Source organism: Melozone crissalis, unplaced genomic scaffold (genome assembly GCF_028551555.1).
Source record: "Melozone crissalis strain CALT ecotype California unplaced genomic scaffold, PUWL_Pcris_2 ptg000018l_1, whole genome shotgun sequence".
Classification (NCBI taxonomy): domain Eukaryota; kingdom Metazoa; phylum Chordata; class Aves; order Passeriformes; family Passerellidae; genus Melozone; species Melozone crissalis.
The window spans coordinates 39,847,539-39,986,282 of record NW_026535796.1 but is presented as its reverse complement, the minus strand read 5'-3'; the positions used below and the strand labels follow the sequence as shown (position 1 = coordinate 39,986,282).

General features: G+C 40.1%; 2 protein-coding genes across 2 annotated transcripts; both read right to left on the bottom strand.

Annotated features, from left to right (window-relative positions):
• Positions 1 to 41,468: 41,468 nt before the first annotated feature.
• On the bottom strand, positions 41,469 to 90,357 carry KCNK13 (potassium two pore domain channel subfamily K member 13). Its single transcript, XM_054275832.1, has 2 exons — positions 90,018 to 90,357; positions 41,469 to 44,026 (listed from the first exon to the last, which is right to left on the bottom strand). Exons 1-2 carry the CDS (start codon positions 90,355 to 90,357, stop codon positions 43,134 to 43,136), a joined length of 1,233 nt encoding a protein of 410 aa, XP_054131807.1. The 3' UTR covers positions 41,469 to 43,133.
• A 3,770-nt stretch (positions 90,358 to 94,127) lies between these two features.
• Positions 94,128 to 129,324, bottom strand: TDP1 (tyrosyl-DNA phosphodiesterase 1). The gene is made up of 15 exons (XM_054275744.1): positions 128,778 to 129,324; positions 127,654 to 127,697; positions 126,967 to 127,022; positions 124,959 to 125,055; positions 123,836 to 123,870; positions 122,652 to 122,744; positions 120,990 to 121,154; positions 119,353 to 119,431; positions 116,365 to 116,544; positions 115,577 to 115,625; positions 113,981 to 114,047; positions 108,995 to 109,102; positions 107,313 to 107,415; positions 98,645 to 98,759; positions 94,128 to 94,576 (listed from the first exon to the last, which is right to left on the bottom strand). The coding sequence occupies exons 1-15, from the start codon at positions 129,322 to 129,324 to the stop codon at positions 94,503 to 94,505; spliced, it is 1,812 nt and encodes a 603-aa protein (XP_054131719.1). The 3' UTR covers positions 94,128 to 94,502.
• Between the last annotated feature and the right edge of the window lie 9,420 nt (positions 129,325 to 138,744).

Here is a 138,744-nt window from a genome sequence, read left to right as displayed (position 1 = left end):
TTTGATCATTTACTTTGGTTTGGTTCCATTCCTTCCCAAGGGTTACTGCTGTGCACTGTGAATTTAATTTGACTTATCTATTGTTTTTATTGTTTTATGAATTAGCTGCCTTTTTGTTACAGTATCAGCTGTTCTGTAACTTTTAAAGGCATTGAAACAAAATTAAATATAACAGGCCTTCTTTGCTTTAATAGCATTCTCTTTTTGGAGTTTTCAGTCTTACAGGATTGCACCTGTATTTCTTTTAACCTTACAGTGTAAAGATGCTAGAACATTCTTTCCCTCACAAAATTCTTCCTCCCTTTAACCTCCCTTTAGACTAAGATATACCCATATTTATTCTAAATTATACCTGTAATTGATAGTTCAGGTTATGATTGAGAATTCTTATAGCTTTTTTCTTTGGAAAGCCTGATTTTAGTGCCATGTTGCTTTGCAGACATTTTAACTGTGAGGATTATGGCATAAACTGATCTAAATGGTAGGGGTGTAGGATGAGTGTAAAAGCTGAACTTTCCATTTATAAGCAGACAAGACATATCTGTGACAGCATATCTGTTTCTTCAGTATTAATAAATATTAGGAAATTATATATGGGAGCAAGTGTAAAAGGATGTTGGCAAGATTGTGTCCCACCTCATTCACTTAAAGACAAACTATGGAACAGCTGTGACACAAAACATGAACTGCAGGAGAAGAACACTGTGTTTGGGGTGATCTGGTTAATGGCTTCAGTTCTTGGGGTGAACAGTGCTGGCAAACTGGAAGTGAAATAGAAATGTGGTTCTGTAACCTGGCTGCTTGCCTTAACTTTACACATCCTGAATTTTAGTCTGGCTGCAGAGTACAGATAATGTCAAATTAGGAACTTTAAACAATAAATATTGTATAAAAAATAAAACTGATCCAAGGGCCTCTGATTTCTAGAGTTATGCTTACTAGAAAAAACAAAACAAAACAAAACAAAACAAAACAAAAAACAAACAAACAAAAAAACCCAAAAGACTGAGCCAGGGTAACAGGAAGGAACACACAGTCCTTGTTTGTTAAAGATGAACACAGCCTCAGGGGCACCAAAAAGCTCTTCATATCAAAAAATACTGAGACTTTTTCAGAAAGGGTGGGGGGTTTTGTGCTTTGTTTTTAGTTAGTGTTTTCTACCCCTGTTCTTTTTTCTGCAGCAAGCTTACTGCTGATCTTTTAGGCATGCTCTAAAGCCCTCAGCTCTGTTCCCAGGCCTTTGAGGAGGGAGAGGGCAGCTGAGGGCTGGGGAACTATTGGGCTTAGGATTAGTAAATAGAAAAGAGGTTTATTTTCCCTTTGCACATACAGGAAATTACTAGGATAGCTTATGTTGTTGATGTTAATTTGTCTTTCTTAGTATATGTCTAGCTGCCTAGAGCTTTTTATGTTTGCATAAAATGAAATCCACAGATTGGAAAAATACTGATCTTGCCATTGCAGCTACATATAGTGGGTTGAGTTTTCAAAAGCTGCAATTTGGACATAAATGGGCTTTAAACTTACATCAACTTCAATAAATGAATCAAGTTGTAAGGGCTTAAGGACCATTTGGATTATTTTTTTTAGAAAAGAAAAAAAATTCATGTGTCAAAGTAGCAAATTAACCATTAAGCTTCTCTGCTGCTTACAAGTTATTCAAACAGTTCAGAGGTGGAAGGTATTCCTACCACCTACTAATTGGCAAGTAACAATGTGAAGGATAATTATGAGCAGAATAGTAATCCTTATGGGCTCCTCACAGAAAAAATTCAGCAGAGGTTCTCTTCCAAACTCAAAATAAGGCTTCTCACCTTCTGGAAGTCTTTTACTTTATATTGTCCATCCATTGGACTATGGACATGACTTTTAATATTAAGGTGCTCAAATAAGTGCCTGATATCAGGCAACGATTGCTTCCTCCTTCTCCCATAACCAAATATGGTTTTTAAAATGGTTTTAAAAATAGGGATATCACCATCACCTTCACCTCCACTGTTTTTCCTGGAGTCTGTACTGTACATTTGAGCCAGTTCATTTTCAAGGAGTGGAAGCCAACAAGCTTCAGCCCTAGCTCCATCAATGGCTCTCAGCTGAAACCCCTTTGATGTGAGTTACTGGGTGTTCACAAAGATGACATTCCCTCAGAAAAGCTTCACCTGATGTTTCCTGACTCGAACCATCAGCCACAAGTTCTCTGCTCTTCCTTGGCACGGTGTGTGTTTCTCAGCTGGGAAGGGCTGTGGTCCTTTGCCCTCCTGGTGTTCTGTGCCTGGCTCCCAGTGTGGGTGAGAGCAGCTCCAGCACCTCTGCAGTGACTCTGCTGCATCCCCAGGCACAAAGAGCCCTCACCCTGCCTCTGTGTCCCTGTGCTGGCCAGGCTGCCAAGGGAAGGGAAGCATCGGAAATGAAGGCACCTTGCTAATTCCTTGTTTCTCTGGAGAGCCCAGACAGATGCCCATCTCTAGTGCAGCTTCATGGCTGTGCATTAGCACCAAGCAGCTGCAGCAGAGTAGAAGGGCTGCAGCCATGAGCTTATCCCTCTGAAACAGCAATGTGTGTTCCCACCAGTGGTGGTACCAAAACTCCAGTGAGACTCTTCAGCTACTCCAATTGAAGCAGTTTGCAAAGTGCACAGATTCTACTGCGCATTGTAAGGGAGATGCTGAAGCAGAGGAGGAGTCCTTACATTCTTACTTCCTAAACAATTTGAAAACTACATTTTCTGCATGGCTAGAAATAATCTGGATGAACTTCATGTTCTTGGATATGCTGTCCTCCATTTACACAATCTGAGTTGGCATTTACTATATTCCTAAACATATTTATGCATAGTTTACTGTTGTAAACTTTTATTTCTTGGCAGCAACCACATTAAAGCAACATTTAGGTACACTAAAAATGAATTGTCTTGACAACATTAGCTACAGACTTGCTTTGAAGATTTGATTACTTTTATTGGTTAGAACAAGGTCATATATGAAAGGTTGCTGAGACCATTCTTTAAAATAACTGACGCACTTAATTTTAACAATAACTAGTTTAAGAGATTTATTAATTAAACTTGGAGTATACTGTAACATTTTCTGTGAGAACTTGATTCTAAGTTTTTTTTTTCATCCACTTGAAAAGGCAATATATGTTTTTAGTTTAAAAAGCAAGTAGAATGAGTTGACAATGTTGAAGTTTTTTGTCAAGCTTTCTTTGAATAAAGAAATGAATTGTAACCAACCCTTGCCATAGTCTTATTTTTGGAAAAAAAAAAAAAAAACAACCCCCAAACACTTTGCAAAGAAAAATGTCAAAATGTCCAACCAGATATCCCTAATTAGCTTTGTGAGGAAGTGACATGTTTGTCCATTTTCCAGATTAACAACTACCTTAAATAAAGTTGAGCAAATCTGGTTTTGGTTCTGTAGCCAAAAGGACCAAATTTAATATAGCAAAGATTTATTTGAAGGGCAAATGATGCCAAATTGAATAGAGTAGAAAAAACAATTTCTATCTGCAAAGGGCAGAGTTCATTTTGGCATACTGTTACAGTTGAAGGAAGATATTGCAGTAAAATGTGTGTGTTTGAGAGAGGGAGATCAGGAAATGAAGAAAAACTACCAACTGCTGAATAGCAAGAATCATAAGGAAATGGAAATATGTGTTTGTCTCTTAGCTAAATAATTACTAACAGCTGAGCAGTACAGCAAGTGTTCACTCTCAGAGCTGTATTAATCCCACTGTGCTCTACTACAGCATAAACAGGATGACATAATTTTTAGTTCCCTTTTCTGTTCTAGGGGCTGAGGTGTGCTGGCACATCATGAAGTCTCTGTCCCATCCTGTTTGCCTGCTGGCTGTGGTGGGTGTTGATTAGTGCCACAACTAATATGTTTAGGTTTTTTGCAGTATTTATCAATTTGGATTGCTCACCTGAGCTTCTGGCTACTGACTCATCTGCATATCAACTCCCACTGATAATGTGTGGTTGTTGTGGTCTGATTACCAATGAAAAGCAGAGTTCTTGGAGCAGGAATTATTTAGAACTAGACAAGCAGAATTCAAAACTCATGCATCTGAAGTGCATGAATGTTTTCAAAAATTTTGGTGATAAAACTCTTGGGAATCTTTCCACGCTGTAGCAGACTTTGACACCTTGAATATTTTTTTTCAGAATACCACAGAAGTAGTAATTTTATTAAAAATTCTGTTTGTAATATCCTATGTCTTTATCTGATATCATTTGGAAGTCTCAGAGCAACATCCAATTCCCCTAAGATAAGCCTCATGGTCTTGCAGGCAGGCTGGTAGCTGAAGGAGACTGTCTCAGTCTTACCATCCAACAGCTGAAGTGAAACTATTTCTCCCTTAGTGTGAGAAGTATCAGAGACACCTCACCCACCTGGTGGCAAATACATTCCCATAAATGATGGCAAAGTTTGGCCCAAAGGATTCCAAGGAGTGAGAGCAGAGCCAGAGCAAAGTGGAATCCTAAACCCAATGGAAAGCAAGTATATGAAGAATATACCTTTCTCTCTTTCTCACTGTGCAGAGGTTAGCAAAATACCAGGTAGTGTGGCTTCTTGGTAAGAGAAGATCCTGAGGTACTTCAGCAGTGAGCACAGAATGATGTTGCTATGTTGCTTCCTTGTTGCGTGGCAGGAAAATGTAATGAGAAACTGATTTTTTGTAAAGTCTAACATATTAGCTGGTTAAAATTCTGAAGAGTTTTCAGTAGCTTTACGAAAGCTGGAACAAAAGACTATGGGATAAGAAACTTACTATATTTGGGGCAAAGAGGAAAAGATAAGTGATCAAATATGGAGTTATCGTCTAAATGGAATACAGAGTTCTTCACCTGGCTAATTAATGATTGCTGATGTTGAAAAGATCCCATCATGCAGTGGTCCTCAGAGTCAACCCATTGATACACTAATAGCTGAGGAGGGTTTTAACAAACTGAACATTTCTTCAGTAATTACATCAATATTCACATAAATTAGTTGGATTCACTTTGCAGGACTCAATCAAATTAGGAAAAGATAGTGAAATAATTTTTATGTAAAGAGAAGAAACAGACTTTTCCTTTTATTTCTGAGAAAGCAGTATTTCTAATGACACAAATGCTTTCTAAATATTATACTGGCTACTACTTAGGCTGTGAGTCTGAAATTCCTAGACAGTAATAAATGTTTGCCAAATCTGTGCTCCACTGTTTTATTAACTGCTAATGATCTGTATGTTATCCGTCACGAAAGGGCAGGGTTGTTAAAATTACTCATCTAATGGGGCAAGTGTTCCTGCTTTGCAAAGCCCAGGAAAGTCATTATGCCTGCTGCAGGTCTTCTCCTCACAGTGCAGTGCAGAGAGGCCAGAGGGCAGACCTATCTGCACAAATACACCAGCAAAGCCTTCATTAAAAACAGGAGTTTGGAGGAGAGGCTTTGTCAGAAAGTGTTTAGGGGCAGTCCCAAAGCCCACTGAGGTGGATAGAAAGCCAGGCTGGCTCTAACAATGAAAAGCATAAGTGGCTGAATGCACTGGAGTATTAAAGGCAGTGGAAATTGGAAAGAAGGGAGAGAGCTATCATCAGTGTAGGAGAATGGGAAGTAATTGTGTGAGACATCAGAATAACAAGGTCCCTGGTAACCTAGGAGCCACAAGCTTCACCACCTTGCCACTGGAACTGAAGACATGTTGGCTTTAATTGCCCCTCCCTGAAGTACTGGTTCTGCATTAATCTGTTGACTATAATGTAATGGCTCCTCTGTCATTTCCTGCAGCACTGTAATCTAATACTGCACAAGTGTCTCACCATGTTCACATTCTCTGTTGAGTAACTGTGGCTTTGATTTCATGATGCACAGTCTGTTCAATCGGCCTGTAATTGCAGCACTATCTGGAAGTATTGTTGATACATCTATGTAATTATGTTTATTGTTAATAATGCAAATTTAATCTATTGAGTTAGTCAAGTCAGTCATCTTCAAGAAGCAGTTTCTACAGATGATTCCTTTAGCTGCTGAGGAAGGTTTTTTTGTTCTCCTTTGCTCTTTCACAGAAAATATACTCTTATTGAAAGTAAGAGCCACAGCCCCTTCATGGACATGTCAGCATGTACTGTAGAGGCTATGCTTGTCTATCCAAAACATCTGGAGAAAGCCCTGAATTCAGTCTAATGTGTGTGGTACTGGCGGGTGGAGTGACAAATGAGAAATCCGGGGATCCCTGTTTGCTTTGGATCTTGCTTCATATGGGCTTTTTTAATAATTGGCAGGGTGATGAATTCCAGAGTATTTGGAGATACTAATCTTGTCTGGAAAAGCATAGGAGCTGTGCAGGTACTGTGGCTCTGAAGCTGGATTTTATCTTCTACAACATGTCTATTAAAAAAAACTCTGTCCCTCCCTGATACAGATTTCTTTCTTCAGTCTCCCATAAAGTCAGCCCTGGCAAAGGCTTTCAGATATATGTTTATAGTTGATTACATTGTCTCTATTCCCTGCTGTAAATACAGCTCTCTATATTGGTTTCCTTAATATCATTCAAATGTTACACTTACCAGGATAATATACTTAATACTCTGTCCAAGGCCAAGTTGGATGAGGCCCTGAACAACCTGATGTAGTGAATGGCATCCCTGTGCACAGCAGGGGGGGTGAAACTAGATGATTTTTAAGATCACTTCTAACCCAAAACATTTTATGATTCAATGATTATAGTGTGAAGCGTTTGGACTGTCTGCTTCCTAGTAGTATGTGGCACATCATTTCCTTCTCTTAAAACCTGCTTTCTTGGGATTTTTTTTGTTGTTGTTGTTGTTAAAAAGAATTACTCATTTTTATCTCAGGATGCTCCTTTTGCAAACAAAGAATTTGTCATACAGTATGAATAACACTTGAAAATGGGTCTATTGAGTGCTTTTAATTGAGACTGAATGTAGCACTGTTGCAATAAAATAAATTCAGTTCTGCATCCAACAGCAGGGAACACTGCATTTTGCATCACACAGTCACAGAGTTCTCCCCTTTTTCTGCATTTAGGCAGCTGTTGGAAACCATTTGTTGGTCCTGCATTGTTATTTTGGGCAGCTGTGTTACCTGTGGCTCTGTAAACTCCCTGAAAACACCCCTGAGTTCAGCTATTCACATAAGGACTGTGGAGTTTTCTTAGCAAGTGCCCTCTGAACTTGCAGATCTTTCCTCGTTGCTGGCTCATGTGGTCCCTTAGCTCTGGCTGACCCAAAACACCACTTCAGGTTCTTATGTGGTGCCAAAAGTGCACAAGACTGTCAAAGATGGAGTGACAAGGAAGGGATAGTGTTATTTTATTTACACAGTAAATTAACACAGTAAATGAGGGTGCTGGTAGGCACCCTCAAGGCACTCTCCCTCCATCCTCCTGTCTCAGCACTGGCCAGCTGGCTGGAGTTGGCCCTGGCCTTGCAGCAGCTCTGCAGAGCCTTGCTGGCAGCTGTGGGTTACAGAAAGCAATCAAGGGGAACATATCACATTTGCTATTGGTTCCTTAGCAACACTGTCAACATTTTTATACTTCATTTTCTGTCTTCTGCTTAAGCTTTGAAGTTTCAGAGTATCCACAGGGACTTCAGGGTGTTTTACCAACAAGTCCAGGCTATTCAGACTGGAGCACAGTTACTACATGATAAAGTGGAAGCATTCCAAGTTGGTGTTAATGCAATTCAATGGGAACTCTCACTGTTTCCCTGGAAGGTAACCAAGAGCCCTCTCCTATTATTTTGATTTCCACTCTTAGTCCACCTCCTCTCTGTTCTGGGGGGAGGACTTTGCAAAGACATGAAATAGTTTCCTTCTCTACAATATGAGTGACAGATATCATTCTTTTTGCTCTCTTTTTTACATTTTCTTGATAATGAGACACTATTTCTTTTTTGCTTAACATAAGCACTATTCCTGCGGAGAAACAGCAGAGGCTTTGAAAGTGAGTATCCCCACAAGGGTGAAATCCCCATGCCACAGCTTGGGCAAATGCAAACCATATTATCTACAAAGTGATTTTACAAGAAAAGTAGGGCACTCCCCTGAAACCTAGATGGCAGTGGTGTGTTCCCAGAAAACTGATAAGTTTCAGGAATCAGCTGTGATTAAGAAAAGTGAAAATTCCATTTCTTTTGGTTTATTCTTTAAAGATGCCATACTTCTTCTATAGCAGATATTACACAACATGTCTTAAACACAGCCCAACACTGTGAATCTTGTTTTGGAGGTTCTGACTTTTTCTAGGCATTTCCCACAGCCAAGTGAAGGTCATGATTTCCAAGAGGGGACAAGCAGGAATTCACAACTATGTGATTCCAGAGGATTTTGGTGGATTTCTGGTGTCCAATTTGACATTTGCTCATTTGAGAATCTAAATTTATGGCCCTTATCTCTATAGTAACTACAAACTCTCCTGCACTAATATGAACCACAGCGAGACAGATGAGAAGCAGGCATGGTACTGTAATTATGATAGTTTAGTAGAAGTCTCAGTTTTAAATATCTGTTCTTCAGACAGAAAAATCTGTAGCATGTACAATCATGGTATTTTCACTTATGCTACATGCCAAGCTATGAATATGCTCTCTTTAAGACATAAGGAAATCAAAATGCTATCTATAGGATATAAGGAAATTAAAAAAGAATCTGACTCATTGCCTCGTAAGAAGTCTGTCTCTCTTCTTATTAACTAACTTCAGTCTGTGTCTCCCTAAGATATTTGGAGCAGCTGATCTGTCTTTCACCTCATGACAGGGTTATTGGCTGTATTCCAGCAGGATAAACGGAATCAAAACTCTCAAATGATGCATTTGTACAGTGAAGGGGAACAATAGCAATCATGGCTTGCGTGGACTTCAGTGGAAGTTTTCAAACTGTTCAATATTATGAGCAAGGCAAGCTAGAAGCAGGAATCTCTAGAGTGGGTGGATTTGCTAGCCCAACCAGATGCATTTTTCTGAGGTCCTACTGCCCGTTAAAAAGTGATTGGCTGTGTAATTACGGATATGATTACGAATATTAGATCAACAGGCTGACAATGATCACGGCAGCCAAATTTTAGTCTCTGGCAGAAATGAGATTAACAATTGAGAGGTTCTTTCATGGAGACTAACCAGATTTCCTGTGCAACATAAGCATTTTTTATTAAGGTTTTCCAATGAAAAGGCCACAAGACATCCTGAAATAGCAGTGTGTTTCACTGTCTTCCTCTGAATAGGTCAATGTCTGATGTTCCCATCAGTTTGTTCTATAGATCACTAACTGTGTGTGGGATGGACACCTGGTTTGATGATCAATCCAAACATGGCAGGGAAGGCAGCAGAGCTGGATCACTGCTAGGGGAGGTGTCTCATCTGAATCTGAAGCAGTGCAGGTTCTGGACAAGCTGTGCATGGGCTATTTGCAGACTGCTCAGGGCAGAAGCCAGGTTTGAATTGCAGGTCAGAAGTCACCAATTTCCACACCAAGCAGGCAAAAGTTTTGTCTGAAGGCAGTGCAGACCCCAGGCAGGCAGCCAGCACCATTCCCTTGAGTCTGCATGTTCACAGCACTGGGTACCTTCTGCTCCTGCCAGTTTGCAGAGTCCACTCTACCCCTCCAGGAGGCTGAATCCATTGTAAAAAGCTTTTGTCAAACCTTTCTGCTGCCTCCTCCTGGTACACAATTTTTCTGTGGGAGCTGCAGACAATCCAACCCCATGCTAGCAATTGCTCACTGCAGGGCTTGTGGATAACATTCACAGCACTTCCAACCCCAAATCCCAAAGCCATGCTGTAAACACTGAAATGAGAACTGCAATATTTTCCATTATTTTTAATGGTTCCTCTGCCCACAGCTTTATGACTTTACAGAGTGCACCAGGGCCTTGTGTTCCAGCTTTTCTGTGTGACCATGACAGAGTACTTTCTTTCATAAAAGCTGAGATTCTCCCAGATGACAGTGACACAGGGGCTGGGAATTCCACAGAAAGTGTTCAATATGCTCAATGCATCAATAAAATCATGGTGTTGACAAATGCCATGAATACTGATGATCACTCCAGGAGCACAGACCTTGCAAGGCAGTGATGAAACAGTAGGAACTTGTTGGTTAGATAAAGGGCAACAACAGGTGAAGCAATGAAAGGAGAGGCAGGGGAGCAGAGTTCTATAGGGCTGTGCTGCCTGGCTGCTTGCTGAAGCACAAAGGAATTTCAGCTGACTGCTGACACCTATATCCAGAGAAGGTATTTCTGTAAGAGTAAAGTAAGAGTCTGGAGGAGCTGTACAACAGTGAACAGAAAAAAATGGGAATATCATTTCATTTTCAGCACTAGCTCATGGTAGGAGCACTGGAAAGTCACTGTTTACATGTGCCCCAAATAAAAAGGAGCGTTGGGCAGGCAGAGGTCTGACATGTATCCAATTAGCATAAAATCAGCAGGAATGTAATACCTCTGTCCTCTCAAACTCCTTGGAGGAGGCAAAAATTGCTGTGAGAACCCTTAATCATTTACTTGCTTTAATGTCCTGAGTTTGTAAACACATTGATGCCTCCCATGGTAAAAGAGATGTGGTTTTGGTTCTGAGCTGAGGTATCCTGACAAGGCTTCATGTCCCATAGAGCCAGCCTAGCCAGGCTTTCCAGTGACTCAGGGCTACTGGAGAGCTCCTGCTGGCAGCTGAAAGGCAGCATCACACAGAAAGGACCAGGAGGTCTTTTTTCCTTCTTCTTTCCAATCTCCATGCATCATATGAGGCTCAACATACTCACTGACAATCCTGTAACTGAAGATTTCTATGCATGCAAAAGACAGCCTGGATTTCATCCCTGCTTGTGTGACCTGAGGATATAATTCCAAACAGATAGAAGTTCAGTTTTCATGACCCTATCTCTCTCAATCCTATACCCTCAGCTTGGGTGGTGGCCAAGCATCCCAGCTGCAAAATATCATGAGGTAGGAGCATCGGCCTCAGATGAACTGGGATAAACATCTCACTTCCCAAAACAGTGACAGAGGAACAGCCATGTGCTGAAATTATTCAGACTCAGCAGCTGCCTGGAAACTTGCAGTGACCAGCCCAGAGGGAAAATCACAGAACGTCACCCTGGTGCTCCCAGCCCTCCAGAACACACAAGTAATAAGGAGGAATGGAAACACACACAGCAGCACCTACAGTGTGCCAGGAAGCTCCCTGAATATGCTGTTCAATGACAGACATAGGTGCAGTTGGAGCACTGCACATCTTGATTTAATTTTGAATGGGGGCACTGCTGAGAAAAAGAAGAGATGAGAATTTCTTCTCATGTGGCTGGTAGCAACTGATTATTACAGCAACTCAGTGTGAGAATGTGAAAAACACAATACCTCTTGAGAACATGTGAGCTGTTTGGTGCCTTTTTGGGCACCTCCATGTTAGCTCTGGTCTAGCAAAGAAGTTCTCAAGTCCTTTGTCCACACAGCTAATTGAAAACTAACCTGCACCTCTCCCAGCATGAATGCAACACTCAGGACCAGAACTGGGTTTGGTCATTAGGCTAATTCAGCTCTGCAAAAGTAAGTTTGCATCAGGGCTGACCGTAAGAGTCTGCCTGCAGAATAGGCAGTGGCCAGAGCTAAGAGCTGGCAGTGGCCAGCTAAGCTGAAGGAAGTCCAGAAGCAGCCATAATACAAATACCAGAAGTTTTCTCATAAAATTGGAGCTCTATTAGAGGCCTGTAAATTCTTTCAGCTAAGCTTAAGTGCATGGGACCAGAAGCATTTCATGCTGCTTGAGGATTATGTTATTGAGCAGCTATTGTTACAATTAGCCTTAATAGAAAAATCCTTCTGAAAAAACATTTTAGTTCATTGTCTGATCTCTGCCTTTAGCTGAGCTATTAATTTCCTATCTAGTTACCAAGTCATATTTCCTCTTCACTACAAATCCCTTGCTATTTTATGCCTCATAAAGAGCTGGTCTAAATTTTTACGTGTTTACTGCTATATATCTAAAAAGTAAATCGCTTCAGAAATTCCCCTGGGGCAGTTTGTTAAGCAAAGCTCATTAATTTACTTGCCTGGATTGCCTACACACTTCTCTGCAGCTGGGAGTGCAGGTGCATGCAAACACTGGTGACCTCCCTTTACAACTGAATCCTTTCCCTGGCTGGCACTGCTGAGTGAAATGTGCTGCTCAAAGCCCTGCTCCTGCCTCCTGGGCTGGCAGCTCCAGCACCCATCTGTCCTGAGTCAGGCATGGCCAGGGTTCAGCTGCCTCTGTCCTCAAGATTTTTAGTTCTAGGTAGTAAAGCAAAACTTCATCTTGTGCATCAGAATGAAAGAGCTAACAAGCACATAACATATTTCAACAACTTCAAAACGCTGGGAGAGGGTGTTTGGGTCATGAAACCCAGTCCCTATGAACCCAGGCAGCCACACAATAGAATGCTCCAAAGAATTCCCTCTGTGCTATAGCTCTGCCCTGGAAATATTTCTCCATTCCTGTGATAAATATAACCTCTTTTGTACCCATTACCAAAAGTCCACAAGACTGTAACATGCCACAGCAAAAGGAGATCTGGAGAGATTCATTGCAGTCCTGGCAGCAATGGGTCTTTAATGGGTGAACATGCCAATCTGACCTAAAAAACTGATGGCAGCTCATCTCTCCTTCAGTCCTCTACAGATTCTTCCTTTTGTCACTTGGCAACAGGGAATTTCAATGAATTTTCTCTGCCTGTAAATTGGATGGTTTTATTACTGTGCCACCATCTTTGTGCCTAAGTTTCCAAGCTGTCAAACAGCTTTGTAACCAAGTGTTTCTGATTGCAAATTCCAGATTGTTTACTTACACTTGATTTAGTTTCTCACACAAAGTCAGAAACCATGTTGGCAAATGAAAGAACAGGGCTGTGTTACTAATTAGTGTCCTGCCAATTTATAATATTTTACCAAGGCTAAGCTCCCAGCATGTGGTCACATGCTACACTCTGCTCTAAAATTGCTCAAAATATTAATGGAAACTACAGTGGTTCTTTTTCAAAAAATGCAAATTAAAATTAAAATGAATGTCAAACATGCTCTGAAGCCCTTTGTTTCACTTAACAACACAGAATTCCTTTTGATTCATCTGAAGTTCATGAAGCGTGTCTAGGCCACAGCATGGAGAGAATCTGTCAAGCGGGAACTGGTCTGTAGAAAGACCAAATTATGTCCAAGAGAGTACCAGCCCCCATGTTCCCCAACACTGCAAGCAAACCTCTGGGGCACCTGCTGCCCAGCAATGGAGGCTGGTTTTTCAGCAGGGCCTGTGCTAGAAGGATGTGCTCTGTGTGAGACACTACCATGAACAGGAGTGTCTGTAGAAACACTCACCCAGAGGAGACTGGAAGGTAATGATGAGGTACAACAAGGGCAGTGCTGACATTCCCAACCTTTCAGCTGCCTTCCTGCTTTATACATTAGTCCTGCAGAGATCAGCCTGAGCTTCCCAGGGAATACACTTTTTTTGCCATAGCTAGGGTCAGGGCAGTCACCAATCTCCCTGCAGCAGCTGGTTGTCTTCTTCTCATTAGGATGGAAAGAACCACTGTGGTAATACAAGGGCTTTTATGTTTTGTTGACCCCTAAATTTGCAGCAGCTGCTGCTGCTGTCCTCGAGGCACTTGGAGCTAGAGAGGCAAGCAGAAGGAATAACTCGTTCCCATAGCAGCTACCTCCAAGCCTTCAGTGTGGAGTGAGGCATGAAGGAAGGAGCCTGCCACAGGAGAGCAGCTCCCAGGATTTTGGAGTGTGAGATGTCAGTTCATCTGCCTGCCCATGGGAGGTGTGAGGGGTTTAGCGTCAAGTGCAGTGAACAACCTTACATCTTTTTCATACCTCTAGAAACCAATCTGAGAAGCTAGCACAGGTAAATCCTCTCACAGATACGTGCCACCACTGCTCAGGGTGCCAGCTGGGGAAAGCATTTGGATTTGAAACATCTAACAGGGACTTCACTGCCTCACAAAACTGTGACAGCCATGCTGTGAACATCCTGCACTCCACGTCCCCAGCTGCTCTGCAACATCTGTTAATTCTCACAACGTTAATTTGGTGTTGATTTTAATTGTTTTGTTTTTACAGGAAAAACCGACTTGAAGAATAGGTGACTAATCCCAGCAAGACTGTTCTGATGTGTATAATTTTACCCAGTTTATAGATAACCTTCTTAAATACTGAAGGAAATTTCACATACTGGTGCAGAGCTGAGGAGGTGTGGACAACACCAAAACTGGTATCAGCAGGGTACAACCATTCCCCAGAGTGCAGCAACAATGCCATTGGTACCTGATGGTGTCATCCATTGGCACAGTGTGGAGAATGGAGGCTTTTAGAAAGAGGATTTCTCTGCTCCAAGGCAAAAGCACTCAGATAGCTCAAAAGAGCATTCATGTCAATCTGATGCCATTATGTTTAACAGAGCTAAATGTGTGACTTCTGCAAAAATAAAATACTCCTACAGCAGAAGGAGGAGAGACACATTTTACATTGTAGCAGCCCCATGGGAATGAGAATAAAGGCTTTAGTGCTATGAGCCTAATCACACAGCTGTGGTTGTTTTGTGCAGTGCAAAACATGGGATTGATATTTACATAAATTCCCTGGGAAAGCTGTGAGGGCAGAGCCAGGAAGTGCTGGCTTCCTGGCTAGCATGGCCTAACAGGCACAAGTGTCTCTGGCTCCCAGTTCTCTGCTTTGTGATTTCTCTTTGCTTCCAGTGTCATGCCACTACAGAACTTTTATCATCATGACAAAGGCTTGGCAAAATTAAATTTCCCAGCAGAGCTTACAGTGTCTCTCCTAAAATTTCAGAATTTTTTAAATGGATCAGTTAATAAATTGTTGCTTGTACTCTCTGGCCACATGACATCTAACAGTGGAGTAATGGTTAACCCACTAAAGGGTGTCTAGCCAACACTGACTCTCTGGTCCCAATTTTTCTGTCAGCCCTTCTTCATGGGGCCAGACTTGCTAGCATGAGCAACAGTTAGAACCACAAAGAATTTGTGTGCTCAAATTGCCACAAAAGACCACAGCAGAAAGTCTGAGATGCTAAACACAGTTGGTGCCCAGCCCTGCAGGGGCCAGGGGGAAGCTTCATCATTATGTCCTCAGAGAGAGTCTGCATAAGGAGCTGCATTTTGGCAGAGCACTTGGCTTACACTGGGGGTGTTTAGCCGCTGCTCCAGCTGCTTTCCCTGCAGGTGTTCCTGGAGCATACCTGACTGGGCTGGGGATGGAGTGGGCTTGGGAGGAGGAGGACCTCTCAGCTACCCATCCTCCATATGTGGCAGAATGTAGCACTTTGAACACATGCTATTAACACTGGTTTGCCATGGATGTCAGACATTTCTTTTTCTGCCTAGCCCCAAAAGCAGAACCCCTCACTCAGCCTTAACAAGATGGTGTATCAGTGTAGCATTCTACCAATCAATTTGTATTTGATGACTCCAGTTCTTCAGATCATGGGTAAATGCTCTATTAAGAAAGAAAATAGTACTTTTCCCTCCTTGCTTATTTATTAATGGTATGAGTTACCATGGGTATAAAAGCAGAACACTAATTGGCATGAGGACCTATTTAAACATTTAATCTGTATAATGACCTAGGTCAGTCAGTGATTTTATCCCTTGGGATCTCAGCTTGACCTTTCTTGTGATATTCTGTCACCTCCAAGGATCACAGTGTGCTTTGTCTAGGAGCTTGTTTCTCCCATGGGGTCCACTTGTGATCTTTAAGATCACAGTAAAATGCAGAAAATATACAATTAACATACTTTATCCTGGGCCATATCCTGTAAGGACACCATATGCTTTCACAGCTTGCTGAGATTCTTTTTTAAAACTTCCAACAAAATCATAGATGCAAATTTAGGGGGCAAAAAAAGTCTTGTCATTTGAACTCTACTGTGGGCCTTTTGCAGGTCTTGACTTCATTGGTCTGACTTAACTCCCCTGGTTGGATGAATCAAAGCATCCACATCAAAAAGAGAGGAGCCCTGGCAGGGTGCCGCTGCCAACACAGTCAGATGTGTTTGAGATTAACTGGTTGAGAGCAAAGTGCTCTGACTTCTGTTTGGTTACAGTCAACATGTCAGTGAGGTGACGGTCCTGCAGATCAAAATAGCCCCTTCTGGAGAGCTTTTGGTTTTGTCCTGGGGCTTACTAAACTGTCAACATTAAAGTAACAGCTGCTATGAGAGGAGTTTGTGCATCCCATGCTTAAACAACTAAGCACATTGATTCCTTCGAGTGAAATGGACTCTGCTGTTGAGTCATGCAGTCTTTATTACAGGCTGACTTCCAGAAGAGACTGTATTTCCTACTCTCTTCATTATTAGTCTATTTATTAGTCTTAAGAATCTCAAAGTCTTCAAATTGTCAGGCAAAAGCACAAGAACACACTGGAATGGATTAGAAGTTAATATACTCTCTCAACAGTTACACTAATTTGGGAAGAAAATTTGTAATTGCTTTCAGGTCCATAAATATAGATCAAAACCCCTTAATGCACAACTGCAGTGCATAAATGCTGTCTACCACAGGTGCTTTCCTTTTGTACATCTCAATGCATCCTACAAAAGTGAGCTACTGCAAACTATTACAGAGATGGGGAAAGTGAATTACAGAAAGTGAATTACAGAAAAGTTACCTTTCCAAATTCCTGCTCAGAACCAGCATTATCCAAGCAAAGTCCAGGATTCATAAATCCATATTCATAATGCATGAAGTACTAATCACACATAGAAAAGCAGTAGAGCTGTGCTCCAAGCCACATATTTCCCAGCTCAGTTTGGAGCTCACTCTACTGGTTTCCCAAGCCTTGGGTACATTGGTGTGTATGTGTGGGCAGGTGTGCTGGAGGTGGGGGTTTGCACCTTCCCACTGCTCCTTCCTTCACATGGCTCTGGCTCCCACAGGGTCTTCTGGTGAGGTCCTGCTGAGATTTCTGCTGCTCTAAGTAAATAGATTTTTTCCCCCAGTGCTTGGAGTGTGGATAAGAGTCCTCCCTTCTTCCAGCAGCAAGCTGTTCTTCAGTCTGAGTGATTTTGTCAGACTGTCTCAGTCACAAATATGCCCAAACAGAGACCCTAAGAAGAGGATTCTAAAGATTATAGAATGAAACCTGGTGAATGATTGTGTATTCTTTAGAAAAAATTTTTGAACATTTCTGCTTAAAGAACAACCAGTATTATTGGTATTGCAGGAAATAATTGCCCAGACAAGCCCAGTGGTTTGGGTCAATGCAACAGCCATTACATCCCTGGAGACACTCTGTAATTATCCTGTATTTTAACAGTGGAGAGAGTCTCAAGCCCCTATCATCCTGATCAAAGCTACCTTCATATGATGAGGTCTCTCAAAGTTTTCCTTCCCCCATCATACATGCTACCAGCAAGCCTTGTCATCCCATTTCTCACAAGACCAAGCACACTTGGCTCTCTTGGCATCAAGTAACAGGGCACAGCTGCCTCTTGAGGGAACCCACATGAGGAGCTGGTACTCCCACATTCTTCACCAGTGCTGCACCATCCAGCCTGTGCAACCAGCTCCTGCTGCCTCCCTCACTGCACTTCACTCTACCAAACCTGCCCCACATCACAGGCCAGCTCCATTCCCTATTCCAACTGCAACACAGCAGTTCCTGGACTTTTTTGGACCATCAAACTAATTTTTGTTCCCATGGCATGTTTTAGGAGAGTTCTTCCTCAGCTAAGAGTCAAAAGGGACTGTGGCACTTGCTCATGATGCAGAGCCTTTGGCACACCAAGGGATCTCTGAGGAGCTGGCAGTGCTGGTAAGGGTGATGGATTTCTCCCCAGCTGCACGGAGCCTTTTGGTGCAGGTCACCCACCCTACTTGTGTCTCCACACAAAGGTCACAGCAGAAGAGGCCATAATGCTGCTGCTGCTATCACCCTTTCACATCTCAGAGCAGAAGAGAGTAAGAGACAAAGCAAATACAGCTTTTGCTGTGCCTTACCAAGGAAGCTGTCACCAGTGTAGGGCATTTTGGTGTATTTGTCTGAGGACAAAACTTCCCCTTTTTCAAATTGCCATAGAACAAATTGCCTGTACTAAACAAGGGATCACAGTGGCTTTTCTCTGAAGGGGAAGACTTGCTTCTTCCCAAGCTTTTACCTGCATCACCTAATTAGCTTGCTGCAGTCCAGTCTGCATTGCTTCAGAACCTGATGTATCCCATATCCGACAAAGTCATTCCTGTTTCTATGTCATGCTTCAATTGCACCAGTTTGCAGGAAGTATTTGGATGTGAAATTTGATTTAAGTCATTATGTTTCATTTTTATTGAGACTCTTTGACTCACCATTTATTTAGCTCCTTCGGTTGCTTGCATGGCAGGTTGCCCATTGCCAAGGCATCTGAGAACCTCATCACCAGTTTAAAAATCAGCAGACTGACAAGCCCCAAATCCTGAGAGAGTGTGCCAGATTTTACAGGGAATGATTCATCTTTCAGTTGGTAACTCCCAGCTGCTGACATTGGGAGGTTTAGTCCTCGGCACTGATAGCACAAGTGTCTCAGCCAGTCTCAGTCATTTTAGACTATACAAAGAGACAATGTCTAAACTAGCTGATCTCTGAAGTGAAAGGGCCTGCCCCTGTTCATTGGCAATGTCAGGAAGGCTGTGTGCTCCCTCTGGTTCCACTGATAGCCCTTGACATCACTGAGAACAGAGTAGCAGCTGTGTGCCATTTTCTTCATCCATGGTATCAAGATTAGGAATCAAGACTAAGTGTGAGAGCCCTTGTGATAAAGCAGTATGACTGGGAGCTGCCCAGAGGAGCATGTAACCTCAGAGGTCCTAAATTAGCAAGTAGGTTCTGGGAGATCCTGGGGTTGCTTTCTAATTATCCTGATGGCAGCCTTCTAAACAGCCCTGCTGAGAGGCAAAAACATTTCACTAGGCTGTAAAAGGCATGAACAGCAGACAAGACTTATGACATACTATGTATGAGCAATGAAGTTGTTTTAGCAGTTACAAACATTGTCACATAAAATAAATAACTGAGATTTTCCAAAATTAGGGCATTTTGACAAGTTGCCCTTAGAAAGCCTCAGAACCATTACAAGGAACTGCAAAGCCAAATTAGGGACTTCAGAGAAGCTTCACAAAGCTTTAATGATAGCAGTTAGCTATTAATGTTAGGTTCACACAGCAATTAATGCCAATTTTAGACAACTACATAAAAACTTTAGATTCTCAGAATGAATGTCCTGTCAGTACCCAGGGCTTGGGGACATATTAAACAGGTATAGTAAACACACAGCCCTTGGGCATGTGGACAACAACCAAGGGCCGCATGGCATGCAGCATCTTCAGCACTGTCTGACCCACACTGCTGGTAGAACCTTCATCCAACAAGCTCAGAGCAATGCAGTGTCACAGGCCTGGAAAGGGATCCTTTTTGGGCAATGATATGGCAGTCTCCGTGAGGTTCTTCTACATCCTATGAGACTGTATTAACACTAGCTATAAATCACACAGAAACATCAGCACTGAAACTGTCAGACACTCTTCAGGCATTGCCAGGTGCTGCAGCCCTACATGGGGCCATGGTGCCAGCTTGGGGCAGCTCCTGCATAGTTCCTGACCTCACCAAATCCCAGAATCAATCAGGTAGGAAAAGACCTCTGATATAACCAAGTACAACCCATGACTGAACACCACCACATCAACTAGACATGATACTGAGTGCCACATCCAGTCTTTCCTTAAAAACTTCCAGGGACAGTGACTTCACCACCTCCCTTGACAGCCCATTCCAATATCCTCCTAATGTGCAACATAAACCTTTCCTGGCATAGCTTAAGGCTGTGTCCTCTTGCCCTGTCACTGGTTGCCTGGCAAAAGAGACTGAACCCCACCCAGCTACACCCTCCTTTCAGGGAGATGTCATAAGACATGCACTCCAGAGCCTTCAACAGCTCTGTTACCCTTCTCTGGACTGAATCCAGCACCTTAATTTCCTTCTTGAATGGATGGGTCCAGAACCGGAAGCAGTACTCAGCATGAGAGCTCACCAGTGCCAAGTACCAGGAATCAATCACTGTCCTGGTCCTGGTGACCATTGCTGACACAGGCCAGGATGCCTTTGGCCAGCTGGACACTGCTGGCTCATGAACAACTGTTTTCAACCAGCACAACCAGGTCCTTTTCCACCAGGCAGCTTCCCAGCCACTCTGCCCCAGCCTGCAGTGCTGTGTGGGGTTGTTGTGACCTGGGGCAGAGCCTGACACTTGGCCTTGCTGAACCCCATACAATTGGTTTTGGCCCATCAATCCAGCCTGTCCAGATCCCTTGGCAGACCCTTCCTACTCTCCAGAACAGACTGCCACCCAAATCAAACTTTTAAGACAAGGCTGACAAATGTGTTAGGGCTGTGTGAGAGAAATTTGCAAACTGGTATTTGCATCTGTGTCTCCCCAAGACAAGAGGTTGTCCTCTCTTCACAGGGCAACACACACAATTTCATCCCCACGAGTCAATGTCATAGAGGAAAAAAATAAATAGGGTACCTGAAGTTCAGGATATGGGTGCTATGAGTCACACAAATTTCACAGCCCAAATGACTGCTGATGTACAAATCTGCTGAACTGTATGAATACCTGCATCAATGTGTTACATTATTTGGCCCTCAATTGCCTGCTTAGTGCCAAAACTCTTGTCTGTCACAAACTCTGGCTTCTTTCTTGTACCCTTTTTCCATAATTGTATTTAAAACACATAGGAAGAAGATGCTTTAAAACTGTTTGCATTACTAACTGAAACATCATTAATATTAAATTTGTGCAGAATAATGAAATAGAGCAGAAACTAATCCTAATTTTAAATAAACTAGTTTCTTGACATCTTCAGCTGTGGAGGGAAAAAACCAATTCTTTCTGTTCTACAACTTTTGATAGTGTTTTATACAAAATCCAATTCAATCACAGTTACATCCAGGCATGCAGTTTCTGGCCCCCTCCCAGGAAGAACTGATATAATTGGGCTGCAGGGGAAGGGTGTGCTCTCAGGTAAGAACCTGTGGCTCTTTCTCCAGCTATCTCTAGGGTAGCAGTATAATTTTTTTTCCTATGTCTTAGCTGAAAGATATTAAAGTTACCACAGGGAAAAATAATTGCATTGGATAAACAACAAATAAGTAAAGTGATTTTCTGCTTCTGGACCTGCCTACTTGCTTCTCTTAAATTAACAACTTCTCAACTGAAATCCCAATACTTTCTAGTGTAAAAACCATCCATCCTTTTTATTTACATCTAGCAGGGTGAATAGTTCACTTAGTAGGCTCAAAAGGAAATCACTGTAAGCACCACCTGCAGCTGGAGAAAGGTTACCCCAGGGCTCTCTGAAAGTCTTTCCTCTCTCTGTCCTTAGCCACACAACCTGCCCAAGGCAGCTGGAAGGTGTCTGCAGTGGCAGAGCAGACAGGGCAGTGTTCCCTGAGCCAGGAGGGTCAGGCTGCAATTCACTCCTTGCATGGCCCTGGTCAAAGTACCTCTTGCCCTACCTTGTCCATGGCTTGCCTGCTGGTGGGACACAGTGTTTGTGAGCAAGGGCTGGATGCAGCAGAATGAGCAAGGATGCTTCCTGAAACCAGGTCTGCCTTACCTGCCAGAGCTGGAGGTGCCTCTCCATATCTTGGAGGTGTTCACTAACCAAACACTGCTTCATGAAGTGAGACTGGGGAGAGCTTTTAATGTGGTCTAGTCATTAAAGAGCATTGGCTCTAAAATTGAGTTAAAGGGGAATCCAGTTACATAAAATATTAGCTGTTGTCTTGGTTTGAAAAGACAGGTGTCTGCTAAGGAAGGCAGGAGCCTCTCTTGAAATGGAAAATGTAAGCCTCCTCCCTCTGAATTATTATAACTTTGATATTAAGGGGGCTCTCAGGCAAAGATATGGGAATAGGAATAACAGTTTTTTATCAGGGAAAATAAAAATGCAGTAATACAAAACAACACTGACAAAGTCAGAATACAACCTGACACACAGTTGGTCAGGGTGTTGGTAGCAGTCTGATTGGATGGTGGCTGCAGTCCTCCTGCAGTGACACATCTTGCATTTGCAACCTAAGACAGCTGTTTTTGAAGCCACAGGGAGAAAAGTTACATTAATTTTTTCCCCCATTTTATCAGGAAGCTGCTCGTGAGGCTTTGACCTGATCTCATCATTCATGTAATTGCTGTAATCACTCCTGACATCTGATACACACTTTCTTGCATTGAAAGAAAAGTATAAAACAGTGGTCTTAAAATTATTTCTGAAATGCAGGTTGGTTCTGTTCAAGCAACTGCTATCTTTACTCTCTGCAAGGCAGAAAGCCTCATGGTGTTTTTTCTAGAGAACCTGGGATTAGAAAGAGACAGCCTGGCCCCTCTCAATGCTTCTGCCTTCAGGTCATGGCTGCTTCTGCCATACACTCCTCAGAAATATTCTGCGACATCTGTAGCTCCTCCCAGAGCTTGCCCTACACTGCAGAGCTCCTGATTGTGGCTGGCACACAGCAGAGACAGCTTGGGAACCCATGGTGTAAAATTAAGGAGTAGAAGTCCAGAGTAACAACCTGCAACACTGATGATGCTCATTAACACTCCTCACTTATGATTTTTGTCTACAGTAAATTATGACATACTGCAAACATGGGACTAAGTTTTAATGAACAAGTGCCAAAACCACCCCCTTCCCACATGTTAAAATTGGAGAGCTGAAGTGATAAGCAATGACTATACAGTTGCTGGGGCTCAGGGGAAACATATCACTGTGCGTCTTTCCCAAGGACTGTCACAGGAGCTTAAAGCCTTCTCATTCAACTTAACATTAGTCATCTGCCAGTTTCATTACCCATGAACAAAACCTGGAACAGCATGTCTTGTTGGAGTAGTAATATAAGGTGTCTTTATAGCACAGAACAAATAATGCTGAACTGCAAATATTTTTACAAAGACCTTCTTAGACCAAGAGCCAAAGCTGAGAAAACTTGCTTGAAACCAAGTGCTGCTGGCAGACTGACCCAGCACACCAGTGTTACAAGTGCTGGTGCCTGACACAACTTCCAAAGCTGTGGTACCTTGGAGTGTCTCAGCCTTTCAGCCCTAAATCACCCCCACAGTGTGTATGTGTACACACATTTCTGTACTTCTTGGCAGTGATCCAAAGCTACCTATTCTGGTTTTTTATTACTTCAAGGTAACACCAAAGAGGACAGAAGAGGTTCTGTAGCAGATGACATACAGTTTATTGCTCCAAGAGCAATAAACACCTTCAAATCCCTCTAAATGGGTCACCTGCACCCTTTTTCTGTATGTGGAACAATGTTCTACTGTTACTTAATGCACAGCTGTGCCATACAGCTTGTAATGACAAATTTTTAAAAACTTTGAGGCTGAAGATTTTGCAGGGTCAAGTCCTGTTATCCTCAGACTGCAAGTGACCCTGGGCTGCTCATCAGTGCACTGTAGGCACTGCTCCCAGCCATAAGGAGGATCCTTTTTTCTCTTCTTGAATACTGTGGTGGCATTTGTCACCAGGAAACCTGACCAGTGGGAAGTGCATAAACATCAAAATCAAGTTCCAGCTTTCCTTCACCACTTGCAAGGTTACCTTAATCAGTATATTGCTGATTGATGTACATCAGTATATTGCTGATTGATGTACACATGAATCTGATGGTTTCATGCCCACCATGCTATTAATTTTAGGCTTAAGCTGGGACAGAATGGGAACATGCAGAAAAGACAGTTTCAAAGCAATAAATCTGTCCTTTGGATGAAGGGTGTGCATCTATTATACCATGAGAAGTCAGAAAGCAAATAACTGAAATACACAGTATTGTCAGACATCTTAAAATGAAATTATTAATAATTTAGTCAGAGTTCATAAAATTTAGGTAGTTTTTTTATATGAAGGCTGCCTTAGAAGAAGACAATGAAATATCTTTGTTCTTTTCACTACTGCTGCAATCAATTATTAAGTAGTAACTATACGTCATTTTGTCTTACTTTGTTACCAACTTGGGAAAGTGTTCAGCTAAAAGGGATATAGGTGTTTACATAGGTGTAATAGAAAAATATTAGTTAGAAATGTTTGAAACATCCTGGTTTTAGGAGCACAGGCCTTATTCTGCACTGTTTTTCTCCTCAAAAAAAAAGTGTTGCTCCACTCAACCCATGAAACTCTAATACAAGGTTTACAGAACAAAGTAAAGCAGTAAATCCATCTGAACATGACAATTTGATATTAGATGGGGCAATATTCTAAGCAATATACACGGTGCTGTTCCTGGAAATAAGCTACTTTCTAAGTGAAAGGCATTAAAGAGACAGCTCCCAGATAAGCAAACTATTTCATAATTACTGATTAATAGAATTCAGTCACTCTTCTCTAAGGCACCTTGCACTGGTTACTGCCAGACACAGGTTTGATACACCATTCATCTGCATTCCAGAATGGTATTCTTCTCTCCCCACAAAGATAAAATAAAATCCTAGTTTTTTATTCTGGATTTTTTTTAGGGGAGTGACTATATTAAATGAGACAAGGCATTGGAGAATTTATGGATTTTAAGTTTTTGTTTCAAGATGCTCCCTACCACCTCTTTACTTCAAATGCATTAAAATTATAATAGAAATTATTTAACTACACTTCAGGGAATAATAAAAGAAAATATCACCACATTTAAGAATTTCCACCATTAAAGGCATTGGAAACTGGATTTTATGTAGAGCAGAAGAAAATCGTGATACAATTTTCCTAAGCAAGTCTTGACATTCTCTAAAATACAGAAAGGCATTATTTTAAGAAAGAGACTGACGTGACAACAGATTTTGAACCCAGACATGCGTCTGTTGGAGTTGGATGGGATTATCATGCCCAGGATGCCTTTGTACAGCTTAATTGAGTAACAACAGAAGCAAAGCTATGACGGGCACCAGCACTAACTGCACAAGCCTGCCAGAAAACTTTAATATTAACTCTTGCATCTAGGGCATGCCACAATGTTTGCACTGAAATTGTCATTCAGTCACTTGGCTGAGTGGGAAGGGGGTTGCTACAGTGACCATGCTGACAGAACTGAGAGCAGACCTCAGACTCAGTGAGCTGCAGCCCTTTAAGCATGACTCCATTGTGTCCAGCAGTGAATGAAGAAAAAGGCAAAACACAGACAAAATGTAAATCAGCTTTTTTCACCTTTCAATAACTAGCTGAAGAACAATTCACAAAGAAGTGGTGGTTCTAGAAGATCAGAGGCCTGAGATGTCCCATCTGTTGGAGCATCACCTGATTTCCAGAAGGCAGGCTACTCTAGGGTTAACATTTTTCTCCCCTTCTTTTATTGCAGCTGTATTAAATCTTAATACTTGTATAAAATACTTGAACAATCACAGTACAACAGCTTGGGCTCTTATGCAACCTAGCATGTGAAACACCAGGTTTTCAAATCCCATTCATGGGGGAAAAAGTGTCTGTATATGAAAAATGAGTTATCAGCAATATACTCCTTGGGAAAAGGAAGAAATCAATTGGAACACTTGGGGTATAGGTGCAATGTGAAGTTAGACCTCTTTCAAGAACCATGTATTGCAACCATAGGAACTGTAACCCACAATCAATGCTAGCAGTAAAAAATTTGGTGGGTTTTATTACTTACTTGTGACCATTTGATCAGCATCTTATTCTTATAACTAAGACAATTAAAATGTTGGGCTTTTTTTCCCTTGTCAATGTACTGTTCTGTTAGGCTTGCATTATCTGAGAAGATAATTAAGGGAAAAAGTAAGTATCAAGCCCTAGATCACTGTGACACCAGGAGTTGGCTCTGAGCAGAGGCAGCATCAAGAAGAGCATTCCCTCCCAGAAGGAGCTGTGTGGGCACAAACACAGCAGCAGAACTGCTCAAGTGGGCAATGAAGTTGTTGGGGATGAAGACTGAATGACAAATGTCACCAGCACAACAATTAGAGGTGGGAACATGACATTTAAGTCTGGCTTAGCAACCTCCTATTTCATACAGGGAAGGGATGTAGAAAGGTTTGGGAACACATTGAGAATACAGCTGGACTAAAGAGCTGCTGCAGGTATGGTCTGTAGCTGGCAAGGCCAGGGAAGGTTTGAGATGTTGGCACAAGTATGGAACAGTTGAAGGAGAGGAGGTGGCACACCTATGGATTGGAATAAACTGGAACTGAAGCAGTCAGCTGCTACTGTTTCACCACAGTTAGCAGAAAAATGTGTTTACAACTGACATGACAGAAGAAATACTATTGATCAATGAATGAGACCTTCAAACTGGTAGTTCCAAATTGCCTGGGTTAACCACAGACAGTCCAGCACTCACCTGCATAGCTCAGCTGCCTCTATATGAACACATATTTGAAGACCCAGTTACTTAATGGGACATCCATGAGGGACAAGCAGCAGTTTCCTTCTGAAGTGTTCATTTGAGAGCAAAGCCCACAAAAGAGTGATTTAGTAAGAGCTGAAATTATCACCCTCCTCTTATGAGTTCCATTTTGTATTTATCAGAGCCAAGCTGCTCTCTGAAGACTTGTGTAGTTTTCTTTAGACTCAGATAATTTCCCCCATGAAAATGTTCAGTTGAGCCACTTGAGATTGATGAGAATTCTGAGTCTTTTCAGGAAGAGATGTAGCTGCTATAATTGGTGAACAGAAATTGCAGGGTCTTACTCTGATAAGCAAAGACAGTCCAGGCGGCTGGGGAGAAAAATAATTTCTATAGCTCATTGGCTTCAATATAGCTTTGAATTTTCCTTGTTTCATGCTCCGAAGAGGTGGCCTGACAAGACCTGGGGATGTTAACCAGTCCCTGTTCTTGTCACAACATTTGCACTAGTACAATGATTAGCACAGAGCCACTTGGCTCTTTCAAGTTCTGACCCTTGCTGACATGACCTTTAGTTTTAACGTCTTAAAAACATTTTCCTGTTCACTCTCCATAACCCTACAACTACAGCCTTGTGTAGCATTCCTACCCACAGCCCATATTCAGTGTGTCTGCTAAAAGTGGAGTTTGATTTAATTTCCCTCAGATTGATCATTTTGTTGGCTTGAATGTTTCCCTACCAAATGACCACAAGTCACTCCAGAGAAACACCATTATGACACAAATGCAAACCACTTAATACACTTTATCCAAGTGTGGATGTAACTCATTACTGTCCATGGTTAAATTTGATCCCTCACTCCCTGAGAGAAGTAAGGTAAAGTGGTAAAGAGCCAGTATTCTCAGAGTTCTGAGATTAATTCATCAAGATAACACCTAGCAACAAAAGATAAATGTCTTTATTAAGAACACCAGAGAACCACCTGCACTGTGGTGTTTTTTAAAGAAGCTGCTAGTCTAAACACTCTTGAAAGAAGCAGAATGTCTAGAAATAACCTTGCAGCTTTGTGACATATTCTCAGAATATTAGAACTATTATAGATCAAAGCTATTTTTAAAAAATGTGTAGTTAAAGTAGTGCTGCATTAGGGATAATTGTATACAGAAAGTGTCTGATTATACACTTAATGGCCAGATGTCATTCTTTTAATGGCTTTTTGATATTGGAAACTAATTTAAATGCTTATTGGAAGCATTTGAACTTGCTCTTATATTTTTGCTGCAAGTGGAATTGCTCAACTTTGTGTTATATTGCTGGAGCAAAGTTAACTCCTACTGCTCAAGCAAAAGGTAAGTCCCAGATGACTGTGACATGCATGGTGATGAGCACAACATGGGACATGGATTTGTTAAAAAAGCTTACAGGTAAATGGCACTGTCATCACTTTTCCTACTACAGATGCTTTTGTTACTTATATCTTCAGGACTTGAAATTATAAAGTAATTTTAAGTACTTTTACCATCAAACTTGTCGGCCACCAAATCATTAAAGGGCAAAGAATTGTCAAAGTTGGGAAAAGAAATACATAGGAGTAAAATCAGTGGATGAGTGAAAAAAAGATTATGCACAGTGAACATATTAAAATTTCTTTAGAGCTAATATAAAGTACACACATACATGTAAGACATAAAATCACAAAATTTTCAAATGTAGTTTAGTTGAATATGTCCCTGAGACATACCTCACTTATTCCTCTTGCACAGTCTGGCCTGTGAGCTTATACTGGAGATTTCAGTTCAGCCTCATTTCCGAGAATATGAGAAACCTTACATAGTGCTGCTGTTTAATCTATTTAGTATTATTCTCTTAAGATTTGGCTGCCATCCCAGGAAAATCACACAGGTAAGGGAAACATTTGTAAAATAAAGGTGAAACTTTGGAGGAGTTTAATTCAAATAAGCTAAATGGGACGATTTTCAGCAGGAATCTTAGAAAATCGAGTTGTATAAATTCAAGGAACTTTAACATACAGAAATTGTTTTTACTGTAGTATGACTACCACTTGCAAATAAATCCACTGCTAGCTGTTAATTAGCTGTCTGGACAACAATAGCAATGAAAACACAACCCATAAACACATTATCAGACTGTCTGTACATAGGGCAATTGCATAGGCAGAATCCCCAAGCACTCTGTGTTTTGGTTCTTGGCCCACAATAAAACCCAGACTGCCAGATCTTTATTCTGGTGTTTTCCCTGCTGCAGTCATTCCTGAACTTTCTCACCCACACATGCTCCAAATCTCCTCAGTGTTGTTCCTGTTGCAGTTACTTTCTTCTGGAGGGCAAACAAAAACGTCCATGCTTTTGGACCATGTGCATATAGACTTGCAAAGATGTGCACTCCAAAATGGCATAGACATTAACTGGCAACTCCAAAGAAAAGTGCTAAACTTTTGTCTAAGGAAAAAGACTTGAGGTAAAATCCCATAACTCAAAATAACTTTTTCTTGTAGCTGTTCCCAGAGGAAATAAAATTAGGTATTCTGTATTTTTGGCAAATAAAGAATGGAAAGGAGAAACATGTTTCCTTATTCTTTTTGAGGTCATGTGTCCCATCACAAATTCCATTTAAACAGGCTATAAGAACCCTGGTGTAATAATGAGGGATAAATGGAACTTTCAATCATCTCCTTTTCAATCAAACATTTTAATTTGGAAGCTGAAGACTGAAGTACAGGAAACTCATTCTGCTCCTGGATATTAGATAACTAATTCATAAGAGTGCCACATCTGCTATATGCAGGAGGAAGAGGAAGCATCATAAAGGCAGAGGAACTGCCACTGCATTAAATGGCAAATTTACATAAGTGTCCTTAGATTTCTATCAATCAACACATGCAGATTTCCTTTGAGCACAGCTTCTGACCTTCAAATCAAAAATAATGGTCAAGAGAGGTAAATGAGACTACTTGCATCTATTTTCATCAGCAACAAGTGGTTTTAAATTATCAGTGTCATGGACATGCTATGAAAACCTCTGAGACAATCAGAAGTAACAGGAAGTAATCAGTAAATTGGGGGAGTATAAAAAGTAAAATATAGGACAACTTTAGCAGAGAGTGTGTGAAACTTGGCACGAAGCACAATTCTCCCCTCAGATGCTCTCAGTGTTGGTATAAAAAATATCTCATCAAAAGTTAGTTTAATCAACCTGACTACCCCTTGGAGTAGGAATAAGGCTTTCAGGCATTATTAGAGTAACCATACCAACTAGAAAACATAAAATGAACAAAAAACCATCCAAATTTTGCCTCACTACTTCATTAGGACTTTACTAATAAGCACTAGAAGAAATCAGTCACCCAACAAATATCAGAAGTTTGACTTGAAAACAAAATGGCAGAACTTGTGATTATTGCATCTGAAGACTGAGATTCTTGTAACTGACAAAGTGTAAAATATACCCAGCAAAAGAGGATGCTGCCTAAAGGAATATAGATTAGAATGCAAACAAATGAAGAGTACAAAATCCATAGCATGGTCTCTCCTGTTCTCTTCCATTCTCATGGCAGTGCACCGCCCTTGTCTGCAGGTCTGATCCTTTGGACAGGCTTTCAATTCTGACCCTTGAGTTGACTGCAATGGTGGAAGACCCAGCACCTGGAAGGCTGGATACCAGACCTGGGGTCTGAACATATCAAAAGGAGTAAAAGGGCAGAGCATGAATCTTCAAAACCTGGAGCTTCCCAGAGCTCCTCCTTGGCACTGATACAAAGGCAGGGCAATATCAGGCAGTGACAAGCCAATGTCATGTACTCAAAGCTTTCAACATCACACGAGCCTGATGCTCAGGGTAAAGCACAGCAGCACATTTCTAGCAGAGCACCTGGTGGCTGGTATTGATTGCACTGGAAATGAGGAACAGGGAGAGCAAATTGAAAATATTAAATTCAAGGGTACTGACAGTCAACAAGCAAAGAACAACAAGATTCACACTGACATTTACATGTGTTTGTGTTTGTTTCAGCCTGGTAAGTACCTACCAGGCCTGCTATATTATCAGTCCATCATGCCACAGACAGTGTGCTACAGTCAGGATTAAATGGTGCTTTTTTTTCCACCTAACACAGCAGAGTCTTTCACCACTCCAGCTATTTACTAAAATATATCACATAGAATTTTAGGCCCTAGAACAAACTCTGTTCTGGTTGAAAAAAAAACCTAAAAAAAAAAGGACATGGAAGCATCCCTAACAGACCTTTCCCCCACCAGTTTGCTTAATTTTCCTATGAAATAATTTTTTTTTTTCTGCAACTTACTAATTGGAGAAATGTTCTATACTATAGTTTTTGTAAGATATAGCCTAAAGGAAGCAGATCATGACCCTGTGACTGAGACATTAACCTGGGGTGTAGTAGACGGCTCTTTAGAAGAACAAAAACTAGGTCTGATAATTTGTTTCCAACAGGAATTTCAATCTGAATACTTGTTACCTGTTCACACAAAGTCAATGCCAGCATTTTCCTGTGGGATTTATCTTGTACTGAGCAAAGCAAGAGGAGACTAAATCCAGTTACAAAGTATCTGTAAAACATAACCCCCCAGGTTGTGCTACAAGAACAACATTATCATTTACTATCCATGTGGAACATGAATTCTCCCTTCACTCTCCACTGATAGTGTTTGTCAGGAGCACAAACTCAGACACAAGAATAGCTTTGGAAAAAATAGAACTGGAGACATAAAGATAATCTTAATTATAGCAATGGAGTTTCAGTGAACAGAAGCATCTGCCTTTGGGCAGACAGCACACATGGAGCCTGTGCGTGGGTCTGATGCCTCACACCAGAAGGGACAAGTGTCTCAATCAGCCATGTGCTGAGACCATGGCAGTGCTCAGGCATGCTCCTTAAACACCCCAAAAAGGTCTTTGGAAGAAATCCCAGTGTGTTTCCCAAAGTCTGCTGGATTGTAGTGTTAAGCAGGTGGTCATTTTGGTCAGTGTTATCTGGAAAAAGATTTAATCCACATAATAACATCACTGCCTTTTGTAGTGAGAGTCCTATGTATTGGATAAGTGGGTCCTAGCTATTCCAAATGAGCTACAGCTGTGAAGTCCACAGTTGGGCAGCAGCTGTAGCTTGTGAAGATAACTGGGATAAAAGGGGGGGTGGGTCGAGAGCTCAGGAGGAGCCCCTGAGAAGCCATGAGGAACTGTGTGGCAGAGAAGAACTGTGTGGTAGAAAACCAGCTAGAAGCTATGGACTTTAAGAATATAATAACAACAATATGGGACTCTAGAAATATGAAATACAGCAAGATAATGATAGCCTTTCATTGAAGAGAAAACTATCAGTATCTTAATTTTTCAAAAACCATCTCTGGGCAAGAAAATAAATGGATTGCATGCTATTAATACTCTCACAGCTTCTCTGTTTGCAGGAGACAAATTTGGTGATGCTACTGCTGAATGCTGGATATTGGGTATCCAGTGAGGTATTTGATTAGGCTATCGTTGTGAATAGGAAGAAAGGGGATGGAGAACCTGCCCCAGGAACATGCAGTGGTCTCAGCACCCAAATTACTGGTGGGACAGTGAAATCTATGTCAGAGACTGGGCAGGTGGCCCAAGGCAAAGCCTCTTCTGCTACCATGGTGGGTGGCTGCATGTGTACTTTGGGGTTGTGGTGCCAAGGAGGCCCACAGGACAAGTGGCTGCATGGCTGGAAGCCTGCTCCTTGGGAAAATCAGGGCTGGATAACCATGAAAACAAGTTGCAAGAGTAGGGAAAACCCTTGCAGCCCTCATGGGATGGGCTGGGCATGCCTTGAAACCCTCCAGGAGTGAAAGGGCCCCAGGTCTCTGTGCAGAGAGGGAAGCATGTGGTGGCTGTGTTCCTTTCCAAGGAGGCATTTGGGGTGGCATGGGCACATTCCCCCCTTTCTGTGGAGCTGGGGGGTAAGGGGACTGTCAGAGTGGGCTGGTCTTGGAAACACAGCTGCTGTTTTAATCAACCAATGGAACTTGGCTGAAAATAACTTTATTTTCAAGTTCAAACACCTAAATTATCTAGATATTTTGGAAATTTTATTTGAGAGGCTCCTAGATTAAGATATTCAAGTCCTTTGCTTCCCTTCAAAAGAATACTCTGTTCCTGTAATAATAACTCAAACACTTTGATTATCATGCATTCTCCTGCTGCAGTTTACCACAACAATAGGGTTACCATGCATTTGCTTACACATTTCTTAAAAACCAGGCCTAAACATTTCCACTTTAGCATGCCATCAGAAAGGAGACCAGTGATTCCCTTCTAAAAGCCCAACGTGCATCCAGTCAGTCTTTGACGTCCAGTGTCGCTTCCTAATGGTAGTAAGAAGATGAGGGGTATGTTTAGTCAAATCTCATCACTTTCCTTTCTGTGGTCCTGCTCTACATGGTCTCTGTGGTTCGTTATTATTATTAACCTGTATTTGCCTCCAGAGGCCCCATTTAGCTCTGTGCTGGAAATTCTTCCTGCAGTTATTGCTGCTGCCAAACAGTTGTGCTACAACTCCTCTCGTGAGCCCATTCAAAGTTGATCAAAACCAAGAGAGTGATGACTTTACTGTACTGACCTATTTCATACAAAGCTGATTTTGTATATTTAATGTGTAACTCCCCAGGGTTCAGAGAGGGAGCAGCATAAGTTCCCTCCAGCAAGCCTTAGCTCAGGGCAGCTTTCCTGCAAGAAGGATTTGCTTATGATGGGTACCTGATATGGGCACTAAGTGCATTTAATACCTCCTTTTTTCTGTCAGAAGAGCATTTCCTTGGATGATAAGCCAAGATGCCTTAAACTAATGAATAATGAAGTCCCTCACATTCAGCATGCACATTATAAATCCACAAGGTTTGTTTGGGAATTGAAGCAAGGAGGTTTCTATCATCTGCTGGTCACAAGTTCCTGCTGTCCTTAAGGAGACCAATGTTTGAAAAAAGATAATCAACAGCCTGACACATCAAGGGAAGAATGTTCTTGAAAAACCTTTTTGTCACACACACAAAAATAGTTGTTTTGTGTTTCAGTACTTGTAGCCAGTAAGGTTAAATATGTCCAGCATAATTCCACTTCAAATAGGATTTTATATATAAACTTAAATCAAAATAATATTTATGGAAAAATATTCCATGCTGATGTTGGACTTTTTAAAAATGGATTTTAATCAGTAGAATGGAAATACTAGAATGGAAATGCTGTGTTTTACACATGTTGAGGATTAGGACTTTTACTTTTGTTTCTTTCTCTCATGGAATTTTGTCCCATCTGTTGCTAAGAAACAATAACTACTGTTCTTAAGATAACAAAAGATGTGACTGGGAGGAAGAGGAGGGGGAAGGTGCATGCAGGTGGTTACTTTCTTACCTGTGAAGTTCTCTCTTAGGAAAAGCAAAGATACTGGAGGTTTTGGCCGGGTGGTGATGGGCTGGGCTGGGCTCCTTTCCTTCTCTCGCTTTCCACATCAGAGGAGGCACGGACGGTCTGTGGGTGCTGCCCGGAGGATTTGCTGCCATGATGGAGCCGTTGTCATCCCATTCTGCTACTGTGGGTGAGCCTTTGCTCATTAGAGCAGCTGTTGAACTGGGACCCTCCTAACACTCGTTCTGACTGGAAGGGACCCTCACCATCTATTCAGGTGTCTCAGGGAAAAATCCAGGACCCCAACCCACTCCCCCTTCCCAGAGGAGGTGTCTCCCTGATTCCATGTGGCCGCTGCGACAGAGGAGCCCGGCTGCTGCTGCCAAGCCCTGCTGCTTCCTGCTGCTGTCTCAGGCTTTTTTGCTACATTCAAACCCACACCCCCTGCTTGCTGGGACACTCCATGGCTCCTGCTACAGCTGTGGAGTTTCTGACACATTTCCTTTGCTACTCTGGGGCCTGCTCACCCCTGCTGTCCCAGCCACTGCTCCGTGATTCCCCCTGCAGCCCACATCCCCACCCGGCCCGGCCGCCATTGCCGCGTGAGGGAGGCCGCGCTCGCGCCGCAGCGCCCCCTGCCGGCGGGGAATCATCGCGCCCGCCCTGCCCGGCCGGGAGCCAGCAGCGCCCCCGCTGGCCGTGACCGGAACTGCAGGGACGGGGCAGCGCCGCGCCCAGAGGGTTTCAGCGGGTCCCTGGTTGGGTTTGTGGTTGCTGCTGTAGCTGCTGTTTGTTTGCCTTAGTAAAGAATACACACACTAGTGAAGAACTGTTATTCCTATCTCAATATTCAGAGGCCTGAGAGCCTCTGAATTTCAAATTTACAGTAATTCTGAGGGAAGGGGGTCATATTTTTTCCATTCCATTCCAAGGGAGGTTCCCTCCCTTGGCAGACATCAGTCTCTCAAACCAAGACAATGTGTGAAAGCCAACCCAAGTCCTTCCACCTATTGCCAAAGTAGTTTTGTATTTTTCAGCCTGAATTCTTCCAGGTGATCTTTCTAGTAGTTTCATCTATTTCTGTAGCTCTGGGAACACAACTATTTTACAATATGCAACTGTAAAAGGACAGAATGGAGTTTTATGTTGGAGATTTGGCAAATCAAGATTTACTTTTGTACAATTTTAAAATTTATCCACTTTTCCATCAACTAATCAGTTGTGCAAATTCCCTTGGGATCTGAAACCTAAATCTTTTTTAGCTCATATCTGACAGCCAGGAATAAAAATATTGCAATTGCAGCTTTCTGTCATTTACACTTGATGAAACTAACACCAAATGAGTGTAAAATTGATTGGGAAACAGTGTTCAGACAACAGTAGGTAGAGACCAATAGTTTCATTTCAAACAGGAAGAAAGTATCGACTCCGTTTTGCAAAAATAGTGAGTCACTGTTTTTATTACTAACTTGGATGATGGAATACAGGACACAATTTTAGGTCTGAAGATGATTCGAGGCACTCAGGGTGGCAAAGATGCTGAAAGACTAGGATTCAAACCAATATGCATATGGGAAAGAGATCTGGAAAAAGCAGAAGCAACTCAATAACCATCCATGAAAGTTGTACATCGGAATAATCACCTACATTATTGGAAGCACTGAAGTTTAGGTAACAGTTTTGAAAAAAATAATTTGGCATTGATATTATATGAAAAACTGAAGATGAATCAACAGTGTTTTAAAATAGCAAGCACCACTCCAGACACAGAAACAGCATAGGTAAGCAAGATGAGAAAAATAATCGTGCTGCTCCATGCTCTCTTAACAATATATTTTCTCTGTCTCTGCATCTCATTTTGAGCACTGTACTTGAAGGAAAAGTGACCAAGAGACAAAGCACAATCTGGAGCATGGTAGAGCAATGGTAGAAAATGTCACATAAGGAAGGGGATATTTCTAGCCTGAGATAGCAAAGACTGAGATGAGATATTGTAAAAAATACCTTCCTTTCAAAAAGGAGGGGAATATTCTGTTCTCCATATTCAGCAGGGCTCAAATGCAAACAATGTGCCTCAGCTGTAGCAAGGGAGAGATAAATTTAGTGCCCGGGAAAATGTTTAAAATTAAGATGCTCTGCCATAGGTTTGCAATAGGTTGCCTGGGACAACTGTGAAATCTCTAACACTGGAAATTCATTAGAAGAATCACAAAATTCTCCATTTTCTTATCGTCATGAGCTGTGGTTTGTGGATTCTAATTCCTGCTATTGCACTGACATATTACATGGTGCCAAACAAGGACCAAATCTTCTGCAAATAGGGTGAACCATTTCTGTAGCTTCTGTTGTTCATGCACAGGGCCTTAAAGCCTTAAGAATTCAAAGAAGGTAAAAGAGTGAAAGGCAAGGATAGAACCGTGAACAAAGAAGTTTAAATCCTGGCAGATTAAAGGGATTTTTTTTTTTTAGAGATGCTAAAATATCACAACACTTGTTGTTTACCCTTTGCATCTATGCTGCAATCTGAGGAGGTGTAAGCTCTGTTTGACACCTTCTCAGCTGATGGGGCATTCAGAACTCTCTGTGCCTCACTTGCTTTTCCTCCTGACTTGCTTTGTGTGGGATATATACCATGGTGTATTTGGCTAACAGAAGAATTTGATGAACTAAGAAAAAAAGTAAATGTAAAGAAAAAAAAAAAAAAGAGAAAGGTCACCCTGCTGGTGAGGGCTGAGAACAGAAAGCTGAGGGAAAGAAGAAGATGACACAAACAGTCAGCATAGAGCAACTCTTCCTTTCTTTACTCTTGCAAAACTGCAGGAATTTTCGTGGAAAATGTGTTATTTGTTAGAGTTTTTTCAGCTGATGAAATGAATGACTACCAAACAATTCTTAGAGATAATAATCTGGGTACTTTCAATTTTAAATTGGTCTACTTTAGAACTAGATGATTAATTTGTAGACCAAAAAATGGTTCCTGGGCAATAACTTATTGCAGAACACAGCACTGCCTGAGTAGAATTAGTATTTGCACAGTTGATGGTAACAGCAAAGCAAAAGTCTAGTCACATTTCTTTGGATTATTTTGTAAAGTGAAATTAATACTTGTGCAAAATGCCAGATAAAGAATCCAGAAGCAAAGTCTCCATTGATTTCAGCAGAGCAGAATCCATTCTTGAATCCAGCCAAATCCAATGTGCAGAAGCCAAAGTGCCATGGATTGCCAATAGGATCCTGCCTAGGAGCCTATTGCAGACAGACTGACCTTTCCAGGCCCTGCCATCTCAAATAGGACTGCCAACAATAATGATGCCTAGGGATCAAAATACCCATCTGCTGCTTATGAGGCTGAGAAAAGCAGCAGTCTGGGTGCTATTTACAAAGAAATTTGTTTAACTTAGAGCCAAGTATTTGCCCTAATGTAACGGTGCAGAGGAAGGTCTGTCACTTTCTCTTGGTAGGGTGTTGTTCAGTCAGTACACTGACTGTACGCTGACTGTGAACAGAGTGCTGAAGAAGCATCACCCAGCACACACTACAGATGGGCAGGAACTAGCTAGGCCTGCTTTGGAAAAGGGTGACAGGATGGCATCCAGAGGCATCTTCCATAGCAGATTATTCTGTGCATCTCTGAAATGGTGTTCTGGACAGCATTGTCTCTGTCTAGTTCTGGCCCTGGGCACTAAGTGCAGACAGCAGGACACCCAGAGGTTCATGGCCAGCAATTGCTGCTACTGCAGCACTAAGGACTCTTCTGGACACTACTCAGTGTCTCCCTGACCATTGCAGACATGAGAACAATGGTGAGTCCAGCCTTTTGAATGCTAACAAACTTAGAACAGCACCCACTGCTCAGACCATCAGCTCATTGCCTCATTTAAACAGATGAACAAATGCAACTTTAAAGTTCTTTCATTTGAGCTGTGGCTACTGGCTAATAAGACCAAACCTCTTTGGTGAGCTGGAGAAATTACTCTGATGTAAACTTGAGTTAGGATAAAGAGGAGGATTTCTGCAGCTCCAAGCAATACATGTAAAGATTATGTAAGGTCATTTCCATTTTTCTTCATGTGCATCTTTTTCTTCTAAAGATATGAAAAAAGTAAGATTAAGTTTTCTCAGATAAGACAAACAGAAAACACTGACAGTGTTCTGTGGCTTTAAAAAGGAAGTAGCTTTGAAAAGCATTTTGAAAGATAACATTTGTGAAAACAAAGCCATCTTGCCCCACTGGGAGCTTCTGTATGTACCTAATAGGAAATCTGTTTGAGTCCAGAAATTGCACCCTTGCTTGGGAAGAGTTGATTCTGCCTTTCATCAAGCTTCCCCTTTTTAGAAAGCTAGACAGCCTGTGGAGAATAATATTTCATTTAAAACATATCTCACTATTGTGCCTCTCAAAATCTTTGCAAATTTAAATTTATTCTATTATCACAACTTAAAATAATGAAAACTGAAGGCATACATTAGAGTGAAACTGTAAAAAACCAAAATATAACAGTGTATGTAGTCTATAAGCTTGCTCTTAGACTTACTTATGCTCTTATAAGTCTGTAGTCATGTTGTTTTTCTGTGGTTTGACATAAAGCAGCTCTATAAACACAGGCTATATCAAAAAGCTTCTGACTACTTGGATTTGAAGTGTCTTTCTTTGTGTTCACAATTACTCTTAAATCTAATAAGAAATAAGACTATGTTGGTCCCCCTTGATTAACAATGGCTTTAATTTTCCTAGTGAAATGTGACCTTTCAAGTAATAAGCAGAGTATTGAGTAGATATTGTTGCCAATGCTAATAGATATTTGGAAAATAAGGAGTAGGGAAGGGATTATGTTCTTATTTCCTGGATTAAGTAAAAAGAACTGTGAACATTCTCAAACAGACACATTGTACTTGTGTATTTGCCAGTATTTTCTGCCCAGGGGAAAGAAAACACTTGGTGATTCTCCACAGTTTGTACATGAAATTAGATAAAATAACTGCACTATTTCTTGAAGGATCTAAGAAAGTGCTGTGTTAGCCCAGTGTTAGTAGCCTAAATTAAAACAACAGAAGATTCCAACTGCATTGCTTGGAAATGCTGACCCTTCTCTAAGCTAAGGCTCACTCAGCTTCTGTTCCCAGAGTAGGGATATCAGAGGGTCACACAAAGAGTTCCACTTTCACAGCTGTTGGACAGGAGTCATCCAAACAATTTAATATCCTCCACCTCCAGATAAAGTTTATTCAAATATAATATTAATGAAGAAGCTCTTTTCCCAACCTAACCTCTTTCTCTAGATCAATTCAGTCAGAGAAATGAAGCTGCCTTATTTTTTAAGCCTAGCCCAACCTTCTCTTTGTTCTTCAATTTGTAAATGTGTCAAATATAATTTAAACTGACAGAGGCCAAGATCAAATCAAACAAAATGTAAACATTGTTTGTGTTATTTGGTTGATGCAAAGCTTTCACCATAAAATGCTTTTAGATAAATTAATTCAGCTATTAGAGTGCTGCAGCACTGAAACTTTGCTCCAACACTCTGAACTTTCCAGGGACACTGTCAGGTCATCTCAGATTCCAAACCTAATACATGGCTGGGGTTCTGAAATTGCCTAAGGAAATCAGGTACCTGACTTCTACTGAAAGTTGGTGTGTGGTGGGAAGTTAATTGACTTCCAGCAGGACTTAAATGCCTTTGAAGAGTCTATTCATGTCCTTGCAAAAAGCAGCCCATGTCCTTCATGGACATAAATGAATGTAACTGCTTTCACACCCACCTACCAGCAAAGTGCCTAATGCACACATTTTACAAAACTTAAACAAGACAGAAACCCCTAAGAGCTACCTCTACTTTTATTTGATTGTATTTTGGTTAGCACTAAATATTTCCTTTCAATGTAAAATAATTATAGTGTTCAATAATGACATTAATAAGTAGTGGCATAATGATAAGGTTATATTTCAGCAGATTACTCCATTAAGGACTTTCAGTTTCAGCCTGGCAGGCTGCAACCTGCAGTTTAACCCACTGATTTTAGTGGTACTCCTGACCTTTTAAAGTGCAGGTGCAGAATCTTAACGCATCTAAGGTTTTCCCCCAAGCATTATTGCCTTAAAAACCTCACCCCTATTTCTCAATAGTCATCATGAAAATTCATGGCAAGTAACAGAGAAACTCAGTACTTTTGAAAACAGGTTTCTGTCTTGTTGACTGAGATTTTAGCGTTAAGCAATCTGGCATTAAAATTTGCACAGCTTTGAAAATAGATTCCAGACTATTTCCTTTAATTCCTCATTGCTACTTTAAAAAGTAATGCAATAAATGTGATGTTATCCATATTTTTATTGTAAGTTATTTTCACACAGGATGGGCATTTTTCATCCCTGTGTTAAATCCTGCTGTTTTTTTGGTATGTGTACATCTGTATCTCCACTTGTTTTGCAAATTTAATATCTTGATATTAAACTATAATATTTAAGCTCATTATAATCAGAGCTTTTGGGGACTTCTCTCTTCAAGGCCTTTAGTATAAAACAACTGTAATACCATGGGACTGTAGCCAGAAATTTCTTTCTCTGATCTTAAAAGTCTTATTTATCCACAGATATTCTCTAAGAATTCTACAGTCTCCTTGGCAAAGTTACCTCATTCAATGTTGAGTGTGGCTGCTGTAAGGGGAACTCAGTGACAAAGTCAGAGGTCTCTTAGGGACAGGATGATGCCATGGTACAAGATGGCACAGGGACAGAATATGCTGGTCCTTCATCTCTGGTAATTGACATCTGTATAGAGATGATTATTGCAGCTATTCCCTTGTTATCTTCAGTGGACATGACATCCAACCACAAAACCAGTGCAGAGATCTTGCACCTGGCAGGCTTGGGCCATGAGGAAGGCAGTGCTTGAGTGAGCAAATGTCAGGGCTGATCAATGAAAACAGAGCTAGTGTACACCAAAGATCCCTCAGAGCCTTGCCAAGTCTCTTGAATAAAGATTATTTATTAATAGTCCCTTGCTTTTATAACCATAGATGTGTTCAGACCTATTGAAAATAGCTGACAAAGATTCCTTTGTGGGGATGAGAAACCAGCACTGGTTACCAGAAAGAATGGAACAGAGCAACACAACTGTCTCATGTCTTGAAACCATCTGAAAATCCTCTTAATGATTACTGAAGCAACGGGTTAAGTCCTATACTATTTCTGCTAGCTGGCAGAGAAATACATCAATAACAATGAGTCTTGGGCTTACAGGCAGTGAACAGAGGTGTTTCTGAATGAATTTGGAAAGAAGGCTACAGAGCAGTACTACTCTGTTTTATAGCCAAGTATTTTTATTCAGTGAGATTAAGACAAAGAAGGCCTTGGGATTAAAAAAAAAAAGTGTAACAGTGTAATGGATCTTGGGTATTATAATATTATCTGAAATAACTCAGTGGCAATTTTTGCTAATACAAAACCCCCCCAAAAAATGAATAAAACTGCATTTCTCATTTCCAAAAGTTAGGTTTGGAAGCTGATTCAGATTTTACATGGATGAAAATGTGAAGGGATACTGTTAAGACTATTCCATTGCTGCACAGATTAGTTGACAGATATCAGAATTTAGACTGATGGACTTCAGTTTGAAGCTTTCCTTGTAACTAAGAACAGCAGGATTTGAATCAGGACTTTTACCCTTAATAAGGTCAAAACAGCTTGCAATTTTTTCACTAGTAAAGTACATTTGTTGAATATCTTGGGTTAGCTTATTATATTAAAGGATTCCAAGCTTTTGTTTTCAAATTCAAATATTGATAAAATTAGTATAAAAATGTTATTCTACAATATTAGAAAACTAAGTGAAAGAACTTTAGGCCAGAATGAAGAAAAAGAATTAACTCCTAACACAAATTAGACTGAAAAGGCAATCTGCATTGTTCTGTATGAGAAAACCACATAATGATGTTCTAAATTTCCTAATATTGCAGTATTCTGAAAGGCTTTCCCACTGTAAGAAAACATTTAGTCCTGATGCATATACTACTCTTTCCAGGGGATGGGGTCTTTTGTGACCAGTTCTGCTTATTTACACTCTTGTATATTGTTTAGCTTTAATGTGTTGCAAGTTTAAAGGAGAACCAGGAATTCAGCCCAGTCTTCCTTAAATTCTTGCTAGATTTTATGTTAATTTAATTCAGTATTTCTCTAGCTACCTAATACAAAGGATGATTTCATTGTCATTTAAGATCACTTCTTTTCCTGTTTTCATGATCTTCTCACTGTTATTATTCTTCTCATTGAAATTTCCTTTCTAGTCATAATGAGCACTCAGAGCATTTCATTGAGAAAAACAAGGAATTAAAGCATTTTCTATTTCCCTAATCAAGACACTGTCATTATTATCACTGAAAGCCAGGGAAACACAGGAAGAATGACAGTTACATGAAAGAGAAAAAGGACACTGCCAAAGTGATTCTGTGATCACAGTAATTTATAATAACACTTTGGATGCCGGCATAGCAATCTAATTGCATACTAATGCCTGTTGTGTAAACTCAGTTACTAGTTGCATTACAGATGCTGATGCTTCAGTCACAATTGAGGCAAATATGAACAGAAATTTGGAAAGTTCTTGATTGCTATTGTGGAATAATTCATACCACTCATCAGTGTGTCAATTTTCAATTTAATTTGACATTTTTGAAGCAGAAAGCCACAGTGATTCAACTCTAGAAGAAAAAGTATCCTTGGAAAAGAACCATGTTTTGAAAATGAAGAAACTAAAAGTAGGATAAGTTTTTATTCTATCATTTTTGACAGTATCCTATTATAGGAAAGACTAAATAAATTTTAAAGGCAAAATTCTCTCCCCATTCACACTACAACAGCTCCAGAATATACCTACCAACTTTCATACTATTTTCCATTAAATTAGATCTGAAATATCACAAAGGCTGATTCATCTTTTGGTCTCAGATAAGTCACTTCCAGGAAACAGGCATGATGAGAGTAAGACAGACAGCTCTAAACAATCTCTGAATTGAGAATGTGTTCAGTAGACACACCTGGTTTCTTCTCATCCCACAGATTTCTTATCCTGAAATCTGTATGTCACATAATGGAGAAGAACAGGACATAGAAATTTTATCTGAAGGCTAAATTAAAATCCTCCTGCAGTAACCTGCTTGAGGAGCTGGGACTGGTACAATGCAAAAACATTAAGTGACAGCCCCCAAAAAAGTCAAGAGGTCTTCCATCAGGAGGTATACTCTCCACATGATCCCACCCTGAGGTGGTGCTCTCTCCCTTGCTATTTCACTTGATTCATGTTGTTTCAATACCTGTTGAAATGGTTCACACTGTTTCACTGCTATTACTGTCATTATTTCACCTATCCACACTTGTCTCTGCCAGTCTGTTATTCATAATTGCCAGGGCTCCAACCCCACCAGAGAATCCGTTTTGCTTCGAGTTAGAGCTCATTTGCCTTGGATACCCATTAGCAGTTTCTGACAGCTGTTTCTGCATGATGGCCAGTGAGACTTTATTGGAGGCCAGGAAGTCTTTCATGGAGATCATCTCCCCAGACAGACGGCGTCCGTCCGTGTCACTCTCGTTGACGCCGTCGGTCTCGATGGAGATGTTCCTCCGGCTGCGCACATTTCCCGGCATCACCACGTTCCTCCGTGAACGAAATAGTCTTCTTTGGCACCTGTGGCAGCACTTGCAGGCCAATTTCTTTAATATCCAGTTTATGGACTGCTTGATGACAATAGAGATCACATTAAATAAGGAATAGATGCAGCACACCCCCATGAGTATGAAGACAAAGTTGCCAAAGCGGTAAAGGCCCTGGCTCTCATACCTGACGTTCTGGCTACTGACCAGATCACCAAAACCAATGGTGCTGAAGGCCACAAAGCAGAAGTAAAGTGAGTCAAAGTAACTCCACCCTTCAATCGGTGTGTACATTGCAGAGGCACAGCAGGAAATGATGAGGGATGCTACACATAAAATCAGCATTACATAGTACACAGAGGGCTTCCAGCCCGCCAGGCTGTCCACCTCGGAGTTCCCCGAGCCCCGGCGGCCATTGTGAGGGAGAACCCCTTTCCTCCTTAGCTGTCTCTCGTGGCAGGACTTCATGACGTAAGCTATGACCGTGATCAAGCGCTCCAGGAACAGGTTAAAGAACAAAATGGTCCCTGCACATCCTATAAGGCCGTAAAATATCAGAAAAATTTTGCCTCCAACGGTGGCTGGGGTGGTCATACCAAACCCTGGAAGACAAAAAAGAACAGTTGAAAAAAATAAATCTGTAGGTACTATGTAAGGACTTTCATCACATGCAAAATGGATGAACTGGTAGCAAATCTTCGTGGTACAGCTCAGCTTTGAGAAAAAATACATTCTCCCCAGATGTCACCCACTTGTGCTTGACTGAGTCTGAGCTGTAAGGGGAAGGAACACATGCCAGCATTTCCTCCAGAATCAGAATGAAACAAAAAGCAGAACAAAACACATGGACAGGAAAAGAGAGTTTAGAGGAGGCCTGAATTTTGGTTTGGTTGCTATGTTCACTCTTTCTCTCTTTGTGCTTTGGATTGCTTCCAGGTTTTGGGGTTTTTGCAGCTGCTGGTACTTTTCTGCACCATGGCTCTGTCCCAGGGGTGGCTCCTGCCTTTCAGAGATCCATCTGCACCAAGTCTTTGGAACACAAAGTGAAATTTCGGAGGTTCACTTGACTCCTGGTAGTGCAGGTGGCACATCACCCAGCACTCAGCACCCACTGTAGCCTGGCTGTGGAAGTTCAGGCTGGGAGCACATACCAGGTGACAGCCCCTGGCAGGATAATCATGAGTGTCCCAGTAGGAGTTAAACATGCCCTGCATCTGACTTTGCTGTCTGTCACTCATTAACAACCCCTTTTTAAATCAGCAGTGCTGAAATTTTTCTATGTGTCCCACTCCATAGCTCAAGTCTGCATGTGGATCTTAATCTTATCAAAAGTCTCCTCTGATCTAATTCCCCGTAATGAGATTTCTTAGGCCAGAGGTGCTTCAGTCTACTCTCAAATATTTCCCATCCTAAAGCCTGAAATTAGTAATTTTGTTTTGGTTAAAGCTGTTGATCAGACAATCTTGTTTTAAAAAGATATTACTAAAGAATAAAAAGATGTCCAGAACATCACTGAGCATATTGGAGTAACACTCATGACAAATCTTTGCTGGTATTTTATTAAGATTATTAAAGGTCTACATAACTGACCAACTAAGCAAAAACATTTTTGTTGACAGGACAGAAAAATCACAGGATTTTTAATTTCTCTTTGTAACTATGAGACGCTAATTATGAAATAAACACATAAGACTCTGAGAAACAAAGGAAAATACAGTCAGTATGATATACTAGTACTTCAAAGACAAGAAAAGAGAAATGTGAAAAGACCATGTTTCCAACAGTGTCAAACTGCATCTCTCTTCCCATCACTTGGCAACCCGCTGCCAGCACAGATTCCTCTCTAACGCTGGCCCTGCCACACTGTGAAGAGTCAGCCCTCACTCTGAGCCCTCCAGCTTGAGCCCCACTAACAACAGCTCCAGGCCTGGGCTCTCCAGGGTCTGCCCTGCACTTCTGCCTGCATCCACAGTCTAACACCAAGTGGTCCTGCAGGAGGCTCCAGCCTCCTCATTAAATTTCTGTGCTAGGGAGAGCTGGACTGCAGCTCTGTGGTGAGGAAAGCAATATGACAAGTGACAAACCACAGACAAAATGTTCTTCACAACAAGAACTTTTTCCTGTTGTTGCCCTTGGCACACAAATATTTCCTCTTGCTTTCCACCCTCCCTTTCTGTTCCATGGTTTGATCTCTCTATAATTGTAGTTTTAATGCTTATTTTCAGTGCAGGCTGGCTTATATGCAAGTCATGACCTCCACCCTGTGGACAGACACAAAAAAACAATGGACAAGAGGAATCTCAGCAGCTGGTGAGGTCTGCCCAAAGAAGCTGTGGGGAGGGAAGTGAGGGGCTGCCATGTCCCTGCCCCAGCCTGTTCCTTCAGAATGAAAGCAGCTGTAGGCTGGGCAGAGATGGAAAGGTGGGGAGCCCCTGGCACAGGGTGAACAGCATTTTGGGACCGGCAGGCATCTCCTACAGCATAAAGCAAATGCCCTGGAAAGAGAAAGGCTCGCATTCCCAGAGGAAGTTTTATGCCTTTGGGCTACTTCCCACAGGTCCCTCTCGGGATCCTGCCTCTGGCATCATGGCCAGAGCCTGAACTCCTCAGGCTGTTTCTTTAGCTGACTGGATTTTGTTGCTGGGTTTGTCCTGCTACCCACTAGCAAAGGCTGTAAAAAGGCATTCAATTGGCATTCCAGGGAACCATGGTGAATTATGAATAAATGACTTAGTGAGCAAATAGAGCACCAATGTGACCCGTAGAGCCCAACAGCGAAAGAGCAAGAAATTACATTGCAGATTGGGAAGAAAATACAAAATGAAATTATGAAATCATATAAAAGAGGAAATAAAAGCAGTAGCTGACACTTGGATACTATTCGAAAGTACAAAATTGCTTCTTGTGATGAAGAAAAAAAAGACACAACTGCAGAAAAAAATGCTGGTGATTTTATGGTATGAGAGAATGCTGATTAAGTTTAGCGATTTTTATTTTACAAGCTGGGTGATATTTCTTGAAAACACTGTTTCAAGTAGCAATTGAGATTGTAGATAATGGGAAAATAAAATGTTTTAAAGGTTCCAAAAGTGTTTCAATCAATTTGTTAGACATGTCTGCAGTGCCACTATTGATAGAAATGTATGAAAAATTCTAACTTCACCAGCGCAGCAATGAAGGCAGCATTCTTGGTAAAAACTTCAGGATCCTATTTTGAAATCAGTATAATACTGATTTGCTTCTGTCCCATGATCTATTGACTCCTATAAATTTATAGAATTTATTTGTGTGATCTTTCTTAATATTCAGCTGAACTGACCAAGTACTTTCCTTAAACTTCCATTTTTCTCCAAATATTGTGGTTTGGGTTTTTTTACCTATTGCTTAAGCAAGAATTCTGGGGCTTTTTGGTGAATATTCATATTAATTCTGCAAAGCACTCTAAAATTCACCTGTGTGTTCAGGTTATATTGTGTGGATATATTAAAAAAAAACCAAAAAACCAACTAAAAAGGGAAATCACATCAACAGTAGAATACAATCACTTGTCATTATTTCTTGAAGTACTGGGTATAAATGGAGAAAAGCGAGCAGCTGTATTTCTTATCAATAGCCAGTTTGATAAGAAGGACTGAGGTCCAACAGGAAGTTCTCCTAAAGCAGAACCCTCCAACAGCAAACAGTGAAGAATATCAAGCAAGTATTAATCTCAATCTAACAGTAAAAAGATTATATTGAAATCAAACAAGAGGAAAAAGGCATCAGCTGCCTATTCCAGGCCAATATTAGGTAATTTCATCTTTTCTGCTGCAAACTGCTCCAGTGCTACCAGCTGCTGCAGGTGTTTCTCATGAGTCATTACCCACACTCATCTCCCTATGCCTGGTGACACATGGTTTGGCATTTTATGTTTTAATTGTGGATGTCCTGACATTCACAGGTTACATTAATTAAAACTTCATTTCCTGGTGCAACTGATGCCATGAAAAAGCATGAGAAATGGTTCATCAGTCCTAATCCCTTCATAAGAATGAAGCTCAGGGTGCCCCATATAGAGTGTGTGTAGGGACAGTGGGACAGACATAGAGATTTCACAGTTAATTTTAGATCATGCAATTGGGTCTTTCTATTGTTCTGAAAAATATCTCTCTTTTCTGGTCTCATTTCTTTTCTGAATGTATGCAGTTCAGTGCTCCCGCCCTTCCCACAAAGAGGAAGTAGGTAGAAAGAGGGGGCAATAATGAGTCATTGTGATGTTAGAAATATAAATATCAACACAAAACAGACTCCAGTTTAGCCTACAATGAGAGCTCTTTGTGATGTTGTGTCTGTACTCCTAATGTAGTTTATATTTATTTCTTTTTCTCTGTCAGCTCAGTTTAGACACTCATTGGGGAAATGATGAATTTCCAGTGAAAAAGACAATGGATAATAATTGATAGGTGTGAACCAAACTAAACAGGACAAAGAGTTTCAACTGCAGTGAAAAAAAGATCAAGAAAAGTAACTAGTAAAGAAAAATACAGGAAGACTTAGATACCTGCAAAGATGCTGACCCTCTTTTTTCAGACACATTCTGTACTGAACTTTCTACATAAGGATGTTTTGTGCTTCTAAAAGAGACAGAAGAAATAACTCTAACAGAAGCTGTACTTCAAAGGCTTAGTTGAGAAAATGTTCTATACTTTGCACTGTTCCAACAATGTGCAGACACCAATACTTTGGCAAAACTCACTTCTGCCATGATAACCTCCTCTGGTGCTCTCTGAGCAGGATAAGTACTCCTGACAAAAATTCTCCCTTGTAGAGACTCCTGTAAGACCAGCTAAAGGACTGGTCTTGTCAAATCTTGTCACATCACTGCCTTCATGACGCTGCTATGTCAGCAAGCTTGTAAAAGTGTCCTGTTCCAGAAAGGAAGGAGGACTTTAAGTCCTTTCCAGAAAGAGAAGAAAAAGACTCATTTCTGTGAAGACTTCCACTGTATGAGAGGCCACATTGATGGAAGCAAGCATGTGCTGTCACAGCTACCTGATGGTAACAAACCTGCACTTAGGTCCAATTTTGATATGAAAAAATATCTTTAGTGCTGATGATTTTGCTAAGTCCATGCAGAAAAGCACACACACACATATGTATGCAGGCACCTCTGATTTCCCATCAGTGGATGATCAGCATCTGAACTGTGCAGCTGGCTGGCGAGACACACATCCATGCATATTGTCCTAAACATTAATTTCAACATCTTGATCTTGTCTCTTATGAGGAAGGGAGAATGAGCTAGCCATGAAACTTTCCTTTAATGGAAAAATTATTTGACAAAACAATATTTTATCAGGACAGTCTGGGATATGGTATCATTTACTTAATTGCCAATGCTGTTTTCTTGTGCAGATGGCTAAATGGTGGGGAAAGACTCATCCTGCCCAGGGAGGCAGGGACACATGGCTATAACAGCATTCCTTTGTGCTCTGTGCTCTTCTGTTTCCAGATTTGTCTGCCTGAGCAACCTCTGCACCTCCTGCCCAGCATCTCCTGCTCTCCAGAGCTGTAAAACCTGGAAATGTCTCCAGGGCTACTTGAGTTGAGTCATAACTGCAGACTGCTGTGATGAGTGCTCAGCTGCTTGGAGACCTGGGACCTGCCCTGAGTGCTGCTGCAGCTGCTTCCATCTGTGCCAGAGTGCACCTGCTGTGCCATGCACAGGCAGGATGAGAGGGATGTAACCTCCTGCAGACCTCCTGGCAGGGTTCAGTCCATTCCAAAAGCACAAACACTGATCCTGGAACTAATGGCGTAGGATTTCCTGATGAAACAACACATGCATGAGATCTTTTTCCCTCTCTAACCTGTTTGGAGACTCATCACAGAGTGCTGACAGACAGCACTCTGGACACTGTTTCAGTGAGGCTGAAGATGATGATTTGAGGACTGCATGGATGCCATGCTCGGTCTGTGCCATCACTGGGGCAGGAGCCTTGTGTAAGAGCTCAGGCATAACATTTCTTTCCCTCTGAGAAAAGGCTTCTGTCACCCCAACCCTGTGACACAGGTGCAGGTTGGTGTCACCCCAGGTGTGTGAATGGGACACTTCAGGGTCAGAAATAGCAAAACCTTGGGCTTTCACCGATTTGTTCTGCAAGGCATAAGCAAAACTGGTTTTGTGTTAGTGTGTGAGGCAAAGTCTCTATTTAACACAGCAAAGTTCCACTCACAGAGAATCACTGTTAAACCCTCTCTGGAGAGCTGGATGCCTGTTACTGCCCTTCTCTATCTCACATATGGAAACTGCGTGTTCTGCCTTGAACAGAAACCCACCTTAAAAAAAGTTTCCGCTGTTAAGAAATTTAAAAGACATAAGCAGAAGGAATGCTAAAGGGACAACATTAAATGAACAATGTCATCAAAAAATCAATTTCAATAGACATCTTGAGGGGTCTGTTGATAGTTCTGTTATCATGTCTGTGTAGTCCTTAAAGAATACATGACTGTAACTTTCATTATTGCAAGATTTTCACATAAGATAAATGGAAACCTTGCCATTCTCTTTTATATAGTTAAGATTATATTTTATTTAAAGTTCACACAAGGTCTTCTGTAAGAAATGTACACAGCCTTATTACAGCTGCTGTGTGATCATAAATTCAATCTATAAATGTTTTATGCCTACCTTCATGTTTCTGTTTATAATTTTTATGTAGTTCTCGATGCTGGAGGTGCTAGGTCTTGTGCCTTTCCATCACCCCTAGATAGATTTGTACCTCTGTACAGCTTTTGTGTTACTATAGGGATAGAACAAAGTTCAGTTTTGAAATACCTTATTACTATTTTTGGACTTCATAACTTGTTGAACAGTCATTTAAAGGTTTGTATTTAGCCTTAAAACATATAAACATTTATCTAATTAAATTATATACCTTGAATATTAAATAAAATTTTTGTATTTAAAATACAATATATATATACAAATTGTATTTAATATTCAATCATATTTTCCTTTTAGTATGTTGTATGAAAAGGCACTTGTGCCTGCATGTGCCTGGCTCCAAGACAACCTGAAATCCTGTGCTCATATGTGCTTAAGAGCTTCTGCCTTGGTATGGGCACAGTAATACTGATGAGTGGTAGTTCTGTGGACAAGGTTCATAACTGAAAAATATACAAAATTAGATCTGAGTCATATATATATACATATATAGAAACCTTCTTTTTTGTTGAATAGAAACATTTCTCTTGAATAGTCTACCTTACTAACAAATAGCAGTAACTTCAAACCATAATTCATCGTGGCAGGATAATAGTTTATCTGAATTGTGAATCTAATTAACACTGTTTCAAGGGTTTGTTTGCAGTCATTCAGTCTGTGTAAACATAATAACCCCAACTATCATGGAATAGAAACATAATACTGTGCACTCATTAAGCTATAAGTTCATCTACTCTAAAATTTTCCTTTTTAAATCATACAAAGCTGCCTGCATTTCAAGAATTTTCAAAGGTTAGTTTTAAATTGCTTATTGTTACTTTATTGCTGACACATACAGCTTTTCTCTGGAATAAAGTTTCAGCATTTCTTCTTATTTAGGGGTAAAACTATGGGAAACAAGGCAGGCTTTTTGACCCCCTCAGGGGGAAAAAACAAGTGGTGCCTCCTTGAATCTTCTTGGTAACCTGAGTTTGGGGACATACTGTTAGCAGCATCTCAGTGCAGGGGATTTTGTAAAATTAAAACTCTTCCCTGGCTTTATATACCAACAATTTTAAGCAACAATGTCACTTGTGATTCAACTGAAGCAAAAATATCTCAGCTGTGAGTATTAGGCTCAAAAAAGAAAAGTAAAGAAAAATAAATCTGCAGTATTACAGACTGTAAGGAAGTTGGACACAGATAAGAACTTATTTTTGATAAGTTGAAGAAAGAGTATATGTGCAGGTGTGTTTGTGTGTGATTACATTTTCCTAACCAATTTCAAGCCTTATCTGGATGTCAGAGAGGAAGTTTGGTAACCATTGCTACCAGAACAACCACGTGCCAAGGGCCTCAGCAGGAAATAAAAACCTCATCCAGAAAATTAGTTTGGCCTGATGCTTGGATACATCAAACTAAAAGATAGATCAAAAGACCATGGCATAAAAACCAGTACAGATACAGCTTTAGTTTCTTGGAGACTGACAGAAAGCCCCAAAAAGTTAGGAATAAAAGAAAAAAAAGTCATAGTACTCAAGCAGGTGCTGCAGAGACTACAAATATGAAGCAAAGCCTGTGAGGCCACACCATATAGAAAAGGCTGGTGGTATTGTGTCCAATAAGGATTTTGAAATATTCCATATAAAAGCAGAAGCAGATATTAACATCGTAATTAAAATTTCAAAAACTGGCAGATGATGGCAGACAACATTATCAGACATTTCAGTGAATATTCATCACTGGACAACTGCTTCTGAAGAAATGACAAATCTGAGAGTGGTTGTGATGAGCATATGATGACAAACTTCGACTTTGGTTTTATTAACTCTGAATTTTTTATCCATTAATCTGTGTCTCAAGAACCCGGAGTTATGAAGGGGAGAAAGGCTATTTCTCCTTTTTTTTACATTTTGAAAGCAAACATTCTTCCTGGGGTGGGAGGCCCTGATGGATGGACACTTGGGGAAAAAGTGTGAGGTTTATCAAGCAATCACAGAATTACAGAGCAGTCTGAGTTGGAAGGGGCCTTCTAAGATCATCTCATCCAGTCCCCCTGTCATGGCCAGGGACACCTTCTGCCAGACCAGTTGCTCAACCTAAGTAATGCTGGGCTTCTACAAAGACTGTATCACCTACCAAAAAAAAAGCATTTTTGGCACCAGGTGCAAAAATGTCAAGAGAAACTTAAGATACCATAACAAAAGCAAAAAAAAATAATCAAAGAGGTGTGACAGTGGTAGAAAGCACAGTGAATTTTGGCTCAGTGAAAAGAGTAAGTCATTGCTGAAACCATGTGCTGGCTTCTAGCCACACAACAGCAAGGTGTGTACCTTTGCTTTTGAAATGTCTGGCTTTTTCAAAATGTAAAATGACTTGCTAGAGTCCCTGGCCTAAATCTATTGCATATGTCCCTTCCTGTGAGGCCAGAGATGCTCTTTTAGTGACAGTTCTAAAGGTAAATGTCTGTAAGACAAGCATAAATTCAGTGATCAAGCCTACTCACATGATTTTAACAGGTCCAAACATTTATGTAAAGCAGGGAGGCCATTTGTAAAACATGACAGGGAGGCTCAATACTCTGCTACTCCAAATCCTCCACAGTAACTTTGGCTTGCTGTCTAAGTGTCGTGCCATTGCAAATGTAAAAACACCCACAACACAATAGCTATTTCAAGGGCTGAATCTCTTCTCACCTATCTGGGCGATGATCAGTCCTGCTCTGTGCATATTCAGTGTCTCAGCATTTGCCTCACCCACACAAACAGTTAAACAAGGACAGGACAGGCATGCAGAGGCGGGGAGAACTGAATGAGATCTGAGATTATAGCAAGATGCTAAGGAGTAGTTAAAAGCTACAGAGCTAGGCATTTTCTGATATAACTGAACAAGTGATGGACTATGGGCATCCCGAAATCAGACAGTGGCTAAGGTAGGAAGGGACCTTTGGAGATTGGCCAGTCCAGCCCCCTTGCTCAGCAGGGCCTCCCTTGCACAGAGGTGCCCAGTTGGATGGGAATTCATCTAGAGGTTAACAGGGATCTCTGGCTTTCCAGTCAGATATTTATAGATTTGTGGAAATAAAAATCATACCTTAATGATGTCTGGAAAGAGAAATGTTCACACATGCAAAGATAAAACTGCAGTGAAGCCTTTCAGAGGTAAAATTGTGAAACTGTGTCTGAAACACTTCTGATTAAATGGCCCATAATAGATTTTGACATCTTTATTCAAAGATCTTAATTAAAATTATTTATTTCAAGAAATCTTTCTTTACTTTCTCTCTGGTTTATGAGATTTTTCTCTGCAAGTGGGTTAACTGAGTTAACAGCTTTTGTTTTGTGAGCAATCACTGCACTGCTGTTGGAAGTGCAAGCCATTCTAGAGAAGCTCTCCTCTCTGCCTGAGGTATCTGCATATCTGCAGCTTCTATTTCCAACAAAATATTTGAGAGCCTCTAGGGAAAGTGAGCTCTTCTCTGATGACAGTCCCTGAATGGAAATGATAAGGCTGAAAAATATAAGAGTAGAAACTCTCTGGGTGAAATGTCTGGCTGAACTTCTGAGAGGTTGCATGCACTCTGGAGTGCAGCACAGTGTGCTGCTCATTTTCTTGAAGCCTGAAGGTTGTGTCCTGGCCTTCATGCTAAGGAACAGGGACTTCAGAATGGCCCATCTTTTCAAACATTAGTGTTTAAAGAAGGAAACCCATTTTAAAATGCACAAAGAGAAATTTATCACAAGAATCATCCTAGAGATTTCAGATTATTTTGGAAGATAGCTTTTCCCAGTCTTTGGGAAGCTGTTAAACCCAGAAGCAGGAAGGTTCAGTAGTTTGCAGCTTATCTACAACACTCAGTTTTGTGAATACCCTTTTCACAGATGTGGCCTGGTTTACTTGATACTGTTAATGCTGATCAGACAAATAACTAAATTTAATTAAATTGTTTTTCACACTCTGCTTATGAAGATACTGAAGCTGAGAAAGCTTTTACTAAATATGTTTATCCAAAACCACAGTTGTATTGTCTCTTTAATTCATTAAGTATTCTTCCAGAGGAAGAAAAAATGCCCAATTTACTCCAAACACAATCTACTTGTAAATTTAAAAACCCTTGAAAAAATGACAAAATAAAGTCCTGGCTCTTTATAGAAGTTTTGAAGATGCCAGTTGTACTAGTAATAGGTTTAAAAGCTTCTAACCTCATAGTTCACAGTACTTATTCCCCAGCTGAACAGCATATTTTGCTTCGGAAAAGAAGAACATAATTAAATAACAGGATTTCTGAGGACTCCAAGTGTCCAGTGGCTAACTGTGTGAAAAGAAATCTGAAAGTTTTGAGGCCATTTATCAAGTCCTTTCTGCACTAGAAGGAATCTGTGCTGTCTTTTGTCTCTCTATAATGGCTCCTGGAAGCTAAGTCCAAAACAGTTTGCCATACATGAAAAGGCAAGAATGCTTTGATACAGCATATAATGTATATACTGAAAAATAGGTACAAAACCCTATGCTACAAAGGATTCTCCTCTAAAATAAAAACTTGTTAGTGAATTACTTGAAGAGACAGAGTCTATCAGACTTGTGAAAGAAAGGTTTTTGAACTATACAGAAAAAAAACATTTAGACAGGAGCTGAAGAAATTATTGCTTTCAAAGTCACAGCAACTTTTCTAACAGGTAGAGAAATAAGTCACATTCTCCAAATGAGTCTTAAATGAAGAGGAAAAGATTGTGCTTTGATGTGAAGTTTTGAAAAAATTCTCAACACATACGATGAAGAATGATGCAGACAGAGAAAAATTAACCCTTTTTCAGCAGCAGAGGCAGACCACAGCTGCCAAACTCCCACAGGTGAAAAAGATAGGAAAAACCCAAAAACCAAAACCACATCACACTGTTGTCAGGAGTATAACATGACTTGAGCATGTATTAATATAAGAATGTTGAATGACCAAATTAGATGGTCCAGTACAAAAGTATTTTGTGAAATAACAAAAGGATTAAAAAAATTGGCTAGCAATTATTCCAAAGTACTTTGCTTCATCAAGGCTATTAGAGCTCCTGGGGTGCTGATACTTTAATGAAACTGGTGGTCAACCATGGTTGACATGGTGATGCCACATTTTGCTGTGTGCTGCACTGCTACCTTCCAGGACCTTTGGGAACACCTGCAAATCTGTATCACACATACTGGATTTGACAAAACCCACCACTGTCCTTTCCTTTCTGGCCTCCTATGAAATGAAAATTGGCTGAAGTACTTTTTCCTCAATGTATTTATAAGCGTGTGAATATATTCGTATATATTTAAAGATGTGATTTTAAAGTTTGACTTTGAATAAAATTTTGCTTTTCAAGTGTCACAATGAATGTTTTCTAAAAAATGGTTAAAGAAAAACTAGCAAAAACATAAAACCACTCACCAGCTGTTTTGCAGTCCCAAGAGTTATGTTTTGCTTACAAATATGACAGTAACATTCTTTACCAGATGTATGTCTGGGCTTGCTAAAATTTGTTTTTACATACTCTTGATATCTTTATGATTTATCTTTCTCAAAAGCATTGCTAATAGTTCTCCTAACAGAAGAACTGGAATGACAAGCTTTAGGTAATTCAAACGACCACTTGAGAGGGGGATCTCTGCAAACTTCATGAAATTCAGCAAGGCCCAGAGCAAGGACCTGTGCAGGTCAGGGGGATCCCAAGCACAAATACAGCCTGGGCAGAGAATGGATGGACATTAACCCTGGGGAGAAAGACCTGGTGGTGTTTGTGGATTAAAAGCTCAACATGATCCAGTGACCTGTGCTTGCAGTCCAGAAAGACAACCAAATCCCAGGCTGCACCAAAACACATGTAACCAGCAGGCTGAGGGAGGTGCTTCTGCCTCTCTGCTCCTGTGAGGTCCCACCTGGAATGCTGTGTCCAGCTCTGTGGTCCCCACACAAGAAGACATGGACCTGATGGAATGAGCCCAGAGGAGAGCCATTAAGTTGATCACTGGGCTGGAACACCTCTTCTGGGAAGACAGGATGAGAGAGTTGGGGTGGTTCAGCCTGGAGAAGAAAAGGTTCTGGGGATACCTTACAGCATCTCCCAGTACCTAGAGGGGGCCTACAGGAAAGCTGAAGAGAGACTTTTCAAAAGAGAATATAGGGATAGGACACAGAGGAAAGGCCTCAAATGGAAGGAGAGCAGGTTTATATTAGATATTAGGAAGAAATGCTTTACTACAAGGGTGGTGAGACACTGGACAGGTTACCCAGAGAAGTTGTGGGCTCCCCATTCCTGGAAATATTCAGGGCCAGGCTGGATGGGGCTTTGAGCAACCTGGTCTAGTGAAAACTGTTCTTGCCCATGGCAGGGGGTCAGAACTAGATGAGCTTTAAGATAATTTCCAACCAAAATCATTCAGTGATTCTATGAAGTGATAAATTCTTCTGATTGAGAAATAAAGCATCCAATGTTGTCCAGTATTAAAAAGCATTTAAAGTATCTAGTGGAAAATCAAACATAAAATCCATCCTTGTTTGAACATTTAATGGCTATTCTGGTAGAGCATGCATAGTTCAGGGAAAGAGGAATGAAGATGTTTTCATGAGTGAATAGCAAATTAAACCCCATCCATCTGAATGTGCACTGACCGATGAGGATATTAAGATGCCCTGCCATCCCAAAAAAGTTTTCTTTTGTGTAAGATCTGTTACTGCCCGTGTAACACCAATGATAAGGGGTCATCAGACAAAAGATCTGAATATACTTGAACAACCTTTGGCTAGCAATGGCAGCTGTTTCATGTGTATGTAATAGCCAATTCCTGCTCTCTTCCTTCCATCCTCTGATCTGCAGTTTTCAATATCAGGACCTTTTCAACATCCATTTACAAGACTCAAAACTGACAATATAATGTTTAAAGCTGAAGATGTGTTAGCAGACCTTCTACAGAAAACAGAACTCACAAAAACCCTGACACCTGGATTCAAGAAGTACCTCAGGAACTGGTCCAGCTGCTTGACCACCTGTGAGTCATTACCACATACCCCACACAGTATTTGGCAGTGCAGAAGATCCAGCAATACCTTCACCTCCTTCCCAAATCCTGGTAGGGGTGCAGTCCATGGATTACCATGTCTGGTTAGACCTTCACTGAACAGGTGAGCTTATTGGAAGTCACATTAATTTCCATTTCCATGTCTAGTAAACTTGACTTGAAAAAGACCTGCTGCTGGACAAAAGGTCCAAAAGCAGAGAAGATACCTTCTAACACCCACATCCAATGACTGTGCATGCTGAGGGTGTACAAGGGGAATGGACTGATGACTTTGACCAGGCTTGCATCCCCAAATAGAATCTCCTCCAGCTGGAGGTGATGGAATGACTATGGGACTAGGGGACCATTGATCTGGCTTTGTTGGGAATTTTTTTAGTTTTTATAGGAACTTTGCTTCCCTGCCAGCTCTGTGAGGATTTCTGCTATTCCAGCTCTGCTACACATTCTGTCCTTCCTCCCTCCATCTTCCCCTTTAATGTTGGTTTAGATGTCATATTTCTGTTGTGTTCCTTAGCAAAAATTCAAGCTTAGAAAATCCTTTTTACCTTGCTTCATTACTTAAAAAAGTACGTATATTAGAAAATAACTACTATGAAACTTAGAAGCATCTCATTAATTGGCTTCCAGCATTTCATAGAGATTAAACATGACATACTTACTGACACAGTAAAAACCAAAGACATGAGGGAGGCTGGGCTAACTGACATCATGCACATGATTGAATTTCTGGGTACCTCCTCCCAAACAAGTTTTGATGTGAGAACCAATCTGTTCTCATAAAATTATTAAGGGATATTAGCAAACCAGATTTACTTTACTGCATGACAATTTAAATTTGAGAACAAGATTCTGTGGCTAAAAATAAATAGTTTGAATGGCAAATTACTGTATTTTCTCCCTACATTATTAGGGTACATATTTCTCTTCAACACAAAATAATCATGACTACGTGTATTTCAGTTTTATTCACAACTCAATTATGAAAACACAGAGTGCTCTGTAGATTACCTCCCACATGTCTTGCCACAGCTGAGGCCTTGGAGCTTGTGGGGAAGAGGATGTGCAGTTCTTCCACTCTTGTCTTTCTACAAAACATTCACAATTTCAGTTTAAGACTTTGCCATTTTACCTTGGAACCATTGCATCTGAGGAGTTCTCTGATGATTCAAGCAAAGATACCATTTGCTTTGCAGCCCATTCAGCACATGGAATTATTTTTTTTCAGGGATGTTGTTCACCTCAGGTTTACTGAAAACATCAATGCTTACAGTATATTACTTTTGGTACATTAGAAAAGGCAACTTTAAAAAACCCCAAAATTCCACCTTGTATATATCGCCATAAAAAGGCACCCTTTGAAGGAGACTGTACAGTTATGCTTCTTTTAGTACAATTTAATATTAGTTTATTTGTTCTACTCAGTAAATGCTGAGGTTTTATTATGGTATCCCCCACTTAATTTTATTTTAAATAGGCTGAAGTGACTGTTTTTAAACTCAGCAGTGTGAGAGCAGGCAATTCAGCATAGTCACAACTTACTGATGTGAGCAGTGTGAGGAAATGGCAGATTTATTCCAGTGCTGTACAAGTAAACACATGCCAACAGTCTACTCTTCCTCCATACCATGATACCAACTGGTAGAGCATAGATGTCTTATAAAATGAAGCGTGCTTTACTGCTTGGCTTGTAAAATGTGAACACATAATTTTAGAACTCCCGCATTCCCCATTTTACACAACCCTTTGCAGCAGTTCTCTCTTTACAGTGAACCAAAGCACACAGTGCTGCCTGTACTGATCCCCAAGAGCTGGGTCAGGCACACAAACAATTCGACAGGCTGAACAGATGTAAAACCTTAAACCATGGGTTCACTGCTTTGACTAGGAAGGCATCTTGTGAGTAAGCTTCTCTGACCACTGCATTGGCAAAGGAAAATCTAGGCTCCCACTACTGTCTCCATAAGCTTCTCCTCCAAGATTTACACACCTGGTGTGTATTTTCCAAGTCTCTCTAAAACCCATGCTCTACATGACCAATAGGAATTCACATTCAGTTTGAGAAGCTATAATATACTTCTATTCCACCATGTTTATTAGACATCTGCCAAACACACTTCCTCTCTAATTTGTATTTGGTCATGAGAACAGCACTAGTTGTAAGAACAGTAATAATATAACTCCCTCCTATTAAGATAAGTTAAAGGTAATGCACACTAAATAAGAAAATGAAGGCATTGTTACCATTGATGGGGGGCAGGCTCAAGGATTTTGAAGCCTCAATGCCCAGTTTTGAGCTGCACCACTATTCTGAGTAACAATATGCCAGCTTCAGCTGTTCTTGGTCAGAGACCTTGCCACATCCAGCCTCATTAATTGCTGTTGCAGTTCTGCTCTTTGATTAAATGGAATTTGTGTAATCTGGTGGGGCAAAAGCTACAGACCGATGGTTTCACAAGAACATGTCGGGGATAAGGGAAGAAAAGAAAGAGAAAGCAGAAGGAGCTTGCAGTGAGGATAAATGACCTGATGTTGAGTGCAGATCTGAGTCCAAACATTCCAACCCCAATGCTGAGAGACTGGGTTTTGAATCTTTGGGAACAGACTTGAGAGATGCTGGCTCTGTATCAGCACTGGGAACCTTATACCAAATCCTTTATAGTTTCAGGTGATGGCAAATTTGAGTACAGAACTCCAGTGGATCTCACTGTAAGTGGATCCCACCTACCAAGTTCTGCTTGAGCCCTGTTGCTGCAGTTCTGCCAGCAATGCCACATAAATGCAGAAGCTGTCAGATACACCAATAACAAACCGTAACTTTCTCAATTACACTGAAATTTGAGAAGAGTTTATCCAGTGGCAATGGCAGCAGAAGCAGCTCTTACCCACTTGACCCTGGCACTGGCTTTCTTGTGCAATGCACCTATAGCCTCACATTGATCCAAAGGAGAAGTTAAAAATCATAGAATGACTTGGGTTGGAAGGGACCTTAAAGATCACCTCATTCCAATCCCCCTGCCAGGGCCAGGGACACCTTTCACTAGACTGGGTTACTCAGAGCCTCATCCAGCCTGGACTTGAACACTTTCTGGGATGGGCCATCCACAATCTCTGAGCAACCTGTTCCAGTGCATCACCACCCTCACAGCAACAAATTTCTTCCTAATACCAAATCTAAACCTACTCTCTTCCAGTTTAAAAATGAACCTTTTGTCAGAGTATTTTTAACCAGTTCAGTCTTGATCCAGCTAATTGCACAATCCCACAAGAAGAAGCAAGATGCAAGAGAGGAGTGACTCTGGGTGTGGAAGGGGTTTAGGACAATGGGTACAGCACTGGCTCTAAAGAACATCAGGGACAGGGTGTTTTCAGCAGCTCCTAACAGGTAAGTGATTCATCAAATGGTGATATGCCATCCTCTCATTCCTGGAAACTTGCTTTCTGGAGGCACGTTTGCTTCACTCCTGCTTGCCAGGGGAGGCCCAGAGAGCTGAGCTCTGCCAGTGCTGCTGCTGGAGCAGAAATTTTTTTAAAAATTTTTAAACTTTTTTTTTTTTGTAATCATCAGGGAAATTCACATTTAGGTTCTTCTAGAGGAATTTCATTTCTCTTGCACAGTGTGTGACAGGCATTTGTACAAGCCAGTTTAATCTGAACAGTTCAGCTGTCCAGGAAAAGAGCAGGTTACCCTCCCATGCAACCCTCCATTGAAGAAAAATTTTCCTTCCTTCCACTACCACAAAAAGTAGCAGAAACAGCTATTATACATCTGAGTTTAAAAGCTGACTTTTATCTCCAGTTCTTTTACAACTGTATTTAGGAGTGTAAGACGGACAGGTCCATGTATGCCACCATGCCTGAGCTTTGTAACCTTTCCATGACCACAGCAGTGAGCCAGAAAGCTCATTGAAAGCAAGGTAACAGGTATGTATAGCAATGCTACTGCTGGAAACCTGTGACAGTGTTTTTCCTCTGTGTCCTGCAGTCTGTCTTTTCCTCCTGTCCTCTCCTGTGGATACTGGTGCAGGGAAACCAGGAGTGCAATACAGCTGCTTCCATCCCAAAGGCCACCTGGACAATCAGATAATTGATTTTTCTTATTTTAATAATCCACCCAATTGCTGTTTCCCTTCTTTTCCCAGATCCAAGATAAAGCTTAAATTATCTTGCTTTCCTTAGGCACTTCACTGGCACAAGTCCAAGCCATTCAGGAGGAGGGGGAGGAGCTAGGACATCACACAAATTGTCTTCTTTGGGACACACTTGTTCAGATTAGACACCATCCACCTCTGCTTTATATGATGGCAGTTCAGCCAAATCAACCTTTTTTCAAGTACGGCAAATTACTCACTTCTTAACAAACCCAAGTAAGACCAAAGTCTCCTGGGATTTTATTCAGCCAAACATTAGTCACATGCAGCTTTGGGTTTCATGCTTTATTTATTTATTTCTAAGACAAGAATTTGACTGCAAAGATTAACAAGAACTTATCCTGAAATTTGCAAGGAGGTCTATCACATCATATTTTATTTATTCTTCTATTTCCCAGAGGATAGAACAAAGCTCTCTGAAGAAGTTATAGCTAAATAGTCCTTGACCGTTTCTATTTCATTGCACTTTTTCAATAAAGGATGATTTTATCCAAGTCAAACTCCAATAAATTGAACTAAATCACATCAGGAACTGATCCACATCTTGAGGTCGCCAAACATTTCCCATCATCATTAAACAGACAGAGTAAAAGTCTGCTAGCAGCTTAGAGAAACCTGAGACACCTTTTAGGTAGATGTGATTCTACCTGAAGACAACATTCAGATCTCCTGCTCCTATTTTTTCTCTTCTCATATTTGATACAGGCATAATTTGCTAGAAATAACAATCTCACATTCTTCACATTTTAAGATTCTCCTCCCGACTATTTATGTGCAGGTAAACAAACTGGAACACTGCAAGGGATAATTACAGCTCTGTACACAAAATACAGAAAGAGCAAGATCTCACTTCAAAGCAGATGCACAGCACGTGCACACCCACAGATGAAGTGCTGTGTTTAGCATCTGGATAAAATGCAATATTGACACCAATAATTAAGAAATAATTGCTAACACTTCCCACTGCAGAACAAGTGAACAGTTCCATCAATGCAAGCTTGGTCTTGCCAGTTTAAAGTGACAAGATGCAGGAAATTGCCATATTTACTATTCATAGAAAGTTAAGCAACTCTTCATGGGCAATGGATACTTTTGAGTGCTTTTCACACATTCTAAAATTTCTCTTTTTCTGACAAAACTTTCTCCTGCCTTCCAGGATGAATCCCACTAAGTGTCAACAAGCAATATTGTTCTGCTATGAAGGGATGCTTGGGTTTAGCTTGACAGAAATCAGAGCCTTTCAATGGAATGTGCACAGATGGTTTGTGGCTTATGCCTTGAAAAAAGTGAAGACAGGAAGCATGAACTTGAGCTTTTTAGAAAGAAAAGCACTTGTTGATGGAATGTGCAGCTAAGAGGCAGGTGTGCAATGTGCACAGTGAGGCGGAGTCTCAAAGACTTCCTGTTGAGCTTCTCACCAAAATATGAATTACTGAAAATATTGTCACTACTTTCAAAAACTTGCATATTTGCTTAGTTTATCCTATGGTGAGGAACTTCAGGCTTGAAGCTGTGACAAATTGCAGTGCACGGGTCTTTGCTTCAAGAAATGAATCAACCAATGGATGGCCATTCAATCCCACTGATAATTCTTCTCTGCACTTTAATTGCAATGGATGGATCTGACATTTTCTTTCAGTGATACAGAAGTCTGATATTCTGTGCTCTTTATTTTTTTTATGGGTTTAAACCAATCCTGATAGAGTTATAATTGGTTCTCGTAGAGATAACTTTTGTCTCTACAATACAAATCAAAAGCAACTCAAGGATTTTTCTTCTTCATTGTTAGTTACACAATCATAGACTACTGAAAGTGAGAAAAACAAGAAGAAAGTGTTTCAGTAATTGCCATCTGTAGCTCTTTGGAGGATTTTTTTTTAGTTAGCTTGAAGTTAGAGAAAGTGAGTTCTGCTTTTACATCTGGGCAGATGCCTGGGAAGCAATATACAATGCCGTAATATTTTGGCTGCAAATACTACAAAAGTGATGATTATAAAATATTTCTATTAAATAATCACTATGTCTGCTACAATAATGTGTTTATCAGCATATGGAGTGGTAATTAAAGGCTAGAGTAAAACAATAGACTAACATTTTTTTTATTTAGACTTCTATTTTAGAAGCTGGAGAGAAATACCTGCCACAGAGCATCTTCTCATGCAGTTTGATGCAGAGATATATGGGAGGAGTCACTTTTCCCCCATGTATCATATGAAGTTCAGAAAACATGACAAATAAAAAAGGCAAAAACTGTTAATGTGTGAAAGGAAACACATTATGTAAGATGGGAGATTATGTTTAAAGGAACAAAACTGTTTAGATTAAGAAAAGTAATAGTAATTTACTTGGAATTATATCAATATTCTTGCTGTCAATACTTCTTGACATGGGAAAGTAATGAAATTTTCAGCAGGAAAAAGAATCCCTTCTTAATAAATTATAAATTAATCAATCTCTGTCAATGCTGATGGACAAATTCTGCCATAACTCCAACAGCTGAAATGAAAGAAATACTGAAAGTCTAAGCTAGTCAAATGATACAAACCCAACTGCTAGACTGGCTGTATCTAAAATCACTTTTCTGTTTCTCATGCAGGCACAAAAGGATCAAAAAGCCCCCTGCTTTTTCATAGCCTCTCGACTTTTCTTAGAAAACAAATCTCATGATATCCTATTATTTCCATTACTTTTTCCTAAAAATTTTATCTTCTCTCTCTACTCTTTGTATATAGCTTGAAGCAAGAAAGACAAAGCATAAACTCAACCAAGGGCGAGAAACCTGGTCTCTGTAACATACTTCAGGCGTCTTATTGAAGAAAAAAAGACAAAGTGCAAAAAAATCAAGCAATGAAGCAGGATATTAAAGACAATCTGTCAAAACAAATGTTTCAGTGCCCCCACATTATTATTCTCAAACCAGGTGAGGCACAGAATTTCCAAAATATTTCCTAATAATTTTAAACCTCTATGGGGTATCTTAAAAACCCATTCCATTAGTTCAAGTGTACAAACCCCCTGCATTTGGAGTAAAATCTTGATTTGGCTGAACTCAATGGCAAAGAATCACTTAGAAAACTGCAGAAGCCAAAGAAATGATGATTCACAAGGCTTTCACACTGGTATTTGCTTGTACTTTTTATAACTCAAATATTATATTCCATTGGAATAGAAATGGGTTGTATATTCTATCATGATTAAACTGACTCTCACTGCAGTTATATTAGATAATTGAGTGTTTGCCTAATTTGGCAGATGTTTAAAACTAAGACAGGAAAACCAAAGTCTATCAGCTAGTGGTAAAACTTTGACTCCCTTTTCTTTAAACAACTTACAGCATTAATTCCTTGACTAAACAGATGTACCAAGAGTATAAAACAAGTGCTTATCAGAAAAGCATATTAAAGTAGTAAAGGCAACAAAAACACTTCAACTCCTACCATCTAACAAACTGATCCCATTGGCTGACCTCTAATTGACTTCCCATGGACAAGTTACTCTCCATGTGACTGCACACCCACAGCTAAGGCTGCCCTGTGCTGCTGCAGTGGGCGCAGAAAGGATGCATTGCCAAAGGCCATCAACAGCAGTGGCCTCACATCCTCCTGGCCTTTCCCACCCTGCCAGCCTCCCTGACAAGGCAGCATGTTAACCCTGCAGCCCAATCCAGGCTTGCTGGCCACTCACGTGCTGTTCCCCAAGTTAGCAGCACCCAAGTACTGCTGCACTTCTGAGAGAGGCCCAGGCACAGACAGTCAGACACTCTGCCTGCTACACAGCACAAGGCAGTGTGCCCAGCATGGGGGCCCCTTGTCACCAGCTGGAAAAGATTGGAAATGGCATGAAATAAAGGCAAAAGTGTGTTTTTAGAATTACATTCACTTCATCACTCCAGTGCTACTGGAGTGTTTGTTTTCCCAGGGAATATAGATATGGCATTATGGTGTTTGCATGCCCAACATGGTGTCCCACCTCTGAAAATAACCAGCTACCCAGTCTTTGTAAAGGGAAGGACTGCTGCCAGTTGCCTATGAGACAATATGTCTATATCAATTAGAGAGGGCTATTTACACAGCTTATAAAATTATTGACTCTATTTTTATACATTCTCATCCACCATATACAGATGTTCACAGAGGAAAGTTTTACACCAGCCATAGAGTTTGTCACTCCTTTCCTGTGCCTTTGTAACTCCATTACAAAAAATCTGTTTACACTCGGGAAACACAACAGTGAGTCAGACACCAGGACAGAAAATTAAGTGACATATAAATCTGCTGTCAGCAACAGATCTAAAACTTTGCACAAATGACTCAGTATCTAGAAAACAAAATAAATATTATCTCATAAGGTTGACAAAAACTGGGGGGAAACACCAAAATCTCCAAATAATTTCAATAGCCTAGTTGAGTAATAAGCCACATAGTCTTTCAGCTGCATTACTTTTATATTATGTAGAAAAGTATGAAAATATTTAATAATCTGAAAGCTACATGTTGGACATAGCTTTTCTGTTAAAATAAAGTTACATGGTATTCCTGAATTTAAAGTAGGATTCTTATTATATCAAGATTTCTAACTCACTGAAGTTATTAAATTGGCTAAAATGTAACGTGCAGTAGGATCTGCAAAATATTCCTCATTGACTCAACATAATCAAGAGTAATTTCCTGTGCAAGAACTACATCTTACTAGAAGATACATTACATAGGTGCCTCCTCTGCTTATGACTGAGCATGTAAGTTCTCTCAGCATCTGCAGCTGTAGTTCATCTCCCACTCCACTTGGCGCAATTAAAAACTTGTAAGGAAATAATAGGAAATTATTCACAAAAATTTTAATTGTCTTGCACATAAGCTAACAGACAATCCATGTAGCTGGTGGGACACTTAACACTAAACACCTTCTAGACCACTGCTGATTCAAATCCGATATCTAATGATTAATAAAATTTCCAATTTTCTCCCTGACATTCATCTTATACTTTTCTTACTTAATATTAGCCCATTACTATTAATCATGCTTTTTCATGTTAACTAAATCCACTCTTCCCATTAGGTTATGTTTTCAAATACCTGTAAGTTGTCACCAGTTTATCTTGCTCTATCAAATATTTACAGGTTATTACACAACACTGTTACCATGCAATTAATATTTGCCTTTTTAAAATCCTGTCTTCTATTCACACTTGGACCTGCTGGAAATCAGTGTAGCTCTCCCTTTTTGGTAATAATTTTGTTTACAATAGCAAAAAAAAGTAGTCCAAAAGCTCTGTGTACTTACCCAGATGAAGCTGTGAGAAAGCACTTCAGGGCCCCAAGAGCCTCCTCCACTCTGGCCAGGTGTGTGAGGAGCTGGTTGGGGCTGGTTGAAGCGGGAGCTGCCCCAGCTCAGCGCCCACCCTGGCACATTTGTGTCTCCTCTGCCTGGCTCTGGACAGAGATGGTGGCAGAGGATCTGTTTGCTCCCCTGCCAAACCCTGGGCAGCCCTCTGGTATCCAAACAAGCCTCTAGGAGGCTTCAAGAGGCGTCAGCCTGAGGGTTATCTAGAGAGGCTCTGTGCTAGAGAGGCAGTGCAATGATTGCTGGCACTACCCCACCACCTAAATGAGGGAGGCAGAGCTCCTGACATCTGCAGAGCAAGGAAAATGACATCTTTCCTCTACTTCCTTGTCACCTTCACAAAACTCTGTGAACTAAGCAATAACTGCATTTTCTGGTTTCTAGAACTACAGTGGAAATACATAACTTGACTTGCAAAAACCAATTGTGTTTTCCTTGCTGCTAGAGCATTTATCATGAGGACATGCCATTAGTGCTTCTAGCGATTGTGACTCAGAGAGGGAAGGGAACTGTTGGGTTCTATTTTAAAGAAAATACTTCCTTAGAAAAGTGTGGGTTTATTTTTAGAAGTCTGTAGAAGTCACTTTGATTCCTCAGAGTTCTTTCAAAATTACTGGAATGTGTGATGCATTCATACCTACAATAATTGCATTAGGATATTTGTTAGGAAACTCATGCTTAATAAATACTGTTATTTGCTCTAAAACTCAATTTCCATTGATGTTCATGTTCTGAACAATGATCTATTAGAGTTAACTCAGGGCAACTCTAACAAGTACTTAGGAGAAAAGTCTGTATGTAGGCCCCTGTTAAAGCTTGTGATGACTCCAAAATCCAGAGTTTCAGTGGTAAACAGCAGTAAATTTATCCCTCCAAATATCCTGTGTTATAGATTTAACGGAATTCTTTCAGTGTTTTTTTCAGACGAAGACAGACTGAATTAAAACTTTATTTCTAAGCATCAATTCTAAACCACCATTCATATTCATGTGCTACAATGACTAACAAGGGCTACTTAGACTGTAGCCTTTCTGATTTCATTATATACTCTATACAAAATTAAAAGGCATACCAAGTGCTAAAATGGCAATAATACAAAGTAAAGAGAGGCTGAGTTAATTTTATCACTAGCAATTTTGCTGTTACTATGGCAAGTGTGAAAGCATTCCCATTACTTAAGGCAGGATTTTGCAGTGCTACAAGTCCTCATCTCAGAGATACTTAAACCGTTTTTTAATATATTAATTACATCTACTGTCCACCTTTGACTTTTCCCTTGTGGATAAACATTGCCAGCCCATGGCCTCATTTGTTGCAGCTTTCAAGACAGTTTCAACACAGCATTTGGATCTGATTCTGTCTAAAACTGCACACATGAACTGGCTCTGCTCCTGATTTTACCCTTGGCCAGGGAGACCACCTGAACTGAACCTTGAATATTGCCAAGAGAATGGTTCAGTAAAGAGTCTCCCTGAAGAAACAAGAATCATCAGACTGTTGGGGAGGAAAAGGAAAATATATATGGAGGAAGCAGCATAAAATATATTGAAAAACTTATTTTAATGCATCAATGTATGTAAGTCTCTTAACTAGTGAATGATTTCTTCAGCAAACTATGCCCAGCCATTCCCTGAGAATTAAGTCAAACTCCATGATTTGTCTTCCAGGAGAAAAATCACAAAATACTCTCCCCCCCGAACTTTCTGGTACATTTACTCATTTTCAGTGGACAACTTCACACTCTGACTTTCTCTTGTCTTTAGTTTCCAAGTTATTAGGTGGCTAATCTCTAACAAGCTAGCAGCAAAGCTATCACAACAGGTAAGGAACAAACCTCCTAGTGCTCCAATTTGTCTTCTTACCTGTTGTTTAAGGGCATATTGTGAAGAAATGCTTCATCCTTGCATGGGAAAATGTGGGATGATAGACTCACAAGGGTGAACGTTTTTCTTCCAATTTCTTTTTACCTTGGCAGAATATCACAAATTATTTCTATTTCCTAGAGCTTCTAGGAAAGCAAGGAAAAGTAACACCAGCAGACCATTAATCCTACTGTGGTAAATGCTGGGGGCTTAAATCAACAGCATTTATGCATGTTGCATTACATGAAGAATGTGTGTGTAACAGCAGTGTGTTCAGCCTCACAAAAGCATCATAAACACTATATGTATACTATCTTATGTATCTCATATATTAGATCTTAAAATCATAGAAGCATTTTACTCCTGCTACATTTGTGTCAGGCCTCATGCTGAGACATTAAGCCAGTGTTTCCTCCATTCATGCATGGTTGCTGTGGAAGCAGGATGTAAAGATCCCAGAGCATTTACAAGGTGTGGGGAAGTCCTGCTGCCCCTACCCATACCCCCACCTTCCTCTCTGCCAAGGCACTCATTGCTTGCAATCTGAGAAGGGTATGCCCCAAATATCACTGTATTTGGAGATCAAATTTGGAAATACAGGAAGATCTGCAGGAAAACATGGCTTCAGAGAGAACTAATTTTCAGTAGCTGGCAAATCATTCCTGACTTATATAAACAGAAACTCTAAGGTGACTGAAACTCAGATTATAGCATAGTCCATTTCAATGTTCAAGACCATCTGTAACAAATTGACAGCAACATCTTGGCTGCCACATCTGCTTAAGTGTGACAATTAATTTTAGGGTCTAGTCTCTTGCACTGAGATAATCAAGTCCATATAGTCCAAAAGGGAAATTTTATTTTAATTTTCTACTTAAAATACCTTGTTAAGGAAGGCAAATTAGCAAGATGACACTGTGTGCAGTATTGTAAAAACCTTAATCAAGTCACCCCTTTGAGCAATATCCTGCAAGTGTAGCTTGCTGATTTCCTGGCATTTTTCCCTTTCCAAAGCACTGAGCCAATCTTAAGCTATTTCATGACTAAATACAAATCACCACAACTAACACAACTGGATGCATCAGCATGAAATATTAAGTTACCCATTCCTTAAATACATTTCTTCCTTCCAGATCCATGTTTATTTTTAAGAACAAAGCACCACTTCTCAAGGAATACATCCAGTAATGCAGAGTTTGGGGTAAGGAAAAAAATACATAATCCAAACTCATGTAGGCGAGAAACTGAGATATGTCCTTTTCTCCTTACCTATTATAAGCTGACTAGCAAGAAATAAAAGTGTTGCTGAGTTCTCAAATTCAGGACTTTCTAGGCTTAGGTAATTACCATCAAGCTCTAATCTAAGAAAATAGACTCGTGACTCAAAACACACAGTTCCCAGCAACAATCAGTGGCACTGCCTCTATAAGAGAGGAACTAAAATCGCCATTAACAGCAAATTTCATCTCCCAGTGTGCTAAGCAAAACCATTACCATTGTAAAGGTGCAATCATCATTTTTTCCCTAATAGCAGAGCAACTAATTTCATTGCAATATGGCTCCTGAAGACAGAAGTCTTAGGATGATTTGCATTTCAATATGGAAACAAGAACCCGAGAGCTGTAAAGTCAGCACTCATATTATTAGCACTGTATTAGCAGTGAACTCTTCCTAGCAACTGCCAAAACTCCAAGGACAGCAGGCTTTCTTGCCTACGCTTGCAATACTCTTCTTTCTAGCTGGTATGCTATGGTGGTTCTAAATGGTGCTTCCATGTTTTTTAAACTATAAATATCTGGGTGAATTGGTGTATTTTTTCCCATTCTTTACATTTCAGGGTTTATTATTTGCCCTGGATTTTCCTTACTGAGTACTGAAAGCTCTGATAATTTATGAGCCCAAGGTTTATACTGGGGGATGGAAGAGTGAAAATCTCCCCCACAGAATCTCCCTCAACTGACTCAAAGCCTGCTTTCTCTGCTAACTCTTATCTTACAACTGCTGAGGAAGATCCATTGTACTATTGATTTTCATTAAATGTGATCATGAGCAATGTGTAAGAGTGAAAGATGATTCACTGGATTTTATGGAGGAGAGAAACACAGCTGTTCCATTTATACACAGCAAATTTTTTTCGTAGTCCCACAACAATGAAGAGAAATAAAATATTTCAGCAGAAAAACTGATTAAGGTAACAATAAGGATGCCATATAGTTTCTAAAAATGGAAGTAAAGTTTCATCCCAGTCATTTTCATAACAGATTTCAGTTTTGTTTTACCTGTTTCTGCTTCCAGCTCAAAAGTTGCTCAAATTCTCATCCAAGCACATCCATATGTGAATATCCAGTCTCTATAGTTTCTTCTTATCCTTTATATTCTAATATATTTAGATAAGTATAATTGACAAAGCAAAAACATTTTTAGACAAAGATCAGGGTTTCCCTGCCTATTCTGCCATGAGAAGCCCCCCATAATTCTGTTGAACTTATGTGTGCACATTTACATACTACATGTGAATGCAAACCTATTCTTTTCATGTCTAGCTTTGTATTAGAAAGAGCAATTACACCCACAAACATGTTGTGAAGCTCAAAGCCTTCAGAAATCTAACTAAAAGCTTGGCATAGGAAAATCCAGTACTAATAGCATCTAAAACAACAACAACAACAAAAAAAGGCATATTTGTAGTATTACTTGGGCTTTGCAATAAAATGGAGCTTATGCACCCACTTGCCCCCACCTCTCTGATTATCTGTCAGTCATACTATGCTTCAATAGTTTTTGGAGTTGTTGATCAGTCTCTGTCAATTCCCCCAGATAATTATGATCCTACACATTTTCTGACAATTTGAGTTTAGGTGACAGACAGAGATGCTAATTCATGTTGTTGTAAAAGAAGAGCAGCCTGATAAAAGCTCTACATATTATGTTTGACACAGATCAGCATATTCACATTTTCTAGCTTTTAGCAATGTATCTTCATAAGACACAGCATGGCCTGATTTTTGTGAAATGAAGGGGATCAGAAGGTACTTAACAGTTTCTGTAGAGGGGATTGGCTCAAGTAATGAAAGGAATAAATCAAACGAAACTCAGTTCAAGTTAAAATTAAATTTTAAAACAAATCTGATCAAATTGTAACAATCTTAATCAAGTTTCAGTAGATCCTCACCAGGCCACTTGGGATGTTAACACATCCACAATTCACTTGAAACATGAGTTACAACCCTGCTTTCTTTCCTGAGGTTATTACCAGATGTGTGAGTGCATCAGGTACAGCTAGAACTAAAATCAACCCTAAACTCAGTTCCTCTATAAGGACTTGACAGTCATCACTAGTCTCTGTAGGACTTTGATCAAGTACCCACATTTTCATGTTCAATACCTGGCATTACTCCTGCATTTTGATTGCTTAACAAACACAGAAGTTATCTGTATGATGTATATGGTTACTACATGAAAACATTCTACCTGAAAAACAGAAAAACTCATATCAAGTACTGTCACAGCATCTATCACAGCTGAGACAGCCACAACTCACAGAGTATCACCACACAATTCTAGGCTTGAAGCAGTCACTCATACAGAGTAACACCATACCTCATCAGAATACTGCAAGCAGCTGCTATTTCTTGTTCTTCAGCCCAACCTTTTATCCCCTCATGCTGATGCCCTGCCCCTGTGTGCCTCTGTTCCCTCTGTGGTTGGTCAGTGCCCCTGGGCCCTCCATGGCTCATTGCTGTCAGTGCTGCTCACAGCTGTGCCCACTGGGGATGAGGCTCAGCCCAGCCCCATCCCAATCACCACAAACTGTGTGCCTACAAGTACTGTTAAATTTGAAGGAAGATTTGGAGGTCTGGTTTGTTTTTATGTATGTATTATTTCACTTTCTTGTGTAGGTGTGCAAATGAATGTAGGTCTTCTACATCATGGCACATGTCAAATACACACTCACACAGAGGTGTCTCAACAGCCTGGGCAGCCCTTCCCTGTAACTTCAGCAAGGAAGCAATCTGTAAGGTAAGAAATCTTCATTTCTAAGTGCTGATGCCCTGAAAAAAAGTAGTTTCTGCCCAAGACTAAGCCAATCACAGCCCTGCACCTGCAGATCAGCACAGTCTGCTGGCATGGTGGCATTGGCACTTTGGCTCCTGGTGACACGTTGAGGCCCCTTGGCTGTTGCCTTGTGACATAGGGGCAGAAAGACTCCCAGTTTAGGCTTCACACTTCAGGCACAGGCTTTGACTGATGACCATGAAACTGCTTCTGCCATGGCTCATTATGTTATGTCTAAGGGGACAATGACAGTTTTTCCAACAAAATGCTCTTGATTTAATGAAACTAAACTGTTATCAGTTGCAATCCAGAAAGGTTCAAAGGAGAAAATAATCTCTCAAATGCTGCAGAGTTGTTGTTTTAATTGCTAATTAGTGCATATTTTGACAGTAATCACTGAACCCTGTGATGGTTCCAGAGGTTCCCATGGTTCTGCTATAAGATGTTTTGGCAGATTCTGCAGTCCTCAGACCAACACTAGGAGGATTTACTCAAGAGCATATCTTGGGGTTTTTCCTTTGCTTTACACATCAGAACTTCAAGCCTACATAGTTTTGTCACAATACTTTGAAAACTATTCTTTTAGTGTAAAATTAAATGGACACTAAAGACTTGAAATCTAATAACTCTAAAAAATAGCTACTTTTTTCTCCTGAGATTGAGGTATTACAGAACACTCCACTTCGTTTTCTGTTTCACCTTGCTGTAAAAAATGCCAGTATGAAGAAAATGAGCAATATTTCATTGTCCTTTGAAGAAATTAATGGAGAAAAAAAAGCAATTAAGAAATTTTAATTTATGTTTTGTATGCAATTGTAGAAGGAAAAATTAAAACTCAACTCTGCAGGGACCTGTTTATATGTTTTGCTTACCCCAAATAAGAAAACAAGTAGTTCTGTTACTTCAGGGTCATTACTAAGGATGCATAAGATTAAGCATGTGCATAAATTTGAACTGTATTTCAGCCTGTATTTCATTGTTCCTCCACAAAGTACCCAAAGTGCCTTAATATCAGTTGCTGTGAATAAGCTACAGCAATTCAGCCAGATTTCCAAATCCTGCATGCTAGGAGTCATGTAGAGAGATGTCCAAGCTCTCTTCGTACCCTTGACTTAGATTTGTTGACTTTACTAGGCACTGGCAATTATGGATCCTGTTCAAAACCACTAGTGGTGTTGCCTGAATTTATTGCATTGCAAGGACTGAAATAACCAAACACCTGGCAAGTCAGAAGCTTCAGCTCCAAGTCCTGCTTGGCCACAGGGAGGCTTCAAGCCTTGCTTTCATTCCCCAGAGCAGTGCCTAAACCAACCAACTTGAACACAAGGCTGGGACTGAGCCTTTTCTGTTCCTTCTTAGGGAACCTGTGCCATGGTGCTAACTTCACAGGAGGAGACGTAGAGCATGGACACAGAGCTGCCAGGGAAGGCAATGATTGTGCTCCTCTTTCATTTTTCCAGTATAGCAAAATTTTGACACTGACTATAACCACTTACAAATTCTGTTAAGGGGTCATCTTTCATCCCTGCCCTAGGAAAGTTAGGTTCTTCACATGAATCTGCTTCTGCAAAAACCACTCCTCTCAGCCCCCTAGCTTACTCCACAAGACAGCTGGCTCAGGTAAAAGCCTGAGGGAGCTTCTCCAGACCTCTGTCCTAGAAAAGCACTCTTCAGGGAAGCCAAGATCCAGTCCAACACAGCCTGAAACCCTCAGTCATGCCTGTGCTGTCATCAGGGGCAAGGTAATGGTCAGGAAAAATGAAGTAAACAAAGAGGGGGGGGAAGGAAGATTGAGTGCAAAGTCTGTGGTTGTTGAAAGCAATTTCATATAAAGTGGAAGAACCATTCATGGCAGTGTCTGTTGAACGTCTGCTGACTTCAGACCCTACAGCTTTACTGAGTCCTGAAACAAAAAACAAAACCCAGAAAGGCTCTGAGAGAGATTTGTTTCTCTGAACAAACTAATGGCAAACACAACATTCTCCATTTTAGAAATAAACTTCTGAAATTAAAAAGCCTACTACTATGGCTGCTATTTGACACAAAACTGAATTTCATTATTTTGGGAAACAAAACCTAATCAGTTATGTTATTTCTGAATCCTATCCAGTGTTTGATTATGCATCTTCTCTGCTGAGTATCTTTTTGTTCTACATTGCTTAGTTTTGTGGTGTCTTACATAGATTTACTTTTTTGGATTTCCTCTGAAAGGGCAAGTGTTGAAGACAGTACACAGCCACAAAAACAGTTGTCATATGCTTCAAAAGTATTTGTCATTCTTTTGATTTGGCTTTTAATCCCAGTTCTTAAAAGCTGTCTTTGATGTAATTGAGGCTTTTACTCCTCTCTATCTATTGGGCTTTTGATCACCTCCTAATTAATGAAGTAATGACAACCAATTATATTTACATCCAACACAAAGCATATTGTTAAATTTTGCCATTACCACTTTCCTTTCTTGCATGCTAACACAGTGTTGTAACCTTAACATTTTCTGCCTCACTGCTGCTGGGAGCATTAATCAGTAAAGTTATTTATTCCATTTTAATGTTTTTATTGACTGGCAATTATACATGAAGAGATGAAATGTCTGCATAACTCCTGACTCCCAGGATGCTTCTTACAAGCCAATTTTTCAAAATACTTAAAATGTATCAGGATCCTATTGTTTTGCTCTGGACAAAGCTTCATTAAAGCTATAGAAGGGAGCTACACATCTCTCTACAGGTCTACATCCATGTTTTATCACTGGTTTCAATTATCTAGTCTGAGTTGGAGCTCTGCAAGAGCACAAGCCTCAGAAAGAGCGGGGAAGGCTGACTTCACTTCTTATATTCTTGTTGCTGGGCTTTTTGCCAAGGAGAATTTGAATTTGATGCTGTATTTAAGGCAGAGGTTTCTGACATTCTCTATGAAAAAAAAAGTTTGTTTGCTTTCTTTGGATTTAAGTAAGATTCTATTGGTCACCACAGATGAGCTTCACCAGGACTTCTTACCAAGTCCCATAATAGTTACTTGACATGAAGAAAAGCCCATGCTGCCAGTGGCTTGATTCTTTCCTAATTTTAAAAATAGAGCATCTTTGAAAAATGAAAAACAATAAGGGAACAAAGAAAGAAAATTACTTCTATTAGAATTGTTTCTGTTTACTAGAATAAACTAGGAATTTTCTAAAAAAGCATTTTTTTCATGGAATATAACAAAGCTTCAAACCCAAGTGATTCACAGACACATTTTGGTTTTGACATATTTTCCCAAAACAGAAACAGGATTCTGACAATTGAGCAGCCATCATCCTTAGTGCTCTGCTGAAGAGCCCTGGTTTTCCTTGTGTGTGGCTCAGGGACAGCCCCACTCTGTGGCTTCTGTCCAGTCACAAGTAACTCATAAATAACCCCAACATGAGTTTGTCACAGAGCCAAAGGCTCATGACAGCCAGCTGTGCTGGCACTTCTCAGACACACAGCACTTCTCAGGCTCCCTTTGGCATGGGGAGAAACTATTCTTATTCCAGGAAAAGGTCCCCAACTGTCCCAATACCAGAAAAGTTTCAGAAAGCAGTCTCTTTTTTAGATTCAGCAAGTGGAGTCCTTGGAACACTTGGCAGTGTGCAGAATCCCTGGCATTACATATCTCTCTGCTCCATGCTGCTTTGAAAAATGAGAAAATATATTCCTGCAGATGTATTTTTGTGTATGATCTGCAGAAACTTTTGGAATCTCTGTATCTGAATGGTATCTTGAGCCTGAACTAGCTCCATGAGGTCTGTGCTTTCTGTGACTCCTTTGAAGCCAGTGCTGCTGCAAACTGTCCTGTGGCACTCTGAGCACCAGCACTGTGCCCTGCAGCAGTTGCAGAGTTGAGGACTTTCCTGGGCCAGTTACTAATTACCAACCAGCTCCTTCCTCATAACTTGAGTGTCTGCTGTGTAAACAGTTCTGCTAAGAAACTCTTCCATTTGATACCTTGGTCTGCATCATGGAGTAGCACTTCAGAAATGAAATCACAGATATTGTGCAGCCTAATTTACCTCAGCCTGGAGGAGAATGTCCTGCCATCAAGATATAGATCCTACCAGTAGCACTCATGGTGTAGCTGCAGCAATGTGAGCTGTATCTCTGCAACAAGGATTGTGCAGAAATCTGCATAATTTTCTGCATCCTTAGGAAGGTTCCCAGCATGTTCAGGGCAACACAGGAGAAGGCTCTCAGCAGGAATGCCAGGCTGAAGCTGAGACAAGAGGGAAGTGATATATATAGAGAGATAACTTCTATCCTAAATATTTTCCAGGATCACATAGGATGAGTCTCTCCCCTATCTGTAAATGTAGATGAAGTTTTAAGTTCAGAACTCTCATTTGCAATGAGATTATGCCAATTTTAAGCCTTTGCTGCAGTCAAAGAAAACACAAACTACCTACTCCAAGTGATGATATTTTGTGCAAATGGTCTAAGGGAGTAAAACACTTCCCACTGAAATGGTGAGAAGAAAAACAGGCATTTCCTGTGTGAAATAAATTACATTATTAATGAATGGATCTTTTCATGATGTTCAAGGTCTTCTCCTCTTTAGAAAGTAAGCAAAAAAGGCTTAAGCTCAAGGTAATTAATGAAGAAATTAAATGTAGGAGCAAGCAGCTGTGCAATGCCCTAATTATCATGTGTAAGGGACAAAAATCTATCTTAGGACTGATTACAAAATCAAAGAATCATTTTGGTTGGAAAAGACCTTTAAGGTCATTGAGTCTAATTGTTAACCAAACACTGCCAAGGGCACCACTAAACCATTCCAACAAGTAGTTCAGGAATACACAGGCAGAAGGTTTTGGAGCACAGCTTCACTGACAAAAGGCAGGTGTCCACACTGAACATGCTCTTTATCCAGGCATATGACTTCAAAATATCTGAAGCACCTGAGAATAAGGGACAAATACATTTAACCTGGATGATATCCAGTGGCACTAACAGACAGCTAGATCACTTCAGTTTGAGCAAGGCATAGTGAGCACCTGTGCTGCTGCTGTAGCTCAGCAGGTGACTCTAAGCTTGTGATCCTCATCCTTAACACCTGCCTGCCTCCTGGCCCATTGCAGGGAGGTCTGTTTGCCTGCAGTTGCCTTGATCACCTCTGCTGGTCCTTCCCTTCTAATTTCAGCCAGTTTGCTGCCAAGGTGTCTGCTTAAAAAGAGTGATGATATCCAGATAACTGCAGCTCTGCCTTTAATGTGGACAGAAGACTGAAAGTAGGATTTACATGATGTGATATTTAGGCTGATGAGCCTCAGTTATAATGGCAAAGAACTTTAGGAAGAACAAATACATGAACTAGTATTAATGGGTGATACTGTTTTATATTTAATGGGAACTAAATTAAGAGTGCAAGTTTGTTATAAAACATGACTGTAAAATCACCTAATAAACAAAGCAGATCTATGTGTATTTTGAGTCATACTAATGATTTCTTCAGGGTGAGAAGGCTCTGCAGACAGGCTGTATGACACAGTATGTATCCCTTTGAATGCTGGCAAGATTAAAAAAATCTTAAAATTATATGCAATAGCCTCAGTGCAACAGTGTTCCAAGATAAGACATGGATTTGAAGACTAAATAAAATCTCACTACCAAACTCAGTATTTTGTCCTTGATTTGAATAGTGAAACACTTTACAATCTGAATAGAAGTACAGTGCAACAGATGGCTTTTAAAGTGATTGAAAATTCACCCACTTTGTTATTTACACGCTCAATTTTAAACACAACAGGAGAATGGTTCAAACGCTTCTACAATAAAACCTCATCCAGTTAATTTCTTTTCCCAGTACTCTCCTGAATCAGCTCTTGAGGCAGGAGATAAATCATTCTAGGGAGGCAATAGAGAAAAAACATCTCTAGTAGGAACCTTTCTCCTTATAAAAGGACAATTTGCAAAGCTTTTTTTAATACAGCTTCAGCTGCCTAAATTACAAAATATTTAGTGTTTTGTCATGACAAGCCTGTTACCTGCTACCTTCTGTTGTTCTGCTCTTTTGGAGTTCAGAGAAAGAAATTGGAAGGGACAAACGTAGGAACATTGAAACTGTCACTAATAGCCCTCAAGAGTAACTAAGGACACCCATGGGTAAATATTTTATTTCTTTTTGCAATATTTCAATACTATAACTTCTGAGAGTTGTACCCCATGGGGTGTCAGAGAACAGCCAGAATACAGCATCCAGTGAAAACATGGCGAGAATCCTTTTGTGTCCCTTTGCCTGGAGGAGCAAAATTAAACTATGGGCTAGGCCAAAGTTTTACAGAGGGTGTCAGGACTCTTCTAATGTTGCAGGGGTTTGGTTTAGAGCTTGTCTGAAAGGCAGCATCTCCTTCAGCACAAGGATGTTTAAATTTGTGGTGAAAGAGGAAAGAATGGCCAGTACAGCTCCCTGGAGCATGCAGACAGTCTTAAGAACCTTCTCATTAAGGCACAATCCAGTTGGACCTGCTGACTTGATAAACCAGGAATACCCTGCCTGAGAGGGATGAGGTAGACTCTAGCTCTTTGAGCAGATGAGAATTTCTATTTAAAGCATTATACATGAAAAATGAAAGGAAGAAGAGCAGCCTGTATAACAAAATTAACTCCTACTTAGAAAAATAAGAGAAACTGGCCATTGCAAAATATTTTTCTTAGAACAAACAGCAAAATAGTGCCAGTACATAGCATACAGGGAATAGAAAAGTGATGTTCGAAGACTACAAAAGGAAGACATATTATAAAAAGGAATTGTTCTGCAGTATGAAAGAAAAGTTGCATATATAGGGGTTATTTTACCTTAACAGCACTATTCTATTTATATCTTTATGGAAATGACTTCAGAAAAAAAAATTTTGCCACTAACTGGACTATAATATTTCTTTATTTTCCATGTAACTAATGGAACATGGTTTTGCTCTAAGTGGTTTAAAATTTTTGAGCTTGACTATATTAATAACTTCATGTGTGTGTATAAGAACACAGAATTCAGTATTGTGCCTGTTAGGTGGGCATTATCCTTCACCAGAGAGAATCAACAAAGCTCAGCTGCCCCTACAGGCAGGTATGAATGAGGGAATCACTAGCACAGATGTGCAAGAGGAACAGTCTATTTTAGCAAGAAGGCTGGACAGCTGTTTCTGTGAAGTTCTGACCACTTACACAAAAAAGAGTCTTGCAGAAAAGTACAAATGGATGCAAATACATGCTTAAAATAGGAAACTGGGTTTTTTAAAGTCTGCACCTGCCTTTAGTACTTTTAAATTCAATGTTTTGCTCCTTGGAGTTTTTTTGCAATGTTACATTTTTACACTGAAGGAATGCATGCTTTCCACTTCTTTAGTTTTCTAATAACTGATAACTATCAGATTTTCAGCAGAACTACTTTCTATTAAAAACAGTCACACTTAAAATAGGCATGTTAGTTGTGTGTGAATCAAATCACATTTAGGGTCTTATTAATAGTCTCACTGTGAGAACAAAACCACCTCAAACTCAAAACTGGTTTGAGGTTGCAAAAAGCCTGGGCTATATTTGCAATCAACAGCACCTACTGATATATTGAATTTACACTTGTCAAGAAATCCGAAACACTCCCATGAGCCATATTCTGCCTTCAGGGATGGCAGTGTGAAATCAATGGAACTGAATCTCATGAATGCTATAAAAATCTCTAGTATGTTATAATACTGAATATTTTTCATGGGAATATAAATTATAAAATAATATTTCACTATTTAGCTACAAAAGTTCTTTTTTTTATTCATTTTTAATATTTAAACAATTCTGGTTTAAGTTATTCTTAATTTGCTGAAAAGGCTTTAATACGTGAACTGCTGGTACAGCAGTCAGCTGAACGTTTAACAGCAGAGATAATTCCACTGGACAAAAGTACTATCTATCAGCAAACAGAAACAGTAACAAAGCCTTTATCTCCAGTATTTTATATCCTGACCAAATTATTTAAAAACTCAGTTAAGACAGTCAGAGACAGTCAGCTAACACTGGGATTTAAGTTTGCAAGCCTTCCCCCAGCATTTATGATATAATTTTAAACAAATTTCTCCCTCTTTGTATATATGGGTTAATCCAAGTAAAAATAATTATTTTATATTAATGACTATAATATATACCATTATTTAAACTGATTATTAGTTAATAATCACTTAAGTCAATATAGTCTTTTTTTTTTCACCATCCTCACTATTGTGCATACCCAGACCCTCTTTGTTCCTAAAATTCATCCATGGGACAAATTAAGACTGGTCCTGTAACCAGCAAGTAATTTGTTTAAATAAGTGTTTTTCTTTTCTCCATCCAACTTATCCCACCTCATGGCATGTCTAATCTTTTCAGCCCTGATTAGGCTTCTGCTTTCAATTAAAAAAGCAAGTTTTCCTCCAGGAAATAGGAGAATTGTGTCACCACTCTAGTCAGAAAACCCTCACGTGCTGAGTGCCACAGGCTGAAGCACTGATCTCCAGCTCAGGCTCCTGAGGGAACTTTTGGTTTGGAAAATGAGAGATGCCTTGGAAGTGAGTATTAGGCAGAAGCAGTAGGATAAGAGCAGGCTATCAGGTCATGAGGTGAGCAGGCTGGATGGAGAGTGGCCTGGCTGGGGAATGGGTGCATTCTCCTGGAGCTTTCCTTGGCCTGGAGTTTGCACTCCCAGTCTGCCAGGGAGCTGCAAAGGCCCTGATCTCCTCCCCTCTGGGCAAGGGCTGCAGTGCAGCAGCCTGGCCATGGAGACCAACATTTCACTCAGACACACAGGGCTCCTACATGGTCCCTGCTGTATGTCACCTGAAGGACTACATCCAATTTTCAGCAGTGTTTTGTGCAAAAAATGGACAATAACAGTACTTTCCTCAGGCCCTTTGTCCCCAAGTCATACCAGCATATCAGACACAAGCAGAAGGAGGTACAGCTGCCAGAACAGAGACTTCCAGGAAAGTACTTAATTCCTTGCAGGACCAAGTTCTTCAAAGTAACCTCCTGTTTATTTTTAGCTGGTTTTCTTGATGACTATTTTACCATCCAGGTTTTTTTTTTTTTCATTCCAGCAGCAGCAAAGATATTGTTATATCTGATTTCACTGCTTTAATTAAGTAAGTACTTCTCAGTCCATGATCAGCTCTATTTTGGTCTGGTTTAAAGTTTATTTAATTTGAGACATATTTCAACCAGGGTAGCATAATGGCACATCTCAAGGCCTAATTGATCCTAATATTAAAATGTTAGTTTATTTCTTGAAGGAAATAAAAAAAAAAATCTAAAAAGTTTAGTGTAAATTTGTCAAAAAATTCTTTTTATCTGCACTCTAAAAATAGAAGTAAAAAACAGCAAAAGAACAAGACTATATGCAGTGTGATTAACACCCTGCTTTTTTTTTTTTTTTAAGGATAATAGGAATAATGAGCACATACTATCACTGAACCTGGGAAAAAAGCCCTGGCAGAGGCAGAAAAATGTAATCTAATCCATTCACTGCACAATGAGGGAATTAAGGATTCTGCATAATTCTTGTGAAGTGTCTGGTTAACCTGAGTGTAAGGGACATGTCTATGTCACTCCTAGTCAGACTGCACACTTGCTTCATTTCATTCAGAAAATTTTTTCTCATATACAATCTGAGTCTTCTGTGTTGCAATTTAAGCCCATTGTCTTTTATTTCTTCCTGTCATCATTGCTTTTTTAAAGACTGGCCAAATGTTTGTCATTTTAAATTGCCTGGAATTTCAACCCCTTCTATGAGTTGCCAAAGTGCCCATTATTGCTTTAGTAATTTCTTTGAATATTCTAGAATGCAGTTGAGTTAGCTTAAATGATTTTAAAAGATCTGACAGATTTAGGGATTCTAACCTATTCTTTCACTTTCCCCTTTCTTACAAGTGTTAATTGTACCACACAACAGTTCAGAGCTGACCTTTTCAGAAGACTGACACAGAAAAAGCCATTACACATTTCAGCCTTCTTGAAATCATTTGTTGAGAGCTCTTCCTCTTTTCTGTACAGCAGGCCAATGTTTTTCTTAGTCTTTCTCATCACTATTGTGCTGATGAATCAATTCACATCACCCATGATACCCTTTGCTAATAGCATAATTTTGTATCTGTTCATGTATTTCCATTTTATTCCTTTTATTTGTCTTCACTGATCTAATTTTCTATCAATTTTCTGTATGCTTTCTTCTTGTGACAGAAATTAACTTAAAATCTCTACCTTTGTCTTTTACTGTAGTTCCCGTCCTCCTTCTATATTTCACATTTGGATCCCTTGATCCAGCATCATTCATATCTTTTGTCCAGGAAACTGAAAGTCCCCCTTAAATAATTTTTCTTTAGTTTTGGTTCCTCTGAGATTCTAAACTGCAGATCTTAAAGCTTTACTCTCAAAATCCTCTGATTTTCTGTACTTCTTCCTTTCCCTCTGAAGAATTATGAACTCTGCCACTGCATGGTCATAGAATTTGCCTTCTACACTTACTAGGTTAAGTCAAAATCCAGAAAGGTTTTTTCTTAAACTGCTTATATATTTCAAAAACTTACTAGGGAATTTGTGCTCAGGTCCCAGCATATTCACCTGGAAACAGAGAAATCCCCATATTACTATAAAGTCATGCCCTGGAAAATGCCAACTCCTCACAAAAATCCTAATCCTGGTCTTCTTAAGAGAGTGTAACTGATAACACGATTTCCTTTACAGAATTCAAGTGTTTTTAACCACTTACTGATCTCATTTCAATGAGAGAGGGACAGAACCTGAGGCAGAGAAGTTACAGTCAGTACTGCCAGCAGTGCTGATCTGCTTCTGGTGCTGCCTGGGTGTCCACCTGTAGATTGACAGGGTGGGATTTATTTCACAAAAATTTCAACATTAATATAGAAGTATGAACTTTTGCACTTGACAGATCAGTTATTTTATTCTAATGAGGGAACAGGCACCTTAGGACATATAAATTCATGTGATTTATTTTACATATCTTCTGCAAAACTGGATGACTGGCAGTAAGAGAAGTAAGAAAATTTACATGTGAGACCAGACCTGGCCTTTCCCCTAACCTTGTGGATTACAAACATGTGGCTTAACTTTTATTTTAACCAGTGTCCAAGAGAGAACATGCTAGGCTATCACACATGTACCTTTTTTAGATATTGCTTATAAAAGCAAGATTTCCAGGTTGCTTTAATTTTATACTTCCTTTCTACAACATGATTTAAGTTTTCTACATTGTTCTGCATATAGCAGAGACTGGTGACAATCCTATCATTATAACCAAAGTTCTCCTTCTCACATTTTCTCTACATCTTTGCTTTATTCAGATCTGTCATATATTATAGAAAGCTTTTGGTAAAGTTACAGTAAACCACCTAACTTTTCTTTCCAAGGTGGGCAATGTTCTAGTTTATTAACAGATGCAATCCAAGGCTGATGGCAATTACAACTTCAATGAGTTGACAACTACAGTAGTCTCTGTAAATGGCCTCAGTTTACCTGCAGCTTCCCTAAAAAGCCACTTGCTCTAGAAATGCCTTCCTTGCTCTAGTTATGGCTCAATGGCTAAAGCAGGCAGGCCATTTGAATTACTAGAGCTGTTAGCAGCTTGTGTGCCGTTTTGGGCACCACAATATTAAAAAGACATTAAGTTATTAGAGAGCATCTAAAGGAGAACCATGAATACCATGAAGGGCCTCGAGGGGAACTCTGTGAGGAGCAACTGAGGTCACTTGGTCTGTTCAGCCTGAAGGAGACTGAGGGGAGACCCCACTGCAGCCTACAACTGCCTGGTGAAGGGAAGGGGAGGGTCAGGCACTGATCTCTTCACTCCCATGACCAGTGAGTGGACTGAGAGATTGGCCTGAAGTTGTGTCAGGGAAGATTTAGGATGGATATTAGAGAAAGGTTCTTCACCCAGAGAGATTTAGGATGGATATTAGAAAAAGGTTCTTCACCCAGAGAGTTGCTGGGCATTGCAGCAGACTCCCCAGGGCAGTGGTCACAGCCCCAAGCCTGACAGAGTTCAGTAAGTGTGTGGACACTGCTCTCAGGCACATGGTGTGACTCTTGGGCCTGTCCTGTGCAGGAGCTGGACTTGATCATCCTTGTGGATCCCTTTCAACACAGGATGTTCTACAATTCTATGATTCTAAATACTTCAGGCATGGTACTGTTCAGTAAGGGCAGACAAGTGGTCTCTGTGGCACCAGGAGTAAGCTTGGCCATGGCCCCAGGTGGAGCATTTACTGCAGCTGCCACTCTCTGCTCAATCTGTACACAGGTGTGGAGGGACAGAACGTAAGAAAATAAAGAAGGTAATCTCACACCTGAGGAGATGCATCTGTACTAATCACCAAAGATTAGGAACAGGCCTGCCCTTAATAGGCCACAGCTGTGTCCACTGAGGATGAGTGCTGTAAAAAAGTGGGTTAGCTGGGTGAGGAGAGAGCTGGAGTTTGTTGTCTGTACTGTGAAGAGAGATGGAGGTTGTTAGCTGTGCTGTGAAGGAATCACTGCTGTGAGGAACTGCCCATGAGAAATCACTGAGAAGTATGGAGCTTTTGCAATAAGATGACAACACACAGGAAGACAGGGTGACCTCAAGGCCACAAGCACTAGTCCAGCTCTCTGGGTTTAATGACCTTGGTGGTTTGCTGGGCATTATCGCACACACTTTTCCTCTGCACAGCTGTAACTCCACTTAGCAGGAACTGCAGTGACAGGTGAAAATGAGGAAACAGGCACTTTGTGACACTTTTCAGAGCTCCTTCCTTCACTGCATGACACAGCTGTAACACGGACACTGCAGTTATTTCACCCCATACAGACTTTCCCATTAGCAAACAACACTTCCATGAGCAACCCCTTCTATGAGGCTGCTTAAAGAAGATGCTATGACTCCTTCTATCCCTTCTGTACAGTACACCATGTGGTTGCTCATTGCTGCCTATTATAAAAATCCCAGCCATCACTCCAAGCAATTTTATCTTTTGGGCCTCAGGTAATGTATCAGTTGACAAATTTCTTTTCTCACCTTGTATCCAGACTTTACACTTCCAGCCCAATTTGCTGCAACTTTTTGCAGAAAGAAAGGATGCAAATTTTAACAATTTCTCCAGAAAATGTAACTCATTTTGTGAAGATGATATAATTTCCTCCTTTGTCTCACTACTCACACAGTTCACACAGAGAAGACAAGAAGCAACAGGTTCAAATTGAAATACAGGAAATTCCACTTTAATAGGAGAAAAAGACCCTCTTATAATGTGAGGTTGGTCAAACACTGGCACAAGGTGTCCTGAAAGAATGTGGAGTCTCCACCAAGAGAGATACCCAAGCTGCCACAGGATGCAGCCCTGAGCAGCTGACTGTCACTGGCCCTGCTTGGAGTATGGGGGTTGGGCCAGACAACCTCCAGAGACCCCCTCCAACTTCCAGCAGCCTGTGAAAAGGGCGGGAATATCATAAGTCACTTTGAGAAGTTGCTTCATGCTATGTGTTTTTAACAGGATACATTTTATTCCAGCTCCCCACATCTTGGAGGCACTACTGTGCCAAGGTAGCACAGAAGTCCTTGGATATCAGAGCACCTCATGATGACTGTGACCCTACAGTCTAAGGCTGCTGAATACCCAGAGCCTACCTAATATGTCTCTGTATGAAGCACATAAACATTCACTGAATTGAAAATTGAGACTTAGATCTTGTCTATTTTCTGGTCTGCAGATGTTTTATTAGGCTATGCACAGTGGAATAGTTTCAACAGAAAACACTGAGAGTCCCACCTTGAAATTATTCCCCAGACTGGTGGGCAGGGCACTTGGATGAGACACAGGAATTGCTTCAAGTCCTGACTGAGAAAGAAATGGCTTTGAACTCTTCCATCCTGAGATATTACTACTACCACTTGATTTCTAGGCAAAAGGGACACTACATTATGTGACAAAGGGTAGATTGAAAGCAAAGGGAGCTTTTGGAGGAGCTCACTGGACATGTGTGGATAAGTTAGGCACCTGCCTTAATGGGATTGAGAGGCTTTGACACCATCTAATTCCTTGGGATTGCTCCCTGGACAGTCTAGGCAGTCTCCTAGCTGGGCAGGTGTTTGTGGTTATGCTCCTGACGTTTCCCTTACTGAAAAGGAAACCTTACTACTGGGTCACACTGGCCACCGCTGCTCAAAAAACCCATCTAGATTAGAGGTTACAGGCTGAGCACTGATAGGAATAAACAGTTTTATGGAACAAACCCTTTAATTACTAACCTGAGAAATTAATTAATTTTACTAGTTCGTCTCGGTTTAGCTTTGTATTTTCTTGACAAAGGAAAATAGGCTGTTTATATTTAATTTTGACCTCTTGACTTGATGCACTGATACTATGTTCCAAAATCTATGTGTCTAACATTTTATGCAAATCCTAATTAAAAAGACAGGATTTTTCCCTTAGTTACTGCAAAACTCTACTTTCCTCTGAAATACCTGATAGTATTTCTTTCTAGCTAAAGTCCAGGGAGCAGTTGATGTGACAAATAAGGATTGACTGATGCTTTAGCAGTAAATCAAAATGGCTAGGTTCACCTTATTGACTGTGAAAGAAATAAATTTATTCTGATGGAGTAGCAAAATAATTCCCATTATGCAAAAGAGAAAAAAAAACCCCATAAAGTTTATTTTTTAAAAATTTGTTTTTACAGCAACTTATCTGCTAAATATAAAGCTTCTATACCAGCACATAGTACTGAGTGTAGAAGGTGAGCTGATATTAAGAATATGTCATAAGCACCTATTCCTAAAAAACGGTTTTTAACTGAAGACATCAAATTTTATTTAGTTGTAGGAATGTATAGAGCCACCAGGAGTATAGACTGAAAAACACATGAAATAAGCCTTCATAGTTTCCTCAGAACTAGCAAGGCTGCTGCTAGAATAATACAGTAATATTGGAGCACTGTACTAGGGCATGAAAGAAGATTGGGCCATTTGGACAGAGCTGAGAAGAGAGACAAAATATTGATTTTAGAGGTGTAAAACAAAATCTATTGTTAGGATGCCAGTATGGTTGATACAAATGAGCGTGTGGTTGCCTGCAGGAGAACACTGCTGAGCGGCACATCTGAGGAGACCTGGTTGAAGCACAATCCTGAGAATGCCTGGAGATCCCAGCCTGCAGCACAAGCTCTGCTAAAGCATTGAAATGCACAGTCAGTCCCACAGAGCAGAAGTTCTACTGATAAGATTAAAAAAGAGACATGCTATCAATATGATGAAGAAGTGCAATGCTACTGACAAGATTAAGAAAGAATGATACAATTCATAAAACCCACTGAGAAAGTGTCATCGTTGATAAGACTGAGAAAAGCAATGTCAGGTCAAAAGAAAGGACAGGATGCAAACTGCCAAAGTCTCCAGACCATACAGAGTCTGAAGGAAAACGGAGTCTTGAGGACATTTCTGCAGAAACATTAAGGGAGCTGTAACATGTGAGCAACGGAAATCAGCAAGTCATGGAAACTACCAAAAAGTGTGAGTGGGTAAGTGGATACTTGTGTTTGTGTACAAGTTTGGATATTTGATCACAGATATGCTTCTCTCCTTAACAATCTTATTTATATAAGACATACATTAATGTAGAAATACTGGCACCACTTAACACCTGTGAAAAGTACCCGTATCACTGCAAAAGGAGTTACAACACTGGTTTTCTGAACTGAGGGAAGGGACACGCTGACAATGGTCTTTGAGTACCTAAGAGACCATTCTCTGAGTACAAAGGATGGCAAGAGAAAAATAACACAAGTCACTGAACTGCAGTAAGGCAGACATCAGAAAAACCTCAGGGTAATAATGCACAAGGCTGGATTCCTTGCTGAAGCTGTGGAATCTCCAACAGTGCAGGTCTGAAGTGGCACCTTGGACAAACATCATAAAAAAAAGTCCCATATAACTGACTTCCTCTAGGAATAGAGGCAAGGCAGGTGGAACTTTTGAGATCTGGTCCAATCTGATCTGATCTTTTTACTATGATTTTATGGCTGTAGCAAATGTTTGCATAAACTCTGCTTATTTATTTTGATCATACAAGAAGCACACTTCAAGGGACATGTTATAATGGCAAACAAACTACAGCAATCCACAAAAATGGGCTTAACAAATATAAATTATTTTCAATTGCCAGTTCAGCAGAATATTGAAGCACTGTTCTTGGATCTTAAAGACTTTAGGTCTTAGTACATAAACCACTCAAATCTTGAAGCAGTGATGAAATACAAAACAAGCCCAATGACATCTTTAACAATAGAATAACCCCAGACTTAAAAAAACTCAGTATTAGAGGGGAGTATGCTGCAGGACAGGGCAAACTCTTACATATCCCACACAAAGCAAGGCATCTCTAATCTCCTCTTCACGAAAAAAAAACAACAAACAAACAGAAAACCAACCAACTGTTAGTGGAGATTTCCTGAAGAACTAAATAACCATACCACAATGTATATTTCATTCATGGAGAGGGACTGATGTGAATTGGCTATACCATTACTAAGATTTAATGATCCCATTTGTCACAGTGATAACTGCATACAGATTGCCTGTCTTTAACTAAAGAAAGCTCACTTCCTCCGAGGCTTTTAGCTGTCTGCAAATGCCTAAATGAAGCCTTTCTTTTGACACCCATGGGCTCCCTGGGGTGCTTATGTCAGTTCCTAGTGCTATCCCTTTTCATCTTAATGCACACCTGTCAGACTGCTCGGAATTTCTCTTCAGTATCACCTTCCCCTGAAGGCTCCTTCAGCCTGAATAAACTTGGGTTTATTCACAAGTGAAATAAATTTGCCCTCCGACTTGACGGTTCTGCCTTGAAAAGCCTGAAGGAGCAAAAAGCCGAGTGGTTTGAAACTCAGTCTTTCCAAATTGTACACTTTGCAGCTGGACACCACAAAATCTGTTTAAGGGTTCTTGTTAAGACCAGACGATCCTCAGAAAGGGCCCTGAGCGTACAGCCTATGAAACCACCAGATCTAAGATTTTCTGTAACGTTTCCCAGAATTTAAAGAAATACAGGACTTTTTAAAGCTTTCGGCTTTAGATGCGACTGGTCTCTCACAAAGTCTACCACCGTATCCCGAGGACAAGTTGATCCGCGCAGGCAAGTGACACCCGCGCGGAGCATCCTTGTGTCCGCTGCCCTGCCTGCCCGAGCTCGGCCCCCAGCGCCTGCCCGGAGCTCCCGCGGCGCTCCCTGAGCCGAGCGCTTCCCGCGAGAGGCGCGCCCGCGGCAGCGGCTCTCTGAAGGAAGAAGGCGAAAAAAGGAGCAGCGAAGAGACAGGACCGTGCCCGGGCACCGACACGAACCCGCTGTGAGCCCGCTGTGAGCCGGCTAGGAGAGGAACAGCGCATCCCCGGCATCCCCGCCGCCGCCCCGGTGCCCGCCCGTCCCGCCGCTCACCGATAGTAGAAACGACGGTGCCCACGAAGTAGAAAGCGCCGGTGAAATCCCATCGGGGCCGGATGTCATCGACGCGGATGCCGGCCACGTTCGCCTCCTCGTATTCCCGGAGGAAGTGCTGGAGCTCGGCACGGGTGAGGTTGTGGCGCCGGGTGAAGTTCTCCAGGCGTTCCTCCCAGCGCTCCTTAGCCTCCCGCTCCGTGGGCAGCTCGATGGCCGAGAAGACGGCGGCGCCGCACAGCATGTACAGCACGATCAGCACCGCCAGCAGGAGGAACCGCGCGTTGTCCGCGTTGAGGCGACCCGCGCTGGAGCAGCAGCAGGCGCCGCGACACGCCATCCTCCGCCGGCGGGACCGGGCTGCCGCGCCGCCACGCTACGTCGGAGCCCTGCTGCCGCCGCCGGGCATCACGGCGCCGCCCGCCAGCCGTACGCGGGGCTCAGGGCGCCGCGGAGCCCGGCGGCGGCGAGCGGCGCTCCCGGGAGCCGGCCGGCACCTTCGCCCCGGGGGCAGGGCGCGGCCCCGGCACGGCCCCGCGGCGGGCGCGCTTCGGGCTGCCGAGCATCCTGAGGGCCAGGGAGCCGCTCGTCCCGTCCCGTCTCAGAGCCCCTCAGCCCCGGCGCCCACCGCGCGGGGCTCCCGTCCCCGCCACTTTCATATCCCCTTCCTGCCCCCGCCCCGAGCACGTCGGAGCGGGGCGCAGGGACAGGCACCGCCAGGCGCCTCCTGCCTGCCGGGGGGACGAGGCGGGACCGGCGGCAGCTCGCCCCCCGCCCTCCGCTTCGCCGCGGGGCTCGGCCACCCGGTCCCCCGCACCATGGCCTCGGGGGAGCCGCGGGCCGGGCCGAGCCGAGCCGCGCCCTCAGGAGCAGCTCCCACAGCAGAGCGCGGCCGCCGCCCCCGGAGCCCAGCGCCGGCAGCGGGCAGGGCGGGCTGGCAGAGCGCGGCTGCCCCGCGGCCTCCAGCCCTCAGAGGGGCGGGGGCCGCCCCCCTTCCCGCCCTCAGGTACCCGGCCCGGGCTGTGGGGCCGAGGAGCGCCCGAGGCAACCGGGCACGAAACCCGTCAGTCGGTGATATCCCCTCCCATCAAAGCCATAAAAATTAGCGCCCTTTGCCGAAAGAGGATACCTCCTTCTCCCCAGGTCTGGTTACCCACTGCCTTCCCGACAAAGTGCTACATCTCTGTCCTCCAGCGCATGGTAGTCGAAGGGAAATTGTTTAGGGAAGGCAGAAGCAGCCTTTCCAGCTGCTATGTGGTTTTAAAATTAGTTATTTGCAGGTTCAAAGAGCAGAGCTGTCGATCCAAATCTGCTGGAAATATCATTCTCACTATAAGAAGAAAAAACTAAACTCTACTACCTGGTAGTTGCTACAGAGCTGAATTCTACTTTTAAATAATCAGGGCTGGAATTCAGCTGTGCTAAACGTAATGGTATACAAGCACATTCTTTCCAGGGAAGGACAACCTACATATATTTTTTCAGAAAGCAGGTTAATGAACTATAACATCCACTTCCCTTCCCGTCCCCCCCCCCCACCATTTTCTAATACTTGTGTTGCAGTCAAAATGCAATGGGAGTGAACGCTATGATCTTAGAAAACTCCCTTAATGGCAGATAATTATACACTCCATATAAGAGCCATTGATTGTCTCACAGCCTGAGGTATTTGAGTATTGGTCTGAGCCCTAAGGGTGCACTGTGGCAGTTCCAATGCCAGCGTTTGAGAGGATCACCACCTGTGTGACAACTGCTAGAGCAGCAGGCACAAGGAAAATGAGTCCTTATGTTGCACAGTAAGCCAGCAGCCAGGGATAAATGCAAGTTGTGTTTAATTTTTTCCTATTTCTTGTTATTCTTAGGTGATACATCACGTGGCAGGTTTTTATTCCCTCTTAATTAGTCTTTAGCATAGACTTTAGCGTGGAAATTAAAATTAGCAGCAATACTAGAAGACATTAAATAGCCAAAAATAGGAAGATGAGATGCCAGCCAAACCAGACTGTGCTAACGGTAACAACACTTCCATTAAAAAATGCTGCTGTATCTTTAAAATTATTGGCAGTTCCTATTAGAAGAAAAAACCAAAACCCACCTATACTTCCCGCTTTGCCAGTCAGAAGGAAGACAGAACTCAGCCATTACATGCTCAACCAGCAAAGGCAGCAAAACTGAGTGAGCACCCTCTATCCATACCTATGGCTCCATCCATCAAACCTGCTCAAGGGTGCCTTGGATTAGCACAGTGGGAAAAAGAGCCTTTAGCTGATTGCAACCATCAATGTGATTTTTTTGCCCAAAGGAATATGAACAACAGTAACACTATTCAAAGGAATATCCAAGGTAAATTATTCAAGGTTATTGAGTTCCTCCTTATTTACATACTTTGTTAGTGTGGAATGTCATTTTTGTGTTTGTCTTGGGCACAGCAATAGTTACTGCATTAAAGCAGGTAAGATCATCTGGCACAGTTTTGAAAGACACATGTACTACTGTCATTGATCATCAAAAATTGCAAATTCCCTTAATTTGTCAACTTTGATCTTGGCAGTGATTTAATCATCTCTTGAGAAGGTGTCTTTTTAAGGATATGCTCCCTATTAAAGGATAGAACAAGAGCAAGTTGATATTGACCAGAATCTTGAAAAAGAAAATGAAACTATGGCTTATTCTAAAGAATACTTTATTGTCAAACAGGTCACCATTCCCACTGCTCTTGGGTAAATAGCTGGAAAAACTGGAGTGTGTGGAAAGCAGGAACAGTGTAATCAGCCAGCCATCCATAACATTTAAGCAAGGTAGAATACAGAAATGCAGTGTGTTCACTGGCATAAAAAAAATAAAAAGTAACTTTTAGTTTCAGGTAAAAAACAAAAAAAAGTAAGTAGTTAAACATGTTGCTGACATTTAATTAACCCCAAATCAAAGTGAATATCTGCAAGCCTGAGCCCTGAATGCAATGCCATTACCCTCAGTACAGTCACTTGGCACCACTATCAGGAAACATGCTGCTTTCCCTACCCCTCAGCAGCACGAGCACACAGCTCCCTCGTGTCTGTGTGCAGGCATTTGGGGACAACAGATTGGTGGTGGTAAGGCTTAGCACAATTGTAAAATAATAGGAAGGAAAAATCAATATATTTACCAATTCTGTTGATAATATTGACTGGCAGCCCTGTAATTAAGAAAGCCAACAGTCACTGAGTACCCCAATAATGATTACTAGTAAGTGTCTGGTCAGAGTAGAATTATTATTAATGCATCATCAAATTACTTGGAAAACTCATGCAGACATTTAGTTACTCTCATTGACAGTGTCAGTACTTTTTAATTAGAGGTCTCCTTTAGAGATGCTTAGCTGGTACACTTAACCAAAACTCACTGATTTTCTTTGGTGAAGCTCTGGAATGGCTGCAATGTACTCCTGAGCCACTTCATGCCTAATGAAATATCCTGACAGAGAAGTAAATAAACCAGCCCTCCATTACTTTTGATACTGAACAAAAATTCTTCAGGAACATAATTCAGGAACATCATAACCTTGACACTAACAAACTAATTTGAACAATGCCTGACAACCCTCAGTGAAGGATTTTCCTCTAATATCCAATTTAAACTTTCCCTGGTGAAACTTCAGACTCCTCTTGTCCCCTCACTTGTTACCTGGGAGAAGAGGCTGATTCCCACCTGGCCACCACCTCCTTGCAGGTAATTGTAGAGAGCAGTAACATCTCTACTGAGACTCCATTTCTCCATGCTAAACATTCCTAGCTGCTCCAGTTATTCCTTGGAAGACTTGTGCTCCAGACCTTCCAACCAGCTCCAATGCCCTTCTCTGGACATGTTCCAGCCCCTCAATTTCTTGTCATGAGGGGCCCAAAACTGGACACAGCACTCGAGGTGTGGCCTCAAAAGTGCTGAGCATGGGGGGACAATGACTGCCCTGGTCCTGCTGGCCACACTAATTTTGATACAAGCAATGTGTTCTATTAATGGGATATGTCAATTTTATCAAATACCTGGGAGTACACTTGCAAGATACAAGTTACAACCTAATCTGAAATGTACACATTTAGAAGACAGAACAAAGGATATATTAACAAGATTGCCTTTATTTTAATTTGAATTTTACATATAATTTTTATTCCAGCTACTGGGATCAACTGACAGTCTCACAGAGCAGTAATTTTAAAATTAATTACAGCTATAAATGCAGAGAGACTCTCTGAGAACAGTTCTTGTCTTGAAAACCATATTAGGAACCACAGTGAAGAAAAAGCATATAAAAGGTATTGAAAAAAGCAGGTTCACTTGTAATAATGTGGTTACAGATTCTCCAAGAATCTCTCCCTTATTAACATTTTAATGTTTCAACTACAAATTAGCCATTAGAGCAGACATTATAGCTTACAGAACAGAAACAAGCAGTTTTTGCAAGTCAGGCTCAGTGTCAGCAAGTGGAACATCACAGAGTACTGGAAACACTTATGATGGAACCCACATATTTCCATGTGTATCAGGGGCATCAGTGTAAGGAATATTCCAAATCCACGGTTGATCTGCAAACCAAAACAGAAACATACTCACGACAAATTGATTTATCAAATGCAAAATTTGATTCTCCTCCTCTTTTCCCTCTGGAGGGAAGAGGAAGGTCCAAATTCTCACTGATTTTCAATTAACATCATGTGCAATTTCAGTTTAGTGGACATTTTTGTTTTCTTTTTTTTTTTTAACTGTAAGATAGAGAATTATTAAAAGGTTTTGCTTTCTCCCCAGATATTATTTTAAATATAGTTATAACCCAACATGCTCACCAGCTGTATAAGAACTGTATTTCAGATAATATACAAGTACAGTAATGGAGCCAAATTTGGTATGGCCTAGTGCCAGCAAATTTTGTGCTGCATCTCTCTTAACCCAATGTAATTATAAATAAGCACTGTAACATATGAATATTTTTCACAGGGACAGTAAGAATTCAGTACCTAAGAATGACACTGCCTGACCTCTGAAAAGTTCACATTTACCCCTCACTTCTTCAAACATTACATTTTCAGATGGGCAACATAAAATTTGCTCAAGGTAGCTATTATTGGTTTGCACCACACAGTTCCCTCCCACTTCTCAGAATACAGAAGCTCTTTCCATTCTTGGGAAAGAGAAAAGGCAACAAAGCAGAAGTTAACTGCCAGCTCTGCAACCTGCTCTGTGCTCTTCCTCCTACCATACATGTGGCAGAAATGCAGCTGTTCTATGAATCCAAGGTATTATTCTACTCCTTGCAGGCTACTCCTACTGAAATACAGAAAAATCCTTTAACCCTTTTTTCAGTGATTTTTCTCATTTAAGAAATTTATGTTAATCTAGCCTGCTTCTTCTCTCCATGTACAAAATGAGCCCTGAAGGAATACAGTGACATTAATCTGTAATATGCATAGATTAAACAGAATTGTACCAAGGATGACAGGAATAGCTATTGACTGAGATTACTTTTATCCAATTAAATTTACAGGATCCAATGACAATGCTTGACAATATAGGAAGTGAGAATTACTGTAGCAAGGAAAGGAGAATAAGAAAGTGACAAAATCAGTAATGAAGGGTTATATAAAGTACACAACAGCACACTGTGACAAGTACCATGGGAATTAAACATGGGCAGAGGGATCACTGCTACTAAGTACTCATTACTTGCCACAGGAGTGTTCTTCATTCTCATACTGTAGTTCCATATGTTGCAGTAAAACACATCCCAGCTATGCAAATGTTTTAAAACATGTCTACTTACAGCAGGAAGAGAGCAGTAGGGTAGGTGGTTGGTTTTTTGTTACAGTGGACAGGTGATTTCAAAGCATATAAAAAATAAAAGGCACCAGAAACCAGAAGAAAGAGCACTTAAGTCACATTGCACTGCCAAGAAAGCTCTCTAGGTTTCTGGCCCAACTACAAGATATCTGGACTTTGAGTCATCTCTTAAAAAGAAAAAAAAAAGTAGCACCATTATTTCCCTATGCTTGTTTTATCAGTCTCCTGCTGGAGAGCCATGTGTACCTTTTGTATTTTAGGTGAATACCAGATAGTAAACATTAACAGTTAAAAAAATGGGTACAGAATAAAGTAAATGTTGGGAAAAGCACTGAGGATTTCAAACATACATTCAGATTTAAGCACTGACCTCTATCTATGACATCAGAATAAATCCAGTCCCACTCAAGCACTGGAATCTGTCACTCAAGAGTACATTATGCAGCTTAGACCTATCCATCTTCCCTACTTTCCTACCATCTGGCAGTGACTCTGCTTAATTCAGCAAAACATGCAGGCAGAGAAAAACTTCAGATGTACAGAAATAACTCCAGTCATCTCCTTAAAGCATGCTGAGAGGTCTCAATCCCTAATTTAGCTCTTTCTAATTGTAGCTATCTAAATAAAATTTGCTCAAGGTAGCTATTATTGTACTTGGAACTTTGTTCTGTTAATATGATGCTGTTGATTTTCTAAAACAGCTGAAAGTATTTTAATAAGTCATGTGTAGAACTATTGCTGATACAAATTACAATTCAGTTATTTATAAAATGGCAGGTTCAATTTTAAACTATTCATCACTTTTAATAGGACCTATAACAGCAAGAGAAAGGCAATGACTGTGCACAAATACTGTATGATGGCAGCTGTTTACTGTTGCACATGAAAATGACTGCCAAACTTCTCAAAGTTAATTCCTTTGACCTTCTTGGAGGGGTGTGTGTGTGTGGAAACAAAAGCCCCAATAATTTTTCAAGTGTCCTGAACATACCTACCTTTCACACATTTCAAGATCAGTGCTTCATCTCTGATACCCCAACTGCACCTCACCGGAGTCAGTGTTATCTACTAGGCTGGTACCACAGCTTCACTCCTGCCTCATTTACAAGCAGCAGAACTCCAGCAGTGGAGTCAGCACTCAGTAAAATAAATGGAGCCATTCCTCTCCCACTGCTACTTAAACATTGTCTGAAAGCTCAGGTGGAGCACTGTTTCATTTATACTCAGATTTTTGAACATCCTCTCACAACTTAAAAGACCACCACATTTTACATAAAGGTAGAGAGGCTCTGGAGAACTAGACAAGTTCTTTTTGAGTAACACCTGAGTATCACTCAAAGAATCCATGCTGGCAGGCCACCTCAAGCCTTCATGTTCTCATAAAGATGACAGATGGCAGTACACTCAAAACTAGGCACACACAATTGAATAGCAAAGGATAAAACACAAAGAAAGCACCTTTGTGATCCTCTTCCTATGGGTGTCTTTTGCACTCTGAGTGGAGATCTGGATGAGAGAATTCCTGGTTGATTTCTAAGCCCAGAGACTGGATTCTTACCTCTACTTAATTTAAAAAGATAGCTTCAAAGCAACAAGTATTCATATATATAAAAAGGTTGCAAATAACCAGACTTCAAGTCATTCTACATGGCAAACTCACTCCTTGCTGCATGAATCTGGAAAGTTCTTCCTTAAGCATTTGCAAAAGGTGCACCCTGCACTTCAGTCTCTCTTGTCCCCTCCCTCTGGATGAGCACGGCATTTGAAAACGAACTAGTCTTGTTCCTCTCAATGCAAAAATCATACTTCAAGATCTCAAGGAGGAGGAAAGGCAGATGGGGAACAAATGTGGGATCTATATGAATATTCACAAACAAAGTGATGATTTCTGAATACCAGGACAATGACCACTTGTTTGGGAAGTAAACAAATTATAAAAAAGCACGACCCACTACTGCAGCTTTAAACACAGGATTTGCTTTGTTTCTCAACAAAGTGCTGATGTGATGAGGAAAAAAAAAGGATTTTGCACTTTTTTGAGACTTTCCCCAAATTGTTATTAAAAAAACCTTGATATACTTCGAGTTCCCTCCACACAACAGATGATTTCTTCAGTCAGTAAACCGTGTAATATCAAATCACAAATGAAGTGAGACTCCTTGACTACAGTAAGCAACTTCTATTGGCAAGAGAGATAACAGCAATACTGCAACTGAGATGTGACGATGGGAGCTCGGTGAGAAAATGTTATACAACAAAAATGTTATACAACAAAATCTCAGTACTCATTTAGAAGATTCTACAAGAAAATAAAAATCTGAGTACTGTTAATGACACAAAGAAGTTTTATTTATAGGCTATTGTGTGCATGATTTCCAAACACCAGACTGGATAATTTTCAGCTTCCCTTCCAAGGAACTCTCAACTCATACTGCTGGTCTATAGGTTTCATTTATCTTAGTATCATCGATACAGTAAGCTTTGCAATAGTCCTTTTTGTTATGACAGCCTGAATCTGCTGGTTAACTACAGAGACCTTCAGGACATTGATGTATCTTTATGATTTATCTAAATATTGAGTAGTACTGCCAGCTACCAGTTTTTAATTTTTTTAATGTTTTGCCCTAAAGACACATGTGCTGACCACAAATAGACTTCTGCTGTTCAGCTGACTATTGAAGGTGATCAACTGCAATTGCTCAAAACAGCAATGTGAAAAGTTAATAATGTACATGTTGCACACAACAAATGTTATCTGCTAAAAATTAATGAAGTCATGTAGAATACAAGCCTACTTTTCCTCTGAAGTCACACCTTACCTTTGCTTCCATACTTTTCTGGTGGGAGGTCATAAGGTACAGGAAAATATGTTGCTGAATCTTTCCTTTCTGGAAGCTTTTCCCTTCCTACATGAAAGTAACCTTTGTCCAATCCCTATGAAAGAACAGAAAAACACAGAAGAAAAGATTCATTAGTTTCTGGGACAAAGACAAAATTAATTTTCAATAGATGCTTTCTCAGTGCGCTATTTTAATGAACAAAACTTTCTACCTCCTTTACTGTGATTGGATACTTCATGAAGCACCTTAAAAAATCAGCTTCTTTTACTTCTACTATTTCAGCTCTTCTCTTTTTATTACAACCATTGGCCTGGTCATGTGGGTCCATATTGGATATATTCTGCCTTCTCAGGCCCCTACACATACACCAATTTACTTTCATGTTCACTAGGTGAACTCCTTCAGTGTTTAATATTTAACTGAAGTGAAAAGCTTCTAAAATTTCTCTTTGCTGCTTAGTTTCATTCTGACCACATTAACTCGATGCTCATTATGTTTCATGGACTAAACCAGATATCACTTTGTGTTATAGAAGCAAGTCTTCAAATCTGTGCTTTTCAGACATGTTGGGTAACATCATCCACAGACACAAAGAAATTTAATGAAGATTTGAAACTGCTTGCACAAAATCTTCAAAGACTAAACTTATATTAGAATGACAGCATTACTGTCAAACAAGGTTAAGGACTAAAAAAAGAAAAATGCAATACAGTACAAAGGTAGACACATTTAAAATGATTCGAGTAACTTGGGCAGATGGTATTGCTTAGCTACTTCTCCAGAGAAATTGGATCCCAACTGTAGTGAGCTACATGAAAGCAAATATCTTCATTCTGAGCTTTCAAATAGCTTACTGTCAATCAAGTAGTTTGATTAGAACAGACTAGAAATGTAAAGGCTATCAAGTTTCTTTATTTATAAGATATTACTGACAACGATTTTTCTTTCTAAAATCAAAGAATAGTTTGGGTTGGAAGGGATCTTCAAAGGTCATCTAGGTCAATCCCTGTACACTCTGCAGGGACATGTTCCACTAGCAGCAGGTTGCTCAGAGCCCCATCCAACCTGATGCTGAATGTTCCCAGGGATGGGCTATCTACCATCTCTCAGGGCAACCTGTGCCAATGTTTCACTACCCTCACAGTAAAGAAATTCTTCCTTAGCTCTAGTCTAAATATATCCTCTTCTAGTTTAGAACCACTGCCCCTTGTCCTGTCCCTACAGCTCCTGTTAAAAAGTCTGTCCCCACCTTTCTTATAAGCCTCCTTTCAGTTGTAAAAGGCTGCAATAAAGTTTCCCTGGAGCCTTCTCTTCTCCAGGCTGAAGAACCCCAAGCTCTCTCTGTCTTTCCCCACAGGAGAGGTGCTCCAGCTCTGACCATTTCTGTGTCTCTTCTCTGGACTCAGTCCAACAGGTCCTTCCTGTGCTGGGCCCCCAGGGCTGGATGCAGCCCTGCAGGTGGGGTCTCATCAGAGCAGAGGGGCAGAATCCCCTCCCTGCCCTGCTGCCCATGCTGCTCTGGATGCAGCCCAGGACACAACTGGCTCTCTGGGCTGCTCATGTCCAGTTATTAACTTACACTTGATTCAAGCTCTATGGTCCACCAGTCTGAGTTTCACAGCATTACTGTTTTGTGATAGTACAAGCAAGCATCCTAATTGCCAAAAAATCCCGTGGTATTCAAACACACACACAGTCTGAAGGGAGAGTCCCAGCTATACACAATACTGCAAGTCTTTCTTCACTAGAGTTTTACACCATCAAATGCCATCATTTTAAGTTGGAGACAGCAGCATCCACATATGACCACATAAAGCATGGGAATCAATGCAGCCTTGTGCCTTTTTCTTTAATATTCTTAAAGAAGAATAGTAACCTAGAAAAAGGAGAGCTGCCAAAGACAATGTCAGACAGCAGTTCTAGCAAGTCAGTTCAAGAATCTCCCTTAGAATATAGATGCATCTTTTGTCTCATGACCCAAAGTAAGAACAAACTATAGGTTATGATGTAAGAAACATTGTACATTATTTCAAGGACTAGGAAAAAGCCACTGCCCTTTAAAGGAAAGAACAGAAGAAACAAACAAGGTCCATGCTAAAGGACTGCATGAAAGAAAATCCAGTTTGAACTTCCCTTTCTTATATAATTTCACTCAGATATTTTGATAAATCTGCATTAAAACCAGGCTACAGCATTTTGTGGAACTTAGCCTTAAGGTAACAAGTAATACATTCAAAACAGACCAATGTAAAGATGCAAGATTGCTTTTAAAAGCTCATAAACATCTAAGGGTTTGAAAATTACTGGAAAAAATTCATAATTACTTACACAAAATGCAATCAAGTTGTATAGACTTCCTTCCAATGAATTTGAATCACTCAGGGATTGGTAGAAATATCATGTAAAGATGCAAAAACCATACTTCTGTTTGAGTTGAAAGAACATGAAATATGCCAGAGATTTTACAGCTCACAAACAACAGGAACTGTGTAAGTGGTGGTGGTGCTGAAATATATTTTTTCATAACTCACAGCAGTGAGGTTGCACTTGGCAGGAGGGTCTGGGTGGTGTGTGTTCCTAGATACTACTCACAAGATGGCATTTAAATTGTCAGCATGTATGTGACATGTATGAGGTCTGATTGCCCAGACATCCCACGAGCTTCTCTGGTCTTCTACATCACCTAGAGAAGAAATGTGGAACAGCAGGGAAAGTTCCTCTGCCATACTGTGAGATGGTTTTATGCTACAACAAACGTCACGTGCCTGAACAACAGCACCACAACTACAAAGCTGCTGCCTGGCACCATCTGAGTTGGACATTTGTGAAACCCTTACTATCACAAAGCACAGTGTAGAACACAACCTACCTCAGCCTCTACCTACAAAGTAAGGACACTTTTCATCTGGTTTTCTTCCTCCCTGTTATCCATTATGTTCTTCAACCTAGCAGTATTTTTGTTTCTGCTTAATTTCTTCTACACTCCATGCCCTCTAACTTCTTCAGCGTTTTTCTTTCCAGGCATTTTACCTCCTTCTCTTGTTATACAACTTTGGTTTTCTCTGCCTTTTCTTCCTCAGTACTCAGCAATTATATTTCCCTTTCCTCTGATGCTGTCCCCCAGTGCAGCTTGACTCAGTTCATCCCAGAACAGTTTTATTTGTCTGTCAGAACTTAACCCATAGAGATCTTCCATTCAGGAAATATTCATCTAAGAAAAGACATTTGTTTTTTCTCAAAACACACTGGAGTAAGTGTCTAGTTTGTGGAATACATTCTTTAACAAGGCTCTCTGAGGAGATTCACATGCTTTTAAAAATAACTCATGTGTCTATCTTCACACAGAAATTGAAGTAAGTCACACTTTGTCTGTTTTGAGCATTTCCTGAATGTTGACAGCTCTCACTGCTGTTTCCAGAAAACAAACCAGCAGGATCTTGCAGAAAATAATTTTGTCTGACTTATAAATTTTCCTCAGCCATATTCTATTCTTTCAGAACTTTTCCCTCAGCAGCTTTATTTTGCTCTTTGACTGCTGCTTACAGCAATACATTTTGAAATTCTGATAAATACATATCTCAATTGGGAAAGAATTTTTTTTGTACTTTTAAAACTTAGGTGCTGATAGGGCTTCTATTAGTAGCTTAGCATCATACATTGAAAAAGCAGACACTGGGAAAAATGGGAAAAGGAAGTTTAACAGCTCTTAAAATACTGTCTTCCAGTTTTTGCATGTTTTTTTTTTGCCCCAAACACAAAGCAGACTGCAGGCTATAAAAAAAGAGATCACAAGATAAAGGTAAGAATTACTAGCCCTACTGAAGTGGGAATTAAGACTGATACCATTACAGAATTTTGATCCTACTGATGTAATTTTTAACAGGAGACAACTATTATCCCACTGGATTGATTATGGGATTGATGTTTCCAATGCCACTAACAGAAACATAGCCCTTTTTGGCAAAACTACTTAAAAACTTGCTGGTTTCAGCAGCAAAGAATTAAGGATGCACACAAACTATAGGGGCCAGGCTCATCAGGCCAGCAGAATACACAGCAAAATCCTTCCTCAACACTGGGCACAATTATTCCAAAGAGAGCTTTATCCAACTGTACCAGAAAAATTGTTTTTTTTTTTAATAGGAAGCCAACAGTGACAAACTCAGGTATCTAAAGCTGGAGGTTCTTGGTTTGGAACATATGTGTCTGGGTGTCTTTAATACTGGAATTTGAAAACCTTGTGGCAGTTCTGTGAACACTTAAAGCAAGGCTTAGCATCTTGAAGTCTACATACAAAACCTTTGTTTACTTACATTGTATTACCTTTCCCACTCCATTTTACATGGGATGAAAGACTTCATCTAAAACTAGAGAAACCAAAGAAGAAAGTGGTATTACATTGCCTTGGAAGTTGATGTTACAGTCAAAGAGCTTAACCAGCTTGATTTTGGTTCTGCTCTAAGCTGAGCTATGACAGAAGGTGCCTGGCTCAGTTATTCAAATGCAGAAGAAATTTAGGCAGTTCAGTTCTGAAAATCACATGCTAATGCCTGGCTGATCTCTAATCCAACTCACACATCCAGACCCAGAGTCAAGTACAAAACAGCACTTCACTCCAGTGAGTATTCAACATGAAATAAAGCACTTCAGAATCTGAAATATTGTTGTTAGTTGCCTGAGTTTAATTATCTAGATATAATTACAGGATTTAATAGCACTAGGTAGGCAATTATGGGTAGGTTTCCAGTTTAATAGCATCTGTTATATTTTTCTGAGCTTGTATTTCTAAAAGCTGACAGAACCAGTATCATATTCATGAAACCTCTAAAAAGATTTAAGTACTTCACAAATTTTTATACTATTTTACAAGTCAAGCTCAAATTATCTTAGCATCTTATCAGACACAGAAGCTGTGAGGAAGAACCATTTACTTAAAAGGCTTTCCATTAGTCACTTCCAAGATTTTTCAAACAAAATAATTACTGGAACATGCTTCCCAGAACTCCATACTTTTTGGTCATTGCATTCTCACTGAATGTTTTACCTGTTAAAGATGTACTTTATCTCAGCCTCTGGAAAGGAATCCCCAGCAGCTGAAAGAGCAAGTTGAAAAAGAGAGAGCATGGATGTAGGAGGTGAGAAATGGAGATGGAAAGGGAAATGTAGTTCAAACACAGGACAATCTTACTTATAAACATTATTTTTTACTGAACAGAAGCTTGTGATCTAATGCCAGCATCAGCTGATTTTTCCCTAAACACTAAAACTGTAAATGATGACAGCTGTTGCTATATTGGGAACAACCATTCAACATATTTCAGAGAGTCTGTATTAGCACACCAGACCAAGACCCAACCTCAAAGTATAATTTTGGAAGCATTTTAAAAAAAGACAAAAGCTGGCAGTCAGCTGATAGCAAGTGAGGAACGACCCACTTCCAAATTTGTATTCAGCAGAAAATAGAAGGCACAAACTGCAGAGCTAGAGGAGTTCTTAAGATAAGTGACGTGAAGTGTGTGCTATGCAAATACACCAGGGTAGTGTGGCCAGGCAGCCCCAGGTGCTGGATTAAGGCTCCAGTCTTTTCTGGGACATGGGTTCAACTTCCATCACAGCCAGGAATATTTTAATTGGATTGGATTATATGATCTTAAAGGTCTTTTCCCAGCCTAAATGATTCTATGATGCCAAGTCTTAACTTCAACCAGAATACTTGTCATGAACTTTTTGATAATACTGCATGGAATAACCTAAAGAAACAGAACTATCAGAAACTGGCAACTTTGAATCAGCATTCTGATAGCTAGAGCATGGTGAGTCCCTTGAGGCCTAGGAAAGCTCAGTTATGTTTCAAAGCACTTCATGTAGTTTATATTTTGCATAGCTTTAGCTGTGAACAAGCATTTCTGTTTCTAAAAATTTTAGTCTATTCCCAGTCCTCTATTATCTTCACTTAAAACTACCCCACCACATAACATTCTAAAACCACAATGAACCAGTGTGACTAGCAGACAAGTTATCAAAGAAGCACTTTTTATGCAGCTAACTGCAGGCCATATGCATAAGGAATTCATAAAGTAAGCAGTGCAACTTGAGTATCAGATGACTGCATGTACATAAGCCCAGTATCAGTATTTGTCTGACTACCTCCTTGTTACCAAGGGTCTCTGCAGGCACCCACTTCTCAGGGAAGAAAGGAAAGCAGCTGCAGTGTCTCTCCCTGCTTTGCTCACACATACATTGTGGGATATCACACACATGTGATAATCAGGTGACCTCTTCTGGTTGCCAGTCCTCACAATTAATTATCAATATGTAGGAAACTGGGAGAAGAACTAAGTATTCTCTTCCAAAATACATACTGTTCTATATTCTTGCAAGTTTTAAATGAGCTTCAATTAAGTTATGCTCTGAGAGGTCTGAAACTCAAACACAAGATCATCTTGTGCACACTGACAGGTTTTAGTACAGCCTGTAGAAATTATAAAAAAGCATAGGAGCTTTCTATAAGAAAGACAAAGACAAGGGAGGTGAAGGCTGTAGAGAGAAAGCACTGTATTCACACCATGGTTAGCTAACCCGTTACACACCACTTTGTAAAAATACAGCAGGCCAAACAGACCCAGTGAGGAGAACCCTGAGAACATCATTATGTAATAGTTTTATATCTGGATCTGTTTCTCTAGAATCATATTTGCATTTTAAGTACAGCCTTTGTCCCTCTACTTACCACCCTCCCAACCCAAATGATACAGAGGGGAAAAAAAATTGAGAAAAATAAAAGTGATCAAAAAATCTCCCCCCTAGGAACAACTGAGCAGGATAAGAACTCATCATTCTAGACAAAGATAAAGGTGTCTGGAAAGAGAGGTATGAAAAGGATGATTAGGGATCACATGAGTCTTGCATCTTTCAGTGCAAGGAAAAAAAACCTTCAAGTGAGTAACATTCAGAACTGCCTCATGTGACATTATTACATTGTGGAACTCAGCCAGAGCAGACTGTGACTGCCAAAAGCCTACAGACATTTAAGAGCAGACAAGAGATGCTCACAGAATAGGCCTCTAAGTCGTGAAATATGCAGGGACAAACTACTGCATGAATGCCCGGCCATTATAATTTCCCCCAGCATGGACCTGTTATAGCAAGCCCACAGAAGGGCCACAAAGATCATCAGAGGGCTGGAGCACCTCTCCTACAAAGACATGCTGAGAAAGTTATTATTTGAAAGTTACATGACGGTGTCATCTGGCGATCAGTTATGTTTATACAAACCCTTTAATTTACTAGGTACAAATACACCAGTACCATAGACTCTTTGCCTGGCAACAACCAGAGATAGCCAACTGGAAGTTGGAGTACCCAACTTCCAAGAATATTATCCCTTTCATGTCAGCTGCTGTTAAAAGTCAAATTTTTGCACAACTTTGCCCAATGCTTCATTATTCTGTTATTAATAGTTGTTTACACAAATGGTGTTTCCTTTTTTAGAGCTCATGATATAAAAAACAATGCTTCCTACTAAAAGAAGCTGTAGGATTTTTCTTGTTTCACTCTCCGATAAACACATTTTCTTCCACATAAATGATGTTGGAGAAAGATATCTCTAAGGTTCATGATATCAGAGTACTCACTACTATGCAAACTCATTATAAATGTCAAGACTGAGATACAGGAATTCTTTAGCTGCACTCAGAAACCATCAATCTAAATATGCAATCTCAGGAGACTACAATTATCCAGTTAGGGTAGGCAAACATTTTTACAATGCCATATTAGTAAATATTCATTTGGGACTATATATCTAATCAGTAGAAATGACAGAACATTATGTGATCATCTGTGAATATTACCTAGGAAATAAATACTCTTTATCAGCAAAATATTTCTAAGGACTTTTAGCATACAAATACTTTTTCAGAGAAAATTGCAGTGGTCTTCCCTGGAAAGAAGAAATTTCACACAGGAAGAAGTTTGAATGGTTTGTGATCATGGACTAACTCCTGTTGAGAACATTTTGCTACTGTCAGCTCATCAGGGAGAAGGAGGAATCAGCCACATCGTGTATCTCCCCCCACCAGGTAATAGACAAAACCCAACCTAAACAAAGAAGGGAAGCCTTTTTCTTAAATATAATGTATAATTAAAGACTTTCTAGCACAGGATTTCATAGAGGGCTAAAAACCAGCAAGTGTAGATCAATAAGGAACTTGATATTAAGAGAGAGTCACGTGACTGCAAATGCATTTCAGAGAATGAGCAAGAACCGTGACTGGTGCAGGATTAGGAATCATCTCTCAAGTTACAACACACACACACCATTCATTAATGTGAATAAGCACTCACAGGCCAGTTTTAAAAAGCACAAAAGAAGAGATTTGATCATCCTTTCCAATAACATTTAGGTATGTGTTGCAATTTCAAAATATTATTGCCTGTCAGTAAGAGGAAAAAAGTCACAGCAATACCAAATCCATACCTGCTGTGTAGGAAAACAAGACCATGAATACCTCACAAATTTGATTTCCTATTAACTTTATCTGGAAATGCAGAACCTACTGATCACATTATTCAGTTATGCTTGTATTCATAACTATTTGCAGATTTTCATGATATCCCAGGATTTGTGCTTGAACTATGGACTTACAAATGCTGAAGGCAGGAAAAGAACTCCAAGTTCGTAGGAACGGATCATCAGCTGGCTGCCATTTTTCTCCAGAGCTCCCCAGGCTGCTTTAGATAGATTGGCACTGTGAAGAGAAACAAAGCATTTTAGTGAGGCACAATCTTCAATGCAGAAAACGTTTCAAGAACAATGTCCTTCTAGCAGGAGATGTCCTGAACAATGTCCTCCTAGCAATGTCCCTCTAGCAGGAGAACTTAAATTCAATCAGAATAGTCTTCTCACAAAAAGTAACTTGGTTGTTATTCCTTGTTGTTATTTTTACAGCACAGTGAGAGCAACAGAAACAATATGTAGAAAGGCATTCATACAACACATGTGGATAATTATACAAGCCTATTTCTGTCATACAGATCTACAAGACAAATTCAGCCTTTTGAATCTTCTCTGCACATTTCAGAAAGGAATTTGGTACTGGTAAATAGCTTCAATTTGATGACTTAAGAAGATTAAAGGCTAGCTCAGTCAGGACTAGTTACAATACCTTCAGTACGGAGTGGGTTTGCATTTTGCATTTTATTATAGAGTGTTAAACAGTATCTTTTGCTCTTGGCATTTTGTTCTTGGATCTATTTATGATAACAAATACTTAAGAAGTTTTTATGATAAAAAATACAAAGAGGTTTTGTTTCCATTTGCTATTCAGCACCATGCTGTATTTAATCTTCCATCAGTATCTACTACAAAGTTGATCAATTTGGGAGTCAAAAATATATGCAGTTCTGTTATCAAAACCTACTTCCACAGCCCAGTATGAAATTTACAACTTATGCTTCAACTGATGGACATACTGGATGCTGTTTGGCAACAGCAAATGGTGGAAGAGAAGAAACATAAGAAAAAGCAACAATGAATTTCTGTATTAGGTGGAGTGAGCATCTCATTTAAATGACTTAAAACCTTTTAAAAAGCACACTAATAATTACCCCTATTGCAAGCAACAGTATCAATGAGTGATGAAATTTAAAGAGACCAAATATGAAGCAAACAAAGAATTAAAATAACTGATCATTTAAAAGTAAGGACAGATCATAGTCTGTAAAATATAGGGCTGCATAAAAATCAGTTTTGGCAAAACTGAAACATATCTGTATTTTTCATTTACAACAAGACATTCTCCCTTCAAGTCAAGAAATTCTTGCTTCCTCTTATGGCTTTTTTAACAACTAAACAACAGAAATATAAAGCTTGTACTTCCAGGCAGACTGCTAAGCAACTCAATCTGACAAAAGAGCAGATTCCAAATTCTATGTTTTATTACAGTAGGGCAGCCCAAGTACAACTTCAGCTAACCCAAACTCTGTTTTGTAGAAACCAGCACATTCATCCTATAGCACATCATATCTTAAAGAAACTTAACCCAAATTGAAAATATTTATCACTTTAGTTGGTATTGAACCCCAGAACTGGCAGTCACAACTCAGACAAGATTTTAGTGTGATAATGAACTGTTTCTGATGTAATAATTTCAATCTGCAGCCTCAAACGGGACAATGCAATGGAGAAACATTAAATATGGACAAAAATTCGTATTGCTAATTGAAGTATTATGTGGGTTATGGAAGTAACTCACCTGGGCCTGCAGCTGACAAAAAAACCCCCATATATAAAGTTCTTAAGTAGAGCTGTACTGGCTAGATGTTTACCTTGTTACCAAGAACCAAGCAATCTTCTGGAAGTCAGGAGAGAGTCTCATGTAAGTCTTAATGTGAGGCATGGCATGAGTTCGACCCGTGACTTCTGCTGACCATTTGCTAGAAAAGCAAAAGGAATTCTTTTCATACATGGTTTTATTTTGAGGTCTAAAAAATACCATACAACAGCACCATGATTTCATGAACACTACTTATACTTGTCACACTCAATACTTACTTCTCCTAGAGAAAATCTTAAAATACCACATTTAACTGAACTGTTAACAATTCTACTAGAAGTCAGAAGGGCAAGGTTTTTTTCTCTTACAACCAGCCCAGAGAGATATTCTCCTCAGTGTGTCAGGTTCTCCTAACAAGTTTTTTCCATCTCTCTGTTCCAGAGAGCACTCAAGGAACTAAGTCTAAATTTCTGGACAATACATGTTCTTTGAAGACTATCAATGGTTAGGACTTCAAGCAACTGAGTTTGGCACCAAACTAAACCCCACAGAATCCTGAGTTTATAACAATTTATTATCCATGACATAAAGGCAGGGAGCAACTGGTAGATTGTTGCCGCTACTCTTCCTCTTCCCCCTTCTGTGCCTCTAAGCCACTGAGAAATTTGAGGGTTTAAGAGAACAGAGGTCATATCTATGTGCATATAAAAAAAAATAGATTCAAATAACAAGTCAATCCTGGATTGATTCAGCATCAATGTTACAGAACTAAAGTGTAAGCAAGCAGTAAATGTATGTACATAACTGAAAGTATGTAGTCACAGCATTAAGAAGCACTTTGTGTTCACAGCTGTTAGTCCTCACCCAAATTCAGGAAGAAAGCTTCTTAACACACCTTTCTTCACCCAGAGACATTTCTTTCTCCAGATTTGAAAGAAGATTCTGGTTTCAGTTGTAACAACCCTGCTTCCCTAACTTAGCATTCTATTCTAGTAGCAAATCCAAATAATCAATTAACTCTGAAAAACTTAAGTGCACTGTGTTCCTCTAAAAGCCTGAGCAGACTGACTTGGAAGGGCTGCAATTATTTACCTAGGCTGACTTTCAGGACTAACACTTACATACAGTGCACTTAAAATTAAGAGGCTTTGTATTTCATGGGTGAAAACCTAGTTACTTTAACAGCCCTATCTCCCCTGATCAAGGAAAAAAGACCTCTGGGAACTGGACCTGTATTCTTAAAGGGTAAGAGCTGAAACACTCTGCACATTTGATGCAAACTAGATTTTATGTCTTGATGCAAGCCACAAAGTCTCTTTCTATAGGACAGATGAAGATATATATGATACAGAATTAGCTGACTAAACTTGTCTTCCCCTACAAACTCCACACCTTCCATACATACAAATTGTAAGGCTGAATCAAGACTTAACCACCCTGGTTAATATTAACAGCTTTTCTCTCACAACTGACAGTTCAGACAAGCATCTTTAAGTTTATGGAACAAAAATACTTAGGTAATTCCAATAAAATTGTAAAAATGAAAAACAGGAAAAATAAGTAGAACTGGGAATTTAAAATTTATTTTCTTTAGATTTACCTCACTGCTTTGCCCTGGGACAAACTCCTCCCCTCACCACTAACTGCAGATATTCTGAGATACTATCTCAGTCTACTCCCTTTCTGCCTCCTTATCTTAAGACAGATACAAATAGTGTGCCTTAGCAAGAGTAATACCACTTCTATCTATTACCTACAGTACTCTAACTGCAGTTTGATTTCATCTAAAGTGATTGAAATTCTTATTTTAGAAAGTTAAAATCAGAAAGGGGGAAAAAATATATTTTGGCCATGTTTTCCCTAGTAGGACAGCACAAGCATGTAAGGATTAAAAGGGGAAAATTAATGCTAGTTTTGGCTGGGATAGAGTTAATTTTCTTCATGCTGGCTAATATGGGGCTATGTTTGGATTTGTGCTAGAAACAGCACAAACACCCAGATATTTCAGCTGTCACTTACACACAGCCTTTTCTGCCTCTCACACCACCCCAGTAAATAGGCTGGGAGGGGACACAGGCAGGACAGCTGAGCAAAGGGATATTCCAGACCATGCACCATTATGCTCAGCACATGAAGCTGAGGGAAGAAATGGTGATAGGGGGGTCATTCAGAGTGATGGCCTTTATCTGCCCAAGCTACCATCTGGCACAATAGAGCATTACTTTCCTGAGGATGACTGAATACCTGCCTGCCCAGGGTGGGGTAAACCAACTAATTTTCATTTGCTTTTATGAGTAGCTTTTGATTAATTAATAAACTGTCTTTATCTCAACCCACAAGTTTTCCCATCTTACTCTTAGGATTCTCTCCCCTATCCCACTAGACGGGGAAGGAAGAAGGGTGGGGGAGCCCAAGTGGCTTTGTGGTGCTCAGCTGCAGGCCAGGACTAAGCCATCACAAAATCCTGGAAACTGAACTGCACAGACATAACCAATTCATAAACAGAGACAGGGATAACTAATTTTCTACTACATCACTTCTTTCAGCATTTAGTTCTCTTACTTCAAATACTGAAAGAATTTTCTATCTTAAGATACTGGCAACAAGGCTTGAGAGAAACTAAAACACCTCATATCATTAGTTTCAACCTAAGAGAACACTTATGATCTCTGTCTCTCATCTTTTATGATTTTAGGGGAACAACACTGTACTTCTGCAAACTGAGAAGAAAACTCAAAACTTATTCAAAATTTTATAAATCTAAAGAACATGCAAAGCTCTAATACAACAATCATTGTGGACTTGTCAAGCATATGTCAAACAAATTCTTTTCCAACCAAGAATTCCACTCTTTGAAAATCAATATTTGACAAAGTAACTGCACAAACATAAGGCACACCATATTAAAAGCAAATAAACTAAAAGGAATGTTAAAATACAATACTATTAAAGCTGATCAAATGTTTTGAAAGCAGCAATTAACAAAAATTATTAATAATTGCAAATCTGTCCTCATAAATTAGTAATACTGGAAGGGAAAACAAGCAATAATGCCAGAGAGAAAACTCTGCAAATTACTCTGTTTACACAGTAGCTAATCTAACAAAGCAGTCTAGTCATCATTTGCTACAATCAGAAAAGTAAAAGCAATATTAAGTTTAGTCACACTATTTAAAAAAAAATTAAAGTTCTGAGCTGTATTATAGGTTAAACATACTCAACTGGCAGGAGAGAGAAAATCAGCCCACAGACATTATAAAAAGTCTGGGGCAGACATCCTGCCTCTTCAGTTGAGAGGCTGCAGGACACCATCTTCCAAATCCATTAATCTCTCCCTACTTGCAAAAAGGAGTTATTAATTTTCCTTTACTGTAAGCATAAAAGATTTGGGGTTTTTTCCTTGCAGCTTTGGTAGAATCCCTAATTTCCTGCTGGTTTCATACTATTTTCCAGTTTGAAGAAGTATTTGCTAAATTCCTCTAATCCCTCCACTGCCCAAAGATTTGCATTATAGCAAGTCTTTCAAACAGCTCATCTTGTATTTACATCTAGTGAAACCTGCTGTTTTCTGATTGTCCCAGGTTCCACAGATACAAAGGTGCAGTCTGCCTCCTGCCCTATGGTAAGAGTTTACCTGCAGGCTCTGCTCAAGGCTCCTGTGCTGCACTATGGCAGGGTAAGGGCTGCACCTGGGCAGTCACCACAGAGCAATTCTGCAGGGCCACTGCCATCTGCAGCCAGTTCCACAGCTGAACCTCAAACAGCCCTTTTGCTGCCAGAGCAGGTCCCTGTATGTCCAAGGAGACAGCTATGTGGGCATTTTCTCATTGAAAAGGAATAAATCAATGAATTATATCATTATTAAGTAACATTCCGTGTATTAAATAAGAGACTAACTGAAAAAAGGTTACATCTGTTTTCTAGTAAGATTCTCATGAGGTACGACTACAGAAACCAAATTAAGACTGCACAAACACCCCCAGATTGATGAGTATTTTGCTTTTTGAATCATGACTGAACAAACTCAAAAGCTTCAAGTTGATTGCAGCTTTCTTCCTTTGCTGACTGTATTCAGAGGACACAGTTTAAAGGCAGGAGACAGAACCTCACATGGCTTCTGCCTGAGTTCCATTCCTTAGACATTGACCAGCAAGGTTCACAACAGCAATCACCTTCACTCCAGAATGGAGGATGCTCTCTGCCACAAGCAATTCTACTTCAGTCCCCTGAACATACACCCAACTGAACACAATCCTACTTGGTAAATTTTCTTACCAGAGCCACTTCCGTCCAGAAGAGTTAACAGTTTCTGATGAAAGGAATGGGAAGTTGTGGTCTTGTAAGAGGTTACAAGTTCTATTAATTTTATTTTTGGTCTTTGCAAAACAACTTTCCCCATTGTTCTCTAAACATGAGTAAGTTTTTAACAATTCAGCCTGAGGGAGACATCTGGCATGGAATGTGTCAGACTGTTAGAATTTGGCACAACTAGTAGCATATGGAAATAGAAATTTGTAATAGAAAATGTCAGGCATCTTTAACAAAAGATTTTACCACAAGGGACTGAGAATTTTTGCAGCAGGACTGCTGTACTTACAAGAAAAAAATAAAGCAACCACCAAAAAAAGCCTTTCTAGTCCTGTTGTGGCTTAGCTGAAATCCCATTAATACAGAGGCACAAGTGGGGAAAGTGAAATACAGCTGGAAGTTTAGGAAAAAAAAAAGGAGTAACATTATTCCTGTCTGGAGGAGGAAACATTATATAAAAGTTTACAGAAACCTAAATCCAGCAGCAACATTATCCCATATAATTTTTCTAGGTAAACAGCATGAACAGCATGTTTTCTACCAACTTTTGGAGAGAAGACCCAGCAGATAAGCAACTAAAGACCTTTATTTTAAGGAGTTTAGGAATATCACTTGTAACCACTTCCACTTATTTGCTTTTAACACTCAAACATTATAGCACTGTAACTTTAAACATACAATCTGAATTAAAAAAAAAAAAAAAACCAACAAAGAATTGAGTTCTACTTACTGAAAATAGGAATGCAACCACAGCTGTTTCTGTGCTGTCTGTATACTGTATGGAAGTGAGCCCCCAGCTTAAGGAAAAAAAGCAGACCATGTACATTTATTTTTTGGAAGACATTCTAAAAGCAGCAAGCATCTTGGGGAATAAGCTATCTGTCCTACCTTCATGAGTTACTTTCAGGAAATTGTTAAGCACTCCAGTAGTATAAAATGGTATATGCTTGCTGGAGTTCTTTCCATTCTTATAATTTAGCAAGTTCCTAAACACTACACAGCATATTTACACTAGGAAAATCAGAAACTGTATATAGGGAGAACTATGGGTATTTTTTTCATATGATACTACTTGATATCAACAGATTAGAATCACTACCCAGACAAAATAGAGGAAATAAATCAAGCAACTTTCAGAAGAAAGAATAAACCTTCCAAATCCCCATCAATGTTATTTTAAAAAGAACTTCTATGATAAAATTATATTTGTATTGATTTGTCCTTTGGCTAATGCATGTTGTGATTTCTTGAAATGGATTTAAGAAGAATCAGCCAGGCATACAGAATTATACTAGTGTTGTGTAGTAAAAGCATGATGCAAAGCCTACTGTATCCAACATGTCCTAGAAGACACCAAATGAACTCATTACAAAAGCTTTACTACTCTCAGGAATGCACTAACTGCAGGAGTCTAAAGAACTGTTCATTTGCACAAACACAGAATCATGTAATTCACCAAGTGTTGTGGGTCTCACCCTCTAGAATTATTTACTCATTTGCTGCTGTGAGAAAATAACTAGGAAGACAGCAAAGTAGGTCAAACTTTAAAGGGTATAAAGAAAACCTTATAAACAGAATTAAAAGAAAAATAATAAGAAATCAGAATAAACCTTCAGAACACTCCTCTTTCCCCACACTCTATGCCTATAAATTCTCTGGCTGCAATTTCTATGTATGTCCAAACACTAACCAGAGGAAAGACAAAAACTGCTGAGAACATTCATGCTAGCTCCATGTTCAAAACCTACCAGCTGCTAAAATTCAAAAGCTAGTCATGCATAGGAGCACAGCTATCCTATATAGCTTGGAACAGGAACAGTACTCGTTCCCGTTTCAGGTTGGCTGGGGCCATGCTTTTACAAATATGACTTAATGAAAATAAACATGGCAATAATGAACAAAACAGTTGTATATACAATATTAAAAAAGAAAGACCAATGACACTTTAGCCTCCATTGTATCTGATGTGCAGAATAACGCTGCAATCCAAATAGAAGAATCTGACACACTCAAACCTGAATTTTCTGCCAAAATGAAATTATGACTGGAGTAAGAGTAGTGGGCAGGAGCTGTTGATTTCCTATACAGTGACATATGAACATGGCTAGGACAGACAAACGTTACAAACCAATGCCCACAAAACCTTATCTATTCCATCACAACAGAAGTCACAGCTCCAGCAAAAGCAGAAAGATTCTACTGCCACCTATTCTATCACATTATCAGCAAGATGAGAACTTCATGTTCATTTAACATCAACCACTGAAGTGATTTTGCAGGACATTATGACCACAAAAAGCAAATAAATGGGGATTCATCTGCTTACCAGGATAGCCTTCTAGACTTTGCCTCACATTGTTCACAGTAGGATAAACCTTCATGGAGATAGAACAAAAAGTAACTTTAACACAGCTCTGAATAGACAAGCTGTTAATTTTCAAAAACACTTTAAAGAAAACCTGAGAAAAAAAATATTAAAAGCTTCATTTCTTTGAAGTAATAAATTTACACTGCAGCTTACAACTACAATTGTGCCAGTAACACAGAAAATCCAATATTTTTACCACTCTAACCAAAATTAGCTAGGAAGTCTCAAGTAATACTGCTTCAGCCACTTCCACAGCAGCCAAAGTTAGTTCTTAACATTATTTTATATTTTAGTCTCACACCTCAAATACAAGATATGAGTATGCATGGGATTAGCACATGGTAAAGCTTGACCCTCATTTTTCCTTGATTTAACAAACTCCTGCTACAAACTTTTCTACTTCTCCCCTTAATTCTGCTAATAACCAAAGGTATTAATGACTAAAGATTCAGCTACATCTCAGCAGCAAAAACAGCTACATCTACAAAACCCAATGGAAGACGAGCTGTAGAATGAGAAGATAACTTTAATGAGATGACATAAATCTAGTGTCATGCAGATGGAAACTGTGGTACATTTTTATAGCAAACCACATACAACTAAATGGCTTTAAGTGGCATATATATAATTTCATTCATCAAAACTCCATTACTGTCTTCCAAAAGTTAAAAGCAAAACAATGACTAAGATTTCCAAAACAAATGATTAAGTGTTAAATAAAGGTCACCAGCATCTCAAAGACATACCAGATGAATTGGGACATCACATTTACGGAAAGCTGTCACACTGCTGCCTGCAGCCACCAGGCTGTCCTGGAACTCTGAGCACAGCCACTTGGACCCATCAGCTCCCATGGAACCAATGCTTGAGAACTGTCCAACAACAGGCCAGGACTCTGGGATTGGCACAGCATGCTCCTTCAGAAGCTGGGGAGGGGAATTAAAACAGTGTTAGACCTCAACACACACAGAATACCTTCATCAGCTTCATATCACTTTTCATATAATAAATCCTCTGTAATTTACTTCTGATAATGAAGGAGATTAACATTCATACTACGCATTTAAATTTGCAATAAAAAGAAATCATCAGGCTTTCCAAATAAACTCACTTCAAGAGAAGATTAAACATCACAAGTTTTATCCAAAAGCACCAAAGCCACCCATTAAATAATGGGTGAAAAGAATGTTAGCAACTCTTTCTAAAAACATGAAACATTAACTTCAGAAGTTCCAACAAATAAAACTAAATATATTTCATATTTGGTGGTTGTTGGCCATAAAATTCCTCTTGTATCCTAAAGCCATGACACTCAGCTACAATAGAAGTCTACAATAAGAGGGGAAAAAAGAACAATTGAAGAAAAAACTGAAATGATCCTTTTAGAGTTCTTCAGCTGTGAATGGAATTTAAAGTCACATTAAAAACAGATTTATATAGACAGATATTAAATTGTATGTAGTTGCCACCTTTACCCCACTCTAGAGAAAACACACAATCTAATGGCTTCAGTCATCAATGTTAGTATCATCAGGTCTACCTGCATTGTCACTAAAAACCTTTTTAAATCACAGAAACATCTGCCACAAAATCATCTTTTTCCCTTACAAGCTTTTTCTGTTTTCTTTTTCTTCATTCTATGTCTAAATAGGCAAAAAGCATCAGACAAAGTCTAGTAGAAAGGACAAGCTCCTAATGAGCAAAGGGATGTCCACAAGAGTAACCTCACATTGAAAAGCAATGTGATACATAAATATTCTGTATGTCACAGAAGTTTGCCACAGACAGCATTAGATTTTCATATAAAATTCAGGACAGTATTTGAAATAATGCCATTTCAGCAGGAGGTGCAGGTTAAAAATTCTTCAATTATCAGAAGCATTTAATAGATTACATGAAATACCTCATCAAATTCTGAAAAACAAACCCCCCTCCCCCCAAAAAAAAAAACCAAAAAAGGGGCCAAGCCAAACAAGAAGGGTCCCTGCAAACTTGATATATGCAATCTTGAAGATTTACCATTACAGCTCACCTAAATAAACATAAGAACTCTAAAGGCAAGAGAGTTCAACTATTAACATAATACTGTCACATTCGCCCCTAACCATATCCCTAAATCCCACATCTGCACATCTGTTAAATATCTTCAAGGATGCTGACCCCAACACTTCCCTGGGCAGCCTGTTCCAATACTGGACAGACTTTGACGGAATTTTTCTCAATATCCGAACTTTATCTCCCCTGGCACAACCTGAGGCTATTTCCTGTTGTCCTATCACTCATTACTGGGGAGAAGAAACCAACCTCCCTCAGCTACAACCCCCTTTCAAGTAGCTCTAAAGAGCAATAAGGTCCTCCTGAGCCCTTTTTCTCCAGGCTGAACACCTCCAACTCCCTGAGCTGCTTCTCCAGCACCATGGTCCAGACCCTTCACCAGCTCTGCTGCCCTTCTCTGGACACACTCCAGCACCTCCATGTTCTTGTGAGAAGAGGCCCAAAACACAGCACTCGAGGTGTGGCCTCACCAGTGCTCAGTACAGGGGAAAATCACTGTCCCGCTGGCCACACTACTGCTGACACTGGCCAGGATGCCACTGGCCTTCTTGGCCACACACACTGGTTCATGACCACCTGTTGTCAACCAGCACTCCCAGGTCCTTTTCCACCAGACATCTTTCCAGACACTCTGCCTCAGCCTGTTGCACTGCATGGGGCTGCTGTGACTCAAATACAGAACCTGGCACATGGTCTTGTTGAATCTCACACAGTTGGCCTCCATTCATTAATCCAGCCTGTCCAGATCCCTCTGGAGAACCTTCCTAGCCTCCAGCAGATAAACATGCCCCTTCATCTTGGTGGGCTCAATAAGGAGCCCTGGAGAACACCACTTGTGACTGTCTGCCAGCTGAAGGTAACTCCATTCACCACGCTGAGATCTGCCATCTAGCCAATTTTCTACCCAGCAATGAGTGCACCCATCCAGACCAGGAGCAGCCAGCTTCTCAGGAGAATTCTGTATGAAGGCTTCACTGACATTCAGGTAGAAAACATCCACAGCCTTTCCCTGACCCACCAGGCTGCCACAGGAGATCAGGTTAGCCAAGCCAAGCAGGACCTGCCTTCATACTCATGCTGATGGGCCTAATGACCTGGGTATCCAGGCACTAACTGGGATCTCCCCAGTTAGCCAGAACAGCTGATAAATGATTGAAAGTGGCTCAATGAGCACTTCTGCCAGCTCCCTCAGTGGATCCCATTAGGTCCCATGGACTTGTGTCCATTTCAGTGTTGCAGCAGGCCACTGACCAGTTCCCCTTGGGTTATGGAGGTTTCATTCCACTCTCTGTTCCTGTCTTCCAGCTTGGGGAGCTGGACACATGGAGAACAGGTCCTGCTGTTAAAGACAGAGGCAAAGAAGGCATCAAGCACTTCAGCCTTTGCCCCATCCTTTGTCACTATGTCTCTCCCTGCATCCAATAAATGATGGAGATTCTCATTAGTCTCTTTTTATTGCTAATGTACTCATAAAAGCATTTTTATTGTATTTTTCATCAGTAGACAGATTAAGTTAAATTCCAAGTTGCAAGCCTACATACATTACTGCTAACTTTAACTGTAACAGTGTATTAAAAGACTGATGACAGCTGGAAAAATTGGAAGGAACTGAAGAATTCTGTCCAAAATTCTATTCACATTTTAAAGAATATTAACAATAAAAGTTACAGTTTTGGTACCTTTCTGAGCCTAAGATGGCCCCACTTTTCTTTATCACTGCCTTGATATCGTCCAGGGGTAGAACCAAGCAGAAACACTCTAAAAAAAAAAAAAACCAACAGATTTTTGTAGATCTCAAGTGCTTTGGTTTTAAAGTAGCAAGATATTTAAGAAAAACTTACCAGCAAGATTGAACACACAAGTGCAACCAGAAATATTTAATGTCTCTCATGGGATTCATAATACAAAGAAAAGTGGATTTTCAGCTGTATAATTTATTATCAACCTCCTGTATGGCTGTCATACATCACCAGGCTGTTCTACAGCAGAGACAAGAGCTAGATCTTTTTCAGTGTGCAAAAATGCAGAAGATAGATAACGCTGGCAATACACACAAACAGCTCATTTGTCCCAAACTGGGCACGCAATTTTGAGTAAAGCCAATCTACTGCTACATCCAAATCAGCAGATTCAGGTATGAGATTTCATTTGGGCACCTAATAGTTCAGATGCAAAGTACAGCTTTTTCAACACTTCCTAATAATGGGTTTAGTAACCAATTTGACTTTACCCTAAAAACAGGGAAGAGACCTGCCTGAAGTCACAAGAAGCAGCTTTAAGCTGCTGTTCCCTACTGTATACATCTCATGCCTAATTTTCTTGATGACTGAATGCCCCCTACAGCACATCAAATGGCAATCCTTATTCTAACAAGTGACTTTCCTACCACATGCATATCACTAGCTAGTTGAGCTAGGGCTCAACTCATCTGTTTAAACTCATGCTGATGATCAATGCAATCAGAGCAGCTGTTAGCTCACCTGATTATAAAGTACACACTTTTTTTTTGCCCCCTCCAATCTTTTAAGACTCCAAGTAAAGATAAAAGCACTTCTTAATGTATAAACTAGACAAGGTTTCAGTCTTCACTACCACTGCTGTATGCAACCATTTTCAGCTTTTCTTTTCAACAATTTTTGTTCAAATTATAAAACAGTAATTGAGTTGCCAGGGAGCTTTACACCTTCTGAAGTAAATGCTCATATTTAAGTGCAACTACTTATTAGAAGTAAATGAAGCATCCTGAATTATTTTAAAGTAATATCAGCAATGTGATATTAGAGAAGACTATTCCAAGACCAGGCACAACACTGCCCACCAAAACCAATCCAAAATTCTACAGATATGTATGTTGATTAAACTCTGCCTTACCAACAGAAGCCTGTGCTGAATAAAATCCTCATTCCAGTAATCTTTGCTTACATGATCTCTCTTACACGATAAACCCCATAAAACAGGTTTTTTTCCTACTGGTAATATTACTGGAGTAAATAGTAATTAATTACTTGAGCTAGACTGGCTCAAATGAAACCAAGTCCTTATTACTTCATAGCTACCTTTTGAAAAGTTGCTGCTGGTACACCTTTCTTCTTTTAAAATGCATGCTTATAAAACTAGAAGTTGGTCTATTATTTGACATAAGCTACATTAGAGAATTTTTTTTAAACCACATAGAGTCATGTTTGAACACTCAAGCCTGAAACAAGATTACCTCACAAAATAAACACGAGGTCTAACAGATCCTAACACAGATATTAAATTTCTAGAAAAAAAAGAAAAAAACCCACAGTGCAAGTTACCTTAAGATTATATATACCTTGTTTCTGATAAATCATGTTCTTGAATGAGATCTATCCATTCCTTGAGTGCAGGAGAATTGTAAGCTGCCAAGTAACTTATTAGGTCAGATTTAAAATTAGTTGCAGATTCACCACCAGATGCTCCCTCAGGTAGCCTTGGATATAAAGGGCTTAACCATATTCTTAAAAAAAAGAAAAAAATCAGGCATATAAACAAGCACACCATGCATTAATAACACGTGGGTTTAGTATGGGAATAAAACACATCTGAAGGTCCTAAACAAGTACTTGAAAGATTCATTGTGATACTAACTATAAATGTCTCTACTAACTGGTCAGGCTCAGACTTAGCAACTATCAGTTCTTTCATCAACATTTTCTACAGGAATAGAACACTGCAATATGTTCTGCTAAACTATTGGTTTGTGCAACTGCATAGAAAACCACCAGTTAAAGCATCTGAAAGGTTTATATATTTGAAGAGTAGCCCACAATAACACATTGTCTCTCAAGAACCTTCGTCAGACTAAAATAGGATAGAGACCACCAGGGAAAACATTTAGTATTTCTTTCCACTCACACATTACTGCAGCCATGGGAACCAAAGATTCTGCATTATCATCAACTTTACAATGTGTTGATACTACCCATTGAAATTCAGAACCACCATACTGTGATCCTGCATAGCACTGCAGTATGCAAAAGCTAAAAAAGAAAACTATTTCTCATATTTCACAAGTAGGGGAACTTGCTAAGTGTCCCAGTAGGTATTTTCATGCCTTCTCAGCTTTCTGAAAAGCTAACTGCCATAAGATACTAAAGTCACTCATAAGATTTAAAGGCAAAAAAAATCACTGTCTATTTCTGCCACTCAAAGAGCTTGTCTCAGACAAGTAAAGTCTCAAAACCCTGCCATATTTAATGACAGCAAAATGGATGTCAAACTGACAGTAACCTCTGAAAAACAACTTTCTATTAGTTTAAAGAAATTTTATACCCTGATTTATTGTGGTCATCTAACTAAAAAAATGCTCCCGTAAAATAGCCAAAAAACTGACGAGTTGGAGGACCCTTATATGAACATGCCACTTCATCCTGTTTTTGTGCTCTCAACAAAACTATGTCCTAGGCTGGTCATTAAGTTTAAAGACTTCTACCAAAAAATAAGACAGGAAAAAAATTCCTTCCCAGGAAAGGATACTGTGTGAAGATTAGGTCATCTACTGTATTACAGAACCAATAATGCCCAACATTTATCAGACTACATTCTAGATACAATCACAACAAAAGCAGAACACTTGCACATCCACATTATTCTTAAGTGTTAAGTATAAAGGCAAGTTTTAAATAGCTGTTTCAGGTCTTATATAAATGGTACTTTACAGCTACAAAGTTTTTTCATAAAGAGACAGCACAGCATGATAAAATTTTGTATCAGTCAGATTGATTTTAAGCCATCAGCCTACTAGGAACATAGTTTTGTTTACAGGAGAAAGCAAGAAAAGTTCAGACCCAGACAGCTACCAGCATTTTAAGTCCAATTTTTAAATTTTTTTAGAATAGCTCTATGTTAAGAATGTCAAGGCTTGCAACACTAGATCATCTAATATCCCATCTCCAGCAGGAGCAAACACCTATGGAAAGTATTAAACATTCACCTACTAGGGATTGTTGCTTACCCCTGAGTTTTCTGGTGCCAATCATCAGCAATAAGGTTGGATGTATGTATCACAACTCGAAGACCTTCTCCATACAGCAACAACATCATTTTCCTTTAAAAAAAAAAGATATGTAACTCTTCATTTATTTCAAGTATACTGAGAGTAGGAGATAAATTAGCAATTCATTAAAAGGCACCAAGGTAATTATTTTCAAAGACCTGTTCTGCATCATGCAAGCACTTATGACTTCAATCCATGTGCATTGCAAGCTCACATGGCAGTCATTAGACTATTCCCATATATTTTATCCCAGAGTACAGCTTAACATCTCATGCAACTAATTACCCACAACAAAGTGAATATTTGCAGAACACTTCCTATATTTGCACAGCTCTTTAGACACTTATCTCTTTGCAGATAATCAGAAAAAGAACTAAGGAACACTGAAAGGCCTTTACTTATAACTGAATTTATTAAAAAACATAGTTACTTCCTCTTTAACTGACTTTTACCTTAAAAGTGGGTATGTTTACAGCTAAACATTGTGATGGCAAAAAAGCTATTTATTTATCATAAATCTTAAGCTACAGCACAACAAAATTTTAAAACTAGTAACTGAGATAAACATACACATCTGTATCTTTTGTAAAAAAACTGCTCAGATTTTCATATCCAAGTTTTCATTAGCTGTGTAAAGGCAGCATGTGATCCCAAAGGATGAGATCTGAAACTCAAACTGAACTCAAATGATCTTTGCTAAAACATAAGATCTGTTCTTTTCTGTAGATTTCCATCTACAAAATTCGCTTTGAGACACTTCTATTATATCCAATTCAAGTTTTTTTCTTGAGAAGACCCCCAGATTTGCTAGTTATTTTCAGATCCTCCATATGAACTGAAAAACATGCTCAGTAAATGAGTGTTGTGTCAGTCCTGCCTATGACTGAACAAGTTTGCATTACAGTTTTGGTATTAAGGCATGAGTTAAGAGCCAGGACCTGCAGTCCACCTGTCTTAGACCAGTTCAACTTCAACTGTTTAACCTCCACATCTCATATGTACTCAAATAGCTAATTTGTCTCATTAAACTAGAACAATCCTGTCATCTCTAAATAGAAGATGCTTATGGAAGCTTTAAGACTCAACAATTTCTATGAAATCCAGTTTTACTGCAGACTTTTCTGCTTCATGGTGTTACTTACGTATGGTGAGTTCCAAATGCAATATCCAGTTTAGCCTACAAAATTAAAAGTTGATCATTAAAAATTGCTATTGTGCATTGCTTCTTATTTTGTTTAATTTCACTGCTCTCTAGTGGACAGATCACAAAATACATTATCTTCCTTCTCCATATTTCTAATGCACTTTCCACAAGCTAGATTTTAGATGGTAATGCTGGAACTGTTCCAGAATTTGTACCTCTTTTACTAGCAGCATTTTCAAAAATAGTCAGCAGAAAATAACTGAAGGTTCCTGCTGGACATGGAACAGAAGCCAGCAATGTGCCCCTGCATGAAAGATGACTGACAGGGTCCTGGCCTGCATTAGGAGTGCTGCCAGCAGGCCAAGGGAGGGGATGCTTCCCCACTGTTGAACACCAGTGAAGACACATCTGTAGTACTGGGTTCACATTCAACAAGAAACTCAGGATTACCAGACTGTTTCAAAGAGAACAAAATTCCAAGATCATTCCCCTACTAACAAAGTACACAGTGTCCCCCATGATCATTAATATACTTCACCTGGCAAAATCCTGAAACACTGGAAAATTGCCATAGCCACATCCTCCCCCAGGATGAAGCCAATGGCTTCACCACTTAGGGACAGCAAAACAAGGAACAGAACATCAGAGATAAAATGGTACCTGCCAGGAGGCATCCTCACAGCAATTTTAGCAGTATCACAGAGATTATATGTATCAGCATTTTCTTGTGTAAAACGTATTTGGGAAATAACTCTTTGATGAGATTTAAGATTATAGTGACACTAGGACTAAGTTCTCTGCTTTACACAAAAATAATGCTTCCTTTTCAGCCACTTTAAGAACTTGAATGCAACATGTTAGTGGAGAAGGTGACCAGCTCTTCTGTGAGCCCTGTGACATTTCTGTGGGCAGCTGTTCTGTACAAACTTTTGGGGTGAAGCCTACCATAATCACATGTGACCAAGATCACTGTTACCATGTTCCTATGATCCTGGTATCCTGGATATTCCTCAAAATGTAACAAAAACCTCCCCACACAAGGTGTCTCTTCATCAGTAACAAGACTCTGAGTGTAAGAGATGGCTTAACTTCAACCAAAGGACAATACAAATGTTAATTACCTGACAAAAGCTAATATTCTCATAAGGCCGTGCTTGTGCAATTAGCTCAGCTTTGGATTCTCTCCTCTCACCATGAACTATCAGCAATGGCTTCTTCCTTAAACAAAAGGAGATCACCATTAAAACATCAAGTGAATCAGCAATTAGCCTAAACCATTCCTTCATGTAGCTATGGTATCTGGCCCCTAAATCTGACAGTCCAGCAGAAAGATGGCACTGAAATCAGTATGCCTTATTAACTAATTTAAAATACAAGTAACTACAATAGAACCTCTAAAGAATAGACACTGGAAAACTGTAACAAAAAAAAAAAGGGAAACAGGAAGTGTGGAGTAAAGCAGGCACCAAAATAAAAACTTTTATACAAGATCATGAAAGAAACTCTCCCTAGAGCTCGAACAGACAAATGTAAGCTCTCAAAAGCACTGATATACACAATGTGGACCTAACACAATTTAGTAATTATTATCTACAGAGAAGGTGGAACACTGATAGGGAAAAGAAGAGGGTCTATTCTGGCACTAATTTGGTGTTCACTTCCTAAAAGCAAACTTCTGGTCCTGCCAATCAGATCTAATCCATAGGGAGGTGTGTGTCAGGTAAGTGACTGGACCACCAAGAAAACTCAGCCCACTGATTATTATGGGTTTTTCAAGAGAGTACCCACAAAGTCCCAACAAGACTGCAGACAAGTGAGAGGGACCTCGAGGCCTTGGGACAACCAGAGCACAAGTTGTGTTCTCTTCTCTCCTGCCAGCTACAGGGAATGATGGAACAGGGTGGAGATACTGCCCAGAGTACAAGCAGTTAAATGCATAACTACAAGACAGGACTAGGGGGCATCCCTTTGCATCCCCACTGGGATACTGACACACTCAGATACTTCCATAAAGCACCTGCACACCATAGTACAGGGAACAAACAGGCAGAACTGGAGAACTGTGTGCACTCACAGGGCTTTGATCCATTGCAATTACAGAGACATGGTGGGACAGCTCACACAACTGGAATATTGCCATGAAGGGCTACATGCTGTTTAGGAAAGACAGGAAGGTGCAGTAGTGGAGCTGTCCTCTACATGAGGCAACACTTGGAACACATCAATCAAGATGCCAGGGGTTAGGATAAAAAAGCAGATGAGTAAGAGTGACACTGTTGGTGTTTGCTGTTGCCATCTGATCAGCAGGGCTAAGAGGATGAGGCCTTCTACAGCAGCAGTACAAGCAGCCCCAGACCCAGGTCCTTGTGGGGGACTAACTACCCTGATGTGTGCTGGAGCAGCAACACAGCAAAACCAACAGTACAGGAAGCTCCTTGAAAGCACTGATGACAGCTTTCTGACACATGTAGTGGAGGATCCCACAAGGAATGGTGTGCTGCTCAACCCAATGTGGTCCCTTCCAACTTTATCCACTCTGTGATTCTGTGAACTCTGGTTCTACTGCACTTCCAGCAAAACAAAAAAAAAAAGGCATATTATAGGCTCACTTCATCTGCAGGAGTTTGCAATTATCAGAAAGGAACTTCAAGAAAACAAGAACTGCTTTCATGACAATACCCATCAACTTACTATATCATATCCATGCAATCATCCTGATCCTTTCCACACAGTTTTCTTGTGCCCTTCCTACATTCTCTCCTTTCTCTTGCACTATCTGGCTCTTGACTCAGTGAACTGTAGGGCAAAAAGCTTCTAGCTCCACCTTTACAGGTCATCTACTGCCATCTCACTGAGGCCCACAGTGGGACCTCCTCAGTGTGAACTAATAACAATCAGAAACCAGCTATCCTGAACTCTAACTATTTTCCAGTCTAGAAAACAGTCAAGAAATCAGAGAACTACAGCTGTGGAATGAGAGAAGAAAGAACACTAAGAGTCTGTGCATATCAAATTGGTAACAATCATCTGCAGTGCAAAGAAGTGCTTATCATTCACTTATAACAGAACCTTGTATGAACAGAAATGATCTGGAAATGTCATCATTTCACCTTTGTAAAATAAACATACCTGAATTCCTGAGGGTACTGTCTTACAAGCCATCCCACATCTATACAGTAGTTAAACTTGTATGTAAGAAAAAGAAAACAGACTCATTAAAAAGAAAAAACAGCTATATCAATGAACTACAGCAAAAAAGCTTTATATGTTAATCACACATAAGTATTTACCCCATATATAGCATATTCTAAAAACAGGTATATTTTTGACTTTTATATCCTTTCTTTCATTCCTCTTTAACAACTAAAGACTGAATTTAAGATACTCAAAAGTGTGCATTAGTGCTCATAAAATTTACCATCCAGGGAAAAAAAGAATCATATGCACATAATGTAAAAGCTTAGGTTCAAGGATCATCTCTTTGCCATGTGTTTATATTATGAATGATAGCAAAACTTCTAGGCAATAACAAAGACATTATTCCTAGATTGCAAGGCATTTTTTCTTTCAAAAAACCTCATTTATATTAACATAAATACATGCTTCTCAGTTGCACTTTCCTCAAAAACAGGAGAAAGTAGTTTTATAATTGCCTAAATTCTACAGCAGAACATAGGATGGTGTTTATATTTCAATAAATTGTTTAACAGTTGGAAACATTTAATGTCAGTACATGGCTCAGGCATGGATTATCAAGTTTCAGATTAATGTAGTGAAACAAGCAAGAGAAATCAGTTTGACAAACAGGAAACTCACCTGGGCAGAAGATATGAGAGTTCCAAAAAGAGGAGATAAAATATCTATTAAAAATATTAAAGCATGAATAAATAAAAAAGACTTCAAGTAAACATATAGCATCTTGAACAGCTTGATAACTACCACAGTACAAGGGCCAGATTGTTCATAGACCTGGTGTAACAGAGGCATTCACAAGTTTACTGTTCCAAGTATTTCAAGTCATTGACTCTCCTGTGATCATTTAGGATCATATGCTTAGAAAAATTAATAATCCTCTCAAAGCAAAAAAACAAGTTTTAAAAGCTGATTAGGAAAAAGTCCAACATCATATTGAGAAAGGGATATTAAATTGCTCTCACCCTTATCAAGTGAGCTTGAAGAACTGTGGCAGAGTAGCAGCAATAAGGGCATAGCTAATGCTTATTTATCTGCTGCAGACTGATTGTAGGATATGTGTATCCATAGCTCAATCACATTAACATAGGAAACTGTACACAACTCTCTTATTAAATCTCATTTCTGATTTTGTCTTGTGACGCATAAGATTTTATTTCTAACTACAGGGATGTTTACAGGTGCAGAAAGCTCTTCCCCCTTACATCAAAGGACAACTAACAGAGCATTCCTGAGGCATCAGTATTGTACACCAAAGACTCCACTCCATATTAACTGATAGACAGCTCTCTCCCAGCTGAATTTAAACAGATCCATGAACTCCAGACACAGAATTTCAGAAGTACTTCACCTAGTAATAGTGAATTACTACGTCTAAACCACTCAATAGCACAAAGGCAAGCGCAAACAACAACTCAGAGAGTTATGCACCCAAGTAAAGCACCCCTTTAAGAGCCACAGGTGCTTTTCCCCAGACTAGCTCACAGGGAAAGCAGCAACAAGAAGCAGCGTGACTTGCCTTGGCTAAATAGTTGCAATTAAGTATCAGCTGATAATGTTTTATACACTATACTTCTAAAAGAGAAAGGTCCAGATAACAAAATCAATTTCTACAAACCTGCACGTTCAGAATATGAAACCTCAGCAACACCAAGAAATAGCTGCATTTAAAAATACCCACCAACTAAAAATAAGCATTCCCTTGCTTTCTCCCAAAAGCCCTCTTGTAGTAGAAGCCACCTGTTCACCTTTTATGTGCAGGGCTCCAGAATTATAGTTCCGTTCAATTCCTCTGACTTTAGTGAGAAAAAACCTGAAAGGATTGCCTCCAGTCACCAAATCCCAGGTATCTTGGGCTTCACTGGGTATTACATCATACTCCTCCTCTTTCACATTCTCTGAGAGTTTGTCATCTTTGCAAAGATTCAAAGGATGCTCTTCGGACACATCGTGTTTCTCTTCTTTCACTGTTTCTTTGTGGACATGCTTTTGCGGATCTTCAGGCTCTTCATCACTACTAGAAAGACACCAACCTGAACCTTCTTGGCCTGGTCTCTGTTTTGCTGCTGGAGGTGCTTCTGCAGAAAGACTCGTATCAGTGAACTTCACGGGGGAAGCTTTTCTCTTGTGAGCAGCTTTCCTAGCTTCAGAGCATGGATACTGTGGTCCACTAGTACTACCACACGCAGCATCCGATAGTGAAGATGTACGTGGTTTTTCACTGTCCGAATTTTCCTCGGCACTTTCATCACTGCTGGACACTGTCCATTTACCGTGTGCGCCCTCCTGAAGCATGTTCCTAGGAATGGAAAAACACCAAGCAAAAATTGAACATTTCTGTTATGGTCAAGCCTGTCTCACTTCCTAGCTCCCGTTTGTTTATTACTAAAGAACTGTGCTTTGGTATTTGGCAGAAGCTCAGGGAAATTTCCCAGCGTACAAGGCTTGTTTCGGTGGCCGGGAAACAAAGAAACACGTGCAATGGGGGTAACCATCAAATGGGAAGCTGCAAACGTGAAAACCTGCACATGGAAAACAGGCTAAGATAGAAGAAAGCATTCTAAAAACCAGAGGTGTGATTTGCACTACACAGATACTGCCCCATGGCTGAGCGACCCAGCGCGCCCTGCGGAGCGGATTGAGGAGCCCGGGCCCAGCCGGGGCGGCGCTTTCCGGCAGCCCCGCGGGAACACCCCGGGACCGCGGCCTTCCCTCGTCACCCCGTGCCCCCGGCGAGGCCCTCCGCTGTGCCTCCCCCCTAAACCCGCCGGCAGAACCCGGCAGCCACCGCCCCCACCACGCCGAGGCCGTGCGGCCGCGACTCCCGCCATCGCCCCGCAGTGAAAGCGGCGCCCGCGGCCGGGGGAGGCGCCGCGCGGGCCACAGCACCAAAGAGCCCCGGCAGCCGCTCGGGGCCTGCAGCCCGCCGGGCCCCTCGCCAACACTCACTCACCGACCCCACGCCCGCCCTGGCCGCCGCCAGCACCCACGCTGGGGAGCGAGAGCGAGAGCAGGCCCAGGCCCGGCCCGCCCCCTCCGGCGCGGCCCCGCCCCCGAGGCAAAGGCGCGCGGCCGCCGTGAGAGGGCCGGGCGGCTCAGGGGGCTGTACCGCAGAGCGGGCGCGTCTCAGCGAGCTGAGTTATTCTAACGAGCCTTCATTGGACCTTGATATTAGTTATGGGCAGGTGCGGAATTTGCATAATGGTTCGCTCGGCGCAGTGTTAATTGCTGTGTGTGAAGTGCCCCGCTAACGAGATAACTGCGTGAGGGCTTCGGCAAGGAGAGGAGCAAAGCAGGTGGAACATTAATCAAAGGAGGAGCGCGGCCCGCATCAAAGCGCGCTTCGGCTGCTGCGGTGAACTGAGCGCTCGATTCTCGTTACTCTAATTTATTGCAAGCTTGTGGCTGTAGTTAACAAATTCTGGAAGTGTCAACACGCAGTGAAAAGGGCAGGCTACTCCTAGCAAAGATTTCCTGAAAATTCAGCTGGTTTGTGTAATTCTCTCAGTGCTTGTCCGCAGAGCTGTGTATAGCGGTTTTCCCTGAAACGCTCTGTGGATAAACCTTCGCTACGGTCAGATATGATGCTGTATTATCAACCCTTACTGAAGGTGTTCTGTGGGAAAAGCTCTCAGGAACTTTGGATGGATTCCTATGTTAAGTGTGCAGTCTCTTCTCTGGAAATGCTGTTTTGTCTTCTATAGGTACCTCAGAAAATTTGATGGCTTCTGACTACACTTTCATTGCACTCTCTCCTCTTAGTCCCTGTCTGTATAGTGGCTTAATGAGAATTAAAGCTATCTGGCATTTGTCAAGAAAAAATGTATGGTCTGGTAGAAGCAAATTTCATGTGATTTGTTTCCCAGAAGTCTGTACTATGTATTCTAAGTTTGCAAAAAGCTTTTTAATCATAAACACATAAAATGTAGCAGTATGAAAAATTTTATTTTAACCTAAAAATCCCAAACTCAATGGACTTGCCCATTTTCAATTTTGCTGGAACAGAGTAGATGAATAGAGGTGATTTAACAAGTGTTTCTTTTGTTTTTCCTATAACAGTTAAGCAAAATAAAAAATCCTAGGTTAGGTTTATTGGTTTTTAATGCAAATTACTTTCTTTCTGTAGGTTTTTGAAGTGTGCAATGAAGACAGCAAGGGCTATTTAAGCAGAGAAGACTCTACAGTTGGTCTAGTAATGTTTTATTTGCTAGAAACCCTCAAAGGTATATACTTTTTTTATGTTCTGAAGATCCAGCTTATAGATGTCTCACTGTTGAGAACACTGGTCTACACTAATTGGAGTGTGTTGCTGTAGGTGTGGTAAACAGAAATACCTACAAATTCTAAAAGTAATTTTCTAATTTGCATGTATTTATTCCAAAAGAAAATAGTCAAACCCCTGGCTTTTCTGTTGAAGACTGTGATGAGTAAAAGGTTGTATTGTATTTCATATGTGTACAAGATATAAAAAGTGGCTTACTGAGCTTGTTATTGGTGTTTGTTAGTGGTACATTCAATTCTTTATTCAGTGGTTTCAGTAAATGTGAAACTGCTACATATCCCAGCAATAAACATGTATTCTCAAAAATATATCTGGTTTTAGTTTCAGGTAATAGTTGGACATTGTTAGCCATGACTTCTCAAATGTAAATCTACAACTGTACAGAAATCTTAAGAGAAGAAACATTGAGAGAAATAATGTATTTCCATGCTTAGAGGAAAATACAGGATATCTTGTATGGCTTGATGTAGTTTTAGAAGTCATATTTCTACTCAAGTAAGTACAAGTGAATTAAAAAAGAGTATGAAGAACACAAAAGATTTTAGAATACACACAGTGTGTGTTTGTGTCTTTCTCATGGCATGTCAATAAATGAGACTAATCTACTATAAAGTGCATTATATATGTAAAGTATAGAAAGGCTGAATCATCTTTCTTCTTCAGCCTGAGCAATCTTCTTCCCTAATGATCACTTGGGACTAATTATTATTATTATTTTCAAATTAAGCACATATATTACAAAAACTGTCTTGACAAGGTCATAAACAAAATTGTGTCTATGATAATTTAGAGTAAAACCCACAAAAATATTTTAGTAAACTATAAGAGTAGTAATTTGTGATGCATTTCAGCTGTGGGTAAACATTTTCTCAATGAACTGTGGCCAGATCTAAAAATGCTTAAGGCTTCTAACGTGAGCCCTAACTGCTGAATTGTGAATCTCAGAATGCTCAGCTTCTTCCTTATCTATCTTCTCCTAGCTATTTTTACCATATAAAAATTAAGTGTTCTGTCAAATTCCCTGGATGTTTCTTCCAGCAGGAGTGCTCAAAACATGCTTAAGGCATTTAAACAAGAGCAGGCTCTGTGCATGAGTCACTGATAGCATCTCCTTGGAAGGAGAATACAAGTAGAGAACTCCTGGGAAACAGGAGATGCAGGTTTAGTTATTTCTCCCTGAAAAGGTGCCAAGTCACACCTGCTGTGGCTTTAGGCACTACTGTGACCATTTGGTCTGTGCAGCTGCACAAAAATTAATTAAGAAACCTTTGTTCTAGGGCTGATTCTGTCATCTCGTGGTTTTGCTTGCTCCTTAAGTGGACCCAATTCCAGCAACTGTTGCCCTTTACCCAATTAGTGCTCGTTGTGAAGACCCCTAAAAGGTCCCTGGGGAGGCAGATACTTTTCTTTTTGTGGCTCCTGCTAGTGTGCATTAGGTAAGGTTTGTAGCACAGCCACATGTTTTGCTTTTGCTGATGACTAGGTCCTGAGTGTGCTCCTTTCAACATGTGTGTGGTTTTTAATCTGCTTCTGAGAAACACAACTTTCTCTGTGCACCAGAGAGGAACCAAATGCAGATGCTGAAATCCTGAAGGTCAATTGTTAGGATCCAGTTCTTGAGCATGTTATTCTGCAATTGATTTATTTTTAAAATTCACAAAAGCCTAGGCTACAGGACCAGCCCTTCTATTTTTTTTGGAAACGATTGAGAACAGCCCTGGCAAGGAGAATCCTTTCAACTGTTTTTGCAAGACATGGGGAATAGTGTGCATTCATTATTTCTTAAGGTGAAACTGTTTTTCAGCTGCACTGCTTACTAACATAGTACTTTCAGTAGAAATGGCAATTGTTTAGCATCATCAACTGCAGTCAAGCAATTGAATTTTTAGTAAATTGTTGCTGCATTTTTTTTGATCATGTTTGCATTTATTCTATAAATTAAAAGTAATACTAACTTTACCCACTAGATGTCATGAATGAACTCTTCCTTGGAAAAGCTGAGCTCCAAAAATTTGAATCACATTCCTATTCTGCTTGATTTTTCTAAATAATTTGTAATAACAATGCTATATCGTGAGTAAAATATTATTTTAGTATGGTTATTAATAGAAATTTTGAACTTTATGTAATTTTAATGTTTAAATTAAACCTTCTGAGGCAAATAACTGGGAAAACTGCAACCAGAGATTAAACTCATTGTTGAACTGATACTGTATGTATATCTGCATATAAATGCTGTCATTTCTGGGAACTGGCAACGTTGTAGTAATCATGTCTACTGACTTTTATTTTTTCATTCTCTGACAGTTTGGTTCAGTGATCCTCTTTTCTCCAAAATTATTTGAAGTCATCTAAAATACTCTTATATTTCAGCAACCATTCAGCTAACTAGCTCCTGGCATTTTTAGCCTTCCAAATGAAAAGGGGACCGAAGGAATTGTGGTCATTAAAATATGTCATTTCCAAGCTGAAGTTCCTTCCTGGTACTGTTACATTTAGACCTGACTAAAAGCCCTCCCTGCAGTGTTCCTGGGGGGCCAGGCCCCAATGTCCAGGGCTTCCCTTGACCCAAGGCTGTGCCTTCATGGAGGACACCAGCAGGTCAGCAGCTGCTGCTGAACCAGGTGCCAGCAGCAGGGCAGCCAGGGCAGAGAAGGGCAGTCTGAGCTCAAGGCTGCTTCCAGCTGCTCTCCTGGCACATCTTGTCAGAGCTTTCTAGACAGGACTCCCTGTCTGTTTGTATATCTGACATGGTCATGGGGAAGTGTTGCAGGCACGCTGGAACATGCAGCCTCGGCTTAAGTGGGCTCATCATGTTTGGCTTGTCCTTTCTCCAGACTGGAATAAGCTGAGGTTGCTCTGGAATCTGCTCCCATCCCCTCAGGTGGCTGTCTCAGTGCTGCAGCTGTGTGCAGTCTTGTACTCTGATAACCCAGATGGAAGGGTTTAGACTCATGAACACGCAGTCACATCAAAAACCAATATAATACAGCTCAAAGGGACCTCTCTGCTTTGTCTCTAGACTCCCTTTCTGATCCTTACATTGTTTAAAGATGTTTTGCAGGGATCTCTTGGTCACCTCCTAAATCAATTCTGAAAAATCTTTTTTTTCTTTTTTACTGTTTTCCTCATGTAATTTAGCTTATTGCTTTTGTACTATAAATGAATACTGGTAAAACACTAATATTAGTGAGTATTAGTTATTAGTGAATCTTGGAAATTTGCTAATCAATATGTGTCACTCCAGTGTTCCTGTCAGGTAAAGTTGTGAGGTAAGAACCTGCTGAAAGACACTAAAGGATATATATAGTACATAAAATAAGATGGGTTCCAGAAAAGCTGTAGAAGCATAAATGATGCAAATATTTCTTGCATTTCCTCTTATTTTTTTTCTATATTTTTATTGAAGTTTTTATTTTAGACAGATTTACCAAATTAATTTTGATCCAGCTGGTCTTCAGCAAATTCCAATCTGAATATTAAACCAGAAATTTCTTTCATTGTTTAGAGGAAATAACAGATGTGGGTGCTGATGCTCCAGAAGTTAGATTTGAATATTACAGTTCCTTTGTGTATAAAGAACTCAAATTTCTACAAAGTTAAGCATCTTTGTTTAAAACTACTGAGTTTGAGATTTTGATATTGATCAGTAGTCTGTTAGGACTACATATATACTTCTTCTTTGGATAAAAAAGGTGGTTTTATTTTAATTAGAATAAAATATTTTCTTACTTAAATGCCATAGTCGCTACTGTTGTATAATATGTACTGATCAGGAAGCTGGGGAGGGGTCAGGAGAGTCAGACATAGGAGGAATATCTGAGGGATCTGGGCTTGTTTAGCCTGGAGAAGAGAAAGCTCAGGGGGGACCTTATCATTCTCTACAACCACCTGAAAGAAGGTGGGGTGTCTTCTCCCAGCAACCAGCAAGAGACCAAGAGGAGATGGCCTCAAGTTGCCCCAGAGGAGGGTTGGACTGGATATTAGGAAAAATTCCTTCAGCAAAAGGTCTGTGAGGCACTGGGACAGAAGCCTGGGGGAGCAGTGGAGGTTCTGGAGCTATTTAACACACATGTAGATGCAGTGCTTAGGGACATGGTTTGGTGGTGAGCAAGGCAGTGCTGGGTTAACACTTGGTCTGAAAGGTCTTAAGGGTCTTTTCTTCCCTAAATGGTGCCATGATTCTAATCTTTCATTCTGTAAATGAGCTGACCATGGCTATTAAAGAGATTTCATACAGTTCTGTAATATTTTTAATATTTTTAGTGCTTCTATGTTACGTTTAGTTTGAACTCATTCTTGCCACTCAAAGTGGCATTTCTTAACAGCAACATTATATTGATTAATGACAGAGAAAAGCATTTAGTAACTTTGAGTGTTCAAGCTGGTGATGAAATTTCTATGAATTTTTTGATAATGATACACTATTAACATGGGAAAATACTGGACTCCTACACCATAATTCAAGAAATAAGCTTCTCATTTATATAGTCCTGCTTGGGTTTTGTTGTCCTTGACATTACCAATTTACACTCAAACTTCTGTTTGTGGGGTCATGTGGCAAGTCTTATTGGATAAATTATTCATATAAAAAAATGAAGTTACAAAAAACTGAGGTTGCTTTTCTGCTAAATTCCATCTTCCCTTTTGCCACATGACTCCACAGGTATTTGTATCAATATGTTTGAAAGGCATTATGGAAGCTGATTCTGTTTATGATGCTAGAACACATGCTCATTAAGCCACACCCTTTCTGGTAAATCTTTAATTTAGGCAACAAATACAAAATAAAGATTGTTTGGTTTGGGATTTTTTTCCAGGAGAAAAAGCACATGAATGTCTGAATCAGGAACAGTGAAGATAAAAAGATAGATCATGGATTTGTTAATACCTAGTGGCTTTTATAATTTTTAAGCTGTCCTTTTTGTGTGTTGACATAGCTTTGCAGCCTTTTCTAGTAGCACATGAATCGGCAGCTCTCCAAATCAATGAGTGGGCGGGACTCTATTATGGGAGTCATTCTATAAAAGGAAAATTGTATGCTGTCATTTTCTGGGCTCTTATGTTACTATGAAAGAGAAGGAATAAATGGATGGAAAGCTTATACTGCTTTTTTTATAATTTCCCTTCCGTAGTTATCCAATTGAATGGAAAGCTGCTCATGCAGGCAAGTTCAGCATGTTTGGGCAACCTCTGTTATTATAGAAATGGTGCATGCACAGAACCTAGTAGTTGAAAGCAGCAAGACAGTGTAATCCTAGAAAGTGAGATGGTAATAGTTCTTAATATATGATTTTCAAGAAGAAGTAAGCAAAAAGGCACTGGAAATCTGTACAGATAGACAGATTTAAATTGAGACAGCAGGTGGAGCTGAAGGAGTTGTGCTTTTGAACCACTGCAGGAAGAAGAGAATATGAATGAATCAAAAGGAAAAGAAGTGCAGAGCTTTTGTTTTGTTACTAGATAAAGGAAAAATTCCTGTAGAATACAGTCATCTTCTCTTCTCAAGAAAAGTAATTTGTTTAAAATGAACATAAGTCATATATCAGCAATTATGTGAGAAGAGTATTAATGTGTGTTTACACATTGAGCTGAAGTGAGATCCCTTTTCCAAAAAACACATGCATCTGCTGAATTTTTGTATCAGGATTTTTGCATGTTTTATGGAGAGACCTTAACTTTTGTGGGTCAGATTTTTGTTTCTTAATTTTTATGTTTTACTTTGATTTTAGAATAAATGGTCGATTCAGAGCTTACAAACAAGATTTATATTTTAATTTCTCTAATTTTCTGTTCCTTAGAAAGATAAAGATAAATGTACAAGACTTGCACACAGCATACAGAAGGAATAACCAATTCAGTTTTACACTCAATTTTATTATGGGTTTCACAGGAATCTGTAGCTGGGGTTATACATTATTTCAGACTTGGCTTCTGGGAATGATGCCAGATAGATTGTTTATGCAGCATGGATCTTTATCCATGGCATGCAAATGGCTTAGAAAAGTCCAGGTTTCTCTCCAGTGTAAAGAAACATGGGATGGCAGGTAACAAAAAAAGTAGAAGTAGAGATAAACAGAAGTATTATACTCAAGTATAGAAAATATGTGAGAAAAATTTAACTATATTGAAATGTTTTCATGATTATTCTCTATCTTTGAAGGTTATTATTGCAGTTTTATTTTTATTTCTATAATTAAAACTATTCATAATCAGTAGACCTTAGTCATACATATTTTTAAGGAGGAAAATGAAACTGGCTTTTTTGGTTTTTTTTTGGCAGGGAGATTTATTTTATTTCGCATTTTTCTAGATCCATTGTTTGAAAAAGTTTGTTAAGTTTTATGAGGACAATGAAGATTGCACAGTTATGCAGTAATGAAACAAGTAAATATTTACAGCTCTTGATACGCACTGTAAGGATTTTTTCTTCTTAATCTTTGAAATATTAATGTAATTCTGAAGCAATTAAGCAGAACAGAACACCTGAAGGAAATAAAAAGATGAGATGTCCTGGATGCAGCAAAGTTAAATCAAGCAGTACTAAACTAATAAAGATGGTGTTGATGTGGCTGAATGAGGTCGGGCTCAGTTGCCTGCAGTGTTCTAGGCTGTAGCTCTGTCTGTGGTGGCAGCAGCTCCTCCAGCTGTTAAAGGAAATCTCTGGCCATTCCCCTCTCCTATTTGCTGTCACTGCCTCTCATTATGTCTCTATGACTCACATTTCCCCACTCCTTTGTGCCACGGGTTTTACCAATTCTTTTGGTTGTGGCTGTAGATTTCTTTTACTTCTCGTGACAGACCAAGGAAGGGACACCAAAGGAATGAGGGGTTTTTTTCTCATTCTCATTGGGAAGTAGACGTGGAGATTCTTTCTCATTCCTGTTAAATAGAAAGGATGTGCCATCACCAAACTGAAAAAGGGAAAACTTTATCAGAAACCTCTGAGCTGATGGATTTTCAGATCCTCTGCCTTTTTCTTCCTGATCTCAGACAGGACTATGCTCTTTGAAAAGAGGGAAAGTGAAACATATGGCAGATCAGATGTTGGGATGATCTGATAAGCATGCATTCAGCTTTTTGCCATGAACCAAAAGTAGCTTTTCAAGTGTTATTTTTAGTGGGTTATTTCAAAGGACTTAACTGTTTCAAGCACTGTGCTTTTGTTTGCCTTGCTATGGTCGACAGTAGCCTTGTTTGAGATGCTTTATTTTCCAGATGAGTCTGGAAGTGAATTCATAACCTGAGTGATTGATCAGCTGATATTGCACTGATATAATGCATTCAGCAGGATTAAACTGAACAAATAAGTTGAGTAAGTGGATTGTAACTTTTGTGAAAAAAAATTAAAACACAATGTTCAAAATATCCAAGTTGTCAATGAAAATGGTAGATTTGAAAAGTAATTTTGAATATCTTATAGTTATTTTCAA

Excerpts from the sequence above, each read along its gene's own strand:
- KCNK13 (XM_054275832.1), bottom strand. The coding sequence starts at position 90,357 with ATGGCGTGTCGCGGCGCCTGCTGCTGCTCCAGCGCGGGTCGCCTCAAC. Across the intron at positions 44,027-90,017 it reads CACCGTCGTTTCTACTATCG|GGTTTGGTATGACCACCCCA; the intron begins GTGAGCGGCGGG and ends TTTGTCTTCCAG.
- TDP1 (XM_054275744.1), bottom strand. The coding sequence starts at position 129,324 with ATGCTTCAGGAGGGCGCACACGGTAAATGGACAGTGTCCAGCAGTGAT. Across the intron at positions 122,745-123,835 it reads GCATTTGGAACTCACCATAC|GAAAATGATGTTGTTGCTGT; the intron begins GTAAGTAACACC and ends TTTTTTTTAAAG. Across the intron at positions 114,048-115,576 it reads AAGTCTAGAAGGCTATCCTG|CTGGGGGCTCACTTCCATAC; the intron begins GTAAGCAGATGA and ends TTTTTCCTTAAG.